A 144,179-nucleotide genomic window follows, 5' to 3' on the forward strand; every position below is an offset into this window, starting at 1 on the left:
TTTTTCTTCTTAGTTGAGCTACTCTGCACCATTCTAGTCGCTTCTCAAACCTTAGTTCATTGACTCCTTCTTAGTCGAGCTGCTTTGTACCTTTTAGGTTTATATGGATGAAATTAAAGGTCCGAACTAGCTTAATTAGGATCGCTCCAGGAGTCATAAAATGGAATATTCACTTGAACCTCTTTTCTTTCATCTTCTTGGAATAAATACGGGATAAGCCTAAGGAAAGCGTGAATGGCTAAATGGAAGTTTGTATGTCAAGGAATTTGGCTAGTCAAATCCTATCATCTAGAGTGAAAGCCTGATTATCCAAGTGGATACTGACTAACCTCATCGAGGTTTAGCTTCTCCCTTTCTGATCTCAAGCTATTGTGCTTCCTTTTCTTTCGAGCTAGCCGATTCCTCTTTGGTTGGGGATTTTTTCCCTCTTGTATGAGAAATTCGTGGAGGTGATTTTATACTCCTTATATATCCATTATACTATCTAAATAATGACTTATAAAGAATCGAGCTCAATTAAGAGTATGAGTCGGAAGACTTGGGAGCAGTTCTTAGAGAGTCAGATGAAAAAGACCATTTCTTTCTATTCTAAGATTTTGATGATTCTATGAGAAGGTCAATCGGTAAGGAGGAATATCATAACTAATGAGTCACTAGCTAGCCCTTGAATCTCACTATTTCCTCTACTTGAAGAGAGTCTTTCTATCTGACCTCTGAATATCCCCGAACCAAGTCTTCCTCTTCTTTACGCTCTACGTCCTCTTGACTCATTTTCTCTGATTTTCTTAAAGAAATGCACTTTGATCTTCGATATTTCTTCTTTATGAAAGAGAGAATTTGACCTGGTGGAAGTCTGATGAGTCCCATAAAGGATGGGGAATCCTTCTTGTCTGATGCTTCAACTCGCCTTAGCGTGCATGCGGATCTCTGAGACGAATGACTCTGCCCCGTCAGACATTTGATGGAATATGAACCTTCTTCCTTTGATCGATTGAGTCTTCCTCCTTTTGTTTTTCTATTAGGTCATGCAAATGGCTAACTAACCTTTTGAAAAGGAGAATTCAAAGGTCTCGTGCCTCTTCCGTAGGTTTTTCTGCTTTGCACCCCACTCCTACTTCACCAATTTTTTAGTCTGATTACGGTTCCAAGTCTGATGATAGATACTTATAGTACTTCTTCCTATTCCAAAAGGGAGACCGTCCGAAGGATAGACTTTCTTTGAACAATGTAGATGTAGAAAAGATGGAACTCAAAGCAAGCTCCCTATCTTCTGAAAGAGAGAATAAAGCTCCTATTTCGGGGGAAGTAACACATAACCTATTCATCTCCAATCGAGCAAGGCTTCTAAGTGAATGAAAGACCTTTCCCCCACCACTAATTCAGGGTCAGGTCAGGTCAGCTCTACTTTCTTTCCTTTCCAATTATAGTCTTGATCTCGCTCCTCTCCAGCCAACAACATTTATCAGTTGCTTCGCTTCTTTCCTATTTCTTTATGGATGTTCCTTCATTCAATGATCTTTGAGCCTCCTCCTTGAATCTTGGACTCCTTTCAATAGATCCCTCTGGACTTGTTTATATCCATATTCACTTTTCTTTGAGCCTCTTAAGTTGATCTTCTTCTCAAATTCTTGATCCTTCTTAGTTGGGCTGCTTCGCATCTTTCAGGTTCATATGGATTCTGACTCTTTAATTAAGCTACTTCAGACCGCTCCTTTATCGATAGTCATGTTTGTAATAGTAAAGTAAATCATCAAAACGTCATCTTGAGTCCTATCTTGAGTCCTTTATCTTTTCTCTGAGATTCTTATTATCTTATAGAAAGTCTTATTCTCTTCTTTTTCATAAGTCAAGAAAATCATCACTCTGGTACTTGAAAAATGGAGTTTTTAAACTCAATATTACACTTTTCCTATGGAATGATAATATATGTTCAAACAACCAATTCAAGTTTCAAAGTTATTGCTTTATATAAGGGGTAAAGAGGGTTAAAAGTGACTAAATGTCCATTCCAACTGAAAAACCTAGGCGTTCTTCTTATAGGTTTAATAGGTGATGAGGACGTAGAAGGCTCCTACAGAGTAGTCTTCTTCCATATCCACTTCCTTGCTAGGTTAACCACTCAAACTTTTCTGACTTCTATTTAGTAGGTGTTATGGCTTTCTTCCTCCAGTTTCTTCTTAGGAACTCTTTCTCAAATTCTTTGAGCCTTCTCGAATTTTTTTAGGTTCGTCTTAGCCTCATCTTGAGTTAGTCTTCCCTTTCTTCCTTAACCTAGTTATCATCTCAAAAATGGTTTGAGCCCTCTCCTACTATGCCTCGGTGGAATGGTCAAATCCCTGTCTTTTGGAGTCATATGTGATCCCAAACCAAGAATCTACCCATGATGGGTTTATCGATCCCATGATCACAACGCTTCTACTCTTCCTTCAGGCAAAATGTGTAAAATGGTCTTCGTTCAGCATTTGTCCTTGCGCTCCTTTCTGTATATCTTGACTTCTTCTTTCCTTGCTTCGTTTTTCATTCTAATATTTGAGAATAATCTTTACAAGAAGAGAACAACAACAAATAGGGAATGAACGAGTCCTTCAAATTTGATGCTTTCAAAGGCTTTTATTTAAGAGTAGACAAGAGGAGTAAAGAATTTGCAAACAAGACTCTTAACTGATTAAGCTAATCTGGACTTTTATTTTTTTATGCGGTATGGAATCAAACTCCTTCTACGCACTTCGAAGGAGCCCTTATTCATTGACCTCTTTGAAAGGCTTTTTCTAATATTAGATGCCTCTCGAGTTAATTTCATATGGATAAAGAAGCCCTTTGGATCGGTATTAGCTCAAATTTAAAAAATGCTAGTAAAGACGAAACTGAAAGGTGCAAAGCTGCTCGACTAAGAAAGAGAGGTGCAAAGAATTGTGCCGAAGAAATTTCAAAATTCATGTGTTAAGCAAATACTCAGAGATCCTTTTTCCCTTTCATGCATTGCAATTTCTCGTCTTTTTTCTTGCAAAATGTGAAAAAAAAATCAGATTGCTATTTAACGATAAAAGAGTGAAAAACAAGACATTTGAATTGAAAATTTGCTTCTTCCCTATGTCAAAATCTAGCAAAATTTTTATTTTAGCTAAGAAAAAGAAGAAATTAAATATATCAAAATCAGTCCTATAAAATTAGTGGAATGAAGATTTCAAAAGATTCTTTCCTTCGGAAATTCTTTGCCCCTTTACTAGCATTTTTTGAATTTGAGCTAAGAATGTTGGAATAAAAACAAGAGGCATGCAGCAGCGGAATAATATGGATCATGCTGACTCTATATGCATTTAAACGATATAGAAATTAACATGCATATGCTATGTGATAGACCTAAACGAAGAGCATAAAAGGTAAACGATGAACTTACCTTTTATAGTTTTGAACTTCTTCTTCAATCCAAAGCTTCTTCTTTGCCTGAAAATCACGAGCAAGGACAATCACTAAGTTGACCTACTAATCTCAGGACCAAGAACAGAGTTGTGGGGCTCGTTTTTTTAAGTAAATATTTAAGAGAGATGGAAGGTGGTGTATCGTTTAGGTGATTTTATGAGAAAAACATCATCCTCTTCTCATTCTGTAATTAGAAGTTTATATATGAATTTTGCATACAAATTGTATGCAAATTGTTTCATATAATCTTAACACCAATTTAATCCATTAACTCTTTAATGATATTAGGGTCTTCTTATTCACAATAGGTTGCCATATTGCCCACTAACTTTTAGTTAATTAAGTAATTAGTCAAAGGGGCATTTTGGTCATTTGACCAATTAAGTCAAAGTCAAACTTTGACTTTTCTTAGTCAAAACTCAACTTTTTGTCTTTTTGCTATTTTATCCGTCTTGACTAATTATAACCTCCCGAGTATGAATCCACATTCATTTTTCTAAAATTTAAATCATATTTGAATATAAATTCGGTCAAAGTTTTGTTTCTCAAAGTTAAAAGTCAACAAGTTGACTTTTACAACTTTGACCGTTTCAAAACTTTCCAAGCTTCTAAATATGAATAGATTCATATTTATTTAAATCAAAGCTTTAAAGTTTATATCTACCGACTTATATCTTATATTCTTGTCGGTTTCTCTATCTTTTCTTAATTCGAACAATTCGAGTTACTTCAACATTCTTGTTCTTAGTTGAATCCATATGAGCTAATAGGGGAACCTAATGAACCTATATATCATGGACTCCAACGATTCGAGGTTAACTATCTAAACTCTTTTAGACCAAGCTTAATCAACATGTGTTAACTAAAGAGTCATTCCACTAAAGACTCTTAGTTGCACTCCCCTCACAATAGATATATCTTTGTCCATCTGATATAACCATGATGAGTAAGTCGATTCTTCACAGGTTGTTCATAATTTTGGCTGCATCAAAAAACCGTTTTACCCCCAAGATTACATCTTGCTCCTTAAGACCCACTGATCCACTATTGAACAATTGGTTTAAGGTCCAACCTATCCACTCGGTCTTCTCCCTAAAATTGGAGGCTTATTGGGCCAGCGATGTTGAGCTGCCCTCACCTATGCAAATCTAAGGATACTACCGAATGAACAGAAGTTCATAGTTAGCTCAGGATTAAGATCAAGTTACCTAGGTCTTCATAATTGAAATAGTGAGTTTATAGTTTACGGTGTTATAACTAAAAGTGACTATTTCGTGGTTCCAGTCTTATGCAGACCATTTACATAAGATGCCCTCACTCCCATGTCTCTACATGAACGATTCAGGATTACATCGTTTGTACTAACTACGGAGCGACCTGCATCCATAGTATTTTTCGAGAATAAGACGTCCAACCTTATTCATACATTATCGACTATTTGGGCTATTAACTTGAAGTTAATTCATGTTTATGTCTCTACATAAAGTTGAAGTGCATTTGAAAAACTCAGTAAAATAGCCTCGGGACCTTAATTTATTGGTTTTAAGATTATAGCATTCAATAATAAATTTTATTGAATCAAATAACAAAGTACGAGTTTTTGGACACAAATTCCAACAAACTCCCACTTGGGCTAAAACTCCAAGTATGTTAGAATTTTATAATGAGAGAAGAATATATATGAGTACAATAAACATATATATATAAATATGTAGCTACTTCACAGGCAGCTAAATATTTTAGAATATTCTTAACGGTTGTCCAATGATAACGTCCAGGATTGTACTGATATCTACTAACTATCCCCATTGAATAGCAAATGTCAGGTCTACTACATAACATTGCATACATCAGGCTCCCAACAGCAGAAGCATAAGGAATGGTACTCATATCCTCAACTTACTGAGGTATCTTTGGACATTGTTCTTTTGATAAAAGAATTCCATATCTGTACAGCAACAAACCCTTTTTGGAATTCTACATCTTATATCTTGACCACATTTTGTCTATATAAGATGTTTGAGACATGGCTAGTGTTTTGTTCTTTCGGTTCCGAACTATTTGGATACCAAGAACATATTATGCATTTCCCAAATCTTTCATTTGGAATTGCATAGCTAGCCATTTCTTAATATCAGCTAAATGACCTACATCATTCCCAATGAGTAGAATGTCAACTACATACATAACTTAAGAATGCTACAGTAGAATTGATGATCCTTTTGTAAACACAAGGTTCATCAACATTTTGTTCAAAACCATAAGATTTGATCGCAGTATCAAATCTTATATTCCAGGATCTAGATGCTTGTTTTAATCCATATATGGATTTTTTAAGCTTACAAACTTTTTGTTCTTGACCTTTTTGTATAAACCCCTCTGGTTGGATCAGAAAGATACTCTCCTCAAAATTTCCATTCAAAAAGGTTGTCTTGACATCCATCTGTGAAATTTCATAATCATAAAAAGTGGCGATGGATAAAAGTATTCTAATCGACTTTATCATGGCAATAAAAGAGAGTTTTTTCATAATCTATTCCCCCCTTTTGTGTATAACCTTTTGCCACTAGTCGAGCTTTGAAAGTCTGTACTTTACCAGCTTGGTCTCGTTTTCTCTTGTAGATCCATTTACAACCAATAGGTTTTACATCATTTGGTTGATCTACTAGAGTCCATATAGAATTGGAATACATAGATTCCATTTCGAGGTCCATGGCTTTGATCCATTGGTCACAGTCCACATCATACATCGCCTGTTTATAGGTCAAAGGATCCTCTATCCCATCATCAGGTATGATGATATGAGCTTCACTTAAGCCCAAATAGTGATCAGGTTGTTGTACAACCCTCCCACTACGACGAGGCTCTCCCAACTCTTGAGAAGGATGTGTTTGACCAATATTCCTAGTTTTATCAACTACTTTAGTAGATGAACTAGGTGTATCTGTAGTATTCTTGGAAATTTCTTCTAATACTAGTTTACTGCGAGTTTGATGATTTCTTATGTGGTCTTCCTATAAGAACGTAGCATTTGTCGATACAAATACTTTATTTTCTTGAGGGTCATAAAATAAACCACTTTTTGATTCTTTTGGATAACCTACAAATAGGCATAATTTTGAACGACGTTCCAACTTTTTAGGATTTTGTACCAACACGTGTGTTGGACATCCCCAAATCCTAAAGTGACGTAAACTACCTTTACGCCCTTTCCATAGCTCATAAGGTGTTTCAGAAACACTTTTAGAGGGAACGTTGTTTAAAATATAGATAGTTGTTTCTAAAATGTATCCCCAAAAAGAATCTGGCAACTGAGCAAAACTCATCATAGAGCGAACCATGTCTAACTAAGTTCAGTTTCTTCTTTCTGACACACCGTTCTGCTGAGACATACTAGGTGCAGAGAGTTATGATTGGATTCCCTGTTCTATCAAATAGTCATGGAATCACAAGTCCATATACTCTTCACCTCGATCTGATCGAAATGTCTTTATTGTTTTACCTGATTCATTTTTAACTTCAGCCTTATATTCTTTGAATTTTTCAAAAGAATCAGACTTGTTCTGAATTAGGTAAACATGACCATACCTCGAATAATTAATGAAATATTTGTATCCTCCCCGAGCCTTGACATTCATTGGTCTACAAAGGTCCGAATGTACGAGCTCAAAAGGTGTTTTAGCTCTAAGACCTTTTTTAGTAAAAAAGATCTTTTGGTCATTTTTCCTTCAAGACAGGAATCACATAGAGGTAAAGAGTTATCTTCTAACTGACTTAGAAGTCCATTCTTAACCAATCTCCCAATCCTATTGAGATTTATGTGACCAAGTCTTAAGTGTCATAAGAAGGCATTGGAAGAAACTTTTTGTTTTTTATTGTGAGTTTCAACTGTTCTAAACATTTCAGTATTTAAGACAAAATTTGCTCGTGTTGGTCTTAACTTATATAAGTTTTTTTCAAGTATAGCAAAACAAATATGAATACCTTTTTGAAAAATGAACGCTTCATTAATTTCAAAAGATATTCTGTACATATGTTCTAACATACAAGAGATAGATATAAAATTTCTCTACATTTGAGGTGCATACAAGACATTCTTGAGTATGATATATCTATCATTAAAAAACAACTTCAAATCTCCCACTGCTTTAGCTGAGACCATTTCTCGAGTTCCAACTTTGAAATTTATCTCGCCTTCAGAAAGCCTTTTCCAAGAACTATTTTCCTGAAATGAGAAACAAATATGATTAGTGGCTCCTGAATCTAATATCCAGGTAGAATTTTCGTTTTCCACTAAACATGTTTCAAGAACAAGCAAATCGTATTTACCTTGTGCTTCTTTCTCTGCTTTTTTTCTGAGGAAGGTATTTTTGACAGTTTCTCAACCAGTGCCCATTTTCACCACAGTGGTAACACTTACCTTTTTCTGTAGTTTTCTTTTCCTTGTTCTGTCTGAGAGTTTTCCCCTTTCCCTTATTTTCTATCTTACGATTGGATTTTGAGGGTCCAACTTTAGATTTAGAGGACGACCCTCTTTTGAATTTTCCTTTTATAGTAGCAACATTTGCTTCTACTTCTTTTCCTTTACCTTTGGTAAGATTTTGGAAACGCTGGAGCTCATTCAGAAGGGTTGTCAGGTTAAACTCTATCTTGTTCAGGGACGCATTTGTTTGAAATGGTATGAAGCTCTTCGGAAGAGACTCTAAGATAAAGCTAATTTGATTAGCCTCATCAATGGCACCACCATTTACCCCAGCAATATTGAAGTGCATCATCATGTCCAGGACATGTTCTCTAATAGAGGTCCCCTCCTTCATACGTTTAGTATCCTATGTGTTTACAATAGACTTTCATTCACTGAAGATCTGGTGCGTCAATTCATATCTCCATTGACTCCCTTCATTTAAGGTTTCAATGCAATTAAATGTTGTCACCTCCAATTGTAGTATAGGTTAGTTGAACCACCCTCATCCAAATGTCAGAGATTTCACTGTTAGTCATCTATTTATTTATAAGATTGTGTAGAAGACAACAAACCATTATAGTTCAACATTGGATTTGGATTGGGTAGTATGACCTTCTTCTTAGGATTTCCCATTGACCCTTCAACAACCTGAACACTCTTTCGATGACATTCCAAACGTTGTTGTTGGTGCATTACCTTCGCCACGCCACTCTAAAAGATGATATCTTTCTCCTCTGTATTGAGCCAAGAAATGCTCAGCATTTGGGTACTCAGCATCATGTAGGTAGTAATACCCATTTCAAAAGTCGATTATTTAAAATTTCATCCTACGAACAATATAAACATTATGCAGAGAAAATATGTTTAGCTATTCACCCTTCAGAACTTTTAGTCTGTTAGGTCATGATATTGAATCTCTAAAGATTCGGGAATCAGTTGTCGATCGTTCCCAGCTAAAGCAAACACAAAATCGTCTTTCGTATCACAAAAACCTATTAAGTTTGTTGCAACTTTGCCCTTCCGTGTCCTATACCTTAGATGTTCAATTGTACTGACATTTACCATGATGTATGGGTCATCTAACACACCTAGAAAATTTTGCGGTATAATAAAATTGCAATTATTCATACACATATGTAAACACATGCAACTAACATCCATATAATTGGTACTTACCTCAAACCACTTCCACCGCGAATCTGTACATGAGTTCGGTACTGGCTGAGGGTTTTTCAACAACTTGACATGCAAGCATAAAGCTACCAACAAGACGATGTTAAAATGTCTAGAAATTATCTCACCATATCGTACGAATTCTTTTTGAATCATTCCATTCTTAACGTCATGCGTTAATATATACAAAAACATGGCAATCATCTCCACGACATTTATAACTTTCGTTCTGACTAATTCAACAGTTGTCCTAAGTAAATAACATGGAATGACAAAACATCTTCTATCCATTCTTGTACTTTGACAACAACATAGGTCAGACTCATGGATTAGTCGAAAGTACGCTAACTGTCTAATACGATGTTTACTATCGAAGGATGTATGTTCTATCCTCTTGTGGTCATTCAGTAATAACTCTAACCTCATAAGTAACTGATGTTGTGAAATTGTAAATACTGTCAGTATCGTGATTAGTCGTTCTTTTGGATCCATTACGCAATGAGTACCAATGACCTGCTCAATTAGTTTTTCGTCATTCATAACATATCAGAAAAATGTTTTTAGGAGGAAGTTTAATTACTAGATGTTGATTTTAGTGGAGAATGAAACATCTACTTCCACCAAATATCATTTTTAGTAATTGAATTAAAAAACATCGAACGAATTATTAAAAAAAATTATTTATTTTTTCTTTTCAAGATAAAGTTTTTTAAAAAGAGTTCTACAAGAAAATTAAAATATAGTTACTTGACACGAAAACAACGTCAAGTATAGTTTAAAGAAGACAAAATTTTCACCAAAATTTTCGAATTATTTTTACTTGACGTTTTGTGTCCCGTCAAGTATAGTGCAGATTTTACCTGACGTTGATTCCGCGTCAAGTATAGTTGACATTTACTTGACGTGGAAATAACGTCAAGTATAGTTAAAATTTTTATTTGATACTTTGAAAATTAATATTTTAAAAATGTCAAATATAAAAATATAAAATATAAAAATATTTTTTATATCTCTCATTCCATTAAATAAACTTATTAAAATAAATTTATTAAAATAAAATTACTAAAATAAAGTTATTACAATGTTATTAAAATAATCTTATTAAAACAAACTTATTAAAATAAATTTTCCAAAAGAAACTTATTAAAAATTAATTTAGTAGAAGAAGTGTATTAAAATAAATTTAGTAAAAAGAAATTTATTAAAATAATAAAAAAGTTTATTAAAAAATTTCCTCCAAAACAACCTTTCATTTTCCCCCTTTTCTCTCCCAAAACCCTTCAATCTCTCTATCTCCATCTCTATCTCCACATCTCTCTCCATCCGTCATCTCACTCCAATCGTGACACCGACGACCCAGACGCCCGCCGCCCAAGTCGCCGACGACCGTCGAAGACCACAAAACGTCCATATTCCAGCCGCGAAGTCCATATCCCAGCCGAAAATACCCGTCATGCGAAGCCCCCCGCCGTCGAAGACCACAAAGCCCGAACACCCACTCGCCCGAACGCCCGCCACCCAAAACGCCGCCGCCCGAACATGCCGCCGCGCGAAACGTCTCCGTTCGAACACGCCGCCGCGCGAAACGTCTCTACCCGAAGCCGTCCGCCACTCGAACTCGCCTGCCACGCGAAGACCCGCGCCGATGACCCGCGAAGACCCGTGCCGACGTCCCGTTTTCACCCTCGTTATCTTGCAGCAACTTTTCGGTTACCAATCAGCAAGGTTTCGAGCCTTTTCGGTAAGAGTCGGTAAGGATTATTGCTATACTTTCTTTTTCGAATTGGATTTAAGTATTTGAATATTCATATGAGCTTTTGGAATTCGTTTGTTGTTCTGTTTGGGTATATTACTAACTGTCTGACTAAGATTCAGCAAGGTTGAACACATTTTGGACTAATTCGCACTTGATTAAGATGTCTTAGATCAGTTTTTGAACTGGAAAAGTTTGTTGGGCTTAGTTTTGAATTAATTTGGAGTGATTAATTAAGGTTTATGGTGGATTTTGGATAAGTATATTACTTTTGAAAATCCCATGGTGTTGATTAAGGTTGAGATTTATCATTTAGGCTTTCTAAAAGTTGGTATTTCTTCAAGTAAGTGGAATTTTGGATTGAGATAAATAGTTTCCACATCCCTTCTACAATGTAAATTTTGATAAAGATATGTTTTAGTTAGGTGTAGAGCACTTTTATGATTGCATCGGACAAGACTATTTTACTGTTTAGATCATCTTGAATTTCTGATAATTGGTGGGTATTGTAAACTTTTCTAGATTTGAAATATATCAATAGTTATATAATACCAACTTAAAAGTAGACATAAATGCCTTGTTTAACGAATCTTGCATTAGAAACTTAGATTAATGGGTGGTGTTGGAAGTAATAAGGATGAATTGGTTCTTGGCTTTTGATATGTTTATTTTTTATAATTTTGTTTTTATTTTTATCTCCACTTTTGCTTTGAATTGGTTCTTTTTGTTTATTTAATTGGAACTTATTTTCTTAAGAAAATAAACCAAACCATTACAACACTTGTTAATTTGAGCTTGATTTCGAGTAGTAGAACACTTAGGCTGGATTGGGATTTGTTTGTTGATAGGATAGTAAGTTGCATGAGTTACCTGATTTTGAATATTGTAATTTTTTTTTTTTTTTTTTTTGTAGATCCAAGATTATCATATTATAAGTATGGATAAATCATGGATGTCAAAGAGTAGATTATCTAAAGAGTTTGAGTTGGGTGTAGAGAACTTCATCAGATTTGGATTTTCCAATACAACTAATACTTCTATACGTTGCCCTTGTTTAAAGTGTGGAAACTGTCAAAAACATAAAGCCAATGATATAAGAGATCATTTATATTTTAATGGCTATGAAAGTTATAAGACTTGGTTTTGGCATGGTGAAGAACTTCCTAATTCATCCTTTCATGGAGAATCCTCTAAGTGTAGTGCCAACTAAATTAAAAGAAAAAATATGCAGCATGGTTGAGGTATGTAATAATCCTTTCTCTTTTTAAAATCGTGCAAATATTACACTATGTTGTGGCTATCCTGCAGCTATGGTAGCCAATCATGCATAGATTGATACACTTATTGTATATTTTAAGTTGTACTATGTTGTGGCTATCCTGCAGCTGTGGTAGCCAATCATGCATAGAGTGATACATTTATTGTATAGTTTAAGTTGTAGTATGTTGTGGCTATCCTACAGCTATGGCAGTCAATCATGCATTGACACACTTATTGTATAGTTTAAGTTGTACTATGTTGTGGCTATCCTGCAGCTATGGTAGCCAATCATGCATACATTGACACACTTGTAGTTGTACTATGGTAGCCAATCATGCATATATTACTTGTAGTTGTTCTAAATGAACGCATTGTTCGATTTGTCTAGGGAGCATTCGTAGTTGATGGTCGAAGTAAGAAGGTCATTATGAAAACGGCTGGAGTTTCATTTCGTCAATTCAAGAGTTGGTTGACAACTCAATATATTATCCCTTTTATGGATGAACTACAACTCTTGATAGATCCACCTTCGTTGTATGCTCACATAATTGATAAACTTGTTTGGCAAGAGTTTGTTAGGTCAAGAATGTCTTTAGAATTTCAGGTATTAACCTTTTGTCTTGTAATCAAATCAATCATAGTATAAAGCACATGTTTGTTATTTTAATCTTTTTACGTAAAATTTGTATAGAAACTGAGAAGAGAACAGCAAGATCGAAGAAATAGGAGTAAATATACTCATAATATGTCAAGACGTGGCTATGCTAATCCTGCCGAGGATATGGTAATTAAGAATGTTATTATATTTTACAAATATCCTAAAATTTAACTATGGTGTGCTTAATGATATACAGAAAAATGGTTCTTTCAAAGAACAGGATTTTGGACGAGCTAATATGTGGAAAAAAGCTCGGACAAAAAAAGATGGAGGATACATAAACGAAGATGTACAACAAGTTGCCAATGAAATAGTAAGATTCTTAATGCTACATTTGCACCAAATCAGTGAATATACTTCTAACGTATTACTGGTCATATTTAATCTTTTTTAGGATGAGATTTTGGATAAAGCACCCAATGAGGAATCACCCAATGATGCATTGACTCAAGCGTTGGGTACTCCAGAATATGGCGGACGAGTACGTGGTGTGGGTGGTTTCATTACACCTATTGTTTATTTTCATCAAGAAAAACCAAGAAAGTCAAACAAGGTGGATACAACCCAACAAATTATTGATGAAAATGAAGCGCTTCGTAAACGTATTCGAGAGTTGGAACAAAAAGTTCAAAGCATCCCAACATCGGAACATGGTAGTTGCTCCAAGAGCAAAGTCCAAGAGAAGGTAAAATGTTTGTTTCTAAAGTAAAGTTACAATATTAATTGTTTATCAAAGTGAAGCTATCATTTACTTGTGCTTTGAAAATATCGATGGTTTTAGGAGAAAGTTTTAGAAAATGTAGTAAAAGAGAAGAAAGGGATTGCTACTAGTGTACCACCGATATCTCTTACATCAAAGAAGAAGGTCGTAGAAGAAGAGAAAGTGAAAGAGGAGGAAGTGATTGCTACTACGCCGATGACAAAGAATGAGGTAAATGTGAAGGTGGATTGTAAGCAAACAATTTTACGTATATGAGTTCTTAGATTGTTACTTACTTGTGTTAGGTAAAATCTTCAAGGCCGATGACAAAGGAGGTGGAAGTTACTAGTGAACCATCAAATCTACCAATACAATTGAAGTATATTCTTAGATATGCTGAAAGGGTAATGGTTGATGGGTCTAGTTTTTCATTTCAACTACCTCTTGAGTTATTTGGTATATCTCGAAAGAATTATGTTTTGCGAGAAGATGTTATTGATTTTTGCAACATGCAAAAAGTTAAGACTTTATCAATGGTGGCTTATATACGTAAGTAAATGTTACTTCTTCATGATATATATATTCACACTTTTTAGTTAGTAGTAAGTTGATGTATGCAATTAAATGTTACTTCTTCATGATATATATATTCACAATTTATTGTAGGTACTTATACTCACTCATTATTTATTTAAAGAAGGTTTCAAAGTACGTTTTTGTAGATCCATCTCTTATTTCAGCTGGCCATAGTACTCGAGAGATTAGAGCTCGAAACCTTTGTAGTAGATTAATGACTTTCAAACAAGATCAATTGGTTGTTGCTCCTTATAATCCTGGGTAAGTATAATTTTTATCAATTTAAACTTGCATTAGTATGAAAATACTAATTACTTGCATATTTATTTCATTTAGGGATCATTGGTCATTAGTAATTATTAATCCATATGATGATGTGGTGTACCATCTTGATTCCTTGAGAACAAGCTCCCGAGATGATATTAAATACGTAACGAATATGTAAGCTAACTATATTTATGTTTCTTTATTTTTAATCACTAAAGAAATTAGTTCATTTTAATTTATACTATACTTTGGGAAATGTAGGGCATTGACGATTTTCCAATCTCAGAAGAATTCGAAAAAGACCAGAAAAACAACATTCTGGAAAGCAGTGAAGGTAAATATATTTATAAATTTATTTACAGTTTAATTTAGCACATAATCTAATATGCATTGTTATTTGGTTTTGTGTTATAGTGTCCTTTACAAGTAGGAACTGTTGAATGTGGATATTATGTCATGAGATACATGCGCAAAATCTTGAGCAAGGACATAAGCATTATTACTGATGCGGTATGTTTTTAAACTACTTACATTGTAACGTTATAAATACTATAATATGACTATTTTTTTAACAAAGTGTCTACTTGACTTTTTATGTTTTATAGATTGATACAAGAAACTCGTACTCACAGCTTGAATTGGATGAAGTACGAGTGGAGTGGGCTGAATTTTTATCCCGGTACATATGATAGATACACCTAGATATGATCTTCTTCTTAATTTTGTAAATGACTAACATAGGAGAATGCACATAACATTTTTTGTGTAAACGTTTTGTTCATAGCCATTATACTTATAGATGATGCAATAGATGCAAGGGGATAGAGACTTTAGTTTTGGTATACAAGATAGCTATTATTATTGGTTATATAAGAGGTAGCTATTATTATTGTTGATTTTGGAATAGACCACAGATAGAAAATTTTAGTTTGTTATATTTGGATTGGAATTATGTAATCGTTGATGACATTGGTGAGAACAAATGAAATTATTGTTGGTTTACTTAATTATTTTGTCATTTTCTTGTTGAGTAACTATACTGGTTCTGAAAATTTTATTTTGTTGATGGATATGTTTTATTGAAACAAATGTACCTAATGCAAGAACCAGAAAATGAAAAATTTGTATATTTAATATATATTAATAAACAGTACTATACATAACGTTAAATATATGTCAAGTATACGATATTCTTTTACATGTAAAAACGTCAAGTATATGTTTACTTGACACGTATAAGGCGTCAACTATACAACATTACTTGACACATAAAAGGTGAACTTTGATGGATTACTTGACGTTAATACAGTGTCAAGTAAATGGATACTTGACGGTGGTTTAGTGTCAAGTAAACGTATACTTGACGGTGTTTTAGTGTCACGTAGACGTATACTTGATGGTTTTTAAGGGTCAAGTATACTTATACTTGACGGTGTTGTAGTGTCAAGTATACGTATACTTGACGGTTTTTTAGTGTCAAGTAATCAGACTATACTTGACAGTCGATTACTTGACGCTTTTAAAAACGTCAAATAAACGTTTACTTGACACTGTCTTAACGTCAAGTAATCCGATTTTTGTAGTAGTGAAGTGATATTTTGACTAACATTATGTGAGGGAATTCGTATCGATGAAGTTTAAGTTTTTGGTCTAAGTTATAGTAAATTTTTGTAGGGAATTCTACATTATTTTGAAAAATAATTCTATATTCTTAAAAGAACGAATTGGTTGTTTTTTCTTTTTTTTTAAGAAAAGTGTTTTATTATTTTGAATGAAAATAAAATTTTATATTATGAAAGAAGAATTATTATCCACTATGATGTTGATATGAAAATCGACATTTCTCGATCTTTATCATATTTATTTAAAAAATACCTTTTTTCTTTTGATGAAACTTTTTTTAACGTGATGAATTTTTTCCCCACTCTTGAATTTTATCCTAATGCTAATGTACTACATGATTTTCTTTATCCTACTCTTGAATTTTCAAACTAATGCATATCACAGTGCATAACTCAATATAACACATAAATTTAAACGGGGAATTCCAAAAATAAACCAAAAATGAAGGGAAGAAAGATTTTTTGGATTGATTTTGAAAAAATTGACTTTTAAGATAAATTAAGGTGAATTGTCTAAATTATCCTTAAGAAGGAAGGAAGGGCATGAACTTCATACAAATTGAATTTGATGCAATAAACTTAACGTGACACGATAATCTTAAAGAAATTTCAGATTTCTTATATTTGCATAACATGACTTAAATAAGATTTCATAGAATAGTAGAATATTAGAATTGTTTATGGAAAGACCCACATGATTCATGAGATCAGATGTGAAAATTTCCATTTGTTATTAACTAAAATTTTTGTGGGTTGTGAACGGATTCTTTAGCTAATTAAAGTTTTTTTTTTTACTTAAATACTAAGCTTATTCTTGACATTAGTTTTTACCTTTTTCTTCACATCACAATGAATGTTTCTTGTTTGTAAGCCAAAGAAACGGATAATATCCAAGTACAGTTACATTCTTGACATGGTTTGCAGATGTTCTAACCTACAGTCACATCAGAATTCAATAGACAAGAATGATGTCTTTGTCAAAACTTCATTCCAGGATGTATCATTGGAAGGAAGAATTATGATGAAAGAACTGTAGTTAAATTCTTTATGCTTAGCAGAACGTAAAGAACCCATTATTTGTAGTAGAATTATGAAACTGTCTTGTTTGATAACTATATTTCCATTTCTAGTTTATGAAATTTGAGAAATATTTCTGATTAAATGGACTAAAATTGAGAAATAACAAAAAGGTGTTTCTCTAGTTTCAATTTCTATTTATATTTTACCATTCCCATAAATAGTGAATATGAGTTTTTGGTGTATTGGTATTACACACATGTGTTTGAAGCTTTTTCTTTTCCTTTTTCTCTTTTACATTTTCTATTTTATTTTCATTTTTTAAAAATCTATTTCCATTTATTTATTTTTACTTTTTTATTTACAAGATAATATATATATATATATATATATATATATATGGAAATTTTTATAAATACAAGGAACCACTCAAATATTTATGGCCCGTGTAACAAAACCCAATGAAATTAGACATTTTTTAAATATTTCAGGTTTACCCTTTCGTCTTTCTTCTTATTTCACTTCAATTTCTTTTTATCGTCTTTCTTCTTTTCTTCTTTTTTTTTTTTTCGCTGCGACTTTTTTCCATCGTTTTTCTTCTTTTTACTCTTCTTCAAATCTAAACGATCGTGTAAAAAAAATTAGTCAAATCTAAAGGATCGTGTATAAAGAATCTTGAAAAAAAATCGTTTAGATTGGAGTAGCTAAATCTAAACGAATGAGTAAAAAAATAAACGATTCTGTAGACAAATCTAAACGATCGTGTACCAAAATAATTAAAAAAAAATCGTTTAGCTAAATCTAAACGATTGTGTACCAAAGAATCTTGAAAAAAATAAACGATCGTGTAAACAAATCTAAATGATCGTGTACTAAAAAATCTTGAAAAAAATTGTTGAGCCAAATCTAAAAGATTATGTACCAATTTTTTTAAAAAAAAATCATTTAAATATAGCCAAATTTAAACGATCATGTTCCCAAATCTGAACGATTGTGCAACCAAATTAAACGATATAATTGAAAAAAATAAAACGTTTAGATTTGTCTATCCAAATCTGACCAAATTTAGACAAATCTGAACGATCATGTACTAAAAAATCTTGAAAAAATTTGTTTAGCCAAATCTAAACGATTATGTACCAATTTTTTAAAAAAAAAATCGGTGCAACCAAATTAAACGATAAAATTGAAAAAAAATAAATCGTTTAGATTTGTCTATCCAAATCTGACCAAATCCAAACGATTCTGTACCAAATATATATAATGGGCGTTGTTGATAGAGTGGTTGACAGGTCATTTTTTGTATTTTCATTATGGGCATGCAGACTTTTTTTGTTTTCGAAGTTATTCGTAATTATTTCTCCGCTTTGTTATATTTTTTAAAATACCCCATATGTGTATATATATATATATATATATATATATATATATATATATATATATATTTTGTATTTCAAATTTAACTCCTAACATAGACGACACTTTTATTTTTATTTTTATTTTTTTTTATTTTGTTTCCATATTTTATAATTATTTTTATTATTTTTTATATTTACAAATAATTTTATTATATTTTTATTTTATTTAGTTTTAAATTTTAAAGTTAGATTAATTTACCTATACATAACAAAATTGAAAATATTTATGGCCAATATAACAAAATAAAAAAACTCATGAAGCTTGTATAACTTGAGTTATTTTAAAAAAAAATCCGATTTGCTCTTCAAGAATTTATTTATCTCCTCTTCTAGAATTTATTTCTTCTTTATCATCTCTCATCTTCAACGTCGTCTTTTTTATAGAGACAATATTTTTTTCTTATTTATTTTTTATTATCAAGTATTGTATTCTAAGATCGTTTAGATTTTGTACAAAACCGTTTAAAGACCGAATACAATATCGTTTTTCGCGATATATTTTTGTTATTTGTTCTATTTTAAAAAAAAAAACCCTTAAAATTATATAATATTTAGATTTATATCTTATTTCAAATTTCAATATGTATATTATTCTTTTTATATTTCAATTCTTTTAGTATAAAACTTTGTAACGTGTGTTTATATATTATTTCAATTCTAATATTTTAGTATATCAAGTGGCATATTTTTAGAGAAACGAGTAGAACTTTACAATATATAAATGTTTCAAACTAAGAGGTTGATTTATCTTTTAACTTTAATATTTTACGACGACGATATTTACGTAGTTATATGATTAAGTTGGATTTGAATCAACATCATTTAAGACAAATAGCTTGGATTAAAGATGACAACATCGACCCAATTTGGACAACATATAAAGGATATGACAATCAGCAAGGTTTCGAGCCTTTTCGGTAAGAGTCGGTAAGGATTATTGCTATACTTTCTTTTTCGAATTGGATTTAAGTATTTGAATATTCATATGAGCTTTTGGAATTCGTTTGTTGTTCTGTTTGGGTATATTACTAACTGTCTGACTAAGATTCAGCAAGGTTGAACACATTTTGGACTAATTCGCACTTGATTAAGATGTCTTAGATCAGTTTTTGAACTGGAAAAGTTTGTTGGGCTTAGTTTTGAATTAATTTGGAGTGATTAATTAAGGTTTATGGTGGATTTTGGATAAGTATATTACTTTTGAAAATCCCATGGTGTTGATTAAGGTTGAGATTTATCATTTAGGCTTTCTAAAAGTTGGTATTTCTTCAAGTAAGTGGAATTTTGGATTGAGATAAATAGTTTCCACATCCCTTCTACAATGTAAATTTTGATAAAGATATGTTTTAGTTAGGTGTAGAGCACTTTTATGATTGCATCGGACAAGACTATTTTACTGTTTAGATCATCTTGAATTTCTGATAATTGGTGGGTATTGTAAACTTTTCTAGATTTGAAATATATCAATAGTTATATAATACCAACTTAAAAGTAGACATAAATGCCTTGTTTAACGAATCTTGCATTAGAAACTTAGATTAATGGGTGGTGTTGGAAGTAATAAGGATGAATTGGTTCTTGGCTTTTGATATGTTTATTTTTTATAATTTTGTTTTTATTTTTATCTCCACTTTTGCTTTGAATTGGTTCTTTTTGTTTATTTAATTGGAACTTATTTTCTTAAGAAAATAAACCAAACCATTACAACACTTGTTAATTTGAGCTTGATTTCGAGTAGTAGAACACTTAGGCTGGATTGGGATTTGTTTGTTGATAGGATAGTAAGTTGCATGAGTTACCTGATTTTGAATATTGTAATTTTTTTTTTTTTTTTTTTTGTAGATCCAAGATTATCATATTATAAGTATGGATAAATCATGGATGTCAAAGAGTAGATTATCTAAAGAGTTTGAGTTGGGTGTAGAGAACTTCATCAGATTTGGATTTTCCAATACAACTAATACTTCTATACGTTGCCCTTGTTTAAAGTGTGGAAACTGTCAAAAACATAAAGCCAATGATATAAGAGATCATTTATATTTTAATGGCTATGAAAGTTATAAGACTTGGTTTTGGCATGGTGAAGAACTTCCTAATTCATCCTTTCATGGAGAATCCTCTAAGTGTAGTGCCAACTAAATTAAAAGAAAAAATATGCAGCATGGTTGAGGTATGTAATAATCCTTTCTCTTTTTAAAATCGTGCAAATATTACACTATGTTGTGGCTATCCTGCAGCTATGGTAGCCAATCATGCATAGATTGATACACTTATTGTATATTTTAAGTTGTACTATGTTGTGGCTATCCTGCAGCTGTGGTAGCCAATCATGCATAGAGTGATACATTTATTGTATAGTTTAAGTTGTAGTATGTTGTGGCTATCCTACAGCTATGGCAGTCAATCATGCATTGACACACTTATTGTATAGTTTAAGTTGTACTATGTTGTGGCTATCCTGCAGCTATGGTAGCCAATCATGCATACATTGACACACTTGTAGTTGTACTATGGTAGCCAATCATGCATATATTACTTGTAGTTGTTCTAAATGAACGCATTGTTCGATTTGTCTAGGGAGCATTCGTAGTTGATGGTCGAAGTAAGAAGGTCATTATGAAAACGGCTGGAGTTTCATTTCGTCAATTCAAGAGTTGGTTGACAACTCAATATATTATCCCTTTTATGGATGAACTACAACTCTTGATAGATCCACCTTCGTTGTATGCTCACATAATTGATAAACTTGTTTGGCAAGAGTTTGTTAGGTCAAGAATGTCTTTAGAATTTCAGGTATTAACCTTTTGTCTTGTAATCAAATCAATCATAGTATAAAGCACATGTTTGTTATTTTAATCTTTTTACGTAAAATTTGTATAGAAACTGAGAAGAGAACAGCAAGATCGAAGAAATAGGAGTAAATATACTCATAATATGTCAAGACGTGGCTATGCTAATCCTGCCGAGGATATGGTAATTAAGAATGTTATTATATTTTACAAATATCCTAAAATTTAACTATGGTGTGCTTAATGATATACAGAAAAATGGTTCTTTCAAAGAACAGGATTTTGGACGAGCTAATATGTGGAAAAAAGCTCGGACAAAAAAAGATGGAGGATACATAAACGAAGATGTACAACAAGTTGCCAATGAAATAGTAAGATTCTTAATGCTACATTTGCACCAAATCAGTGAATATACTTCTAACGTATTACTGGTCATATTTAATCTTTTTTAGGATGAGATTTTGGATAAAGCACCCAATGAGGAATCACCCAATGATGCATTGACTCAAGCGTTGGGTACTCCAGAATATGGCGGACGAGTACGTGGTGTGGGTGGTTTCATTACACCTATTGTTTATTTTCATCAAGAAAAACCAAGAAAGTCAAACAAGGTGGATACAACCCAACAAATTATTGATGAAAATGAAGCGCTTCGTAAACGTATTCGAGAGTTGGAACAAAAAGTTCAAAGCATCCCAACATCGGAACATGGTAGTTGCTCCAAGAGCAAAGTCCAAGAGAAGGTAAAATGTTTGTTTCTAAAGTAAAGTTACAATATTAATTGTTTATCAAAGTGAAGCTATCATTTACTTGTGCTTTGAAAATATCGATGGTTTTAGGAGAAAGTTTTAGAAAATGTAGTAAAAGAGAAGAAAGGGATTGCTACTAGTGTACCACCGATATCTCTTACATCAAAGAAGAAGGTCGTAGAAGAAGAGAAAGTGAAAGAGGAGGAAGTGATTGCTACTACGCCGATGACAAAGAATGAGGTAAATGTGAAGGTGGATTGTAAGCAAACAATTTTACGTATATGAGTTCTTAGATTGTTACTTACTTGTGTTAGGTAAAATCTTCAAGGCCGATGACAAAGGAGGTGGAAGTTACTAGTGAACCATCAAATCTACCAATACAATTGAAGTATATTCTTAGATATGCTGAAAGGGTAATGGTTGATGGGTCTAGTTTTTCATTTCAACTACCTCTTGAGTTATTTGGTATATCTCGAAAGAATTATGTTTTGCGAGAAGATGTTATTGATTTTTGCAACATGCAAAAAGTTAAGACTTTATCAATGGTGGCTTATATACGTAAGTAAATGTTACTTCTTCATGATATATATATTCACACTTTTTAGTTAGTAGTAAGTTGATGTATGCAATTAAATGTTACTTCTTCATGATATATATATTCACAATTTATTGTAGGTACTTATACTCACTCATTATTTATTTAAAGAAGGTTTCAAAGTACGTTTTTGTAGATCCATCTCTTATTTCAGCTGGCCATAGTACTCGAGAGATTAGAGCTCGAAACCTTTGTAGTAGATTAATGACTTTCAAACAAGATCAATTGGTTGTTGCTCCTTATAATCCTGGGTAAGTATAATTTTTATCAATTTAAACTTGCATTAGTATGAAAATACTAATTACTTGCATATTTATTTCATTTAGGGATCATTGGTCATTAGTAATTATTAATCCATATGATGATGTGGTGTACCATCTTGATTCCTTGAGAACAAGCTCCCGAGATGATATTAAATACGTAACGAATATGTAAGCTAACTATATTTATGTTTCTTTATTTTTAATCACTAAAGAAATTAGTTCATTTTAATTTATACTATACTTTGGGAAATGTAGGGCATTGACGATTTTCCAATCTCAGAAGAATTCGAAAAAGACCAGAAAAACAACATTCTGGAAAGCAGTGAAGGTAAATATATTTATAAATTTATTTACAGTTTAATTTAGCACATAATCTAATATGCATTGTTATTTGGTTTTGTGTTATAGTGTCCTTTACAAGTAGGAACTGTTGAATGTGGATATTATGTCATGAGATACATGCGCAAAATCTTGAGCAAGGACATAAGCATTATTACTGATGCGGTATGTTTTTAAACTACTTACATTGTAACGTTATAAATACTATAATATGACTATTTTTTTAACAAAGTGTCTACTTGACTTTTTATGTTTTATAGATTGATACAAGAAACTCGTACTCACAGCTTGAATTGGATGAAGTACGAGTGGAGTGGGCTGAATTTTTATCCCGGTACATATGATAGATACACCTAGATATGATCTTCTTCTTAATTTTGTAAATGACTAACATAGGAGAATGCACATAACATTTTTTGTGTAAACGTTTTGTTCATAGCCATTATACTTATAGATGATGCAATAGATGCAAGGGGATAGAGACTTTAGTTTTGGTATACAAGATAGCTATTATTATTGGTTATATAAGAGGTAGCTATTATTATTGTTGATTTTGGAATAGACCACAGATAGAAAATTTTAGTTTGTTATATTTGGATTGGAATTATGTAATCGTTGATGACATTGGTGAGAACAAATGAAATTATTGTTGGTTTACTTAATTATTTTGTCATTTTCTTGTTGAGTAACTATACTGGTTCTGAAAATTTTATTTTGTTGATGGATATGTTTTATTGAAACAAATGTACCTAATGCAAGAACCAGAAAATGAAAAATTTGTATATTTAATATATATTAATAAACAGTACTATACATAACGTTAAATATATGTCAAGTATACGATATTCTTTTACATGTAAAAACGTCAAGTATATGTTTACTTGACACGTATAAGGCGTCAACTATACAACATTACTTGACACATAAAAGGTGAACTTTGATGGATTACTTGACGTTAATACAGTGTCAAGTAAATGGATACTTGACGGTGGTTTAGTGTCAAGTAAACGTATACTTGACGGTGTTTTAGTGTCACGTAGACGTATACTTGATGGTTTTTAAGGGTCAAGTATACTTATACTTGACGGTGTTGTAGTGTCAAGTATACGTATACTTGACGGTTTTTTAGTGTCAAGTAATCAGACTATACTTGACAGTCGATTACTTGACGCTTTTAAAAACGTCAAATAAACGTTTACTTGACACTGTCTTAACGTCAAGTAATCCGATTTTTGTAGTAGTGAAGTGATATTTTGACTAACATTATGTGAGGGAATTCGTATCGATGAAGTTTAAGTTTTTGGTCTAAGTTATAGTAAATTTTTGTAGGGAATTCTACATTATTTTGAAAAATAATTCTATATTCTTAAAAGAACGAATTGGTTGTTTTTTCTTTTTTTTTAAGAAAAGTGTTTTATTATTTTGAATGAAAATAAAATTTTATATTATGAAAGAAGAATTATTATCCACTATGATGTTGATATGAAAATCGACATTTCTCGATCTTTATCATATTTATTTAAAAAATACCTTTTTTCTTTTGATGAAACTTTTTTTAACGTGATGAATTTTTTCCCCACTCTTGAATTTTATCCTAATGCTAATGTACTACATGATTTTCTTTATCCTACTCTTGAATTTTCAAACTAATGCATATCACAGTGCATAACTCAATATAACACATAAATTTAAACGGGGAATTCCAAAAATAAACCAAAAATGAAGGGAAGAAAGATTTTTTGGATTGATTTTGAAAAAATTGACTTTTAAGATAAATTAAGGTGAATTGTCTAAATTATCCTTAAGAAGGAAGGAAGGGCATGAACTTCATACAAATTGAATTTGATGCAATAAACTTAACGTGACACGATAATCTTAAAGAAATTTCAGATTTCTTATATTTGCATAACATGACTTAAATAAGATTTCATAGAATAGTAGAATATTAGAATTGTTTATGGAAAGACCCACATGATTCATGAGATCAGATGTGAAAATTTCCATTTGTTATTAACTAAAATTTTTGTGGGTTGTGAACGGATTCTTTAGCTAATTAAAGTTTTTTTTTTTACTTAAATACTAAGCTTATTCTTGACATTAGTTTTTACCTTTTTCTTCACATCACAATGAATGTTTCTTGTTTGTAAGCCAAAGAAACGGATAATATCCAAGTACAGTTACATTCTTGACATGGTTTGCAGATGTTCTAACCTACAGTCACATCAGAATTCAATAGACAAGAATGATGTCTTTGTCAAAACTTCATTCCAGGATGTATCATTGGAAGGAAGAATTATGATGAAAGAACTGTAGTTAAATTCTTTATGCTTAGCAGAACGTAAAGAACCCATTATTTGTAGTAGAATTATGAAACTGTCTTGTTTGATAACTATATTTCCATTTCTAGTTTATGAAATTTGAGAAATATTTCTGATTAAATGGACTAAAATTGAGAAATAACAAAAAGGTGTTTCTCTAGTTTCAATTTCTATTTATATTTTACCATTCCCATAAATAGTGAATATGAGTTTTTGGTGTATTGGTATTACACACATGTGTTTGAAGCTTTTTCTTTTCCTTTTTCTCTTTTACATTTTCTATTTTATTTTCATTTTTTAAAAATCTATTTCCATTTATTTATTTTTACTTTTTTATTTACAAGATAATAATATATATATATATATATATATATATATGGAAATTTTTATAAATACAAGGAACCACTCAAATATTTATGGCCCGTGTAACAAAACCCAATGAAATTAGACATTTTTTAAATATTTCAGGTTTACCCTTTCGTCTTTCTTCTTATTTCACTTCAATTTCTTTTTATCGTCTTTCTTCTTTTCTTCTTTTTTTTTTTTTCGCTGCGACTTTTTTCCATCGTTTTTCTTCTTTTACTCTTCTTCAAATCTAAACGATCGTGTAAAAAAAATTAGTCAAATCTAAAGGATCGTGTATAAAGAATCTTGAAAAAAAATCGTTTAGATTGGAGTAGCTAAATCTAAACGAATGAGTAAAAAAATAAACGATTCTGTAGACAAATCTAAACGATCGTGTACCAAAATAATTAAAAAAAAATCGTTTAGCTAAATCTAAACGATTGTGTACCAAAGAATCTTGAAAAAAATAAACGATCGTGTAAACAAATCTAAATGATCGTGTACTAAAAAATCTTGAAAAAAATTGTTGAGCCAAATCTAAAAGATTATGTACCAATTTTTTTAAAAAAAAATCATTTAAATATAGCCAAATTTAAACGATCATGTTCCCAAATCTGAACGATTGTGCAACCAAATTAAACGATATAATTGAAAAAAATAAAACGTTTAGATTTGTCTATCCAAATCTGACCAAATTTAGACAAATCTGAACGATCATGTACTAAAAAATCTTGAAAAAATTTGTTTAGCCAAATCTAAACGATTATGTACCAATTTTTTAAAAAAAAAATCGGTGCAACCAAATTAAACGATAAAATTGAAAAAAAATAAATCGTTTAGATTTGTCTATCCAAATCTGACCAAATCCAAACGATTCTGTACCAAATATATATAATGGGCGTTGTTGATAGAGTGGTTGACAGGTCATTTTTTGTATTTTCATTATGGGCATGCAGACTTTTTTTGTTTTCGAAGTTATTCGTAATTATTTCTCCGCTTTGTTATATTTTTTAAAATACCCCATATGTGTATATATATATATATATATATATATATATATATATATATATATATATATTTTGTATTTCAAATTTAACTCCTAACATAGACGACACTTTTATTTTTATTTTTATTTTTTTTTATTTTGTTTCCATATTTTATAATTATTTTTATTATTTTTTATATTTACAAATAATTTTATTATATTTTTATTTTATTTAGTTTTAAATTTTAAAGTTAGATTAATTTACCTATACATAACAAAATTGAAAATATTTATGGCCAATATAACAAAATAAAAAAACTCATGAAGCTTGTATAACTTGAGTTATTTTAAAAAAAAATCCGATTTGCTCTTCAAGAATTTATTTATCTCCTCTTCTAGAATTTATTTCTTCTTTATCATCTCTCATCTTCAACGTCGTCTTTTTTATAGAGACAATATTTTTTTCTTATTTATTTTTTATTATCAAGTATTGTATTCTAAGATCGTTTAGATTTTGTACAAAACCGTTTAAAGACCGAATACAATATCGTTTTTCGCGATATATTTTTGTTATTTGTTCTATTTTAAAAAAAAAAACCCTTAAAATTATATAATATTTAGATTTATATCTTATTTCAAATTTCAATATGTATATTATTCTTTTTATATTTCAATTCTTTTAGTATAAAACTTTGTAACGTGTGTTTATATATTATTTCAATTCTAATATTTTAGTATATCAAGTGGCATATTTTTAGAGAAACGAGTAGAACTTTACAATATATAAATGTTTCAAACTAAGAGGTTGATTTATCTTTTAACTTTAATATTTTACGACGACGATATTTACGTAGTTATATGATTAAGTTGGATTTGAATCAACATCATTTAAGACAAATAGCTTGGATTAAAGATGACAACATCGACCCAATTTGGACAACATATAAAGGATATGATACAACTTTGTTATTGTATTTTAGTTGTCATGAATATATATTTATGTTTATATATATTTTATATAAAGGAACATGAAACGAGAAATAGTTATAAAACAATTTTATGTTTGTGTTTTTTGTTCCTAGAAGAGAGACTAAACGAAAAATAAGGAACAAAAGACGGAAAGATTATTAAATAGGCTAAGAAACACTAAATAGCGAAATACAAAAAAGACATTTATTTATCTAATAACATTCACTTTTAACTCTACAACCTTATTAAAACTTCTAAGTAAGTCTACGTTTATTTCATTATTTTCCTTTCTTTTATATATAAATTTAGAAATTATATAGGGCGATTTTTTCAAAAATAAAAAATAAAATTTGAGAAATTGAGAATGGGAAATTTTGGTGATTAAAAATTATTATAAAAAGAAAGGCGTGCAACAATCATTAGTTGCCTTCGCGTAGTCTTCAACCGTTATTTTCAACTGCCATCTCTATGGTCGGTTGGGAATGACTATCATTGTACTATTTTATAAGAGTTGGAAATTAATAATTGTTATTATTTAATATATTTTATAACTCAAAAATCATAATTCTTATATATATGTGTGTGTGTGTTTAAAGAAAAGTTTTTGGGTGATAGTTTTTCCTTTTCAACAAAACAAAACCCTAATTTCTTTCTCTGAGCGTTTTTTCTTATGATTCTATTCCTAACTCTTACGAGCACATGTTATAGTTTGGAAGTTGTGTTAACCTTGGGGAGCAACCCGGCATATGCGATTTAGCACCAAGGTCGAGCCGAATTTTGCTTTCAAGGCAGTGGTTCGACACGACACAACAACGATCATCAACATTTGTTTTTCCAACAATTGAAAGCAAAATTCTCAAATCTTGATCATATCTGAAAAGAAAAAAAAAAAGAAAAGGGGTTTCGGGCATCTTTTCGTGTGTCGAGGCGTGTTAAAATAGATAAGTACCACAACTAATTCACGTTCATTCTTGTGTTGGGTTGTTGGCAAGTTTTAATTTTTGTAATTCCCTTTATGTCTCTCTTTCTATATCTCTGATTTAATGCTTATCGCTTGATATTTCCTCGATAAGGGTTGGTTTTGTTGAAGTTTTTCTATGTAATGTTAGTTGTTTTGATGGAATTCATTGAGGGAATTTGACTGGGGTTTAGATCATAGGTGTGTAAATTGGTTACAACCTTCTATTGAAGGGGTTGACTGTTGTTGTGGGTATTATAAGATAATGTGTTTCGATCTGCCTTCGATGCAAAATTGAGAATAAAATATTTTGAAGCCAACGTATATCTTCAGTTTCTTTATGTAATTCACCTATTGTTCTTCATTTGCTTGGTTCTTTATGTTCTTTTCGGCTTGGAATGAAGAATTTGAGAGCTAAAACTTCAAAATGGTAGAGTTGGGATTAATGTGGGAACACAATGGAAGAATTTTTCTCTATTAGGTGTGCAACGTATCCCAATATTTTGGTAAGTTAGTAAAAGTTGGGCTAAATTTTAGGAGTAATTTTCTAAAATTACTGTTTATTTTGGTAAGTTGTTATTTATTTATTTGACTAATAAACTGTAATTTATTCATTATAGTTATTTCTAAAATTAGAAAATCTTGATGAATAATAAATAAATAAGTAATATAAATGATGATTTGTTGATTATTTGTTATGCATTACAAAATTGGAAGATACAGTGCATAACAAATCTTGAAGTTTTGGTTAATTGGCATTATGGCACTAATTTAATTGTGAATATGACCAAAATAAATTAGTAAGCAACTTAGCATTTGAACTTTCACTATGTAATGGAAAGTTTTAAGCTTACCATATATATAATTTTTCCAAATATTGTTAATTTGGATAAAAATGGTATTGGAATTTTCTCCTGAAGATATTTTGATTGGTAATTTTACGAATATGAATTAATATAATTGAGCCTTTTATGGTTAAGTTTGATTGAACTTTATATAGATTTGTGTTCCACAAATTTAATTCGTACATATGGGCTAAGAATTTAGTGAGTTTATTTCTATGCTATATTTGAGAATAATATTCCGTATATATATATTTGATGAGTATATACTATAATATTTTGTATAGTTTGACAAATTTATGTTATAGTAATGAATGCAATTGTGATTATTTGAATTAGTCTATGCATTCTTGGATGAAAATAATGTATGGCATGAATCATGCATAAGATTAATTAGAAGTAGAAAGTCAATTAAACAAAAGGATCATGAATACCTTATAATAGAGTTTTGTGAACTAAATGGATTTGTTCATAAAATTTATTCCCCTAAACAAAATAGTATTGTTGAACTTTAAATATGTTCTGCATTTAAATATTTAGAAGTGTGGCCGTCTAACTAAGGTAGCATATCTTGTATTCAAGAAATCTTCAGCATGATTGAAAACCCTTGATTATGTTTACTGATTATATTCATAATAGTGTTGCATTGTAACGCCCCGAAGCTCGAGGTAAAAATTTTTGCATTTTAAGTGAATTTTAATAAGATAATATTAATTATATTATTAGTATCGGGTATTATTGTCATTTCAATTTTTAATATTAATATTTACATTATCCTTTTACTATTTACTTAATATAATAACTAATTAGTATTAATGTTTTATTATAAATTATTATTATTATTATTATTTTATTTAATATATATTATTATTTTTAAAATTATTTAATATTAATATTTTAATATTAATTATATTTATTATGTTTTAATATATATATATATATATATATTTTTTAAAAAAAAAAAGGGAAACCCTCGCGCGCGCCGTCTCTCCTCTCTCCCCCCGAAATTTTTTTCTTCTTCTTCTCCTTCTTCCTTCCTCGCCGACGCCGCCACCCACCGTCTCCATCTCTTTCTTCTTCATTTCCGTATCACCGCCAGCTCCTTCGTCTCCGGCTTGGTTGTCCTTCGGCCGACGCGACCTCAGCCCTTCTTCTCCTTCTTCTCCGGTGAACCCGAGCCCACAATCGCAGCCGTGAAGCTTGCCGGATCTCCGTTTCGCACCCAGCCAACGCTACCGCCGTCTGTCCATTTGTTTCCACCGTCGGACGCCTCCCAGCTGTCGTTCGTCACGGTCGTCGGACGCCGGAGAACCACCGCTCGCGATTGCCCGTTTCGCGCTGCAAAGACCCGACCCGAAACCGCTTCAAGCCGAGCCGCCAGCCGCTTCAAGCCTAGCCGCCAGCCGAACCAAGCCGAGCCGTGAGCCGAGTGAGCCGAGCCGCCAGCCGAACCAAGCCGAGCCGCGAGCCGAGTGAGCCGAGCCGCGAGCCGAACCAAGCCGAGCCGTGAGCCGAGTGAGCCGAGCCGCGAGCCGAACCAAGCCGAGCCGCGAGCCGAGTGAGCCGAGCCGCGAGCCGAACCAAGCCGAGCCGAGCCGAGCCGAGCCGAGCCGAGCTGAGCCGAGCCGAGCCGAGCCACCTAAGCCTTCTTTCCTCCACTTCGGTTCACGGTGAATCTTCGGTAAGGATTGTTTTGATGAATTCCCTAATGTTACCTCGTCCGATTCGAGTTTGAATGTTGGATTAAGATATGGCCCTACTTTTCTTCCTTGAAGGTAGTGCAGAGTTGACGCTTAAGTTCTCGGGTTCCGCGGCAGACCTGGTTGGAGTTAGCTTCCTTTCCTTGGGTAAGTCAGCGGATAACCTTTTAAAACAACTGCTACTGAGATCATCAACTAAAACTTTCGTGTTTCGTTAGGTAGATCTGTCGAGCGTGGTTTTCGATCGAGGGGCATAACCGAGCTTCAGGTAAGGGTTTTCCTACTACTGGACCCCGAGTCCAGGCTAAAACCGTAGTAATCCACAGGGGATTACACGTTAGTGACTGTACTGAATATCTGTATGCGTGTTGACTGTTAAGTACTGATATTATATTTTGTCTGATGAAAATATACTGTGACTGCTATTCGTGGATTGAAATTATATGTTGATGGACCTTAAAGTTACGGTTTAGTATGTATTAAACACTGTTCTGGATGTGGTTCATGGAGTTTGGACGGGGAAGGACAGTGAGTCCGGTTTTGGTTGGTTAGTCGATTGGACCTAGGGTTTCCCTATTGGTGTGCGAATCGGTAATGCATAAAGCAACTGAGGGTGTAGATGTTAAACCTATACTATCTGACTGACAAAGCCTATGGCGGGACTGTAATATGAATGTCGTTGAGATGTGACTGATGTAGACAGTTTAGTAAGGGCTGAGGGGTAACGGTTAGCTTCATCTATGGGGTAGTGTGCCTTACGGATATGTGCATCCTTCGGGAGCACTAGACTGATATGTGCATCCTTCGGGAGCACTAGACTGATATGTGCATCCTTCGGGAGCACTAGACTGATATGTGCATCCTTCGGGAGCACTAGACTGATATGTGTATCCTTCGGGAGCACTAGACTGATATGTGTATCCTTCGGGAGCACTAGACTGATATGTGTATCCTTCGGGAGCACTAGACTGATATGTGTATCCTTCGGGAGCACTAGACTGATATGTGCATCCTTCGGGAGCACTAGATTGATATGTGCGTTCTACGGAACCACTAGACTGTTATGTAGGGTACCCCCGAATAGGAAGTTAACTGTTGTTCCCTAACGGGCCCAGTAGTGGGTCCCTTACTGGGTATGTTTTTACTCACCCTTTCTCTTCTTTAACTTTTCAGGTAGGGGTACAGCGAGGGGCAGACCGACGAGAGGCAGGAAGGATGCGTGAAGGCCATATGGACGCGTCTGATTTTCTTTCGCTTCCGCTATGTATTTTGTTAGAATATTTTGATTGTGATTTTTGGACTGGTGACTTGACATTTTATTTTGTGACTTTTTGAATTATTTAAAATAGGGCCCGAAAACTGTCTTTTGTAAGGTTTATACTGTTTTAATGAATCGTATCTGGTCCGTTTTAAATTTTACGTTGAATGTTCGAGTTTTGGTATTTGGTAGTGACCTCAGCTTAGTCCGGAAAAGTTGGGTCGTTACAGTTGGTATCAGAGCCTAAGTTTTAGGTTCTGTAGACTGACTTATAATGTGAGTCTGTGTTTTGTGTCCTTATGGCTGAAACGATCCTTGCCGCTCGTCAGGTACGCTCTCATGAAAGTATATGTATAACTCTACATGCATTACCTTACCTAAGTTAAACTGCAAATTCAATTACCATTTATGACTAAAGGAATCATTGGTGGTTGTTAGGGAAATGCCACCAAGGAGAGGTGCACGAAGGGGTGGCCGAGGAGGCCGAGGAAGGGGAGCAGGACGCGTTCAGCCTGAGGTGCAGCCTGTAGCCCAAGCCCCTGACCCGGCTGCGCCAGTTACTCATGCGGACCTAGCCGCCATGGAGCAGAGGTTTAGAGATATGATTATGCAAATGCGGGAGCAGCAGAAGCCTGCCTCGCCAACTCCGGCGCCAGCTCCAGCGCCAGCTCCAGCACCAGTTCCTGCTCCAGCTCCGGCTCCGGTACCAGTTGCACCCCAGTTTGTGCCGGATCAGTTGTCAGCAGAGGCTAAGCACCTGAGGGATTTCAGGAAGTATAATCCCACGACGTTTGATGGGTCTTTGGAGGACCCCACCAGAGCTCAGATGTGGCTATCGTCCTTGGAGACCATATTCCGTTACATGAAATGCCCTGAGGATCAGAAAGTTCAGTGTGCTGTTTTTATGTTGACTGACAGAGGTACTGCATGGTGGGAGACTATAGAGAGGATGCTAGGTGGTGATGTGAGTCAGATCACGTGGCAGCAGTTCAAGGAGAGTTTCTATGCGAAATTCTTCTCTGCCAGTTTGAGAGATGCCAAGCGGCAGGAGTTTCTGAACTTAGAGCAGGGTGACATGACAGTGGAGCAGTATGATGCGGAGTTTGACATGTTATCCCGCTTCGCTCCCGAGATGATAGCGACCGAGGCGGCCAGAGCTGATAAGTTTGTTAGAGGCCTCAGACTGGACATTCAGGGTTTGGTCCGAGCTTTCAGACCCGCTACTCATGCCGATGCACTGCGCCTGGCAGTGGATCTCAGTTTACAGGAGAGGGCCAACTCGTCTAAGACCGCTGGTAGAGGTTCGACGTCGGGACAGAAGAGGAAGGCTGAGCAGCAGCCTGTTCCAGTGCCACAGCGGAATTTCAGACCAGGTGGTGAGTTTCGCAGCTTCCAGCAGAAACCTTTTGAGGCAGGGGAGGCTGCCAGAGGGAAGCCGTTGTGTACCACTTGTGGGAAGCACCATCTGGGCCGTTGCTTATTCGGGACCAAGACCTGCTTTAAGTGCAGGCAAGAGGGTCATACAGCTGACAGATGCCCGTTGAGAGTCACGGGGATCGCGCAGAATCAGGGAGCAGGTGCTCCACATCAGGGTAGAGTCTTTGCTACCAACAGGACTGAGGCCGAGAAGGCAGGCACAGTAGTGACAGGTACGCTCCCAGTGTTGGGGCATTACGCCTTAGTTTTGTTTGATTCGGGTTCGTCGCATTCTTTTATCTCTTCCGCATTTGTGTCGCATGCCCGCTTAGAGGTAGAGCCCTTACACCATGTTCTATCAGTATCTACTCCTTCCGGGGAATGTATGTTGTCGAGGGAAAAGGTGAAAGCATGCCAGATTCAGATAGCAGGCCATGTGATTGAGGTAACGCTGATAGTCCTGGATATGCTGGACTTTGATGTAATCCTGGGTATGGATTGGTTGGCCGCTAACCACGCCAGCATAGATTGTTCACGTAAGGAGGTAACGTTTAACCCTCCCTCGATGGCCAGTTTTAAATTTAAGGGAGGAGGGTCAAAGTCGTTGCCTCAGGTAATCTCAGCCATCAGGGCCAGTAAACTGCTCAGTCAGGGTACTTGGGGTATCTTAGCGAGCGTGGTGGATACTAGAGAGGCCGATGTATCCCTGTCATCAGAACCAGTAGTGAGGGACTATCCGGACGTCTTTCCTGAGGAACTTCCAGGGTTACCTCCGCACAGGGAGGTTGAGTTTGCCATAGAGTTGGAGCCGGGCACGGTTCCTATATCCAGAGCCCCTTACAGAATGGCCCCCGCAGAACTGAAAGAACTGAAGGTACAGTTACAGGAATTGCTTGATAAGGGATTCATTCGACCGAGCGTGTCACCTTGGGGTGCGCCAGTTTTATTTGTTAAGAAGAAGGATGGGTCGATGCGTCTATGCATTGACTATAGGGAGTTGAATAAGGTAACCGTAAAGAACAGATATCCCTTGCCCAGGATTGACGATCTATTTGACCAGTTACAGGGAGCCACAGTGTTCTCTAAGATTGATCTTCGATCGGGGTACCATCAGCTGAGAATTAAGGATGAGGATATACCGAAGACAGCATTTCGATCCAGATATGGACACTACGAGTTTATTGTGATGTCTTTTGATTTGACGAATGCTCCGGCAGTATTTATGGACTTGATGAACAGAGTGTTTAGGGAGTTTCTAGATACTTTTGTGATCGTGTTTATCGACGATATCTTGATATACTCCAAGACGGAATCAGAACATGAGGGGCATTTACGTATGGTTTTGCAGACACTTCGGGATAATAAGTTGTATGCAAAGTTCTCGAAATGCGAGTTTTGGCTGAAGCAGGTGTCTTTTCTGGGCCACGTGGTTTCCAAGGCGGGAGTCTCTGTGGATCCAGCTAAGATAGAGGCAGTCACCGGTTGGACCCGACCTTCCACAGTCAGTGAGGTTCGTAGCTTTCTGGGTTTAGCAGGCTATTATCGACGGTTTGTGGAGAACTTTTCTCGTATAGCTACTCCTCTTACTCAATTGACCCGAACGGGAGCTCCTTTTGTTTGGAGCAAGGCATGTGAGGACAGTTTTCAGACCCTTAAACAGAAGCTAGTTACCGCGCCGGTTCTTACTGTACCTGATGGTTCTGGCAGTTTCGTGATTTATAGTGATGCTTCCAAGAAGGGTCTGGGTTGTGTTTTGATGCAGCAGGGTAAGGTGGTCGCTTATGCGTCTCGTCAGTTGAAGAGTCATGAGCAGAACTACCTTACACATGATCTAGAGTTGGCAGCAGTGGTTTTTGCTTTGAAGATATGGAGGCATTATTTATATGGTGAAAAGATACAGATATTCACAGATCATAAGAGCTTGAAATACTTCTTTACTCAGAAAGAATTGAATATGAGACAGCGAAGGTGGCTTGAGTTAGTGAAAGATTACGATTGTGAGATACTGTATCATCCAGGCAAGGCAAATGTGGTAGCTGATGCTCTTAGTAGGAAGGTGTCCCATTCTGCAGCACTTATTACCCGGCAGGCCCCATTGCATCGGGATCTCGAGCGGGCTGAGATTGCAGTGTCAGTGGGGGCAGTTACTACGCAGTTAGCCCAGTTGACGGTACAGCCGACTTTGAGGCAGAGGATCATTGATGCTCAGAGTAACGATCCTTATCTGGTTGAGAAACGTGGCCTAGCAGAGGCAGGGCAAACGGCTGAGTTCTCGTTATCCTCTGATGGTGGACTGTTGTTTGAGAGACGCCTCTGTGTTCCGTCAGATAGTGCGGTTAAGACAGAATTATTATCTGAGGCGCACAGTTCCCCATTTTCCATGCACCCAGGTAGTACGAAGATGTATCAGGACCTGAAGCGGGTTTATTGGTGGCGTAACATGAAGAGGGAAGTAGCAGAATTTGTTAGTAAATGCTTGGTGTGCCAGCAGGTTAAGGCACCAAGGCAGAAACCAGCGGGTTTATTACAACCTTTGAGCATACCGGAATGGAAGTGGGAGAACGTGTCCATGGATTTCATTACAGGGCTACCGAGAACTCTGAGGGGTTTTACAGTGATTTGGGTTGTGGTGGACAGACTTACTAAATCAGCGCACTTCGTTCCGGGTAAATCCACCTATACTGCTAGTAAGTGGGCACAGTTGTACATGTCTGAGATAGTGAGATTACATGGAGTGCCAGTGTCGATTGTTTCTGATAGAGATGCCCGTTTCACTTCCAAATTTTGGAAGGGTTTGCAGACTGCTATGGGCACGAGGTTGGACTTTAGTACGGCTTTCCATCCACAGACTGACGGTCAGACTGAGCGTCTGAACCAGGTGTTAGAGGATATGTTGCGAGCGTGTGCATTGGAATTTCCAGGTAGCTGGGACTCCCACTTACATTTGATGGAATTTGCTTATAATAACAGTTATCAGGCTACTATTGGCATGGCACCGTTTGAGGCCCTGTACGGCAGATGTTGTAGATCCCCGGTTTGCTGGGGTGAGGTAGGTGAGCAGAGATTGATGGGTCCTGAGTTAGTTCAGTCTACCAACGAAGCGATACAGAAGATTAGATCACGCATGCATACCGCTCAGAGTAGGCAGAAGAGTTATGCAGATGTGAGGCGGAAGGACCTTGAGTTTGAGATAGGGGATAAGGTGTTCTTAAAGGTAGCACCTATGAAAGGTGTCTTGCGTTTTGAAAGGAGGGGAAAATTGAGTCCCCGTTTTGTTGGGCCGTTTGAGATTCTGGAGCGGATTGGCCCTGTAGCTTATCGCTTGGCGTTGCCTCCATCACTCTCGACAGTCCATGATGTGTTTCACGTTTCTATGTTGAGGAAGTACGTGCCAGATCCATCCCATGTAGTGGATTACGAGCCACTAGAGATTGATGAAAACTTGAGCTATATTGAACAACCTGTTGAGGTGCTTGCTAGAGAGGTGAAGACGTTGAGAAATAAACAAATTCCCCTAGTTAAAGTCTTATGGCGGAATCACCGGGTAGAAGAGGCTACGTGGGAGCGAGAAGATGACATGAGGTCCCGTTATCCCGAACTGTTCGAGGGGTAAAACTTTCGAGGACGAAAGTTCCCTAAGGAGGGAAGAATGTAACGCCCCGAAGCTCGAGGTAAAAATTTTCGCATTTTAAGTGAATTTTAATAAGATAATATTAATTATATTATTAGTATCGGGTATTATTGTCATTTCAATTTTTAATATTAATATTTACATTATCCTTTTACTATTTACTTAATATAATAACTAATTAGTATTAATGTTTTATTATAAATTATTATTATTATTATTATTTTATTTAATATATATTATTATTTTTAAAATTATTTAATATTAATATTTTAATATTAATTATATTTATTATGTTTTAATATATATATATATATATATATATTTTAAAAAAAAAAGGGAAACCCTCGCGCGCGCCGTCTCTCCTCTCTCCCCCCGAAATTTTTTTCTTCTTCTTCTCCTTCTTCCTTCCTCGCCGACGCCGCCACCCACCGTCTCCATCTCTTTCTTCTTCATTTCCGTATCACCGCCAGCTCCTTCGTCTCCGGCTTGGTTGTCCTTCGGCCGACGCGACCTCAGCGCTTCTTCTCCTTCTTCTCCGGTGAACCCGAGCCCACAATCGCAGCCGTGAAGCTTGCCGGATCTCCGTTTCGCACCCAGCCAACGCTACCGCCGTCTGTCCATTTGTTTCCACCGTCGGACGCCTCCCAGTTGTCGTTCGTCACGGTCGTCGGACGCCGGAGAACCACCGCTCGCGATTGCCCGTTTCGCGCTGCAAAGACCCGACCCGAAACCGCTTCAAGCCGAGCCGCCAGCCGCTTCAAGCCGAGCCGCCAGCCGAACCAAGCCGAGCCGTGAGCCGAGTGAGCCGAGCCGCCAGCCGAACCAAGCCGAGCCGCGAGCCGAGTGAGCCGAGCCACGAGCCGAACCAAGCCGAGCCGTGAGCCGAGTGAGCCGAGCCGCGAGCCGAACCAAGCCGAGCCGCGAGCCGAGTGAGCCGAGCCGCGAGCCGAACCAAGCCGAGCCGAGCCGAGCCGAGCCGAGCCGAGCCGAGCTGAGCCGAGCCGAGCCGAGCCACCTAAGCCTTCTTTCCTCCACTTCGGTTCACGGTGAGTCTTCGGTAAGGATTGTTTTGATGAATTCCCTAATGTTACCTCGTCCGATTCGAGTTTGAATGTTGGATTAAGATATGGCCCTACTTTTCTTCCTTGAAGGTAGTGCAGAGTTGACGCTTAAGTTCTCGGGTTCCGCGGCAGACCTGGTTGGAGTTAGCTTCCTTTCCTTGGGTAAGTCAGCGGATAACCTTTTAAAACAACTGCTACTGAGATCATCAACTAAAACTTTCGTGTTTCGTTAGGTAGATCTGTCGAGCGTGGTTTTCGATCGAGGGGCATAACCGAGCTTCAGGTAAGGGTTTTCCTACTACTGGACCCCGAGTCCAGGCTAAAACCGTAGTAATCCACAGGGGATTACACGTTAGTGACTGTACTGAATATCTGTATGCGTGTTGACTGTTAAGTACTGATATTATATTTTGTCTGATGAAAATATACTGTGACTGCTATTCGTGGATTGAAATTATATGTTGATGGACCTTAAAGTTACGGTTTAGTATGTATTAAACACTGTTCTGGATGTGGTTCATGGAGTTTGGACGGGGAAGGACAGTGAGTCCGGTTTTGGTTGGTTAGTCGATTGGACCTAGGGTTTCCCTATTGGTGTGCGAATCGGTAATGCATAAAGCAACTGAGGGTGTAGATGTTAAACCTATACTATCTGACTGACAAAGCCTATGGCGGGACTGTAATATGAATGCCGTTGAGATGTGACTGATGTAGACAGTTTAGTAAGGGCTGAGGGGTAACGGTTAGCTTCATCTATGGGGTAGTGTGCCTTACGGATATGTGCATCCTTCGGGAGCACTAGACTGATATGTGCATCCTTCGGGAGCACTAGACTGATATGTGTATCCTTCGGGAGCACTAGACTGATATGTGTATCCTTCGGGAGCACTAGACTGATATGTGTATCCTTCGGGAGCACTAGACTGATATGTGTATCCTTCGGGAGCACTAGACTGATATGTGTATCCTTCGGGAGCACTAGACTGATATGTGTATCCTTCGGGAGCACTAGACTGATATGTGCATCCTTCGGGAGCACTAGACTGATATGTGCGTTCTACGGAACCACTAGACTGTTATGTAGGGTACCCCCGAATAGGAAGTTAACTGTTGTTCCCTAACGGGCCCAGTAGTGGGTCCCTTACTGGGTATGTTTTTACTCACCCTTTCTCTTCTTTAACTTTTCAGGTAGGGGTACGGCGAGGGGCAGACCGACGAGAGGCAGGAAGGATGCGTGAAGGCCATATGGACGCGTCTGATTTTCTTTCGCTTCCGCTATGTATTTTGTCAGAATATTTTGATTGTGATTTTTGGACTGGTGACTTGACATTTTATTTTGTGACTTTTTGAATTATTTAAAATAGGGCCCGAAAACTGTCTTTTGTAAGGTTTATACTGTTTTAATGAATCGTATCTGGTCCGTTTTAAATTTTACGTTGAATGTTCGAGTTTTGGTATTTGGTTGTGACCTCAGCTTAGTCCGAAAAAGTTGGGTCGTTACATGCATATAGATTTATATATTCAAATTTGTTTGTGAATAACGTGAGCTACTTGAGCAGGTCTATTAGCATGTTAGCATGGGTAGAAATGTATATGTCGTGTGACAGAGTTATGCATGACTTACTTCATGAATTGTTGATTAATTTAGTTGTTAACTTTCATGAAATTGAAAGTATTACTATTACTTGTAATCAACTTTGGTTGTATAACAGTATTTGCATATTACTAAAGTTTGCTAGTAGTATGAAAATATGCAAATTCATTCTTAATGAATCTCATTGGATCTTATGAAAGCTTAAGATATATTGTCTAAACTATTGAATATGTGATATCTTATAAGGAACATAGGGGACTTATACCCTAAGGTGTCTCCAAATTAAAGTGGTATCAGAGTCATGTTGTTATGGTTTAGCCTTGTTGATATAATTCTAGGTCGAACAAAAGGTGTAGTGGAACCTTAAAAGTAGTCACAAGATTATCCATGGTTGAGCTCTATTGAATAGGCAATATGCTCTAGCTAGAGAGGAGTTAGCCTAGATAAAAGTTTAATGGATAGATGTCTACTTTAGGGGAGATTCAGTTGGAACTTTGTTCGAGGGGAGGATCGTTGGGAATGCGACCAAATCCCACATTAGATAAAGAAACTAATCATAAGTACATAGGTGTAACTTTAGACTAATGAAAAATATTTTGAATCAAACGTGGAATTTAGAATGTTTTGATTCTTATTCTCGTACAACCAAATTAGCCATTATAGAGCCTTAAAAGCTTTTGTAGCTGTATGTGGTCTTCTAATACATCAAGTGTATGTAAAGATGATATTCCTCAATGGTAACTTGGTATAGTCAAATTTCTTTATGGTCTTAAACTATTCCTGAAAGTTTAATGAGAAAAAAAAACCATTAACAACACTGTAAACAATGTCTCGTGTAGTGAATTGTTGATATATGTGTTTACTAAAAGTTGTTTAGAGTTTATTGTGTGATTATATATTTATATGTTGATGTGAAAGATTTATGTGATACAAACATAAATGTTAGTAATGCTATAAAGTTATCACATCTTGAAGTCATGAAAGATTTATGTGAGACTAATGTGATGAGTTTAGTATTATTGAGAATGTTTTAATTTATGTCAATCACACTATTAAATAGATTTTAATAGTTTGATAGTGCTCTTATGATGTCAGTAATGAGCCTTAAGGAAAGTAAATGAGATAGTGTTTCTCAATCTGAATATGCAAAAATTAACTGTACAAGACATGTTGCTGCATATGTTGTGAGAAGATTGAGTATATACACACATGATCCTGATTAAGATTATTTTATTGCTCTTCGTCATTTATTAAGATATCTTAAGGTTACAATAGATTTTGGTTTGCATCGTAATCATTGTCTACCATACTAAATAGGTATTGTATGAAAACCAGGTAACTTAGAATGGCGAGGTAAGCTTTACTAGTGGATATGTGTTCTTAATAAAAAATGTACCATTATATGGGTCCATTAGTATGAATGGCATAGAAGCCTAATGGGAGATGTATCATTGTGGGAGGCCTCTATACCAGTATATCTGTATTAAGATTCATACATGGCCATAGGGTATTGCCAAGAATAGTGTATTGTGGCAAAAGAAGACATATTCGTCTGAAACATGGAGTTATGAGATGATGGTTGAATGAAAGAATTATCTTCTTGAAGTATATGAGGTCTGAGGAAACTTGTAGATCATCTCTCCAAAGGCCTAACAAGGAGAGAGTAATTTTAGGATATATTTTCAACAAGTATGAGATTCGAACATCTGATGGTCCATAGCCCTTTATTTGGGTAGTCTATTGCGATAGACTTGATGGTCCATACCCCTTTTCTGGGTGGTTTGCTGCGGTAGACTTGATGGTCCATAGTCACGTGTGGGTATTCCTTAAATGGATTTGATGAATAAAACTAAAACCTTAGAAATTTCCATAGCCCTTCTTTGGGGTGGTCCTGGTATGGACTTGATGGATAACCGTAACATCTTCATAGCTTAGTTTTGAGTGGTTTGTCTTTGACAGACTTGATGAAGTTGGTCTTAATGTGGACTATTGTGAAGTCTTCATAGCTCAATTTTGAGTGGTCTATTGTGATAGACTTGATGAAGCAATAAACGTGATTGTGAGGGTGTGGCCACCTTCTATGAAAAAGTTTAAGGATCTTTTTCTAGAGCTTCACGTTGACCCGAGGTTCTACGTGTACGACCTTAAATAGCACAATTTTGAGTTGTCTATTGTGATAGACTTTGTTACAGAATCGATGGAAAATTAAGAAGTAAAACGTGTTGTGAGGGTCTCAACCATAGTTATTGAAAGTTCAAAAGGTAACTTACTTTCTTCAATTGGATTGTTGTCCCACCTCATTATGCATCAACTCAAATCGAAAGATATTGATGTTTAAGTTTATACTACTTCTTTTTTTGCTCAGAGAAAATCCTTTATTACTATTTTTAATTGGATTGTAATGGTAGCCATTTTTATAAGAGTTGGAAATGTGTGTGTCCATTTTTATAAGAGTTGGAAGTGTGTGTGTGTGTGTTTTTAAAGAAAAGTTTTTGAGTGATCTTTTTTCCTTTTCAACAAAACAAAACCCTAATTTCTTTCTCTGAGCGTTTTTCCTTCTGATTCTATTCCTAACTCTTATGAGCGCACGCTGGAGTTTGAATGTTTAAAGAAAAGTTTTTTAGTGATCTTTTTTCCTTTTCAACAAAACAAAACCCTAATTTCTTTCTCTGAGCGTTTTTCCTTCTGATTCTATTCCTAACTCTTATGAGCGCACGCTGGAGTTTGAAAGTTATGTTAACCTTGCAGAGCAACCCGGCATATACAATTTAGCATCGAGGTCGAGCCGAATTTTTCTTTCAAGGTAGTGATTCGACACAACACAACAACGATCATCAATGTTTGTTTTTCCAACACGACCTTCTCGATCCTTGGGATATTTGGAATTCTTCTAGAGGCATCGATGGTCGAAATCTTTTCTTCTCCATTAAGCTTAAGAGATCCACCACCAAGAGTTCGGACACATTTCTTCCCTTATCAATCGCAAGATTGGCTTTGACAGTGGTAGGAGAGGAGAGGAGAAGAATAAAATAATATATATTCTTCCTAAAACTATCTTTATTTTCCAAAACCGATTCTTATATTATAAACCTTTTTTGTAAATTAAACTTTTCAAAACCGAAACCGTTTCAAATTAAATGATAATATCAGTGGTTTTTCTTGGCCATTATTATTGTAGCCATTGGAGCCTCTTTCCCCATATATATATGTGTATATATGTGTATATATATATGTGTGTGTGTGTATATGTGTGTGCATATATGTGTGTGTATATATATATATATATATATATATATATATATATATATGTATGTATGTATAAACGAACCTCACTTCTCTTCTCAAATACATAGAACACGATAATTTCTTTCTCTCTCCTTTTTAATATACCGAGCATTAGAGTGTTTGTTTGAGTATTGAGATTTCAATTAGTTTCATAGTAAAACTAATTGAATAACAAGGTTGTTAGTTTCATAGTAAAACTAATTGAAGAATGAGGTTGTTTAATCCTGGGGACGACAGAGCGATCAAATCTGTTTGCAAAAAAGAGCATTGCAAAACGTCCTAAAGAAAGCGAGATTAAATTTGTTTGCACAAAAGAGCGGAGTTGCAAAACATCTTAAAGAAAGCAAGATTCGTAACTCAACAATTTTTTGTTCTGCAGTACGCATTTTGACCAGGCAATTTGATCAGATGTTTTCATCATTAGGCGTTTTGACCAGGCGACGGGCAAGGTGATCACTAGGTCTTTTGATCAATAGGCGAGTTGATCGATTGCCTTTTTGACCCGTAGGTGAGTTGATCGATTGGCTTTTTGACCCGTAGGCGAGGTGATCATTTGGCGATTTAACTATTACGCGAGCTGACTAGAGAGGGCATTCTAACCAAGTGAGATATTAGCACATTACACGAGATACAATGTAAGGAAGCACACATTTTGTAGGCATTCTGTCTAGGCGTTAAGACTTCTCAATGCATCACTCCTTCTAGGCGATTTGCAACAACTTGGAGTGGCGAAAATTCAGTCCCCCTATTTTTCCTACAGGTAAGGATAATCCAATCATCGCACGTCGTAAGCGTTTTAGATATGAAAATCCTCATTTGCTAAAACATCATGGTGAGTGGATCATGCATGAATACTCAACTTGCATGATAGTTTTGTTTTGCCTAACTGTTTTGAATCCAGCTAGGTCTTGTGTCGCTTGAGAAAGAATGAAAGACCCAAAAGAAAAGCACTGTTGATTATAATTGTTCCTCTAAAGTTCAATCTATGAAAAGAGAGTCATTGCACCACCTATGGTTAATGATATGCTCAACGAGAATAATTATAATGATGATGATGATGATGATGATAATGATGATGATGATGATGATGATGATGATGATGAAAAGCCTAAAAGAAAAGTAAATAAAGAATTATTTCTAAGTTGCAACCGAAAAGTCAGAGTCATGCCCCCTACTATTATCACGACAAGGGTATCAATGACTATAACCCTCCAATTACAAATGAAGAGATTGAACTTCAAGAGTTAGATATGTAAGCTAGCGAAGGTATTACTAGTGTGCCCTACAAGCCTCAGGTGAAAAATGATAGGATTGAACTTTGGGTATCGTGATACAAGACCACTAACCAAGGCACCAATGATATGTTATGGGCATCTGAGATGAAATCAAGGTATTGGTGATAAATTTTGCTTGCCTGAGGTCATGCCAAATGATGAAATTAAGCCTTGGATGCCAAATTTGACCACCAACCAGAACATTAATCATGTGCTTCGCACACCTAAGATAAATCAAAGTACGAGTATTACATCTTACACTCTTGAGTTTACTACTGATGAGACTGAGCTTTGGGTACCATATATATGAACTACCAATGTGCTTTATACAATTGAGATGAGTCAGAGTATCAATGATATTATGTTTTGTTTGCCTAAAATGACTAATGATCATGAGATTGAGTTTTGGTTGTCAAATGTGCCAACCAATCAAAACACTATTAATGTGTTTTGCACGTCTGAGATAAATCGGAGTACGGGTATTATGTCTTGCATTCCTGAGTCTACTATTGATGAGATTGAGCTTTGGGCACCTAATATGACCTCAAACTAAGGAAGAACTAAGATATCAATAGTGATGAGATTGAGCTTTAGGTGTTAGATGTGACCACCGACGGATTTAACATAGGCCCAAGGGGGGCTCGAGCCCTCCTCAACTTTATTGTCTTTATATAATATATATATAAAAAAAAAGTAATTAATTATTAATATTTAGCATTAGCTTAGTGGTTACTTTAATTATCAGCCCCTTCCCACTAGGTTCATATCTTACCTATGTAGTTTACGTGCACCGATAAGATGAGAATTATGATTAAGCGATGGATAGAGAATTAAGTTCAAACAATAAGTGGATGTTATTTTGATTTGCATGAATTAGTGGCATATGTATAAGCTTACATTTTTAGATTGCTTTCTGGTTTTGTAAATAGTTAGTACTGGGATGAGAGAGATAATAAAGCTGCTAAAAATTGTGTCGATGTATTTGAGATATATTTGAGCACACCTACCTATTATCCATATTCTTCCTTTACATCTACCTAATCTCTACATATACAAATTTCATTAAAATAATAACATTATTACATTTTTAATCTTTGTTCATTTTTAATCTTCATTCTGGTTAAACAAGTTACATTTTTCATTCACTCTCAATTTACAGCTGAATAAAAAATTATTATTGTTATAAAATTTAAAAAATAATAAAAAAGACCATATGTTCATTCATTTTCAATACCCAAGTGCTTCGACCGTTTTACTCGTTATTTTCAAAGTGAAGTAAATGGCAGTAAAAGTTGGCATTTCCATTTAAGAAGGCACCAAAAATATGGTAAATTGATGTTCATTAGAATCATGAGAATCACAAAACCTTTGAACTAAGACATTAATCAATAGAATTTCCCAGTCTTTCATTCTTTTTCTTTCAATCTCAATTAAACTCATTTTCAAGAAACATGAGATGCATCATTAGCATCATATTTCTTCAAACCAGTAGGCCCTTTTCTATTCCACTAGAGTGAAAAATTATCCTGCAAAATTCCTCACTTTTTATATCCTCCTAGTGTTTGATTTTGAAGATTTTGATTGTCTTCAAGTAGACGATCGTATTCGAGAAGTAGATCGGCAGCTTGTTTCTGGAGAGAAGTTACATGCGCATCAGCAGTTTCAATCCTCTTATCTTTTTCTTCACTTTCCTGCTTTACTTTCTTCAAGTTTTCTGACAAAATTGATATTTCTTCTCGCAGCTCCTTTATTTGCTTCGAACATTTCTCTTCCTTTTGTGCTAGCTCTGTTTTCTCTTTTTGTAGCCTTTCTACTTCCTCTTTTGAACTTCCGATGTTCTCTCTTAATCCAATAAGTTTTTGAAAATAATGGTGCATGCGATCGATTATAAAACCAAGGAACAAGGTAAAACCTGTAACATCCACAAAACAAACTGCTCAGTAATTCCAGAGTTAGAACCAATGCCAAACTAAAATTAAACACATGAAGTGCGAAACTAAAGTCGTTGATCACATGACAAAATGTAGTTATGCAGTTATGGCAGAGTAGCATTCATCCACTTCTAGGTCCATTCACAAAATTGTAAGTTCAGTTCTTGACTTAAGGTACATGTTCGGAAGTGATTAAAGATGTTTCAGATAGAAATAGTGGACTTAGGCCTTGATGAAAGCCTAGTTAAGATTTACTTTACGCTAATTTTTATTCTTTTAATTAGGCTTGTGTTGCCTATAAATTCCCCCCTTTGTACCTTTTTGAATATAAGAAAATAATAAAAACAAAATATAATGGTTTTTCTCCTGATACTCGGGTTTCCATATAAATTTGTGTGTTCTTTGTCTCTACTTTCAATATGGTATCAGGGTGGGACATTGAATAAACTTTAGACAACATAACTAGTGATAGAAATCAAATAGAGGAGACAACCATCAATTTTAGCGTCGTCATCGATGCTCAGATCAATGCTACCATGGACAAATGGTTCCGCCGCCTTCAGACAATGCCGTAAAATGTAATCCCGACGATTCTATTGTTGTCCATACTACCAAACACATCTCACGTGCCACCGCCGGAGCTTCACATGCCAATCCATCCTCCTCGGAGAGTGTCAGTCGTCCCTTTTGTGCAACCCTCTCCTTCATCCGCAGCCTATGTTGCCCCCCACGCCTCGTTTCATGTATTGCCACCTAATTTTGGCCTACCACCACCGCTTCTGTCGTCAAATTTGTATGTCCTGTCACCCATTACCCTTAGCTACCATTTCGATGTTAAGAATCCTCAAATTCACTCAACATTTGATGTTGGTGAATCTTCGACACATTCCAACTCTAATGTGCAAGTTTCCTCTTCGGGAATAGCTCAACAAAAACTGGGAGGGCTTCAACAACAGATCGCAACAATCAAGGCCACCTTAGGGATGATATCTAACACTCTTGTACCGATGTATTCGGAGAATCGGGTAACCTCGTTCCCCACTTTATCATCTTTTTATGTGACTAATACCAGCACGGTTTACAGGATATCATCTTTCAGGAGAAAGATTGAATGGCAATAACTATTTCTCATGGTCTCAGTCAGTGAAAATGGTCCTTGAAAGATGACATAAATTTGGCTTTTTGACAAGGAAAATACCTTGTCCCCCACCAGGCGACCCACAAGAACAATACTAGAAAGGAGAGGACTCTCTTCTTCAATCCATATTGATCAACAATATAGAACCCCAGATCGACAAGTCAATATTGTATGCTCAACAGCCAAAGATATTAGGTACACAACCGAAACACTATACTCCAAACGTCAAAATGTCTCTCGCCTATACACGCTAAGAAAGCAGATCCATGAATGCAAGCAAGGAATCATGGATGTCACATAATTTTTTTAATAAACTCTCTTATCTGACAAGAAATTTACTTATGCAGAGAACTAGTCTTGGTGATGATTTGCAATACTCTAGAATGGAAGAGATCGACAGGATTTACGGCTTTCTTGTTGGTCTTAATCCTAAGTTTGATATAGTTCGAGGGCATATACTACACCAGAGGCCGATTCCCTCCTTGATGGAAGTCTATTATGAAATCCGCCTTGAGGAGAATTGCACAAGTGCTATGAGTATTTTAGCAACTCCCAATATTGACTTTGCTGCTTTTAGTGCGAGGTCCTCCAACAGTGGCAGTGACAAGCACGATAGAAAACCAATTCCTGTCTGTGAGAATAGCAAAAAACAATGGCATACCAAAGAACAGTATTGGAAGTTACATGGTCGTTCACCAGGAGGTAAGAAACGCTATCCCAACGACAAACAGAACACAGGGTGGGCCTATGTGAGTGAGTCTAGTGGACCTTCTCAACCACTTGATCCACACGGGAACCAGACCTATTTCAGCCCCGCTACTTTAGGTGCCATTGTCTAATCAGGTATACCTCAATCCTTTAGTTTCATTAGTGTTGATGGAAAGAACCCCTAGATTCTGGATTCTGGATTTTGAATTCTGGCGCCACAGATCATTTGACTGGTTCCTCTGAACATTTTATGCTTTATATTCCATGTGTCGACAACGAAACATTTAGAATTGCAGATGGCTCCTTAGCCCCCATTGCTGGGAAGGGGAAGATTTCTACATATACAGAGATCTCCTTACATAATGTTTTGCATATGCCCATAATTTCTCACAATTTGCTTTCTATAAGCAAGATTACTCATGAGTTAAACTACAAAGCAATATTCTAACTTGATTTTATCTCTTTTCAGGACTTGAGCTTGGGGGAAGAAGATTGACGCTACCCGACATAGTAAGAGACTCTACCTCCTTGATGATGACCCCTCTTCTAGTAGTATTTATAGGACTAGTCTTTTATATTCCTATTTTACTACAACAAGATGGTATGCTGTGACATTTTCATTTAGGCCACCCTAATTTCCAATATATGAAACATTTATTTCCTCTTCTCTCAAATTGATGTGTCTACCTTATCTTGTGATGTATGTATTTGGGCTAAACACATTGCGTTTTCTTTTCTTCACAGCCATACAAACCAACCCACTCTTTCATGCTTGTTCATAGTGATGTCTGGGGACCATCCAAGATAACTACCTCATCTGAGAAACGTTGGTTCATAACCTTTATTGATGACCATACCCGTCTTACCTGGGTCTTTTTTGTCTCCGACAAATTTAAGGTCACCTCTATCTACAGGGACTTCTATAACACCGTAGAAACGCAGTTCAATATAAATATTGCTATTTTACGAATTGACAATGGATGTGAGTTCCAAAACCACACTTTCGATGAGTTTTTGTCCTCCAAAGGTATTGTCTACCAAAGTTCCTGTACCTACACCCCCTACAAAATGGGGTAGCCAAGAGAAAAAATTGTCACCTTTTAGAAGTCACTTGTTCTCTTATGTTGTCTACTTCCCTTCCTTCCTATCTCTTGGGCGATGTTGTTCTCACTGCAATCCATCTTATCAACCGAATACCTTCTCATGTCCTACATCTCCAGACCCCCTTAGAGTGTCTTAAAGAGTCATCCCTCTACCTGCCTCATTTCTGATGTTCCTCTTCGGGTATTCGGCCCTAAGCCATCTAAGTTTACTCCTCGAGCTTAAGAATGTGTTTTTTTTTTTTGTTACCTTATGCATCAACGAGGCTATAAATACTTTCATATGTCATATCGTATGAACCTTTACATGATCAAGGTATGACTGATTCTATTGACTCACATATTGACAAAAAAATGAGTGAGTCACAGGTCTGAGATAGCTATTCCTGAAAATATAGGTGAATAAGGTAATGTTGATATTGAGGTCATCCTGGATTGAAAGGGTAGTAATGATGAAAATAAAGTCAGTGCAAGAGTTACTAAAAATAAAATTAGGGAGGATCATTCAGAAAATATCAGTAACTATGATTTGTCTCTTGATCTACCTGTTGCACTAAGGAAGAGTAACAGGTCCTGCATTAAGCACTCTACTACTAACAATGTTTCTTATGAGAACCTATCTCCTCAGCTCAGAGCCTTCATAACTAGCCTTGAGTCTATCGTGATACCAAAAAATATCCACATTGCTTTATAATGCATTGAGTAGAAAAATGTTGTCTTGGAAGAGATGAGGTCCCTTGAAAAGAACAAGACTGGAGATCTGTACTCTACCCAAGGGACATAAAACTGTGGAATTCAAATGGATGTTCACTCTCAAATACAAGATAGATGCAACCCTTGATGCAAGGTGCGATTAGTTGCAAAAGGGTTTACTCAAATCTATGGAGTTGATTATTTAGAAACTTTTTCCCCAGTTGCCAAACTAAATATTGTTAGAGTCCTGATATCTATTGTTGTGAACAAATATTGACCTCTTTATCAGTTGAATGTTAAGAATGCATTCATGAATGGGGGCGAGCCTTTCCCCAATGTTTGAAGCTCAGTTCGATCATCAAGTGTGCAAACTTCAAAAATCTTTATATGGTCCAAAACAGTCACCTTGAGCATGGTTTGATAGGTTTACTATCTTTGTCAAGTCCCTTGGGTACAGTCAAGGAAACTCTGACCATACTTTGTTTACAAAGGCCTCCTAAGCTGAGAAGGTTGCAATATTAATTGTTTATGTTAATGACATCGTTCTTTTTGGGGACAACCACACTAAAATCATCCAATTGAAAAAGAGGATGGGTAATAAGTTTGAAATAAAATACTTGAGAAATCTGAAATATTTCCTTGGAATGGAGGTAGTCAAATCTAAAGAAGGTATCTCCATATCTCCGAGGAAGTACACCTTCATTTGCTAACTGAGACAGGTATGTTGGGGTGTCGTCTTGCTGATATTCCATTGAATTCAACTGTAAATTAGGAAATTCATATGATAAAGTTCCAGTTGATAAAGAACAATATTGCCTTGTGGGTAAGTTGATTTACTTGCCCCATACTCGACCATATATTTCCTTTGTTGTGAGCCAGTTCATGTTGGCTCCTTATGAGGAACACATGGAGGCTATAAACATAATTTTGAGATACTTAAAAACAACTCCTGGTAAAGGATTGATGTTCAGAAAGACGAACAGGAAAACTATTAAGACTTATACTGATTCAGACTGGACAATATCTATTATTGACAAGACATCTACCTCAAGTTATTTTACCTTAGTTTGAGGCATCTTGTAACTTGGAGGAGTAAAAAGCAAGGTGTTGTGTTCAGAATCAATGCTAAGGTGGAGTACAAGGCTATGAGTTTGGGAATATGTAAGGAAATTTGGCTCTACAAAGTCTTGTCTGATCTTCATCAGAATTGTGAGATACCAATGAAATTATTTTGTGATAATAAGGCAGACATTAGCATCACCAACAATCTAGTTCAACATAATAAAACTAGACATGTTGAGATTGATCGACACTTCATCAAAGAAAGGTTGGACGACGGTAGTATATGCATTTCGTACATTCCTTCGAACCAACAGGTTGCTAATGTCCTCACCAAGGGACTACTTAGATAGAACTTTGATTTTTGTGTTAGCAAGTTGGGTCTCATTGATATCTACGACCCAATTTGAGGGAGGTGTTAGAAATAGTGGGCTTAGGCCTTGATGAAAGCTCGTGTGTAGTTAAGATTTACTTTACCCTCATTCTTTATTTTTTTTAATTAGGCCCGTGTTGCCTATAAATATTCCCTCCTTTTGTACCTTTTTTAATATAAGAAAATAATAAAAACAAAATTTCGTGGTTTTTCTTCCGGTACTCGGATTTTTACGTAAATCTATGTGTCTTTGTCTCTATTTTCAATAGTTTCAAAATAATTTTAAACATAACAAGAATGGTTTTAACATTTACAAAATCACTCTCAAACATGAACGGCTTCTCAATGTTCTCTCTTTGTATACTAAAAAGATGGAGAAGGTTGTTCTGGTTTCAACTTTCAACTAGGGGAGGGTCCTAATTTTTACAAAGTTGGCTACCTGATTGTTTGAAAACGAATCTCTCTTTCATAAGATCTTGGAGGTCTTGCCTGATGTTTGTAATTGATCCATGAAAATAAAGCGTCCATCTCAAAATCATCTTGAAAATCTTTGTGTAGTTGCTCGCAAATAAATACCATTTAAGGGATGATCATTATTAGTTTCCATGGAAGTTGTTAATGTGGTTCTTTTACAATAATTGTGTCCCTCCAAAAAATTAATCTCTCTTACAAGAGTCTTTGGCCTTCTAATAGGGGCTACAAAAATCACTTTGAAAGAAGGGATTAGATGGTAGCTGGTAGCAACATCTTGACATCAAGAACACGATTAAAGAACATTGGAGTGATACAAATAAGGCATGGGATCGGGAAGGGCAGGACTCTGTTTGACAGGGAGATGGATGAGTGGATTAGATTGTCATATTATCCTGGAAAACATTATCACCTAATCAAATGTGGCCTAGTTTGGACAAAGATACTTCATGTCGGTATTTGTTTTCTGTTCTAAATCTGTCAAATCTCATCAGAACAAGTCCCATTCTAAATCAAACAAACACAATACATTTCTAGTTTCAAAAGGAAAGGCCATAAAGAAATTTAAGCTAATTCTATGGTCTCTAGCTAGGCTTGTTTGTCGCCCTCTTCACTGGGATTTCATAGTATAGTAGAATACTAGAATTGTTTATGGAAACCCACATGATTCATGAGAGGTGTGAAATTGGGTTTCAATTTGTTATTAACTAAAATTTTGTGGGTTGTGAACAGATTCTTTGGCTAAAGTTCTTTTTACATAATACTAAGCTTATTCTAGACGTTTGTTTTTTTTTTTTTTTTTCACATAACAATGAAATGTTTCTTGTTTGTAGCCCAAAAAAACAAACAATATCCAAGTACAGTTATATTCTTGACATGGTTTGTGGATGTTCTAACCTACAGTCACATCAGAATTCAACAGACAAGAATGATGTCTTTGTCAAAACTTCATTCTAGGATGGCATCATCAGAAAGGAAGAATTATGACAGAACTGAAGTTGAATTTTTTATGCTTAGCAGAAGATAAAGAACCCCTTATTAGTAGTAGAATTATTCATACCCACTCAGATGTTAGGTTGGACCTCAAACTTCGCTATCTTAAGACATTTCAATGGATGAACAAATGACGATCAGTTTAAATCACAATAGTTTTCCACTCAAAACACCAATTCAGGTAATGAATATTAGAATTAGATACATAAAGCATTAGTAATATTTTCTTTTCACTTGACAGAGAAACCAATTATATATCTTCAAACCAGAAGAACATTGCAGGGCAGGAAATGGACAACTGACTTAAAGAAAGCGTGCAAAGACTACACAACAAAAATAGCAAGCAAGTCATTGTCACACAAATCTAAACAGCCAATGATCTAGAGCATACCAATAAGTGAAGCCTCAAGCAACTGTGTCCTCCAAAGAACCTGATCCATGGGTGACATTGTCCCAAGCTTTGCACCTTTGTTCTGGATCTTAACAATGTTCATAAGACTGGACAAGAGAATGACAGACATGGTAGCAGCAATTGTTTTAACAGTTGCTGGACCTTTACCCATTTTCAGCTGATCTAAACTCTTTATAACAAACTCTCTAAGTAACCCAATCTTTACCAGCAAGAGGAATGCCACAACTCCCTCGGCAAAAAGAACCAAAAACAATAACTGAATCATCTTTGCCACTGGCAAATCAAAGATCCACCACTTCCAAAAGAAAAAAACCCTAAATCCCTCAAAGGGTGTTCGATTTCAATCTTATAAAAACAAAACAAAAACAACTTCAAAACCCCAGTTTCATTTCCCCAACAGAAAATGGCAATGTTTTGAAAACCCATTAGCCATTTTTCCTATCTAATTCCACCTGAAGGAGCTTCTTTTTCCCTTCAAGCTCCAAAATCCAAAGCGGAGGACGAAGTTTTTAAGACAAAACAGCTACTTGCAAGCAGACATATAGTAAGTAAATTTGTAAACAAGCTTACACCCAGAAAAGGAGGGAGATGAAAGGCTACAGATCTGGAAAATTAGCCCAAATGAGAAGAGGAAAGCTCCTCCTGAGGAAAGCCCACGTCTTACTTTTGTGAAAAATGAAATAATGGGTTTTGGTTTTAGGTCTAGGACTTCAAGTGGGTATTAGCTTTTTTCCTGAGAATGAAAAAGAAATGGGGAGATGTAAAGTGTGAAAAGTTAAAAAAGAGGAAGAAAAAGGAAAGCAAACAGAGACGATGAACAATTGGGGATTAGACAAAAAGAGAAGAAGCACAATCAAGGGGTATTAGTTTATTTAAGGAAGGAGGCCACTCAAGAGTCAAACAAGCGTAAAACGAGGTCCTTCCATTACGACAATAATGACAAACTCATTGAAATGATAAAAATTTTAGGAATGTTAAAATTTAGCCTTTATTTATGATAAGAATTGGATGTTTGTAGTTTGATAAAATCATCGCTGATAGTTTTTGTGATGGGAACTACCTTTTAGGATTTTATTAAACTACAAAGAATTCCTTGTGAAGTTCTATCATATTGAATTCTAATTTTTAAAATGGTAGATTATTGATTAATCTTTTGTTTTCTTTTTCATGAATCAAAGTATTGATAGATTAACTTATTTCATAAATATCAATGACTCTATATGTTAAGAGGATCCTACCTTATTTTTAAAGTTCGTCAACATAATTTAAAATAAATAAAAAGATTGATAAGTTTTTCATACAAGTAGCATATAAAAACTTTTCTAATGAAATATTGAAGTAGTTGTCTCGTGAGTTCAACGATGCTAAATGTTCCGAAAGTCTCTCCACTCAAACAACATTAGTATCTCATCTAATAGTTATATGCTTAATTTGTAAATGACTATCCAATTCATAGTTGAATTACAAAATTAGTCTTAATAAAATTAGAATTTTGTCCTTATCATTTATAATTAGAATTTAGTCTCTATAGTTTGATAAAATTTTTAGAAATTGTTTTGGAATTTATCAAAATACAAAGACTAAATTCCAACCGTGGGACAAACTTTATAATTTGATAATAAATTTTCCCATATAAATATTGTGGCAGTTTCTATCTTATTTGAGTAATATTGACATTGTCATAGATGAGAAAGAGTAAATTCATGGATTACTAATAAAATAAGCTTTTAAGGCTTGTGTTAGACACATGAAATAAAATAATTTATTATTTAACAATACAAAAATAATTGAGTGGAGTGAGTTTATACAATTGTAGTACATTGTAGTACAGACATCTTTTCCACCTTCCTATAGTATTGAAAAAGTTCTATGAAAATTCCTTTGGGACATTAACAGGTAAGTTATATTGACCAAGTTGTGAAGTAGTAATGGTTATGTTTTTCTTATAAATTTTAAGTTTGAATATTTATTGTTTATCATTAGTAAGATAATTATTTAAAACTTAAATTTGAAGTAGCATTATTCCGTTTTTAGTGTTGGAAATGAAATCCATAAATAATCATCCATCACTAAATTTTTTTGCATTATAAAAAATATTTTTTAACCAACTTTGATTTGTTTTTTTTTTTTTTTTTTTTGGAATTTGACTAAAAATTTAAATCTTTCATCATGAAAGATATAAATAATGTAGAAAATTAATTGAAAATAATTTTATTTTTACAAACCAAAAACTAAAAATGAAAAATCAAATAGTTATCAAAAGGTTATCTTGGTTTTTGAACTTTAACATCTAATCGTGATAAGTTTTATCAAAATTAAGTGTCAAATTTTAATTATGTTACAAATTTGATCATTGATGGATTTATTAATCTCTCCATGGGTAATAAAAATCTATTAAATATAATCCTAATAATATTTTTATATTGTGAAGATTTAATTATCTAAAGAAATTAGAAACCAATTAAATGAAATGAAATATGTGTTATTATTAAAAATGACAGATTGCTTTATTACAAATATTAGGATAATATGTGTCAAATAGATATTTCTAGTGTTTATTGCCACTATCTACTTGCTATTTTGCCTATAAATAAAAGTCTTTATGGGATACGCATGGGTGAACTTTCCAAATAAATAGGGAGTAGGATTTAAAGAGAATTTTCTAATTTTTATTTCCTTTATTATTTATTTATTTTATTTATTTATTATATTTTTTATTTTAATATTATATTTTCTTGACTTTCATGTATAAGTTTGTCTCATTTTTACAACATATTATCGGCACCAGCTTCAACTGTCTCCGTCGTCGAAGGTAGGTCGGATTTTCTCATTTTATTATAAAAATGTTATTTTGCATATTTGGTGTATATTAAATTTCTAATATAATTATAATATTTTATGATAGTGTTATCATGCAAATCTTGGGAAACTAAATTTTTCAATCCTTCACATAAACGATATCAATTATTTGTCATGTATTCTTGATGTTGACATGCATCTCGACGTCATGAATCTCGAAAATACAACTAAAGAAGGAAATGCAACGACTAATCAAGAAAAAAGCAAAAGTCATGATTTTCTTTCGTCATTACATTCATGAGGACTTCAAGTCAGATATTTAACAATAAAAAATCATCAAATGTTGTGGAGTAAATTGAAAGAAATGTATGGTCATGTAAAATTAGTTTATCTTCCCAAGCTCGTTATGATTGGATATATTTGAGACTACAAGATTTTAGATCAGTAATTAAGTTATTATAATTCTGAATTATTTAGAATTAGTTCAAAAATTTTGTTATGTAGAGAAAATTTTACTGATACGGACATGTTGGAAAAAACATTTTCTACTTTTCATATCTTGAATATGCTTCTACAGCAACAATATCGAGAGAAAGATTTTACAAAATATTCTGAACTCGTCTCATGTCTTCTTGTTACTAAAGAAAATAACGAGTTGTTGATGAAAAACCATAAATCTCGATCAATTGGAAAAAAAATCATTCCCTGAAGTGAATGTTGTGAATTTTAATCATGGACAGGGTCGTGGCCGTGGTTGAGGTAGAGATTGTGGTAGAAGAAGAAATAATTATTGTTTTTGTGGTAGTTGTTCTAATAATCTAAATTTCAAAAGAACAAGACGAAACAATGATCATAAAGTGAAAGCATCACAAAATAAGCATTCAAAAAGTGATGAATAAATATGCTACCAATGTGGTATGACTGACATTGATCACGTGTTTGCTATACATCAAAACACTTTGTTTATCTATATTAAGCCTCCTTAGAGAAGAAAAAAAAAGGGAAAAATGTTGAAGTCAATTGTACCTACCAAGATAATGATATATTTCATCCACCCAACTTGACTACTTTGGGATGCATGTGGCAAATTTCTTTGAAACTTTAAGAGAAACCTGATGTTTCTTTTGACTTTGAAAATATCTAAAATAATGTTGTTATTTTGTTAATATTAAATCTTATACATTCGAAGTGTGTTTTACTTATTGTAATTATTTCTTTTTAAATAAAGAAATATGCATCATTTTCACACTTTTAGTGATTTAAATATGAACACATAAGATTTATGTCTAGCAGATAGTTCAACCACACACACAATATTTACAAATAAAAAATTATATTTTTCTAAACTGACAATACTAAATGCAAAAGTCAATACAAAATCAAGCTCTACAAACCTAATTGAAGGATTTGAAAAGGCAAATATTAGTTGACTTAGAGGAACAAAATCCACAATTAATAATGTATTATTCTTTGGTCGATCAAAGAGAAATCTATTAAGTTTTAAAGATATATGTTGCAACGATTATCATATTAAGACCGATAGAAAGAATGGGATAGAATATCCTTATATAATATCTACTGTTTGAAATAAAAAACGTGTATACTAAAGAGGTTCCCGCTTTATCTTCTCTGGATTATATTGTACTCATATACGAGTCGTTGAAATATATGCAACAATGAATCTAAAATCGTTAGTTTAAATTGAAAAGTTGGATCATTAGATGACATCTCCTTAATTGTTGTTCTAAAAAAAACATTATGCTTTTATATATATTATCTAAAAACCTATATAGCATTTTATAGTTTGTAAAATGCTTATATATGGCAACCAACGTATATGTTTGCTTTTGAATGATTTAACATCAGCTTATACTAGGGTAAAAGTTCTTTGATATTTTGTATTTGCATAGTAATTCCGAGTTTGCAATTGGTACTATTTTTTCATGTCTATTTAAATAGGATTTTGAAAATAACAATATATTAAATAAAAATAATGAATATCAAATAGATTTTCCACGATACAAAACATAGAAATAAGATGAAAATTTTAAAACACTTTTAGTCATAAAATAAATATTTTGTCTATAATAGACTTTAGTTGTTTCACTTAGAAGCAACTAGTGGGTTGAACGAGACCTGCTGCAATTCCTCCAACATTGTTACATGTAGCTTGGGCTGTTTGATTCATATATGTAAGTCTTACATTCTCTAACTTTATTCCACCACATGGATTTGTTGGACTACAATCGAACTTTACTGCAATTTTGGTGGCTGATGTTCCATGAATGTCTTGATAAGTCACATCGTTAATTTTAACCCCAGAAGCCTATAATATGGTACAACAACTTAGCACTCAATAATAAAACAATTCATATGATCGAGGATTAAAGCATATTGAATTGATTAAATATTCATACCTTTTCCGGACATCCTTTGTGGCTTGGACAATAATTTTGATCGATAACAATTGGATTTTGGACATTGTCCATTACAATATGTTGGAAAAGAATGTTCCTAGCAAAACCATTGCTAGGCTTGCCCCATGCTTTGATTCTTACCCCATTTTGAGTGCGTGAAAATACAACATTCTTCACGGTAACATTTTGGACTCCATCCTCTTGTACATCCTTTGCTAAACTCCCAATGCTACAAATTATAACCAATTTTATTACAAAAATGTTGATAATTAAGAATTTATTTATTTATTCCGTCTATATATATTAGACTAATAATTCACAAAAAGTTTACCTTATTCCATGACCAGGTCCACATACAATATTTTCAATATGTAAATTAGAAGTACCAGGACCAATGGAAATGCAATCATCTCCAGTTCCTATTTTGGAGTTTAGTACAGCCACATTAGAGGACATTTGCACATGAATTCCGTCTGTGTTGGGACTATTGCCAGAGGCCAAGACCTTAAGACCTTTCATCGTGACATCTTGACAACCATTAATGACTATATGGAACATTTGGCTATTGAGTGATGTCAATGCGCTGATCACTACATTTTTGGAGTTAGAGAATTGAAGGGTCTGCGTGAACGGTAGAGAAGATTAGGATTTATTTAAAATAAAAAAAAATATAATAATTTTGAGAGGAATTGTGGTTTTAGTTAATTTACTTACTGTGGCACCAGTTGGACAAGTAGTGCTACTAGAAGAATTCTTGCAAGCCCATAAACCAGCTCCCTTCCCATCAAGATTGCCACCTGAGACGGTAACTCCATCAACATGCCTAAAAATAATCCAAGCTGGAGAGTTTCCGATAACTTGAAAGTCGGAGGGAGCCACCAAAGTGCCATCAATGCGGATAAAGATTGCATTGTTTTTGCAAGGTCCATTGAAAATTCCAGAGCGAAGGTAATATCTTCCTCGTGGGACATAAATTGTGGTTGGTTTTGTGGAGGCACAAGCATTAGACCAAACAGTTTGAAATGCTTGTGTTGAGTCAGTTCTTCCATCACCTTTTCCTCCAAAGCTAACAACATTGTAAGACCATGCATTACCAAAAGTAAACAAATTCATCAATGCTACTAACACAATCAATATAATCGAACTACTCTTGATCTTCTCAAATTGGATGATCATCATCTTAATCGAATTTTCTTCTGATGGTAATTTTTTTCTTTTCAAATGCTTAAATTTGTGAAGGTGAGAGAGAACAATGATGAGAAAGTGGAAATATGATTTGATGGAATGAAGAAATTGTTGGTAGTATTTATAGGATCATCTAAGAAAGAACAAAAATATAAATATGAAGTTGATATGATAAAGTTGGGCCGTCGCCACATTTTTAATTTTGATCATTATAAGGAGGCCAAAGAAAGAAAACTAAGTAACGTAAACAATAAGAATAATAAGGATGTTTGACTAATTGTGTTGTAGCCTTATTTTTTAATTAGGAAAATGTTGGAAATTTGTGTAGAGTTTTTGTTCAGGAAATAAAATTTATCTATTGCTATTCAACTTAACAGTGGTAATAAGGTGGTTATTGTTATATATTATAATGATAGGATAAACAATAATAATCACCTATTTTTGTTTAAAGAAATTCTTGTGAATCTATTACAAAATATAACCCAACAATTTACATGAATCAAATGAGAATTTGATAAATTTTGTTAAATTTTATAAATAATTTTTTTTATATTTAAAAATTCCCCATTTATAATTAGGCAGATATATGTTTCTATCTTATTTAGGTTTATTGTTTTAATGGAAATTTAATTCAGTTAAGTGTAACATTATATTCTCAATAAAAAAAAAAAATTAGAGATTCAGTTCAAATTTAAAAGGAAAGTATAATAGCTATTGTCTATTGATATGTAATTAAAATTTTATTTCCTCTTTTGGACTAAACTACGAATATATATAAATAATAATATGTAATTGAGACTTAAATATTAAGTAACTTCATTTATATTAACGTAAAATTACGGTTTTAACTCTAAGATTATATATTTTCTGTCAAAGGCAGCTTAGTGCCATGGTGTTTGTGATTAATATTAATTAAACAAAAATAACACAAAATGGATATTATTGCATGGCATGTATTCATAACACAATTATTTTTAATTATTGGTTGGTGTGTTACATACTCTGCTCTCATTTTACTCTATACAATTAACTGGGCTGATTTGATCCATTTAATTTCTTAACTTCTAGTACATAATGATTCACTCTTCATATTTTAAAATTTATGATAACTTAAGCTAATTGCTTAATGTTTTTTACTTGACTTAAGAAAAATATTTGTCAAAAAGTCTTTTTTTTAAAGAATATTCTCTTATAAAAAATAATGGTTTGTAATAAGAATATTCATGTATTTGACAACTAAATCTGGCATTATATACAAAGTGTGTTTAAAGAAAAAGGAAGTTGTATTAGGAGATTGGATGAAATGGTATGCATTGATTCGGTGCTGTTATCTTAATAATAATTGTTTGAATTCTGCCATATATCAAACACCAGCGTGGCAAAGGCAATTAGGCTGCTGCCTTTGGACAATGGACATTTATGCAAAATTATATCTTAAAACCTAAAACCCTTTGTTTTGCGTTAATATCACTTTACTTAATATTTAAGTCCCAATCCCATTTTCAGATTATTATATTGGCATTATTTTTTAATACCCAACTTATTCTAATTTTCCCACATTCCCCATTGCCGATTTCTTCATCTCAACATCCTCACGATTTTCACGCGTTTCTCATCCACTTCTCCTTTCTCCATCTTCTCTTCTTCATTCATCCATCCACATATGTTCTTTTTTCTTCAATCACAATATTTCTTATATGATACTTCTCTATCACCATTTTCATTCCATTCCTTCAACGAGAGATTGTGATAGAGGAAGATATTGTGTTCAATAGTATACGTAAATCGACAAATCGTCATCGAACCATATAGCGAGAGATTGAGACATGGGTATTTGACCAAAATAATCACTAATTATTAGGCTTTGGTTTTCTTCAATTGGATTTAAGGTGGGTCGCCTATGATTTGTTGGGACAACTTTGAAAAATAGCAAAAAAAAAAAATAATGTCTACTACTTTGAATAAATAATAAAAATTTATTTTAATTATAAATATGCCAAAGATGAAAATTTTGAATAAAAATTGTTACAATTAACTTAAATTACCCTATTCTAGTAAAAATCACATCTTCTAAAATACAATTATTATAAAAATAGAAAAGTCATGCATCTCAAAACAAACATCAGATCAAAACCAGTGATCGGAATCATTTCATCTTCTTCATCTCCATTGAGAATCAACGCCAACCTTCCATCAATCCAGAAACATACATCCATATAGCTGGAATTGTTGAAAGACCAGTGGCTAACGATGTCAACTACAAACCATTGAAACATACGTCACAGTTTGAAATCTTCCATCAACCTAGAAACATACGCCAACTTCGTCTCTCTGTCTCATTCATAGTTTTCTGCAAAATCATGATTTGAAATCCTTCTTTACTTTTATGCCTACAATGTAATGGGAACTTTTTTCTGTCGATTTCTGCAAAATAACACAAACAATGCTCTAATCCTTGCCAATTGGGACATGCACAGGTGACAACACACCCCAATGAGTTTGCCCATCCTTACATCGAGTTAACAACACATAAATCATTTCGAGGGAATTTTGATAAAACCAACGTAAGCCACATGAGACATCCTTATCTTCAATAATTCAAATAAGATTAGAACTATTACAAGTCACTAAACCATCAAACGAGATAGAACAAGATTGGAAGAGGGAAAAAGCTTACCTTGAATACAATCAATAAGTTGTTGGAGTGAATAATCGGATGAGATGTAAACCTCAACAAAATGATAATTGTGATATTGTGAAATTTTATTATTCCATTTACCATAAAAAAAAGAAAAAAAAACTAACCTTATTTGCTGTAGAACCATAGCAAAGAAGAAGAAATTGAAGAAGTAGATAGAATCTTCTATTAGAAAAATGGGGAAAAAATGTTGTGACTAGTTTGAACTTTAGTTAAGAAATATGTTGATTTCCAAACTACTCAAAACCTTTAGATGAATAGAAAAAATTCTTTTGATATTTTAGATAAACGAAACTCAATCTAATAAAACTGGTTTAAAATAGTAAAATAACACCAATATTTGTTGTTTATTATAAAGTTTGTTGAATGAGAAATTTTTGGATCATTCACAAATTGCCACATCATTTACTAAATTAATTGAACTTAGGACTAATTAAAAATTGACATATGTCCCAAATTAAAATTGAAGACATAAATAGGCTAATTCTAATGATGTCATATGTTTTTATTATGATCGTTAGATCAAGTTAATTTTTTGGTCAAATTAAATATTATTTACTTAGGTTAAAGTTCAATTGAGCCAAAAAAAAAGGTTAATTTAGCTCAAATGCTAAATATGATCCAAATTCATGTGGTTGAGCACAGGAGTCTGGTCTATTGATTAATTAGGCTCAAGCCCATAAAACCCACAAGAAAACTCTATAAATAGAGAAATTCTCTTCATAATTCTCCCAAGAGTTGTTCCTTTCCTCAAATCAAGCGTAAGTATCCAGTCGAGAAAGAATATCAAATTCTAAAGATCGACCACATTGCATCAAATCAACGTAAATACAACATCAACATAAGTTCAACTCCATGAATTAAATTTGTCCGAAAGTCTCGTGAACAAAGTTTATTCTTGAAATATTTTGATATTTTTGGAAAACATTTAAATAAAAAATTATTACAAATAATTAAATATAATTAGTTTAATGCGAGTTTAAAATAATAAATGAATAAGATATTCCAAAAAAAATTATTAAACCTATATATTTTCGTAATCTCCCTAAAAATAGATATTATAGATTAGTGAAATATATATTTTCAAAATTTTAGAAAATAAATATATAAACATTTATTAGAGATAAAGGTTCATTTAAGATATAATTTTAGTAAATAAATATATAAACATTTATTAGATATAAAAGTTGAATTATAATATAACTAATTGAAGATATTATGGATAGAGATTCCATTGGTATAGGAAAGATTTTCTTCAGTATTATACAACAAATAAATCTCAGATTTCGTCGAGATCTAACACAATACCCAAATTTGCAAAATACACTATGTTTCGAAAATCACGTGACCTTACCGATGTCTAATACATTTAAAATACACAAGGTGAAAATCATAAAATACCGCAGAATTACCATAAATTGAAAAATGTGTGCGTCTTTGCTATAAAACTTATTAAATCTGTTTATTTATTTATTTATTTTTGCTAAATTTTCGATGGGGATTCAAATTTTGTCTCCATCCAATTTCCCTAATTTGTTTGGGTGTAAGGAATGTATAAAATTTTTTTATACTTGTAAATCTTTTAGGTTTATTTGCTTTTTTATAAAATCCTTCCTATGTTATTTGTAGGGACAAATATAGTAATTAAATATAAATTATTACTATATATAATAGGAAAACTATTGTAAATGTAACAAACACCAAACTATTTACAGTCCATGTAACAAAATCCACAAAATTAGTCATTTTTTAAATATTCCAAGTTTTTGCCCTTCCATATTTCTTTCTTCCGCGATTCATCTTCCTCCTCTATTTTGTCTTCTCCGTTCTTCCCTGTGATTTCGTCTTTCTTCTTTTCTCTTTTTCTTTTCTATGATTTCTTTCCATCATCTTTCTTATTTTTCAATTCTTTATTTATGTCGTTTAATTTTTCAATCGTTTTTCTTCTTTTCCTCTTCTTTATTTTTTTCGCTTCGATTTCTTTCCGTCTTTCTACTTTTCTTTTTTTTTTACGCGTTTGCACTTGGGTAGCCAAATCTAAACGACTTTATATAAGACTGTGTAAAAAAAATATCAAAATCTAATGTGTATAAGACTGTGTGAAAAAAATAGCAAAATCTAGAAGATTGTGTATAAAGAATCTTGAAAAAAAATCATTTAGATTGGAGTAGCCAAATAAAAACGATTGTGTATAAAAAGTAAACGATTCTGTAAAAAAAATAAAAGATTGTGTATAAAGAATCTTGAAAAAAAAATATGTAGAAATCACAAATTACTAGTCTCAAGCATTACAAAGAAAAGATCAGGAAATGCAATGAATTTAGTCAACTTTTGTAAAGATAGATTACAATCAACGAGAGAATCTAGTTGGGAATCATTATTGAAAAAGGTTTCTAATTTCTGCAATAGTCATAATATGAACCCACATGCCCCAAGGTCCAATTACAAGATTGAGAGGTAAGAAGTTACAACTCGCTATGATCACTCATATGCAAGCATTGGTGAATTTGACAAAGATGGTTGTAGAAGAGTTGTAGTACATTTTTTTCATGTTGTGTGAAGTTGAACTTCAAGATAAATTACCTTTTCATTAGCAAAATCTAATCTCAAATTACTTGGTGGATGCTACAAATAATTTATGTTTTTATTACTTTGTTATTTGTTTACTTAAACCTTGTTTTTCTTTATTAGGAGAAGTACTTAATTCTCCACAAAATCAGCTATTTATTAGGAGAAGGTGGAGAATTGTAACTTATGTAAATTATTTAATTCTCTATAAATAAGTTATTTAAATTTATGTCTTTAGGTTTATGGTATCAAGGCTATATAAAGGCCTCTTTTTCTTCCATTATGGAAAGATTTGATAAGTTAATGAATAAAGTATTTTCTTTAGTTTTGTTGAGAGCAAAGTTTTTCATTTGCAATTTCTTGTATTTTTAGAATTTGCATGCTAGGATCATTCAAGTGGTATTGATCAAGCCTCTTATAAAGTGATTTGAATCACGAGTTTAGAAATGAGTTTTCTTTACTCTTCATCTTGATCATCAAGGTAATACTTTCAAAATTGTTTCCTTGGGTTGATATCTTGTTGTCTAGGGATTATTTAGTAATTAGATCTAAAGGTCTTGTAGACCAACAAGGTTGTTACATTCACTTTCTCAAGGATTTCTTAACAATTCATGACATTGAAGTTCTTAAAATGGATGCTATGTTTTTAGTTCGAGGACGACAAAGTCGAAAATCTGAACCAATCACAAATTTGCATCATTATCACATTTAAGTCTTCTATGTTGTCATTGATATGCAACTTCAAGTGTTGAATAGTTGTTTTACTGAAACAAGTACTTAATTGCTTTTCTATGTAACCTGTTTGAATATGAGTAATTCATTTGCTGCTTTTGATAGACAAAAACTTAGTCGATTTGCTCAATTTTATCCAAGAGACTTTTAAGCTATTGAATAAAAGAGTTGTCCATTTAAAATTTAATAAATTGTTGAGATGATTGTTGGAAACAAATGTCAATTGTTATTGTGTCGTGACAAACCATTATCTTGAAAACAAAATTCAGTTCATCCTCGATGCTAAATCGCATATGTCAGTTGTTTTCCAAAGTTATATCAACCATTCACTTTTAAAACATTGTTTACTAAATGTGTTAAGTATTTCTGATCGATTCAAGAAATAATTTAAGATCGTAAAGATGTTTTAGGAGTTTCCGTACTTTGTTTTCTTGACAATGATGTGTCATATATATTTTCTCTTCCAAGTTACCATTGAGGGATATCATCTTATGATGTATTAGAAGATAACGTATTGCTACAAATATATTTAAGGCTCTATAGTGTCTATTTTAGTCATACAATAATAAATAATATTAAAAAAATTCAGTGACTTATTTTGCATAAATCTCCCCAACCACTAATCTTGCCTTAAGTTTGACAATTCAACCATATGGTCTAAATTTCATCATAAGTTGTGAAATCACACAACAACCATAAATCATCAATAAATATTGCACCTATGTTTTCATGATCTCATCTTCTTATCTAACTAATGTAGGGGCTTTGATCACATTCTAAGTGATCATCACCTCGAACATAAAGTTCTAACTGAATCTCTCCCAAAATAGAAATATATCCATTTAACTCTTATCTGGGCTAACTCCAATTTACTAAAGCATACTGCCTATTTAGTAGAGTTCAACTATGGATCATATCATGATTACTTTTAAGTTTTCATTACAACTTTGTTCAACCTGAAGGCTAAACCAAGGAAACAACTCTGATATCACTTATTAAGGACAATTTGGGGTATAAGCCCTCATACCTTATAAATATCACATATTTTATAGTTTAGACAATGTCTTAAATTTGCATAAAATTCTATGAACTTAGAAAATAACGAATTTGCATATTTTCATACTACTAACAAGTTTTAGTAATATGCAGAATAATGTTGTACGATCAATTAAAAGTAATAGTAATAATTTTCAAGCTTTCAACTTCATGAAAATTAATGACCAAATGTGACACATAACGTAAATCATGCATAAACTTTGTCAAATATAACACATATAAAATATTATTTCTACTTATGCTAAAATGTTAATAGACATGCTAAAGTATATCACAATAGTGTCTCAATATTCACAAATTGATTTCTCATTTAGACATATAAATCTATATGCAACACTATTATATATGAGTATAAATAACTACTTACTATAGATTTCTAACACAAGATATGCTACCTTAGCAAAACGTCCCCACACTTCCAAGTATTTAGGTGAATGAGTATATATCCAAAGCTCAACAATACTTGTTGTTGAGGGAAATAAATTTCATGAACAAATTCATTTTATAAAACTCTCTATTTCAAGGTATTCTTGATCTCTTTGTTTAATTAATTTTCTACTTCTACTTTTATTTCAAAGCCATACATTGCCAACATTTCATTTGAGGTACACACCATGTGTATATGTCAATTACTACGCACGAAATATTATAATATTGAATATCATGCTCAAATGTATCAATGAAATAAAATTACTAATTTCTTAAGCCATATATAAATCTTGAATATCGTTGAACTTAAAATTAAAGAATAGGAAAGAAAACCTATGTAAAATTCATTCTTGACAAGAGAAACTCAACCATTTTAATTCATATTCGTAAAATAATTTAGCAAACCAAAATATCTTAGAAAGAAAATCTCACTGTTATCTTAATCCAAGTTAACAATAATTTGCAATATATATATGAAGCACTGTTTATTTGTTTATTTTACATAACCTGGGTTTAAACATTAGATTTAGAAAAGACCAACAAAGGAATTTCAAGAAAGAAAAAAAGAGATTTCGTAAACAAAATTGCCATCAATGTGCTCACAGGATTACATTGCAAAAACACGAGTGTGCAATTTTACATAAACGATTATGTATCAAAACTTAAGCATTTAACAGATTTTGTATAAACTAGCTAGATTTAAATCGTGTTTGAGGTGGAGACTATTATAATATAGATTTTTCATTACTTTTCTTTTCGTCTACATACATACCGTACATGATATACACATTTTTCTTCCATTGATTTCATTAAATAATATTAATTATGATGTTCATTTAATAAATTTAGTTTCTTCAAACTTGGTTTTTCACTACTCTTTTTTGCCATGCATATATATGGTACATAAAATACACATTTTTCTTCAACTAATTTTATAAAATCTTGTTAATTAGGATGTTCATTTCTTTAATTATATTTTTCATAAGTCATTACATATCATAAAAAAGATTTTAGAAGAAAGTTTAATTACTAATTCTTTATTTTTGTTATTTAATTACTAGTCTTTTTCATTACTTCGTGGCTTTTTCAATAATGAATTTTAAAAAAAAAGTTATAAATTTGTTATTTAAAAAAAAAAACAATTTTTTAAATAAATATATATATATATATATATATATATATATATATATATATATATATATATATATATATATAAGTTTTGCATGATTTTAACCATTACATACTATCATTCTTTTCTACATACATTTGACATATTATCATTGACTCTTTATTTTTTTCTAAATATGATACAAATTTGTTCTTTTTAGGATATATATATTTTTTCTCTTGTACTATCATTCTTTTTAGGGAAACTTTCCTAAATATAACAAACAAGTGAAATATTTACGGTCGGTCTAATAAAGTCCATTAGCCATTTTTTAAATATTTTAGGTTTGCCCTTCCATCTTTTTCTCCTCCTTGCGATTTTTTAATCGTCTTTCCCGATACTAATACTCTTTCTTTTTTAGCTGCGATTTTTTCTATTTTTTTTGTTTTTAGATTTGGGTAACCAAATATATTTATTTCTATCATTTTTTTTTTCATTAACTGTATGCATTGTATTGTCTTTCTTCTTTTCTTTTTTTAGTAATTAAATCTAATGGTGTATAAGAATCTTAAAAAAATTGGTTAGGCATTTAAATTAGGGTAACCAAAACTAAAATGTTGTGTATAAAGAATATTCAAAAAAACCATTTATACCATATTTTGAAAATAAAATCGTTCCAAATCTAAACGATCATATACCAAAATTTGAAAAAAAAATCGTTTAGATTTAGAACCCAAATCTAAATAATTGTGTAGTCAAATCTAAGCGATAGCGTAGCCAAATCTAAACCTATACCAAATTTTGAAAAGAAAAATCGTTTAGATTTGGACGATAATGTAGCCAAATCTAAATGATCGCATACCAAATTTTGAAAAAAAAAATCATTTAAATTTGGAGCCCAAAAACTAAACGATCAAGCCTAGGATGAAAGGTTTGAAGTTCAAGTCAGAAAAGAAATGAAGAAGAATGAAACTACCACGTACCGGGGAAGTTAGAAGTTCAAGGAAAAGGAAAGCCACTAAAAACCTCAAAATAATCGGAAAGCCTAGCCTTCGGACGGATATGAAATATGCGAGAACAGAGGCTCAAAGAATTTGAGAATCCTTTGATGTTAAGCAAATGTGCACCTACACTTTTCTTATGTGAATGAATTGACGAAACGTAGCAAAATCTAAACGATCGTATACAAAAAAATTTTTTTAAAAAATTGTTTAGATTTGGTGAACCCAATTAATTAAACGATCATGTAACAAATTAGTCAAATCTAAACGATCATGTATCAAATCGCGTTACCAAATATATTACGCTGATTGTTGACGGGACATTTTTGGTATTTTACACGTTGATCCTTTACGCTTTTTTCATTTTCGAAATTGTTTTATATAGTATAAATACTTTGTCGCTTTTTTATATTCTTGAAAAGACTCCTTTTTATAACACAAATTTTCTTATTAAAAAATATGTATGAAGCATCTTTTCTTCTTTAAAATTTACGATACAAATTTTGTTTTATGTTAAATTTTTTTATAAAATAGATTTTCAACAAAGAAAAAAAAAGAGTAAATTTGATATTTTATTAAAAAATATTCCTTTAATTTATTTATAAATAAAAGCTAAAAGGAATGAATTTTGATTCAATGAAAATACAAGTATAGTTTCATTTTACCTACTACTGATTACCAATATTTATTTTTATTATGTTTATTTATTTCTGTAACAAATATTGTCAAAAGTTGTTGATTGTCCGATTTTTTTTTTCTTTTTGAAAACTTGAAATAAATTGATAAAATTGTGAATTACCATTTTTCTTAAGTTTAACACAATTGATTTTTCGTATTATGTTTAAGTATTAACCGTTTAACACAATTTTCCTAAATTTTTGCAAAAGAAAATTTTCCTAAGATATTTTTCCAAATTAACTTTTACTAATTTGTTTTTCTTAAGTAATTTTTACTATGTTATTTTTGTAAATGTATTTTTGGTCATTTATTTTTCCTAGCAAGCTATATTCCTAAGTTATTTTTGTAAAGTAGATTTTTCTTAATTTATTTTTCCTAACTAATTTTTCCTACATTATTTTTGCAAATGTATTTTCTGTAATTCATTTTTTCTAACAAGCTAGATTCCTAAGTTATTTTTGCAAAGTAGATTTTTCTAACAAAATTCATTAGATGATTTTTTTAATGGTATAATTAAAATTTGTAAAATATATAATAAACCCTTGGAAGAGTGAGGAATAATGATAGAGAAGAAATAGGAAAAGATTTGTTATAATAATGTTTGAGTCAAACATGGAGTGAGCCCATTAGATTTATAACCTAGGAACGTTATAGACTTGTAATCATTAAAACATTTATGAAATTGTTATAGACTTGTAATCATTAAAACATTTATGAAATTTTTAGAAAACTAAAAAAAATATTGATTAAAACATTGGAATATCACATTGTTCAAGTGTGCTAAATGAATTGATCTAGTAATATTGTTGCACTATAATTTTTGAGAGTTGATTTAGTAATATTAAAAACCATTTATTTAATTTTTCAAATTAAATAACTTATGAATTATTTTATTAAGAAAAAATCCCACGAGGCATTACATTTTGTAGAGGACAGGAAGAGACGAAGACTCGTACAGTTATTACTCATTTGGTCTTTCTTTCTTTCTTTCTTTCTTTCGTTTATTAACAATGTAACTTCATTTCTTCTTTCCTTTCTTCCTTCATCAACCCATTCCCTCTCTCTCTCTCTCTAAAACTCATCCCCTCCCTCTGCTCCCTTTCCGGTCACCTTCCTCGCCGTGATTTCTCGTCGGAGTCCGGTAGATCTTTCCCATTTCGGACTGGTCCTCGCTGCCGTGCAGAAGGATAAGAAATCACCATGGCTGTAAGCTACCATTCCTCCTCTTTTCTCGATTTCACTATTTGACTCTCTGTTTCTTTTTATACTCTGTTTGGCTGCTTGGAAAATCTCCCAGTTAGCGGGAAAATAGAGAATGGGAGTTTTTCAAAGTAATCTTTCCCAACGGAACTATTCCAGCCAGATGTGTTTCTTCTTTTCCTTTACCTTAAACTGATTAGTTAAATTTCAGTATCTGATGAGTGAGGATGAACCGGAACCGAATGGTTTTTGAAGATTAAATCAAGAACTGTTCAAAAACTGAGATTTGAGATAGAACTAGAATGCTTTCTAGATGTAATTTCAGAAATAAAAAATGGTTTTTCTATCATAGTCCTCGTACGGTTCGAATTATTGCTAGTTTTTTAATGCTTTTTTCTTCTGTTCATATGCTGGATTTTGACCTGACTTGTGGTGGGTTTCGCTTTGTGCTTATTTCTTGAATAAGTATTCAATCACGAGCATTTGAATTCAATTTTAGAACTAAATTATTACTACTTTTGGGTCATTCTTCTAGTTCGTCGTTATGAAAAAGGATTCATGCATACTTGTACACATGTGGGGCTTTTCTCGTTTATTATTATTATTTTATTTTTAAACTACTTTTTGGTTATATGACAATCAACTATTCTCTAATCAATCATCTATTTATTTGTTCTTATCCATATCTGCTTTATAGTCATTTTTGGTATTTTCCATTTTGTCTCTAGATATGTGTGATTTTTGTTTAATCCTTTACGAACTCCATTAAAACCAAGTTCAATTCTCATCTTCTTAATGATATAGTTTTCATATTGTCCATGTGAAATCTGACTATTTGTGCAAGACAGCTTAGGAAGATCATTCTTCGTATTCCACAATTGAATCTTCTCTTGTTCAAATACATTAGTCTTATATTATGATTGAACTTCTTCTATTAGCTGTTTTGACATTTGGGTTCAAATTTCTATGGTGTAAATTCTCGAAAGGAAAGGAACAACTATTAGGATTGTCAATATGTTATTTCATCTCAAGATCATTCATAGGCATCAATTGGAAATGGATTGTTTTGGGTACCCTTCAAGCTATTTTTGTGGTTGAAGCTGTCGTCCTCTGGGGATCCGTTGGTAATAAGTAATTGGATTATAATGATTCCTCTAAAACACTGTCTTGAAGATTTTAGATTTGTGGGGCATCTGTCGAGTCAGTTGTAGTTAATGACATTTGTTAACTTAAACCAATTTTACCAAATATGTCATCTGTTTTCAGCCGCGCAACAACGTCAGAAAGTGATCAACCTCTCAATAGATTAACCTCTCTCAACAAATTCTTTTCAACTACTCTCAACCATTAACAAATAAAACAGAGTAACAAACTTCTCTGGTGTAATTATAAAACGGGTTTGAAATTCTACTCATCGAAGTGTTCTTAAATTTTATTTTGATGTGGCTATTCGAAGTGGATGTGGACTTCAAGAAAGCTGAACCACTATAAAACTTGCTGTATTATTCTTTCATGCTTTGAACTTTACTTAGAAAGTTTAGTACTTGAAGTCCTTTGAGGTCTTCTTCCGAAACGATGAACTAAGAAACTTAGTAATAACAATAATAAATTATTTAGAGGCAGCTTGGGCAATCGCAAGTTCTTATTTTCATATTCTCTACTTTGAATACAAGGCCTTAAAAACAATTTTTCAAACACTTAAATGATGTCGTTTCAAGCAGGTCCTGAGTCCTAAGTATAGAGTTTGCTGTTGGAATCTTCAAAAAGGGTTAGCAATTCTTAAATCACTGATTGACTCTAAAATTTAACCAGATGAAGGCAAATTTGATGCTATGTCATCTAACAACAATACATATATCTGATACCCCCAATGAATCTATAGCTTTACTAATTGCTAATTGACATGGAAATGAAATGGTTGCAAATGAAAGGATAACGAAGCTGCAGTTCCAAAATTTGGTGAATGGGATGACAGGGATGCAAAAGCACCGGAGAACTACACGGCTATTTTCAACAAGGTGCGGGAAGAGAGACAAGATCAAGCAGTGAGAGGGACGCCAACACGGCCGATTGACAGCACAAACAACCAAAATCATGAACTGAATCAAAAGGTAATGAAGAGCTTTCCTCCATTTCTTCCATTTATAAAATTATTGAGATTCTGATATCCTTTGTCTTACATTATTGCCTGCCGCCTTCAAAACTTTTCAGAAATGCTGTTGTTTTCCATGGCCAAGAAAATGATATTGTTCTACATCTTCATAAGCTCAGTTTTACGTGGACGTGTGAATATATATATTATTTGAAGGAGAGGATCCGTTTGGCTGCAGCAAATAACCTTCTGTGCCATCTAATGTAAGTGTTCGTTTGTAGACAAATAAAGTTGTGGGAAAAAGACAGAAACTGGGGTGTTTTGGGTTATATTATTTTTTATTATTACTTGAAATTTTTGCTTCTGCTTGTGTTGTATTCTTCACTCTAATAATTGTATTGTGAGGTTGACCTATTTGATTACTATTCAACGACCACATTAGTTTATGATCATACGATCATAGAAACCAACCAAACCGAACTAAACCTGAAATCCCGTTTTTATTAAAGTGGTGATTTCGTTAAAGAAAACTAATCTTTTTTTTATTCAATTACGTTTTGGATTTGGAAACCGAAACCCAGGCTGTTTATGTTCCATACATATATTTATTATATGATATAAAAGTCAGACCATTTGTTGTATATATGATCTATTAGGGGCATCCATGGTTCTGTTTGGTTCGGTTTGAAGCTGAAACCGCACCAAACCGCAAAATGCAAAAAAACCTTATCTGAAATCGAACCGAACTGCTCATCTTTATCAAACCAAATCGAAATCGAACCACATTCGGTTTTGGTTTTAAATCATCCCATATCGTAGACGTATGTGCCTACAACTTCCTATACGATCGTTTAGCTAGCTTTCTATGCGATCGTTCAACCTCTTACACGATTGTTTAGCTTTCTATACAATCGTTTAACATCTTACACAATCGTTTAGCTTTCTATACAACATTTTCAACATCTTACACCTACCATCATTTTCGCTTTCTTCGATGTGCAAAGCACATTAAAAAATGTCTACTTTGATTGCCTTGACCATCAAATAGACAAACATCAAGAATGCTTGAATATCAAGGAAACTAGTCAAAACATGTTATAAAAAACTCTTTCTTGATGATATTTACCATCAAGAAAAGAGGCTTTGATGTTTTTTGCCCATAAAAAAGCTAAAAAACTCATCAAGAAAAAAAAAACATGTCACAAAAAATCTTTTGTTGATGGTATTAGCCATCAAGAAAGGGTTACTACGACCCTCTCATATATGTGACATGTAATCAACATGAAATAAGTTAAAAAAACTAACCAAAACATCAAAATATGCAAAATGCATTATATACAACTACAAACAAACTTCAAATCGTAGCATTGGTGAGCCCAAGCAAAGATAATTCCATCTCTTGCTTGAAAAAGAGGCTGCATTAAGAAAAATGATAAAATGTATGTTAACCCAAAAAAAGTACTGTGCATCACATTAAGAATCAAAAGGAACATAAATCATCTCTTGGTTCATTGTTTGGATCATGTGCTAATTTATTAGCAGAAACAATATATTAAAGGCATACCACCTTTATCCTTAAAATCTCATGTAATCAAATTGTTTGGGTTATAATCGACAGAAGTAATTAAATAAACACACCCACAATTCAATTCTTACTTCTCATCAAAGAAATTACTTTCTAAATTTCTAATCAACACGAATGAAAATACCATCATTGCAAAAGGCAATTTGACCGTTTAATTCATTGTTCAAAAACTACAATTTGTTTGAGGTCATAATCAAAACTAAACAAGTAGGCCCCTAACCCCTTAGCCTACCTTATATCAATTAGGAATTTAGAATAATAAAGGAACTACCACCATCACTAGATGGAACAACTTAAATCTTTACTACACAAAACCTATGGTAAATGGGAATACCAGCAAACCAACCCAATTCTTACACTACAAATAAAATAAAAAAAAAAAACATAATCGTCAAGCGGTAAAAGTTGTGAAATGATTTCGACCGTGTTGTGTCCAACAAATGATGACGAAAATCTATAGGGAAGACGATGACATGCGTATGTTTGGAATCAAATGTCTGAAAATTGAATGATTGTAGGCTTATTTGATGGGTTATGCTGGGAATTACAGATGTCTTAGCTTGTTTGTGATGCGAGATTTGAAATTTTGAAATTTTTATGTGAATTATTGGGTTTAGCTAATCCATTTAGTTTTTTTTTTTTGAATTGTACATCCTAAATTTATCATGTATCAAATTTTTTTAATTGTTTTTTTTCATATTTTGTACCTCTAATTCAATTTCTTGACTTTATTGAATTTCATGACAATAATGTAATAATGAGAAATTTTAATATTCAATAATAATAATTTCAATTACAGTCATATTAACATGAAAGATCTAATTAGGAATATTACAAACCATTCACAAAATATAATGAGTCATTTAATCAAATGAAATTTTTGAAAGGTTAAAAGCAAGATTAAAAAAAGTCTAATAGGTTTCAAAATAAGTCTAACCAAAAGGATAATGCAAAAACAAAAGTCAAGTAGAGTTAGATTTAGTCATAGTTATGGTTGCTTTCTTATGATCTGCATGCAATTAATTTTAAATCAATTTTATCAAAAGAATTTAAATAAAAAGAAGTTTTTTTAATCACTTTTTTCTTAAGTCAATCAAAATAAATCCCAAGTCTTCTAGTTAAATTGATGATCAACGAAAAACATGAAAGATGTTATTAAACTAAAAATAAACCAGTATATATGATATATATTTACAATTTCTACTATTTCAGAACCTCTTGTCCTAAAAAACTAACGGATGCCAGTTGGGGTCAATTCATGTCGGAAATTTCTACTATATTTCTAATATATTAATATTTGATTTATACTTCATCAATCTTTCACCAAAGAAAAATATAACAAAATAAACAAAATCTCCTCAAACGAAGGAAATATTAATTTTAAACAAAGAAGAAAAAAGAGATAATTAAAAAAGATGATTTAATTATTATTATTAAAAAAACTCCCAATTAAAAGAAAATAGAAGAATCAAAAGGACCATTGAAGAAAAAAAAGATAATTAAAAAAGATATTTCTAGATGGACCATTGATCAATCAAGAGATTGAAGTGAAAAATATTTTTCTTGACGTTTTTGGACCATCAATAAAACCACAACCCAAAAATCTACATTTTGACCTTTTTTTCGTATTTGTTCAACAAAATATAGAAACTTTTCTTAACTTACATGAATGTTAAGATAAATATTGTATAAAAAAAATATTGCATTGATATTTTTCTTAATTGTCTTTTGTTTTGGATGTCAAAAAATCAAAATTTATATTTGTCAAGAAGGACCAAATTTGTAGTGGTACTTGTTAAATGTATTGTTCATAGTTAAATTAGCCACCAATTCCACTTAATTAATGTGTGCTAAGTGTCAATCTAAGATGCAAAATTAATTTGCATAAAAATTGGCTATATATACACGATGTTAATTAGATTAAATACCTCTTGGTTGCTGAAATTTTTCTCGAAAAATCTATCTTTTCAAAGCTTTCTCTCAAACTCATAATTCTCTCAAATTGATTACGGATTAGTTTACACCGACGGATTCTAAGTTTGAAAGTAGAGAAGATCTCATTGGTGGTCCTTGCTAAGTTCGTGATTGCTAGAAATCATCAATAATTTAAGAGAAATTTGAGGTACAAAGGTAAGAACACAAAAAACTCTATTTTTATTAGGGGTGTAATTGGGTCGGGTTTTCTTCAAAACCGACCTGACCCGAAATGTACGGTTAATTCTGAAACAGAACCGACCCGACCCACATTGGGGTCGATTTTTTTTTTTCTTTTCTTCTTCCTCTTCCTCCTCCTCCTCCTTATTGATGAAGCATAAAATAAAATAAATATGGGTATAATTTACATGAATGAAAAAGTTATTTAGAAACCACTTCAATAAAAATAAATATGGGTCCAACATTATACACCAAAATAAAGAGAAGGAAACCAAAAGCATAGCTCCTTGAAACAATTAGAAACATAACTTTGTCCTAAACAAAGTTTATGGGCAAAATGCTTATTGAAGTCCACTTATTGATGAAGCATCTTTATCTCTTTTAGAAGAAGAAAAATAGAAACACCCATTAAAGTGAAGGAAGATCGAAATTAAATATATAAATTCTCACAGTTCACACTAAAAATGAAAATGAAAACCATGAGAATAAATAATCAAAGAAGAAAATTATATAACCTAAAGCTTCAAAGGCAACGATAATGGTGACAACACAAGCTTGTCCATCTCCCAAATGATAATCAAAAGCTAAATAAAGTATAGTTGTTCTTTAATTTGTACCTAGGAGAGAAAAACATATATCTGCACTTGGATAAAAAGTAAAAACTGCACATAAAGTATATTACTAAAGTATATTACTTAAAAATGGAAGACAGAAAACAAAGGAAAATAAACTAAGAATCTTCTGAGGACACACATAGCGGGATTAAAGAGTTGATAGTAGAGAAGCTACTGGCCCTTCAAGTCCTTTTGCAAACAACGGAGTTTACAATTGTGAAGGTATGAATTAATGAACATCTTCATGAAACCACCTTGTTCGTATAACCCAAAGTGCTTCCATCACTGAGCTTAAAGACTCTAAAAAAACAAGATTCGATATTTAACAAGTTAAAATTTTTTAAAAAATGTAAATAAAGATTTGAGAGTAGGGATTTAAACCATAGAGTCATTATTCAAATTCTCAAATACAGCTTCCATCTCCTTTCCTATGTTTATGAATTCTAGATCAAAATGACAAACAGTTAGCTTATATGGGATAATTGAAAATTTTAAATGCGTACTTCAAAAAGAATATTACCTTCATCAATTTCTTCAGCCGCGTCAATTTCTTCAGTCATGTCATCCAAAGGTTTAGACTGAATCCAATTCTGAGCACAAATGAGTGCCTCTGCAGTTTGAGGAGTTAAAGAACTTCGAAAAGAATCTAACACCCGTCCTCCAGTGCTAAAGGCGGACTCAGAAGTCACAGTTGATATAGGAATACTATAGATGTCCCTAGCTACTTGGCTAATAATCTTAAATCGGGAGGAATTCACCTTCCACCAAGTTAGCAAATCTAAATATTCATCGCCCATACAATCTATACGAGCCTCATCTAGATAATGAGTCACCTCTGTTTTAGCATTATCTAGACATGTTTTGTTACTTTGTTTAAATCTATCATGAACAGTAGCATGTGTCTTATAAGATCCACTAGATGAGATAGAAGGTATTTCACTTTGACTTTGAAAGCCAAATCCTTCGATAGGTGTACATGATTGTGTTTGTGAATATTTTTCTTTTGACATTCTCATATAATAATCATCACACAATCGACGAAATGCTTCTTCAACCTTATTCGTCCATATTTTTGCACAATCTTCCTCCAAAAATTCATTAAAACAATAATTCACATAAGCTAGCTTGTACCTGGGGTCAAGAACTACAGAAATATACAATAATAAATTGGTCTTCTCACTTGTAGTTATACCCCAATACTTGTTGAATTTTGTTTGCATGCTTAATGTCATTTGACTCAATAATGCATTCTCATACGATTAGTATTCACGAATTATTTCTTGGATCAAATAAAGTTCATGAAAAAATATGTTTGAAGTCACAGACATAGATGCAGAAAACTTAATTGTTACCTCTGAAAATGTAACGCCCCGAATTTTCGAGGTAAACTTTTATCGTTTTGTATAATTTTTCGGGAATCTTAAATTTTGGATTAATTTCTGAAATTCTGAATTTTATGTTTGTAAATTTATATAATAATAATATAATAGTAATTATATTATTAGTATTATTATTATTATTTATTATAACCTTTATATATAATTTAATATTAATATTATCTTTTATTATTGTTATTATTAGTGTTATTATTATTATTATTAATTAATTATTAAAAGTTAATATATATATATATAATAATATTTTATATATTATTATTATTAATTATAATTATTAAAAGTTAATATATATATATAATAATATTTTATTTATTATTATTATTATTTATTTATAATTATTAAAAGTTAATATATAAATATATATATATAATAATATTTTAGTTTTAAAAAAAAAACCCTAAAGGGTTAGCGCGCGTCTCCCCCTCATTCCCCTCGACTTCTTCTTCTTCTCCGTCCCAGTCCTCACGCCGCCGCCGCCGCCTCGCACCCATTCCTCTTCCGTCACGCACGCCTCCGCCTTCGTCCGCGTCTCCTCGTCTTCTTTCCGTCGAGCCGCGTCTCACATCGAAGCTTCACCTGCAATCGACGCCGTCGGCCGACTGTTGTCGTTGAGCCCTCGCGACAACCGACCTCCTTACCGCCCTTCCGTTCGACACCGGATCTGTATCCGACTCCAATCGCCGCCTCCGGCGCTTCCTTCTCCTCATCCCGTGTACTCGACGCAGCCCAGAACAACCGAGGTGAGCAACTCCGTTTCGTCGCCGTTCGTCCCTGATTCGGTCGTTGTCGGGTGGAGCAAGGAGTCGTACCCAAGTCGCGACCCCAAGCCGACCCGAGCCGCCGATCTATACCAAATCGAGTCGCGTGTTGAGCCGCGAGCCGCGAGCCGTACCCGAGCCGAAAACCGGAGACAGAGCTGAGCCGCGCCACAAGCCGAGCCACGAGCCGCGCCACAAGCCGAGCCGCGAGCCGAGTGAGCCGAGCCGCGAGCCGAGTGAGCCGAGCCGCGAGCCGAGTGAGTCGAGCCGCGAGCCGAGTTGAGCCGAGCCACAAGCCGAGCCGAGCCGAGGCCAAGCCGAGCCGAGCCGAGGTGGAGCCGAGCCGAGCCGAGCCGAGCCGAACGCCTTCAAGCCGAGCCGGGCTCCTTGTTTCACCAAGCCACCTAAGCCTTCCTTCCTCCGCTCCGGGTCACGGTGAGTCTTCGGTAAGGATTGTTTTCGATGAATTCCCTAATGTTGCTACATCCGATTAGAGTTTGAATATTGGAATGAGTTGTGGCCCTACTTTTCTCCCTTGAAGGTAGTACAGGGTTGACGTTTGAGTGCTCGGGTCTCGCGGTAGGCTTGGTTGGAGATAACTTCCTTCTTTCCTCGGGTAAGTCAACGGATGTGCTTCGGACCTTCTAAAACGACTTCTACTAAAGTCATTAACTAAAACCTTCGTGTTTTCGTTTTAGGTTGAGCTGTTGAGCGTGGATTAGAATCGAGGGGCATAACCGAGTATCAGGTAAGGGTTTTCCTACTACTGGACCTCGGGTCGAGGCCGGAAACGTAGTAATCCACAGGGGATTATACGTTAGTGACTATACTGAATAAGTGTATCTGTGTTGACTGTTAAGTACTGTTATTATGTTTCTGTCTGATGTAACTGAACTGCAACCGCTAATTGTAGATTGAAATTTTAGATTGATGGACGTTGATCATGGGATTAGACGGGGAAGGACAGTGAGTTCAGTTGGTTATTTAGCTGTTTGAGACTTGGGGCTCTTCCATAATGGTATACGAATAGTTGACGCGTATAGCAACTGAGGGTGTAATGGTTTAAGCTTATACTACCTGGCCAGTAAAGCCCTTAGGGGAAATGTAAATGATTGATGATTGTGGTATGACTGTGGTAGACGATTGAGTATAGACCGAGGGGTAACGGTTAGCTTCATCTATGGGGTAGTGTGCCTTACTTATATGTGCGTCCTTCGGGAGCACTAGACTGATGTGTGCATCCTCCGGGAGCACTAGACTGATATGTGCATCCTTCGGGAGCACTAGACTGATGTGTGCGTCCTTCGGGAGCACTAGACTGATGTGTGCATCCTTCGGGAGCACTAGACTGAGATGTGCATCCTTCGGGAGCACTAGACTGATATGTGCGTCCTACGGGACCACTAGACTGTTATGTAGGGTACCCCCGAATAGGAAGTTAACTGTTGTCCCCTAACGGGCCCAGTAGTGGGTCCCTTACTGGGTATGTTTATACTCACCCTTTTCTCTTTTTAAACTTTTCAGGTAAGGGCACAGCGAGGGGCAGACCGACGAGAGGCAGGAAGGACGCGTGAAGGCCATATGGACGCGTCTGGTTTTCTTATCGCTTCCGCTATGTATTTTGTCAGAATATTTGACTTGTGCTTTTGAACTGATGACTTGAGTTTTTATTTGAGACTTTTTATGATTGATTTAAAATAGGGCCCGAAACCGTCTTTTTGTAAGATTTCTAATGCTTTTAATGAATCGTAACTGGTCCGTTTTAAATTTTATGTTGAATGGTCGAGTTTTGGTATTTGGTAGTGACCTCAGCTTAGTCCGGAAAGTTGGGTCGTTACAGTTGGTATCAGAGCCTAAGTTTTAGGTTCTGTAGACTGGCTTATAATGTGAGTCTGTGTTTTGTGTCCTTATGGCTGAAACGAGCCTTGCCGCTCGTCAGGTACGCTCCCATGAAAGTATATGTATAACTCTACATGCATTACCTTACCTAAGTTAAACTGTAAATTCAATTGCCATTATGACTAAAGGGATCGTTGGTGGTTGTTAGGGAAATGCCGCCAAGGAGAGGTGCACGTAGGGGTGGCCGAGGAGGCCGAGGAAGGAGAGCAGGACGCGTTCAACCTGAGGTGCAGCCTGTAGCCCAAGCCCCTGACCCGGCTGCGCCAGTTACTCATGCGGACCTAGCCGCCATGGAGCAGAGGTTTAGAGATTTGATTATGCAAATGCGGGAGCAGCAGAAGCCTGCCTCGCCAACTCCGGCGCCAGCTCCAGCACCAGCTCCAGCTCCGGCCCCAGTACCAGTTGCGCCCCAGTTTGTGCCGGATCAGTTGTCAGCAGAGGCTAAGCACCTGAGGGATTTCAGGAAGTATAATCCCACGACGTTCGATGGGTCTTTGGAGGACCCCACCAGGGCTCAGATGTGGTTATCGTCCTTGGAGACCATATTCCGTTACATGAAATGCCCTGAGGATCAGAAAGTTCAGTGTGCGGTTTTTATGTTGACTGACAGAGGTACTGCATGGTGGGAGACTACAGAGAGGATGCTCGGTGGTGATGTGAGTCAGATCACGTGGCAGCAGTTTAAGGAGAGTTTCTATGCGAAATTCTTCTCTGCTAGTCTGAGAGACGCCAAGCGGCAGGAGTTCCTGAACTTAGAGCAGGGTGACATGACAGTGGAGCAGTACGATGCGGAGTTTGACATGTTGTCCCGCTTCGCTCCCGAGATGATAGCGACCGAGGCGGCCAGAGCTGATAAGTTTGTTAGAGGCCTCCGACTGGACATTCAGGATTTGGTCCGAGCTTTCCGACCCGCTACTCATGCCGATGCACTGCGCCTGGCAGTGGATCTCAGTTTACAGGAGAGAGCTAACTCGTCTAAGACCGCTGGTAGAGGTTTGACATCGGGATAGAAGAGAAAGGCTGAGCAGCAGCCTGTTCCAGTGCCACAGCGGAATTTCAGATCAGGTGGTGAGTTTCGCCGCTTCCAGCAGAAACCTTTTGAGGCAGGGGAGGCGGCCAGAGGGAAGCCGTTGTGTACCACTTGTGGGAAGCACCATCTGGGCCGTTGCTTATTCGGGACCAGGACTTGCTTTAAGTGCAGGCAAGAGGGTCATACAGCTGATAGATGCCCGTTGAGACTCACGGGGAACGCGCAGAATCAGGGAGCAGGCGCTCCACATCAGGGTAGAGTCTTTGCTACCAACAAGACTGAGGCTGAGAAGGCAGGCACGGTAGTGACAGGTACGCTCCCAGTGTTGGGGCATTACGCCTTAGTTTTGTTTGATTCGGGTTCGTCGCATTCTTTTATCTCGTCCACATTTGTGTTGCATGCCCGCTTAGAGGTAGAGCCCTTACAACATGTTCTATCAGTATCTACTCCGTCCGGGGAGTGTATATTGTCGAAGGAAAAGGTGAAAACATGCCAGATTGAGATAGCAGACCATGTGATTGAGGTAACACTATTAGTTCTGGATATGCTCGACTTTGATGTAATTCTGGGTATGGATTGGTTAGCCGCTAACCACGCAAGCATAGATTGTTCCCGTAAGGAGGTAACGTTTAACCCTCCCTCGAAGGCCAGTTTTAAATTTAAGGGAGAAGGGTCAAGGTCATTGCCTCAGGTAATCTCAGCCATCAAGGCCAGTAAACTGCTCAGTCAGGGTACTTGGGGTATCTTAGCGAGCGTGGTGGATACTAGAGAGGCCGATGTATCCCTGTCATCAGAACCAGTAGTGAGGGACTATCCGGATGTCTTTCCTGAGGAACTTCCAGGGTTACCTCCGCACAGGGAGGTTGAGTTTGCCATAGAGTTGGAGCCGGGCACGGTTCCTATATCCAGGGCCCCTTACAGAATGGCCCCCGCAGAGCTGAAAGAACTGAAGGTGCAGTTGCAAGAATTGCTTGATAAGGGGTTCATTCGACCGAGCGTGTCACCTTGGGGTGCGCCAGTTTTATTTGTTAAGAAGAAGGATGGATCGATGCGTCTATGCATTAACTATAGGGAGCTGAACAAGGTAACCGTAAAGAACAGATATCCCTTGCCCAGGATTGACGATCTATTCGACCAGTTACAGGGAGCCACAGTGTTCTCTAAGATTGATCTTCGGTCGGGATACCATCAGCTGAGGATTAAGGATGAGGATGTACCGAAGACAGCATTTCGTTCCAGATACGGACACTACGAGTTTATTGTGATGTCTTTTGGTTTGACGAATGCTCCAGCAGTGTTTATGGACTTGATGAACAGAGTGTTTAGGGAGTTCCTAGATACTTTTGTGATCGTGTTTATCGACGACATCTTGATATACTCCAAGACGGAGGCCGAACACGAGAAGCACTTACGTATGGTTTTGCAAACACTTCGGGATAATAAGTTGTATGCAAAGTTCTCGAAATGCGAGTTTTGGCTGAAGCAGGTGTCCTTTCTGGGTCACGTGGTTTCTAAGGCTGGGGTCTCTGTGGATCCAGCTAAGATAGAGGCAGTCACCGGTTGGACCCGACCTTCCACTGTCAGTGAGGTTCGTAGCTTTCTGGGTTTAGCAGGTTATTATCGACGGTTTGTGGAGAACTTTTCTCGTATAGCTACTCCTCTCACTTAGTTGACCAGGAAGGGAGCTCCTTTTGTTTGGAGCAAGGCATGTGAGGACAGTTTCCAGAACCTTAAACAGAAGCTAGTTACCGCACCGGTTCTTACTGTACCTGATGGTTCTGGCAGTTTTGTGATTTATAGTGACGCGTCCAAGAAGGGTTTGGGTTGTGTTTTGATGCAGCAGGGTAAGGTGGTTGCTTATGCGTCTCGTCAGTTGAAGAGTCATGAGCAGAACTACCCTACACATGATCTAGAATTGGCAGCAGTGGTTTTTGCTTTGAAAATATGGAGGCATTACTTATATGGTGAAAAGATACAGATATTCACGGATCATAAGAGCTTGAAATACTTCTTTACTCAGAAAGAATTGAATATGAGACAGCGAAGGTGGCTTGAGTTAGTGAAGGATTACGATTGTGAGATACTGTATCATCCAGGCAAGGCGAATGTGGTAGCTGATGCTCTTAGTAGAAAGGTATCACATTCGGCAGCACTTATTACCCGACAGGCCCCATTGCATCGGGATCTTGAGCGGGCTGAGATTGCAGTGTCAGTGGGGGCAGTTACTATGCAGTTGGCCCAGTTGACAGTACAGCCGACTTTGAGGCAAAGGATCATTGATGCTCAGAGCAACGATCCTTATCTGGTCGAGAAACGTGGCCTAGCAGAGGCAGGGCAAGCGGTTGAGTTCTCATTATCCTCTGATGGTGGACTTTTGTTCGAGAGACGTCTCTGTGTGCCGTCAGATAGTGCGGTTAAGACAGAATTATTATCTGAAGCTCACAGTTCCCCATTTTCCATGCACCCAGGTAGTACGAAGATGTATCAGGACCTGAAGCGGGTTTATTGGTGGCGTAACATGAAGAGGGAAGTAGCAGAATTTGTTAGTAGATGCTTGGTGTGTCAGCAGGTTAAGGCACCAAGGCAGAAACCAGCGGGTTTATTACAACCCTTGAGTATACCGGAATGGAAGTGGGAAAACGTGTCCATGGATTTCATTACAGGACTGCCGAGAACTCTGAGGGGTTTTACAGTGATTTGGGTTGTGGTGGACAGGCTTACCAAATCAGCGCACTTCGTTCCGGGTAAATCCACCTATACTGCTAGTAAGTGGGCACAGTTGTACATGTCTGAGATAGTGAGGTTGCATGGGGTGCCTGTGTCGATTGTTTCTGATAGAGATGCCCGTTTCACTTCCAAATTCTGGAAGGGTTTGCAGACTGCTATGGGCACGAGGTTGGACTTTAGTACGGCTTTCCATCCACAGACGGACGGTCAGACTGAGCGTCTGAACCAGGTTTTAGAGGATATGTTGCGAGCGTGTGCATTGGAATTTCCAGGTAGCTGGGACTCCCACTTACATTTGATGGAATTTGCTTATAATCACAGTTATCAGGCTACTATCGGCATGACACCATTTGAGGCCTTGTACGGCAAATGTTGTAGATCCCCGGTCTGCTGGGGAGAAGTGGGAGAGCAAAGATTGATGGGCCCTGAGTTAGTTCAGTCTACCAACGAAGCGATACAGAAGATTAGATCACGTATGCATACCGCTCAGAGTGGACAGAAGAGTTATGCAGATGTGAGGCGGAAGGATCTTGAATTTGAGGTAGGGGACAAGGTGTTCTTAAAAGTAGCACCTATGAGAGGTGTTTTACGATTTGAAAGGAGGGGAAAGCTGAGTCCCCGTTTTGTTGGGCCGTTCGAGATTCTGGAGCGGATTGGCCCTGTAGCTTATCGTTTGGCGTTGCCACCATCACTCTCGACAGTTCATGATGTGTTCCATGTCTCTATGTTGAGGAAGTACGTGCCAGATCCATCCCATGTGGTGGATTACGAGCCACTGGAGATTGATGAAAACTTGAGCTATACTGAACAACCTGTTGAGGTGCTTGCTAGAGAGGTGAAAACGTTGAGGAATAAAGAAATCCCTCTGGTTAAAGTCTTATGGCGGAATCACCGGATAGAAGAGGCTACGTGGGAGCGTGAAGATGACATGAAGTCCCGTTATCCCGAACTGTTCGAGGAATAAAACTTTCGAGGACGAAAGTTCCCTAAGGAGGAAAGAATGTAACGCCCCGAATTTTCGAGGTAAACTTTTATCGTTTTGTATAATTTTTCGGGAATCTTAAATTTTGGATTAATTTCTGAAATTCTGAATTTTATGTTTGTAAATTTATATAATAATAATATAATAGTAATTATATTATTAGTATTATTATTATTATTTATTATAACCTTTATATATAATTTAATATTAATATTATCTTTTATTATTGTTATTATTAGTGTTATTATTATTATTATTAATTAATTATTAAAAGTTAATATATATATATATAATAATATTTTATATATTATTATTATTAATTATAATTATTAAAAGTTAATATATATATATAATAATATTTTATTTATTATTATTATTATTTATTTATAATTATTAAAAGTTAATATATAAATATATATATATAATAATATTTTAGTTTTAAAAAAAAAACCCTAAAGGGTTAGCGCGCGTCTCCCCCTCATTCCCCTCGACTTCTTCTTCTTCTCCGTCCCAGTCCTCACGCCGCCGCCGCCGCCTCGCACCCATTCCTCTTCCGTCACGCACGCCTCCGCCTTCGTCCGCGTCTCCTCGTCTTCTTTCCGTCGAGCCGCATCTCACATCGAAGCTTCACCTGCAATCGACGCCGTCGGCCGACTGTTGTCGTTGAGCCCTCGCGACAACCGACCTCCTTACCGCCCTTCCGTTCGACACCGGATCTGTATCCGACTCCAATCGCCGCCTCCGGCGCTTCCTTCTCCTCATCCCGTGTACTCGACGCAGCCCAGAACAACCGAGGTGAGCAACTCCGTTTCGTCGCCGTTCGTCCCTGATTCGGTCGTTGTCGGGTGGAGCAAGGAGTCGTACCCAAGCCGCGACCCCAAGCCGACCCGAGCCGCCGATCTATACCAAATCGAGTCGCGTGTTGAGCCGCGAGCCGCGAGCCGTACCCGAGCCGAAAACCGGAGACAGAGCTGAGCCGCGCCACAAGCCGAGCCACGAGCCGCGCCACAAGCCGAGCCGCGAGCCGAGTGAGCCGAGCCGCGAGCCGAGTGAGCCGAGCCGCGAGCCGAGTGAGCCGAGCCGCGAGCCGAGTGAGCCGAGCCGCGAGCCGAGTGAGTCGAGCCGCGAGCCGAGTTGAGCCGAGCCACAAGCCGAGCCGAGCCGAGGCCAAGCCGAGCCGAGCCGAGGTGGAGCCGAGCCGAGCCGAGCCGAGCCGAACGCCTTCAAGCCGAGCCGGGCTCCTTGTTTCACCAAGCCACCTAAGCCTTCCTTCCTCCGCTCCGGGTCACGGTGAGTCTTCGGTAAGGATTGTTTTCGATGAATTCCCTAATGTTGCTACATCCGATTAGAGTTTGAATATTGGAATGAGTTGTGGCCCTACTTTTCTCCCTTGAAGGTAGTACAGGGTTGACGTTTGAGTGCTCGGGTCTCGCGGTAGGCTTGGTTGGAGATAACTTCCTTCTTTCCTCGGGTAAGTCAACGGATGTGCTTCGGACCTTCTAAAACGACTTCTACTAAAGTCATTAACTAAAACCTTCGTGTTTTCGTTTTAGGTTGAGCTGTTGAGCGTGGATTAGAATCGAGGGGCATAACCGAGTATCAGGTAAGGGTTTTCCTACTACTGGACCTCGGGTCGAGGCCGGAAACGTAGTAATCCACAGGGGATTATACGTTAGTGACTATACTGAATAAGTGTATCTGTGTTGACTGTTAAGTACTGTTATTATGTTTCTGTCTGATGTAACTGAACTGCAACCGCTAATTGTAGATTGAAATTTTAGATTGATGGACGTTGATCATGGGATTAGACGGGGAAGGACAGTGAGTTCAGTTGGTTATTTAGCTGTTTGAGACTTGGGGCTCTTCCATAATGGTATACGAATAGTTGACGCGTATAGCAACTGAGGGTGTAATGGTTTAAGCTTATACTACCTGGCCAGTAAAGCCCTTAGGGGAAATGTAAATGATTGATGATTGTGGTATGACTGTGGTAGACGATTGAGTATAGACCGAGGGGTAACGGTTAGCTTCATCTATGGGGTAGTGTGCCTTACTTATATGTGCGTCCTTCGGGAGCACTAGACTGATGTGTGCATCCTCCGGGAGCACTAGACTGATATGTGCATCCTTCGGGAGCACTAGACTGATGTGTGCGTCCTTCGGGAGCACTAGACTGATGTGTGCATCCTTCGGGAGCACTAGACTGAGATGTGCATCCTTCGGGAGCACTAGACTGATATGTGCGTCCTACGGGACCACTAGACTGTTATGTAGGGTACCCCCGAATAGGAAGTTAACTGTTGTCCCCTAACGGGCCCAGTAGTGGGTCCCTTACTGGGTATGTTTATACTCACCCTTTTCTCTTTTTAAACTTTTCAGGTAAGGGCACAGCGAGGGGCAGACCGACGAGAGGCAGGAAGGACGCGTGAAGGCCATATGGACGCGTCTGGTTTTCTTATCGCTTCCGCTATGTATTTTGTCAGAATATTTGACTTGTGCTTTTGAACTGATGACTTGAGTTTTTATTTGAGACTTTTTATGATTGATTTAAAATAGGGCCCGAAACCGTCTTTTTGTAAGATTTCTAATGCTTTTAATGAATCGTAACTGGTCCGTTTTAAATTTTATGTTGAATGGTCGAGTTTTGGTATTTGGTAGTGACCTCAGCTTAGTCCGGAAAGTTGGGTCGTTACAGAAAAAGTCTTTAAGAACTTTACAAAAACTTTTGCATTCTCCCAATCTTCAGTAGTAGGAATATCATCCTTTGGTAAATAACTAGGGTCATGCTCCTCCAATCTTTCAAAAGTCTTTTGACACTTAATTGCTCCATCTAACATAGTAAAAGTAGAATTCCATTGTGTCGGAACATCCATTGTAAGACAATTTTTTGTTGACATCTTATCTTCTTTAGCAAAATCTTTAAATATTTGCAATCTAGCAGGAGATGACCTAACATACTTCACAACATTTCTGATTCGAATGATAGACACATGCAAATCTTTTAAGGCATCACTAACAATTAAATTAAGAATATGGGCACAACATCTAATGTGAATAAATTCACCATCCAACACCAACTCATTTCTGCCTTTAAACTTTTTAACCAAGTAGGCAATGGCTACATCATTTGAACTCACATTATCAACCGTTACAGTAAAGAGCCTATCAATATCCCAACCTTCTAAGCACTTTTCAATGGCTCTACCTATGGTATCTCCTTTATGATTAGCTACTTGACAAAAGTTCAAAATTCTTTTGTGCAAGTTCCAATCATCATCAATGAAATGAGCCATTATAACCATATAATTAATATTTTGCACAGAAGCCCATGTATTCGTTGTTAAACAAACTCTTTGGCCACTTCGAGTTAATGCATTTTTTAACTTTTTTTTTCTCCCTCATATACATTTGAAAACAATCTTTTGCAACTGTTACTCTTGATGGAATCACAAACTTTAGATTTAATGCACAACAAAATTAGTGAAACTCTTCACTTTCTACGAACTTAAATGGCAATTCATCCAAGATAACCATCCTAGCAAGCATTTTTCTACAATTTTCTTGAGTGAATGATGCAACCATCGAACTACTTTCAGAATCTCCCTCTCCTTCAACATTATCTTCCAATGGATTTACATACTTCTTACATTTCTCTAAATGTCTTTTTAAATTAGTGGTACCATTTCTTTTGGAATCACAAGCATATGGAGCCCCACAATGTTTACAAGCAGCCCTAGGATATTTAGGATCACATCCTTCTACTTTTATAAAATGTTCCCATACCGATGATGGTGGTTTAACCGATTTTCTTTTTCCTAACACTGGACTAGAACAACTCTGATTTGAAGTCTCGTCTACCGAGAATGAAGTCATCCTAATAATCATCAAACAAAACACATAGAAAAAAAACACTCAAATCAATAACTACGAGTTCTCATACAAACACTTGAATTATAAGCAATAACAACCTATTCATGTTAATTATAAGAATTCAAAAAAACTCTCAAACCCAGTTGTAAAAAATTTAAATTCAGCTAAATATACTAAAATGTCAGAATTTCTATCATATTTGTGCAGAAACTCATTGTATACTTCGTCCAAACTCACAGTAATGAACAACCTATTCTCAGTTTACGGTAGAGCTTCAAAATACATTTCCACTTCATCAATCGTTACTGCTATATTAATAGTATTCATGTTAATCTTCAGATATTTATGATGATCTAATATCCACTTGACATGGCCAGGCTCATCTATTCATTAAATTACAATTTCAGATATTACAGTATCCACTTGACATGTTATTCTTTGGATGTGAAGATATGAATAAAGATTGGATTTTTCATGGAAAGGAACCAACGTTGGGGGGCTGTCCTCTTTGTAATTCAACAAACTTGGAGAACTCAGTAATTTGATTTTTATTGATTCAGAGTTGAAAATTTTTAAGCAAAAGATTGAAATCGAAAAAGACAGAATGTGACTCAAACTGAAAAATTAATCAAATGTGGTAAACCCAACAATACCTGAGATGATGCTGACGCCGAGTGTGCAGACGAAGAGATGATGGCGACACTGAGCGCAGACAAAGAGATGATGCCGAGTGCCGACGCCGAGTCGCAGAAGAAGAGATGATGCCGAGTGCCGACGCTGAGTCGCAGATGAAGAGATGATGTCGATTGTCGAGTGTCGACGCCGAGTCTGCAGACGAAGAGGTGAAGATTGAAGAAGAGTCGAAGACGAGGAAATGAAACAGACGAAGAATTTAACCTAATCAATTATTTTTTAAACCCGACCCGACCCAAATCGGTTCGGTTCGGTTTGGTAACGCTGTTGTTACTAACCGGTCCAACCCAAATCAAACCGAATAAGTTCAGGTCGGGTCATCGTTCGGGTCAATTTTTTTCACCCCTAATTTTTATTACTTTTACCAAGACATGTAAATCTTTGAAATTAATGTAATTAGAATGATATTTGATCAAATTACTTCCGCTGCATATCATTTTACTCTTTTACCAACATGAATTGATTTAGGATTACAAAAGACAAAGCTAATACAACTTTCATTTTAATTTGAATAGGTTAAAATTTTTTCTTAAAATTATCATAAAAATTGGTGCAAAATACTATAAATATTATATAGTTCATAAAGCAACCACTAGAAAAGAGGAAAAAAATCAAATTACCCAAACTCATATTGGCACTCCAAACATAGACATTTGTAATTTCGAGGCTTAAAGAACCCCTCAAAATAATCCCTTTCGACATTTGATTTCCCAAACTTCCTTTTAGTAAAATTCTAGAACATTTTTTTGTTCAACCACAAATCTTAATCAATATACAATTAACAAATCTCCTTTTGTAAAACCTTTTCGAAATAGATACCAACCTCATACAATGTTTCTCCCCATCAAAGAGAAATTGTAACCAAGAGATGCATCAAGGGAAATCACCATGTTGAAATTCCAACATTTGAGGACTTTAGCAAGAAAGATGTCAAGATATCTTTAATCCCCCGGGCATGCATAACTTGGTTGAACAACCTCAAGTCTCTCCATATCCCTCTCACATCTTTAGTCTAATAAAGCTTTTTCCAACTCAACCATTACCTCGAGGATCCCTACAAAAAGTGAGCCCATATTCTGTACATATTTTTGCAAATCTTCATTGAAAGCTTGAAGTAGCTCATCATATAAATTAGGATGTCATTAGACTTGAATCTTCTATTCTGAGCAAGGATGTTCAAAATTCTTAATATTCTTTACGTTTAGAGATTACATAGCTTGCTCACCTTGTTTGTATTCACGTTTTTACTAACCATGCAATATGACTTTTGCAAATTGATGGTTTGATCTTTTTCCCTCTTGTATATAGTTTGAGTGCATCCATGAGCTTACAAGAAAATCATACTATAATATGCAAGAATAAAAAATAAGCAAGAAAGTGAGTGACAACGTTTACTAATATGGATACCATGAATATTAGAGAAAATTTCTTCTTATAATAGGATCATTGAAAGCCATTTAACGTAAATGATGAAAAGAAACGAGAATAATTGGTCCCTGAAAAAGCTCTCCTAGATTCAAACTCTTCTTTTGGGCCCTCTATGGAGAACCATAAAAAATCATACAACTCCATATAGTTCATAATTAGATATTTGTCGGCGTGTCTTATAAAGAAAAATTTACTTGACTCTAACTCTTTCATTGGTTTTACTTGTGTCAAGCTTAAGCGTCCTTTATTCCTAAAACCTCTAGATTTTTTGGATAAACACGAATATGATAAAACCGTCCGAGGTGTGAACAAGAACAGAGGAAATGATTGATTCGAAACATTTTCTTAAACTGAATTTGCAAGAGATTTAAAAATGTTATCAAATAATATAAGACCGTAGGATGGTCAATGACTCATGGGAAATTAATACAGTTTGCAACCTTTCAATTGGTTTCAAAATCGAGAGCGAGAGTGTTGTTAAAAAAACTAGGTCGGTGACGTAGGCACGTGCGATGGAAAGAGAGGGAAGAAAGCGAGCAAACACGTGTCACACAATTATTGGACATGAGTAAAAGACGTGGCGCCTTTCAGGCTCGTCTCCTCTTTCACTCTCCCCGCAAGAACCCTGGAACTTCCCTGTGCCGTGTCTCCATTCTCGTCCTCAATCTCAATCTTTTTCTTAATTTCTCCCTTTATAATGCCGACTTTTCCTTCTCTTTCCCTTCCATTTCTCAACCCTTAGAATCCTGACTACAAATATCACAAACCCTAGAAGAACTAATCATATAATCAAATCTAATCTATCTAACCCCTCAAATTTGGTAGATATTTTTTCAACCGCTTATTTCAGGTACCCCATCTTCAGATTCGACGTATTTTTAATTTTTTTTTAATTGGGGCATTTTATTTTGTTGATCTTAGTTATGTTTTCTGGGGTTTATTTTTGGAGAAAAAATTGTCTTTATGAATGTTTTGACCGATTTGAGATTGAAGACTTGATGTTTTGGTTCCTGTAGTTGGGGCAAAAGATCCGATGGAGTATGTATTGTTTGGAGATGGATTTTTGTGATCGGGTATGAATTTTGTGGTTTAGTGTAAGTCTTATGATTAATCCGAAGATTTGATGTATTTGAATCGTTTGGTGTAACTGATTATTAATGAATGTTTAGGGGGAAAGGGTAGTGGTTGATTTATTATAGATGTGGCGTTTTCTTTTTAATTATAAATCTGGGAACGAAGAGTTTGTTGATTGAGAAGGATTATATTGTTGTCTTGTTCTGAGTTGCAGGGATTTGTTTCTTGTGTCCCGCCCCCCCCACCCCCCCCTCCCCCCGATGGAGTATGTATTGTTTGGAGATGGATTTTTGTGATCGGGTATGAATTTTGTGGTTTAGTGTAAGGCTTATGATTAATCCGAAGATTTGATGTATTTGAATCGTTTGGTGTAACTGATTATTAATGAATGTTTAGGGGGAAAGGGTAGTGGTTGATTTATTATAGATGTCTTGTTCTGAAGTTTTTGTGTGTCATTTGGGCGAATGATAACTGAAGTTCTTTTTAGTTTTTTTCTTATCTAAGGTTCTCAGACTGTTATTGAATGGTGGTAGTTGTGGTTTTTCTCTTTGTTGAAAGCCATCAATTTCTTTCTCAAATTTTCCTTTGTTCACTTTATTTTACATGATACATCAGCTGGGGTTTTATTGCATTCAGATTTTAATATATTGGGCTCATGTATAGCAGGTTGCTGAGGAGCTTGAAGATATAGATGAGTACTCAGGCTATGAGGGGACATACCACAAGAGGTTATCATCGTAGGAAATCATTGGACTTGGACCTGAACAGCATGCCACCAACTGAGAACCGAGATCAAGGAGAAACATCTCAACTGCGGCTTCAGGATGCACAGGTTAATCAACAACAGCCTGTACAGCCTGCAATGATCGACATTGAGGCCATTGATGACGATGTCATTGAATCATCCGCCAGAGCTTTTGCTGAAGTATGTTTCCTGTAGCTTCTCTTGAATGTTTAAATACTCACGGTTGTTCTATCCTTATTATATTCTTTTTCTATTGATTCTGATCTTTATTTCATGAATTCCATTGTTTATCTGTTAGGCTAAAAATAAATCCAGACGAAATGCTAGGAAGAATGTAGTTGACGTGGATGCAGGTATGTTTATTCCAGCTGGTGGAGCACTATAGCTAAGCAGATTTTTTTCATTACTTAGAAATTGGTAGCATGTTGGTCTATCAATTTTATTGTCATATCACTTTCAAATTTGCAATGCAATTTTTTTAATTTTATTCTATATAAGCTTTTTTTAATAAATTCTAAAGGTATGCAGTTTTCTGCTTGTTCATTATGAAAGGAAGCTTGGAAATTTGTTATATAAGAAAATTGAACTTTGTTATCAATTCGGAAAGTAGTTCGTTAGGATTGGTGGTCACAGAAGTAGCATTTGAAACAGCCTTTAGATTTGGTGATTCCTGTTTTCAAACATACCCACATTATGACGATCTTAATTTTAGGATGATTAAGAAGTTTGACATCTTGAAGCATTAATAGCTTAGAAATTGTGAAGGTACAGAAGGTGTAGTTGTATTCCATCATTGAGATGTCTTCTAAATCTTAGCATCCATTAGTAGTTAGACCAATTCTAGCACTGATTTTTTGAAGACCATGTACTCCTGTCTAGAGCATAGTAAGAGAAATTAATAGAAGAAAGATTTCCAGTCAATCCGTACATCCTTCCCAAAATACATCATTATACCAAATTTCCAATGACCATCTAGGTTGGAGTTAATGATCATAGTAGTTCTTAGCTTGGATATCTGTAACCCCGGTTTGTAGTTGCTTGTCTACAGTCTGCTATTAGCAAGCCTCCATAATTCTGCCATTACATACTCTTTTGCTGTGACATGAGTGTATTCCACATTAGCATCACTTAGAATGGGTACCTTCTTAGCCATTTGGTTGAAAAATTGTTGTTGAGTTTAGTCAGCTTCTCTATTAAATCTTTGGACTTCATCTTTGCATGACTGAACATTGAACTATCCATTTTTTTAATAAGAAACTGATAGACCCCCTATCATCCAGCAATACAGTGGAAGAGGAAAGATAGCCAAGAAATAGATAAGTCTGTTAAAAAATCTGTTAGAGAAGTCCGTTATAAAAGTTAGTTAGATGAGTAGCTTAAATAGCACCTTAGTCTGAAGGAATAGGCAGTGAAGTTTTGAGAAGAGTATTCCTTTATTCTTGAAAGATAGAATAACAAGGAGAGAGAAATCTACTTTCTGTGTAAGATTTCTATTATCAACAAAGCATTCATACTTGAAATACAAGTTTGGGTCCCATCAGAAACGAATATATGTATATATATAATATATATATATAAAACAAAAAGAGGACAGCCTAAAGGCGAGGCAGTTGAGGAAACCCCTCCACAAAAAAAAAAAACTAAACTAGAAGAGCCCTCCAATTGTTAATAGTCATGAGAAGGCTGTAATAACAAAATAACTTTGTGTAATTTGTACACCTCCATGAGGCTGGATGCTGCACAAGAACCCAACTATATCTTTATTCCAAAGATGAAGTAGCACAACTCCACAAGATTTTTCTTTTGCCACAAAAGCTGCCACCGTTTAACCATCCATCATCCAATTGTCAATCCTCATGGGGGGAGACATTCATCCAACTGAAAAGTACAAAAATCCTATTCCACCCTTTGGAAGCGAACTTGCAGTGTAAGAATAAATTGTCTAAGGTCCCTATCTCCTTTTGGTAGAGAAGACACATGGAAGGGGAAAGAGACCAATTAGGGAACTTTTTTGGAGCTCATCATGGTTGTTCAAAGCTTCTATAAGCAAGTGACCAAAGGGAAAACTTCATTTTTCTAGGAATTTTCAGTTTCCAAATAAGATTGACCAAAGGGAGGTTAATTTTTGGGGCTCCTGTAGCCATCTTAAGGAAAGTGAACTTGGTTGAAAACTGACTAGAAGCCTTCAACCACGTCGAACTATCCATGAAAATGAATATGTGATCCGTACTTCCAACATCCACGGAAATAAGGATCTCAAATTCATTCACTCACCTATTCTCATATTCACAAGGTAGAAGACCCTAGTTCAATTTATTGCGCTTAACGGGAAGTGGAAAGTGATTGGGGGTGTTATGTTACTTCTAGTATGTCGGTGTATTCTTTCATTTTTTTCAATGGAAGTCTATGTTTTTTCATTAAAAAAATATTATTAGTTATTGAAAAGAAGAAGATAAGATATATGTGGAAAACCCTAGTACAGGGAGAAAAAATCATGATAGAAGCCGCTCTTATTATTTTCTAATAATCAAAAGAGTACAAGAGGGAAGAATATATGTAGGCTCTAATAAGCACTAATAGTAAAGGAAATAATACGGGTACAATAAATTACACAAATACCCTTGGGGCTAATAAACATTCGACTAGTCCCTAATTTCAAACACTCCATAGGCCCAACTTGCTAACACTATAGTCAAAGCTCAGTGTTAGTAATCCTTTGGTGAGGACATCGACAATTTGTTGACTAGAAGGAATGTATAGGATACAAATACTACCATTGTCAAGTTTCTCCTTTAAAAATGTCTGCCTATCTCCACATGTTTCGTTTGTGATGTTGAATTGGGTTATTGCCGATGCTTAAGCAACTTTGTTGTCACAGAAGAGCTTGGTAGGTAACTCACAATCTTGGTGAAGATCAGATAAAATTTTCTGTCGCTAGATTTCGTCACAGATTCCCAAACTCATAGCTCTGTATTCGGCTTCAACACCAATCCTAGCAACAACACCAGTCCTAGCAACAACACCTTGCTTCTTACTCCTTCAAGTAACAAAATTACCCCTTACAAAGGAATAGTATCATGAAGTGGACTTTTTGTCAGTAACTGATCCTACCTAATCAGAGTTGGTATGAGCCTCAATACATTTTCTGTCAGTTTTTCAGAACATCAGACCTTAACCTAGAGTAGTTTTTAGTATCTTGAAATGCGATTCACAGCTTCCATGTTTTCTTCCTAGGGTGCTTGCATGAACTGACTAACAATGCTAACTGCATAGGAGATATTTGGTCTTGTATGAGATAGACAAATCAACTTTCCCACTAAATGGTGATACTTCTCTTTGTCAATAGGAACTTGTCACTAGAATTTCCCAGTTTTGCATTGAATTGAGTCTGCATCCAGCTAGTCATACCTCTTTCCTTTAACAAGTCAAGAGTATACTTCCTTTGTGAAACAGAGTTCCTTTCCCTCGATCGCGCCACCTCCATCCCAAGGAAGTACTTTAGATTCCCTAGGTCTTTGATTTCAAACTCGTCACCCGTTTTCTTTTTTCAACCTGATAATCTCAACAATATCATCTCCTAACAACACAATATCATCGACATACACGATCGACACAACAATTGTCCCAGATGTGTGATCAGAATGTTCCTGAGAGAAGCCTTGAGATCTAACAAAGGTGGTAACTCTATCAAACCATTCCCTGGGAGATTGTGTCAAGCTATAAAAAGATTTTCGAAGCTTACAAACCTAGTGGTCAAATTGAACTCCAAAGCCTGAAGGAGGACTCATGTACACTTCTTCCAAATCACCATTTAGGAAAGCATTTTTTACATGAAGCTGATAGAGAGGCCACTCTTTATTGACTATAACAAACAGAAGAACCTTGATTGTGTTTAACTTGCCACATGAGAAAAAGTCTCTAAATAATTGGGAGTGAACCCTTTTGCAACAAGCCTAGCCTTGTACCTGTTTAAGGTCCCATTTGCTTTGTACTTTAGAGCAAACATCCATTTGCATCCCACTGTCTTGTGCCCTTTAGGAAGAGTGCAAAGATCCCATGCCTTATTCTTCTCAAGTGCTTCCATTTCTTCCATGACAACCATCTTCCACTCAGGACTTCTCATAGCTTCATTTATGTTCTTTGGTATTATTGCAGTGTTGAGACTTGTAGTAAACACCATATTACTATAAGACGTGTGATTACGCATAGAGTGCTTCGTACAAGACCTAGTACCTTTTCTCAAGGCAATGGGCATGTCAAGAAAGGGATCATGGCTCTTTGGCTTGTTTGAGTCATCCGTGCTAGTCTCAAGCACCTACGTGTTTGTTAGAGTTACATCACTTCCGGCAGTCTTATTCTCTTCTGGAACTGTCATATTAGTCTTGTCATCCTTAACCACATTAACAATATCATCCTCAACACACAAGTTATCATGATCTTGTTCAGTAGTACTTGAGCCTGTGTTGGTTCAGATTCATGAACTGGAGCCGACAGAGCAATAGGGGCCCCCATTTCCTTTCTAAGATTATTACTTTAGTAAGTTATCCGGGGGACTTGGTTGGTGGGTAAAACAATGTCATGGAGGATGGGTTCAGAAGGCTCAGTAGGGGCTATAGGCATGAAAGGAACGGGCCGGTTAGCCTCTTCACTACTACTCTCTCCTTGAAGATGGCTAACAGGAAAGAAGGTGACGTCCATGGACACAGACTACTTTTGAAGAGGAGGATGGTATTAAGGATACCCCACAAAAACGCATGATTGAACACGAGGAGCAAATTTAGTGTTGTTAGGCCTATGACTGTGAACAAAGGTAGTGTACTCGAACTCACAGAGAGGAACATCAGGAATAAGCCGTGTGGAAGGGTAGAACTCCTTGAGGCATTCAAGAGGTGTTTGGAGGTGGAGGACCTAAGATTTGCATTCTATTCATAAGATGTCGCAATAAGGACTACATCCCTCATAAGTTGGAAGGAAAAGAAGTTGACAACATGAGAGAACGAGCAACCTCAAGGAAGTGAAGGTTTTCCGGTTTAGCCACGTCGTTCTGTTGCGAGGTATAAGCACAAGAACTCCAGTGAACAATCCCTTTAGAGGACAAAGTCTCAATTAGGAACTCACAACCATTATTGGTATGCAAAGTTGCAATTTTAGCGTTGAAATTGTGACTCAGTGGTTGTGTAAAATTGTTGAAATATTGAAGAGACCTCAGATTTATCAGTGGGGAGAAAGACCCAAGTTAGATGAGAATGATCATCAATACAGGTTACAAACCAATATTACCCCGAAGCGGTAGTGACCTGTGAAGGCCCTCAAATATCATTATGAAAGAGGGTAGATGGTTGGGTAGGTTTGCAGGGTTGAGACGCAAACGAGACTTTGTGCCGTTTTGCACGATATACACACATCACAAGACAAAAAGGAGATATCTACTTTAGAAAATAAGTTAGGTAATAGTTGTTTCATATATTGAAAGTTTGGGTGGCCACGATGAAAGTGCCACAACATACAATCTTTTTCAGAAGTAGAAAAATAGGAGGACAACAGACTAGTGTCCTACAACAATCCCTAGACAAAGCATCATCATCAAGGAAATAGAGCCCCCTAGTATGCCTGAAAAGAAATAGTATCAGGTGAGAAGACAGCTTGACAGTGTAGATTCTTGGTTATCTTACTGATAGATAGTAAATTGTAAATATCTTAGGCACATGTAACACATTCTGTTAAATGAGTCCATCAATAGAGGAAATATGACCCGCCCGCAATAGGAGCAAAGGACTTGTCTGAAAATCCTAATTCTTTCATTGCCAACACATGGGAGGTATGATATAAAATGTTAAAGAGGGTCCAGGTAAATGGATAGTAGCACCTGAATCAAGTATAAGAGTTTCTTCCCATCAGTGCTGATAAGACTAAAGGATTGAGATGTACCTAATTGTGGAATGGCTCCAAGAGGAGTACCAAGATTGTCTTGACTTGACTCCCTCCAGGGGTTGGGGGTTGTGAAGTTCCAGTTTGTTTCACCCATAAAAGCCCTACCAAAATTATGCTTGTCATTTGACGGACGTTTCTTACCATTTGGTGGTCAATCATGTAACTTCCAGCAACGGTCTTTAGTATGCTAAGGTTTCTTACAATGCTCACACACCTACATACTTCCTACTTTGAGGTTCCATACTGCTATCTTAATGGATAGAGACCACAAGAAATTATTCCTATGGATTTTCCTATGGAGCTAGATAAATAATTTGTTGCAGTTAAGGTAGAGAAAGAAGTTCTCCGAATACATCTTTAAGACTAAAGGAGTGGCAGAATTTGTGGAGTTTGTGGTAGCTCCTAGAGCTGCCTCAATGATTTGTTGCTGAAAACTTGTCTAAAGATTAAACAATTTTTGTGTAACCATTACTGGAGATAAAACAACAAAACCTTGATGTTCATAACTAGGCGGCGCATGATGAGGAAAACGCAGTTGTTGTGAGAAGCTTGTTTCTGCAATAGAGAATTTACCTTTGTGGTAGGCGGATGACACACTAATCTCGTTTTCATGATGTATGTTTGTTAGAGTTTCCATCAAAGGGTTGTGACGGTGCTAGAGTTGAATGGATATGCAAGGATGGAAGATAACAATCAACGACAGCTTGGACAGTACTGATAATATCGGAGTGGAAAAAATGGCGGCTTTAGCTAATTCTCCGACGATTGCTCCAGTGGTGGCAGTTTTGATGACTGCTCCGGCGGCAGTAGTTGTGGCTGAGGCAGGGCTGGTGCAAAACTAAGGTCATCTTGCACCATTTGGTTTTCGTTAATGGGAGCTAGGGTTTTGTCACCACGCTCTGATACTGTATTGAAAAGAAGAAGACGTTATATTCGCGGAAAAACCCTAGTATAGGCAGAAAAATCACGATAGAAGCAGCTCTTATTATTTTCTAATAATCAAAAGAGTACAAGAGGGGAGAATATATATAGACTATAATAAGTTCTAACAGAAAAGGAAATATAACTAGTCCCTAATTACACAACTACTCTTAGGGTTATAAACACTCCACTAGTCCCTAATTTCCAACATTAGTGTACTCTGTAATTTTGAGGACGTGTCCGTTTTATTGTTCGAAGGAATATGTAGCAATCATCATTTGCTGTTTTGAATAGATGCCTCCCAAATCATAGTGAGATTTGGGGGGAGAGGAACGAATAGGTGTTTCGTGGTAGGGAATAGGATCGTAATAAGGTTTGGTTTTTCATTAGATCTGATGTTTCTCTTTGGGATTTGATTTCGAACTTTTGTAATTATTCCATCGGTGGCATTTTACTCAATTTGCCCCTCCTTTTAGTTGGGGTGTTTTTGTGGGCCGTTTTTTTGGTATGCGCTTGTATTCTTTTATTTTTATTCTCAATGAAAGTTTGTTTTTATAAAAAAGAAAAAAAAAGAAAAAATAAATAAATTAGATGCCTCCCAAATCTTTGAGATTCTTCTTATGAAATTGGTTCTTCCTTCATTTGAAGCTTGCCCAAAATTTCAGTGAACAAAAGCAAATATTTTTAATGCCACAGGAAGGATCAAACTACATTACAAACAATAATACCCCCTAAAGAACTACAAGAATCAATGTAGCTCAACCAAAATTTTCCCATTTGAAAGATTTTGTTTCCTGCGGAGGATGATAAAATTTGGGCTGGGCTGAGACGTATAACTTGTCGGTGAACTATTAGGAAACCTTTTCGTAAGATGTTAATTATTTATAACCGTACACAATGATTGAAATGTTTGTTGATATTTTGATATTTTCGTTAATTGAAGGGTTGGGCATCGAGTTAATGGTTAATTGATCTCTCCAATATCTTCCCATAAGTACAGATAAAAATGTCAAATTAGTTTGGGGGTAAAAAAAACTATTATTTATTTATAAATTTTTTTGTTTAATGAAATACTTGTCAACATCAAATATCTTATTGAAATATCCATAAAATTAATTCTTAATTTTGTTATCGACATCAATACTTTTAATCATGGATTGTACCCTCTGAGGACTGTAGTTCTTAAGAATCTCTTGTTCAATTGATTCGTCTGTCAATCACTTGTTGTGATGCTTGCTTTTCTCATTCTCTCATCTTCTAATTGTTGCAGAAGAGCGGAGCAGGGTGTCAAATAATAACCGGAGCAAGCGTAGGAGAGATGTGTCTAACAGACCGTCTGTAAATTCAGATTTATTAATCAATTTGGAAGCGAGCAACAGTTCTATGGTACTGGGACTACTTATATCTTTGTTACTCTTCTTCTTTTGCAAGATTTTTCCTGTGTCGTTAGGTGGATCATATATTTGTCTTTTCTTGAGGTTGTAGCTTTTAGCACAAAAACCAATTTTAGCATGTTCTCCTTTATCCTGCGGGCTATGTCTGTTATCTTTCTCCTGGACTAGTTAGTTCTCATGGCTTGTTCTTGCATATACAATACATCATTATTTATATTATGATCAAACATTCAAGAAAAAGTCGAGAAAAAATGGATAGGGTGAGCTTAATTTTGGAGTTGTTATGTTTGTGAGAAATGTCATCACCCTAGAAGCATGGAGGTGGAAATGGGGAATATTCATGAAACCACTAGGGCATGTGACAAGGACTCCACAAGACATAAAATGGTGCATGCCATATCAGAAATATTTTTCTTCAAATACTTCCGCAAGTTCCCAATGCTTCAAACAAGTTGGATTATAAATAGTTTAAAAATTTTATGGTATTGGTATGTAGGTTTAGAAATATTGAGACGACATATTTGGTCTGATACAATACTCAATAATGTGAGCTCTTGAAAATTGAATAACAAAATATGTCTATCTTTTGAAGACAGACCAAGTTTTGTGTGCCACCACTGGAGTGGAAATTCCCCCAATGAGTTGCTGCTGAGCTCTTTCTCTCCTGGACCTTGGTTTATCAGCTGATTGGGTTCGGTAGCTTTTGTTTCTCCCCTTTGGAGAAGTTAAGTTAGTTTGTTTTAACAATAATTTATTACCTCTTTCTCTCTCTCCTTCTATGTGTGAGTGCTGCTGTTCTTTTGGTTGGTTTATGTTCAAAGTTAGGGTTGTTCACAGGTAACAGACAAATGAGAGAGGAAGAATAGAAATAATTAAAAAATGTAAGGTTGGGTTGGGCAGCCATTTTCTCTGTAGGAAAAATAGACTTTGATCACTGTATCCATAAAACCAATCGTTTGATGTTGGTTTCAGTTGGTCATCGCAGTTTTCGGTCCAACTTTGTTCTGTTGGTTAATTCTTCAATTTCTGGAACCATCATGGATTGATCTTTATTTTCAGTGGTAGCATCTTATTAGCTGTTATTGTTGAAAATGTCATTTTGTAAGGATAAATAAAGTATATGCTGAAAATGGAATTATGTCTCTAGTGCTTAATATTGAGCCAACATGTGATTTCTGTGCTATTGGCAGAAAGTGAAGCCTGCTCCACCGAAAGAGCCCAAATTCAGTTGTCCAATATGCATGGGTCCGTTAGTAGAAGAAACATCAACAAAGTGTGGTCATATTTTCTGTAAGGCATGCATCAGGGCTGCAATAGGCGTCCAGAGTAAATGCCCAACATGTAGGAAGAGAGTAACTGCCAAAGAACTGATTAGAGTATTCCTTCCTGGGACAAGCTTGGAGTGAGGCTTACGTGTAAGTTGCTTAATTGCTTGGTCATTCTCTTGTTCTCATGGTACAAAAAAAATTGCATATGCCCCATTTTTAATATGGGTCTGAAATTTCTTTCATGAATAACCTTGTCCCAATGGTCATACTTATGGGTGAGATCTTTTTTTGTATTTCCTTTTTAGGGTTTAGGATGGTTATTCAATTGTAATTTGTGGCGGCTGGAGCAGTTATGATTGTCGTAAGGGTACCAGTGTAATTGCCTTGTCTGCTTGAAAGGGCATTTAATTTGTTGTATTTATGAAAAGTTCTATTACTGGGACTGATTCAGAAAATTTTTGGGGGAGGGGGGGGGGGGGGGGTATATATATGTGAAATAAATCCTTTGTAGCTCAGTTTTCCTATACCACTCTCGTATTTCAAGGCTGTAAAATACTCCTGAGCTGTTTGAGCTTTACCCTCGGTTTCAAAATAAATTTTGTTAATGTTTCAAAACTATCATTGGAGGAGAAATCCTGTAAAATGTTGGACCAAAATCAAGACTCGAAAGGTGTATCAGCCACCCAAATGTTGTGGTGATTCAAACTTTGTTCTAAATCACTGCCAAAACGTTTCAGCTCCCAATTTATATCCGAAATTCTAAAAAATTTCTGTTCTAATGATAGAGTTGTAGCATTTACGAAATTTCAAGTTTAATATTGTGACTTTGGGAAGTATAGTGGTACTTTTAAAACGGAGTTAGAACTCAAAGACACATGTGTACAACCTATAGAACAGATCCTGTTCAAGTAAGGTCATAACAGAGGGTAAAATTCAAGGGAATTTTTTATAACCTTTCATTCATCTTCATTGCTAGTTTAAATCACGAACCAGTCACGTATTGACAGAGAATTCATGGATTCTGTAATCTACCGCATTCTATTTATTCAATGCACTGTTAGAATGGTGGGAATATGAATGCACCACATATGATGTATGGAAATTTTAGATTTTGATTGATTTAAATGTGTGGTAAATTAGAAAAGTAGGTCGCATATCTATATTTAAACACATTGATCCTTCTCTATCATTCTGTGGCAAGTGCAATTATCTGAACTTTTATTTTCTAATATCTGTCTTTTAATATGATTACAGCTCACACCGGATTTTTTTTAAGACTTCGAAAGGAAACGGCAGAAGTTCTTTTGTAAGTAAGAAAAAAGCTAATTTTTAGATGGAAATTTCCAGTGTATTCTGCTGATTGCCTGCATTTTGATGATCTCAGAGTTGCATTAGGAGGAAATGCAGGAAATTCTAATTTCCTTAATTGTTTTTTGTTGTCAACTTTGATGATTTTATGAAGTTGTAAACAAACTGACAACGAAATCCGGCAGTAATGCAATGAGTTTACATAATTATTAAATTAGAAAGTTGCTTTTGTTGGTAGACTTCTGGTTGTCTCTCATCTATGTTATTTATATATCTGATTCTGATTTGATGATCATAGTATATATTTGTTTGAATCTTTTTAGAGCCTAGTGCTCATATCTTGAAAGACAATATACTATCTCTTGCTAATTAGTTTCTGGGATCATGTTGGAGAAAGTTCTAACTAAATGACTGGAAATATGAAGAGAGGCCAAATAGTAGACCTTTAAGAAAGATTTTTGATTCATTACCTTGGCCATGCTTACATATCTATTAAAGCACCAATCCCATTAAGCAAGACTTAATTATATTTCATACATTTTATTCATAGAGCCCATAAGCAATTCTATGCTTGTAGAGGTTTCTTTAGCACTGCTTTTCAGGGGTAGCTCTGGTGAACTCCATACTTTTCACCCATCTCTTTCGGCTTTGTTATCGGTTTCTTGTACGGACCCCAGTTGTATTGATGGTCAACATCCTCGTTGTAGGGAGATTTGTCACAGTTGCCATATTCATAGCAATCTTTGTCTTTGTATTTGTATCCATCACATTCATAATCCTCCTTGGGTTTGTATCCCTCGTAATCCTCCTTGGGTTTATATCCCTCGTAATTATCATCTAATTCTTGGGGATAAGTTTTTGCAGTTGGTTTCTTCAGAGCCATTTCTCTTCCTCCTTCAACATTTTCCAGAAGTGTCATTGCCACTGCAGAGACCACGAGGATCGCAATGAGAACCTTACTGATCGTCATTTTTCTAACTTTGGTTTCTCTTTTTGTAGTGAAAATTGTTGAGGCCTCCAAATTTATATAGCTAACCAGGGAGTTTAGGTAGCCTTTTTGGATTAAATAATTTATGAGTTTCTGCAGGGGAATCTTTGTTCTAATGGAAACAAGTAGTTGAGTGGCCTCGTTGCAATTCATTGCCTCTAAATTTGAGTGGCCCCATATGCTTCTTTTGTGTACTGATATGGTTTAAGGTTCTTTTGATTTCAGAGAAATTGCTAAATATTACCCATCACCCAAATACGAAAGTCACATTTAATATACTATCATATTTAAAATATTCTTGATTCTTAGCCAGTATTAAAATACTAAAGTATTCATATTGATAGTTGAAGTGAATGTATTATCACTCTTTAGGTGAAAGGCTCATTTTTATGTTTCACATGTTTTTAATTTTTTTCAATATTACATTGCTTATTTCTGATTAACTTTCACTATCAACACATATTTAGTTCTCTTTTTCTTATTAGGTTTTTTAATTTACTAAAATATATTTCTTTATGTGGTTTAATTGAAATTAGATTCAAATAAAACTTGTAATTAATAATATTGAATTTGCTAAACTAAAATTGAACAATTGATGGTATTAAATTAATGAGTTATTATACACTTAATTGTTCCGTTTTTATTGACAAAAAAGTTGCTAGATTGTTGTAGTTGGCGGTAATCTTTTGTTACTAATTAGTCTAGTTTGGTATTCTTTTTAGATAAAAGAGAAATTAATTTTAGTGTTAGGCATTTTAATCGTGGTATAAGTATTCATCTTTGGGAGTAATTGTAATTAATAATTCATTAAAATAATTTTCTTATATTAATTAATTAACATAATTTTGGAGTCTTTTAAAGAATATAACAAATCGGTAAAATATTTACGTTATATAGAACAATTTCAAAATGCAAATACAAAAAATATCACGTTAATAACACTCGTAATTTAAACAATTTTTTTTCAAGATTCTCTCGTTTAATTTGGTTATACGATCTTTTACATTTGATTGTTTGAATTTGGTTATCTAAATCTAAACAATTTTTTTAAGATTCTTTTGGTTATTGATTGTTTATTTTTTTTGTACAAGACCGTTTAGATTTAGCTATTCAAATCGTTAAAGACTTTTAAAATTTTTTTTGGTACATTATCGTTTATATTCAACTCTTTTTTTGTACATAATAGTTTAGATTTGGCTATTCAAATATAAATGACGTTTTCTTTCAAATTTTTAATATTAAGTATACGCCACCAAATAACAGTTTGAAAAAAAATTGATATTTTATATTTAATACATAATTTTGAACTAACAATTTGAAAAAAAAAAGAAATAGGAAGAGAAGAAAGACGATCGAAAGAAAAAAGAATTGCAGAGGAAGAGGAGAAGAAAGACTTTAAAGGAAAAACAAACCTGAAATATTTTAAAAAAGAAAGATTTAGAGAAAAGACCGAATTTAACTAAGATATTTCACAAATGTCCAAAATTAATTTTTTTTATCTGGATTAGGATTTTCTATATTTTTAGGACAATTTTAACCTTATCATTAACATTAATTATATGGATTTTATATATTTCCTTATTTACTTTATATTTCTCGTTATTGTCTAAGTTCTAATTTCCTTAAATATTATAGTAATTAATGTAAAATTACATTATAATGAATTAAATGTTACCTTATTTCCTTAATTATAATATTATTCATTATTAACGAATATAAAAATAACTTTTAAAAAATATCATAATGAATTCCGGTAATGAATATTATATTTTATATTATTTTCATCACCCCCTAATTATCCCAATTTTTCATCTGACGTTGGCAACTTGTTATTCTTCAATTTCGTTAATTTCTTCAAATAAGTCTGATTTCGTCACCAAAAATTCGCGACATTCTTCCAATTCCAATACATCCAATTTCCTTATTCACGTAATCTTATTTTCTCCATCACCGATTCTCAGTTTATTTCGTTTTTTGTTATCCTTATACTTTCGGTTAGTTGTCTTCCTCAATTCCTAGTATTTTTCCTTCTCCATTACATCGTAGATTTCCTAGAACGTTTTAAACTTCGATTCCGCAATATTGCATTTAGATATATACCATTTGATATATACAATTTATAAATATATGTTGACATACAGTTTCCAAAAAATATGATATATCGATTCTGTTATCTAGTGTATATATACTCATTCATATGTATAATAATACATATAAATTGACATACATTTACCGAAAAATAGAATATGTTAAATTGATTTATGAATAGTATATGAAATAATACATTGTATATTTTATGAATGAAAAGTTGTGTTTTCAATTTGTAAAATTGAGTTATGTATTTTATTTCAAATATTCATATTATATGTAAAAAATAATAAGTTATGTTTGAAACAATAGTGATTATGTATGAAACAATAGTGATTATGTATGAAGGGTAATATATTAAATACAATAAATTGAGGAACTTTGATTAGTTCGCTGGAAATTTATGGAAAAATATGGAAATAAAATAAGTGAAATAAAATCTGGAATATGAATATTTCAAATAAAATTTTAAAACAACATACTAAAAGTCTAAAAGTCTAATAATAAGAAGGAAAAACTAATTCAATAAAAAAAAAACTTACATCTCTTTTGGTTATGGCCAATACGTCCACATTTAATGCATCTCTTGAACTTCATTTTAGAAGGAATCCTAATATTTTTTTTATTGACCAATTGAACATTTTACATTCAGTGGGAGGATGACAATTTCAATTTATGTATTATTGAATATATGCAGTAGTATATATGTAACAAATCATAAAACATAAATGTATTATTCAGTAACCTATGTGAACAATCAAAATAGAAGGAACATTACTGGAATATGCACAAAACGGAAGAAGAAAGAACAAATTTTTGAAGGAAAAAATTATAATGTTACGAAACAGAAGAATAAATAATATATATATATATATATATATATATATATATAAACTAACCGTATCACAAGAAACAAATCGGAAGGGAAGAAGAAAGAACAATTTATTTTTGTAATAGAAATCGGAGAAGAATGTCGACGCCGGAATCGATGATCGTGAAAAAAATAACTTTTAGTTCGGCATGAAATTGATAATATTTATTTTGTAGGATAATGAAAAATATTATTACCATATAAGATAATAATTTATACCATATTTAAATTATTCTAAAGATAATAAATATTACATTAATAAATATAAATATATATGTATTAATAATTAAAGAAGTTACAATTGATATAATAAATATGGTCGTTGATAACTAAAGAAAATATTATTCAAAGTTAATGAAATTTGGGTAATAAGGTAAATTTGCCCATTTTTTGTGTGAAAAATGTTAGCTCATTTAGGACTTTTATAAAATATATTAGAAAGAAAGACTCATTGTGCAATATCGTATAACAATTTAAGCTATTCTAGTTGAAACCCTTAAAAAAATGACTAACTTCATGCGTTTTTTCATTTTGTTATACAGGTCGTAAATATTTGAATGATTTGTTATATTTATGAAAAAATTTCAATATTTTATTTATTAAATAACGAATCAAAATTATATGAGTGGGAAAAATAAAAATAAATATAATTATAACTAGTAAACAACTGTGCATCGCATGTGAAAATCACACACAGAAAAATTATAGTTTTAACTTTATAAAATTGAACAAGTCATTTCAACATTTTCATATTTATATTCTTTTATATTCACGTTGTAATGTATGGAAAATGAATAGTAAATTTAGAAATATCATAATATACTATCTCAAAATATTTATTTTTATTTTAATTCTAATTTGAAATGAAATTGTACTTTTTTTAATGCAAATGTGAAATTGAAAACTTCAACCATATAGGCATGCACCGTTACTATAAACACAAAATATTTAATAAAATAAATATCATAATTATATTATAAACCTTTTTTTTGTGTTAAAAAATATCATTAGGTAAATCATTAATTAGTACTTGAACAACTTAATTCTTATTATATCATAACTTTTTTTAATGATTTTGTAGGGAAAAAATTAAAGGAAAGACTTTAATATTTCTTATGCTTTATACATTTTATTACCTTTATATATACTTAATAAATCTCAACAATATTTACATTGTTTGAACAAAATCAAAGTATAAGCCACTCAACCAATTCATTAATAAAATAGCTTTAATAAAAAAATTAAATAAAGAAAAAAACATGAGCAAGATTCCAATGATTACATTTAAAAAATATTCTTAATATTATATGATTACATAAAGAGCATATATATATATGTCAAAAGTTGGTGTTTAAGTTTCCCCAATTTTTGTTGCGTACTAAAAAGAAATCTATGAATGAGGAATATACAAAAGCATACTTGTACAAAAAAAATTAGAAGAGAATAGAAAAACATGATTTGATTTCTTCTTCATCCTTAGCATTTTGTGGTGATTAGTGAACATGAATGAAAAAAAATGAGATATTTATACCCAAAAATTTGAAAATGGAGAATTTGAAAGGTTGAAAGAAATACAAAAGAGTTAATATAAAGGAAGAAAATGTGAATAGTTGAGAGATAGAAGACTAAGGAAGAAAATATGAATACTTAGACTTTTTCAACCTTGTTACTATATGCTATGCGAGTTGAGAGTGTGCACTACCAAATGATTACATTCAAAAGGGCACAGTAGGCGATCAAGGTTGCAAGTTCAACACTTGATGTCTTTCGCTATCTGGTAGGGGGGTGAGGGGATAAAAAAATATTTGGAAGGTTAGATGAAAAATGTCTAGTGTCTGGGATCTTTTAGCAGTACTTTGAATATATCGAAATTCTACCTTAATGCATTATAAGTTATTTTGTCAGATCCTGCGATACAAAACGTATATGCTTTAATAGTAAATTCAGCAAGTCTAAAACCAACCATTTGGATGCATTAGAAAACTCAATCACAATTCAAATCCCATCGTCAACATTTATAACTCGCATGGAAATGACTCATGCATGAAGTTCATATCGCGTAGGACACGTTTTATCAATTCATCGTGTCGTTATCATGCATAATTATTTTATATAGTTGGAGTAGTCTCAACGCATTTAGCAAGTCCCATCAATTCCATTATGCATAACGTGTCTTCTAATGTCAGATCACACAACAAGCAAAGGACATCTCATATTAAATCACACAGCAAGTATGGGGTATCTCATACCAAATCACACAGCTAGTATAAGGCACCTCATTCAAGATCACATAACATGAATAAGGCATTCTATTCAAGATCACACAACATGAATAGAGTATCTTATCCCAGGTCACACAACATGAATAGAGTATCTTATCCCAGGTCACACAACAAAGATAAGGTGTAATGTTGCGTAGGGTACAAGGATCATCTTACCTCCATAGTAACAATTTCACACTTTCATCCTAAATCATTATTTCTAATGATAATTCTAATAATGACATTTCTAATATGCAACACAAGACTCAGAGAATGCTTTCAAAACATTCCTTCTACAAAAAAAAAAAAAAAAAATTACTTCTCATATTTTCACAATAGACATAAGCATTTTAAGAATCGAAAGTGATATGACAAAACATATGGTTTATGGTTTCAAAAGAATATATATATAAAATAAGGATTTAAACACATTTTAAGAATCATTTTTATTCTCTGGAAACATTTGGTAAAGAGAGTCACTCACAAACCATCTACCTTGTTTTTTATCTAGAAGTTTCCTTGTATTTTCTTGCAATCTTGGTTGAATGGCCCGTGTTTTGGATCTGTAAGTGATAACTTAGAGAAATAAAAGTTATTATGACATTTTATATAAAATAACGAAGTCCTATTGCATAAGAATAAAAGAAAATAAAGGAAAAAGTAAGCGATTTGATTAACTTGTGGATTGCGGCATGCAAAAGAACCCAATCCCTGTTTTGTTGCATTTTAGTGTTTTTATTGCAGGATAATAGGCAAAAAATAGAGCTTCACGATAAGAATGTTTCTGTGAGGAGACGTGTCTAGCCAATGCGGTGACAAGCAATCACACGTTAGGCGAAAATCAGAAAAATAACAAAGGATGTCTGCGCGGCGTCGATGCGGCTTTTCAGAGGCATTAATGACGCACGAAATGTCCTGTCAACATCAATCCTCACCTATAAATACAAGCCTCTACTACTGACTTGTCCATCCTCTTTTTCCTTGAGTTTTAGGTGAGAGCTTAGAACGAGAAGAGAGAGAGTTCCTTCCCCCACCTTCTTCCCTGTCACAGATTGGCAAAAATCCGAGCCAAGGAGGATGAGAAATCATACTTTAAGGCTTGACACATTTCTCTGTATTTCATTTTATCTTTTTATTGTATTACTTTGTAATTTGTACACTATGGCCGAGAGGCCTAAAGTTATATTTATAATAGTAATGCATTTCTTCTATCACTCTCTCGTTTCTCTTCTACTATTCACTTTCAATATGTTTGATTAGTTTGCGAGTAATGGAATGTGTTTTTAATATTAGAGAATCCTAATGTATGCGCTATGTGTTTTGTTGAGTTAAACGCGGATGTCAAAACATGTATTCAAGAGAAAGACAATGATATTGATCGGAATTACTTGACAAGTGAGAACGTGCATTTAACTAAGAAAGTGACGAGGAGATTGTAGTGATACAATCTTGTTGCCAAACTCGTCCTTCGCATAAGTTGCATAAATTATGCTCATATGTGCGGCGAAAGCACCGAGAGGTTGCTCACCTTAGTTAAGAATAAATTACTAATAATGCAAACAAGATGATTAGATATAAATCATAGCTTAACTTTGAGTATTTGAATCCCGAAAGTCAAGCAAGTATGACAAAGGCGTCGAGAGGTCGTTCACCCTAATTCGAAGTTAATATATGCTTTGTATCACCTTGAACTATTAAAGCACAATTCATTGTGATTAGACACTTAGACTTTCCTTCCTCCCCATGCCTAAAACTGAGTTCGCTGATGGAAAATGGGAACATGTGCAGCGGAATAAAGATCAAATTTTACTCTAATTTCAACTAAACATTTTAGTAATTAACATGCATTACAATCCTAATTGAAACAAAGATAGGTTAATAGAAAAACAACTTTGAAGCTTTTCTATCCTCGTAATCTCTTCATGAACTTGAAGTTGGGACTACTATTAGTGTTGACCCGCTATTCTCCAGATTTAGAATCAGATTGAGGGACTCGAACGATGGAGAAAATAGAGAGAGTGATGGAATTAGAAGGAAGAACTTTTTGTTTAGATTCATGAGAATGAAAAGAGTATTTTGTTTATTTTGTAATTCTAAATTACAAAACTAAAAATTCCTAAACACATCTAATAAAGGGTTCTCTTCATATTTGTAATTCACCATTTTTTATAAGCAAACTACATGCATAAATGCATGCAATGAACTTCCTATTCTCAACACTTCGCATACCACCGGTTGGTGTCTCATATGCATGAAGCCACATGCAATGAGTTTGCCAAATTTCAACAATTAGTCAAATAGCAACACTGTAATTTGACATTTAAATCAAAGTCGAATTTTGATGTTTTCAAGTCAAACTTCGACTTTTTAAGTTAAAAGTCAACATTTTGACTTTTTGTCATATTGTCTGTCTTGACTAATTTCGACCTTATGAGCATAAATTCAAATTCATTTTTCTAAAATTCAAATTACTTTTGAATATAAAGATGGTTAAAGTTTGACTATTCAAAGTCAAAAGTAAACACTTTGACTTATCAAAACTTTGACCATTTCGATCAACTCTGAGCTCTGAATATGAATTTGCATTCATATTTTTTAATATTTAAATCAAATTTAAAGATAAAGCTTTGATAAGCAACTGTCTCGATAGACAATTCATCTTTATTAAAATGTTACTAAGAATGTTGAAACTATGTTCTACTTAAGCATTATGTTAAATTTTATACATTTGTGAGGTGGATAAAAAAAGATGCATATGAGGAAACATGTTAAAAAAAGGCTAACTTATAAAAAAAAATGTTCTTCAACTTTGTGGTTTGTGTCAAAAATATCCTTGAACTTTCAAAAGTTTAAAAAACGTGCTCAAACTTTTGAAAATGGTTCAAAAATACCATTACCATTAGTTTTGGATGGAAACCATTACAGTTTTGGTTAAAAAATATCTTTGAACTATTCAAAAGTTTCACAAATACCTTTGAACTTTTTTTAAAAAAATCAAACATACTTACATCCAATTTTTACACCAAATTTTTTAGCACCTAAAATAAAAACATAAAATTTTAAATCAAAATCATAGTTTTAAATTTTCATTACATCGTAGAAAAATGCACGAATCACAAAAAATAAACATAAAAATAAAACTAATATAACTAATAGACATGTTTACTTATTTAAAAATAACAAAATATTTATTTTTGAATTTTTGTTTTTATAATTTTTCCAAAAATATCAAGGGCATTTTCAAAAATTGCAAAATATTGAGACTGTATACAAGATATAGAAAAATTCATTAAACCCTCCATAACTCATTTAAAATTTTTGTTATATTTTGTAAATAGTTTAATTTTTTATAGTATTCATAATATTTCAATCGAAATCGAAATTTCTATAAAATTAAAACTTTGTTATATCCATCACATTAATATTTCAAAGTTTGGCTAAAACATAAAATTCCATAAAATCTCACGAAGTCTTAAAAAAATTGTCCTTAAATAATACTAAAAGAAGTAGCTATTCAAATAAAAAATATTAGACCGATAGATCTATCTATTAGATTATTACCGTATGTTAATAGTCAAATACATTTTCAATTAACTATATGTTAATTACAACAATAACTATTGAGGATGATTGTGTTTATGATATATTTGTGAGTTAATAGTCAAATAAAATTAAAACTATGGTTTTAACTTAAAATTTTTATTTTTTTTTAGTTGGTGAGAAAATTAGTGTAAAATTTGGATTGATTAGATTTTTTTATAAAACTTTTTTAGGGGTACTAGTTAGTAACACGTGCTATATGTCACGAGCATACTTGTCTAAGGTGTTGTTTGCCTATGGTCGTATGCCCGAATACCCCTAAATCGCTTTGTCTTTATGTCATATAAGTAGTTAAGTTTATTTCTTTCAGTTTCGTGTCGTCGAGCCACAATGTGACATTTCGGTTTTTTCATATGCAAGCCTGCCAAGACAAAAATTCTCAATATGTACCATAAGGGGTACCTAAGTAGTCAAACTCCCGTCGAGCCTTGTCGCACTCTTTGCAAACTGTTTTTTTCTTTACAACTGACAGTCTTCAATGCTCTTTTTTATGATGTTTTCAACAATTTATTTTATCTCTCACGTTTTATAAAATCATTTTCTCAAGAACGTGAAGGGAGGCTACATCATACTGCGAGTTTGTCCGTAGATTTCAAATTTTGAACGACTGACTTGTTGACCGAGCAGAACAAGTGCCGCACAATCGTGTTTGAAGGGTTGCAATTGTGACAAGTGGTATCAGAGCCAATTCGACTAATTGAAAATAAGACCGAAATATGTCGTCGGCAAATCCATCAGGAAAGGCACAGAGAGACCGATTGGTAGAGCTGGAGGAGCAGATGCTCTACCTAGTTGAAGTTCTTAACTCAATCCGCTTCTTGGAGTCCCGTCTCGAAGAGATTGCTGAGAAAATGACACGATCGATGCAGTAGCTGATCATGTCGAAGGATTACCGATACAAGAGTTGTTGGTAAGAGTCGACACTCTAGAAGAAAACGTTGGAAGAACTAGTAGCCACGAACGTGGGGACAGTTCAACGGGCTCTATTTCCCATATTAAGGAGCGTGTCCAGGAGCTAGATATCTCTCAAAAGTCACTTTTAGAGATGATAAACGGCATGTCGGAGGATTTTCAAGCTATCCTCGATGTCCTCAGAAATGAAATCGCAGATGTAAATGCGAGACTGAACCTCACAAAGCGAGCAATGGCAAACGAAGCTCTAGCTGAATGAGCAATTCCGGTTAGTAGAGTAAAGATTCTGGAACCAAAGCCCTTCTGTGGGGCAAAGAGATGCAAAGGTTCTAGAAAACTATATTTTTGACTTCGAGCAATACTTCAGGACCACGAACACAGTTACAGAGGAAGCCAAAGTTACGTTGGCAACGATGCATTTGTCTGAGGATGCCAAGTTATGGTGGAGGTTCCGATATGTTGACATGCAAGAGGGACGTTGTATGATAGATACTTGGGATGCTTTGAAGAGAGAACTCCGCTTACAGTTCTTTCTCGAAAATGTTGAGATCTTGACTCGACGAAAGTTACACGAGCTGAAACAGACCGGTAGTATTTGGGAGTATGTGAAACAATTTGCGGGGCTGATGTTGACATACGCGACATGTACGAGAAAGATAAAGTTTTCTGTTTTGTCAAAGGATTGAAGCCATGGGCAAAGACAAAGTTATATGAACAAAGGGTTCAAGACCTCGCATCAGCGTACACTGTGGTCGAGTGGCTGTTTGACCTATCTAACGATTCTCAGGATGTGAGACGTCATCCAAGTTCCTCGTCTAAGGGAAATAAGAACAACCGCCCAAGTTCTCCCAAAACTGCGGAAGGGGATAAATGCTTTAATGAAGATCGTAGGCCCCACCAATCGAATATTGGAAACACCTGGCGAGAACCAAGTAACCAGAATGTGTCCAATCGTCCTCTTAGTTGTTTCATATGTAAGGGACCACACTTGGCCAGAGAATGTCCGAACAAAACTGCTTTCAATGCATTCTAAGCTTCTTTAGCCTCATATTCAGATGACCGACTAGGTCAAACCGAGAGGAAAGTAGACTAGACGGAGGAAGTTGATAACCCTCGAATGGGGGCCTTAAAATTTTTGTCCTCTCTCCAAAAGAAGGTGGGGGAGACGAGCACACCAGTGGAAAGGGCCTTAATGTACGTTGATACATTTATCAACCAGAAGCCGACCAAAAGCACTATGGTTGATTCCGGTGCCACCCATAATTTTATAATGGAAATAGAAGCTAAGCGGTTAAATCTCTGTTGGGAGAAGGATACAGGAAGAATGAAAGCCATGAATTCTGTTGTCCTACCTATCATCGAGCTAGTGAAACGAACGATGATAAGGTTGGGAGGATGGAGTGGCCTCGTAGATTTTGTGGTGGTAAAAATGGATGACTTTGACGTGGTGCTAGGAATGGAGTTTCTACTCAAACACCAGGTGATCCCAATGCCTTTGGCCAAATGCTTTGTGATCACTGGATCTACCCTCTCTGTACAGACCGACCTTCGCCAGCCAGATGGGTTGAAAATAATTTTGGCCATGCAATTAAAGAAGGGTCTCACTCGAGGCTAACCAACATTTATGGCTATTCCACTTGATCCGTCGGAGAACCCAGGGGAGACAGTCCGTAAGGATATTCTGTGCGTATTAGAGAAGAATGGTGACATGATGCCCGACAGTCTGTCCAAGTCTTTACCACCTCGAAGGATGATTGATAATGAGATCGAGTTAGTTCCAAAGGCAAAACCGCCTGCGAAGAATGCTTATCGTATGATGCCTCCGGAGTTAGCTGAACTTCGGAAACAATTAGATGAGTTATTGAATGCATGGTTTATTAGGCCTGCAAAAGCTCCGTATAGGGCCCCAGTTCTTTTCTACAAGAAGTAGGATGGGAGTCTACGATTGTACATCGACTATCGTGCCTTGAACAAGCTTACAATTCGCAACAAATATCCACTTCCCATAGTTACTGATTTGTTTGATCGCTTACATGGAGAAAATTATTTTTCGAAATTGGACTTGCGGTCGGGATACTACCAAGTTAGAATTGCAGAGGGAGACGAGCCTAAAACAACCTACATCACTAGATATAAAGCATTTGAGTTCCTCGTAATGCCATTTGGTCTTACCAATGCTCCTACAACCTTTTGTACGTTGATGAACCAGGTCTTCCATGAATATCTCGACAAGTTCGTAGTGGTCTACTTGGATGATATAGTGGTCTATAACACGACCATAGAGGAACATAGTGACCACTTGCAAAAGGAGAACCAACTGTATGTCAAAAGAGAAAAATGTTCCTTTGCATAAGAGCGGATAAACTTCTTGGGCCATGTGATAGAGTGTGGCTGAATTGGGATGGAAGAAGAGAAGATTGCTATGATACGCGACTGGGCAGTACCGAAATCAGTCTCAGAGTTACGCTCCTTCCTCGGGTTAGCAAATTACTACTATTGATTTGTCGAGAGATTCTCCAAACGAGCAAGTTCGCTGACTGAGTTACTGAAAAAAGATGTTCAATGGAGTTTGGACCCCGAGTGTCAAGCCGCCTTCGATGGCCTGAAGCAAGCCATGATGGAGGGGCCACTTTTGGAGGTTGCTGATGTGACTAAACCTTTCGAGGGTGAGACAGATGCATTTGATTATGCGTTAAGGGGTGTGCTCCTACAAAATGGGCACCCGATCGCATACAAAACTCGAAAGCTGAATGCAGCTAAAAAGAGATATATCGTGTCTGAAAAGGAGATGCTTGCAGTAGTACATTGTTTGAGAGCCTATAAATAATACCTATTAGGTTCGTCATTTGTGGTGAAGACGGACAATAGTGCAACCTGCCACTTCTTTACCCAGTCAAAGTTGACTTCAAAGCAAGTAAGATGGCAGGAATTTCTGGTTGAGTTTGACTTCGAATTTGAACATAAGAAGGGGTCGAGCAACCAGGCTGCTAATGCTCTAAGTCGGAAACATGAACATGCGATTATATGCCTGTTAGCTCACCTTCAAACGAGTGAGATTGGCGGGTCAGTCAAAGACACCTTGAGAGAGTTTTTACAGAAAGATCATGCCACTCAGAATGTTATGAATTTAGCTAAGGCGAGCAAAACACAACAGTTTTGGGTCGAGGAGGGCTTGTTAGTAACAAAGGGTAATCGGCTATACGTTCCTAGAGCAGAGGACTTAAGGAAGAAATTGTTGTACGAGTGTCACGACACTCTATGGGCTGGCCATCCTAGAGTAGGGGACGTACGCCTTGCTGAAGAAGGGCTACTTTTGGCCGAAATGAGAGATAATGTCATGCAATACACAAGGACCTGTGTCATTTACCAACAAGATAAAGTAGAGACGGTGAAGGTTGCCGGATTTCTAGACCCTTTGACAGTTCCAACAAGACCTTGGGAGAGTGTTTCTATGGACTTTATCACCCATCTTCCCAAGGTAGGTAACTTTGAGGCCATCTTGGTCATTATTGATTGATTTTCAAAGTACGCCACTTTTATCCCCACCACCAAGCAATGTTCAGCCGAAATGACGGCTCAATTATTCTTCAAGCATGTTGTTAAGTTATGAGGAGTCCCGACAAGTATAGTGAGTGACAGGGATGGTGGATTCATTGGCTCCTTTTGGACGGAGTTATTTACCTCCTTGGGGATGAGTCTGAACATATCTTTAAGCATCACACCCAGATTGACGGTCAGACTGAGCGATTCAACTGCATGCTTGAGGAATACTTGCGTCATTTTGTAAACGCAAGACAGAAGAATTGGGTCCAGCTATTGGACGTAGCCCAATTCTGTTTCAACGCTCAGACAAGTTCATCTACTAGGAGAAGCCCGTTTGAGATTGTTTCTGGCAGGCAACCTGTTTTGCCACACCTTGTTGATCATCCCTATGTAGGGAAGAACCCCAAAGCCCACAATTTTACGAAGGAGCGGAAACAGACAAATGACATCGTCCGAGCGTACCTAGAAAAGACATTGAGGCAGATGAAAAAGTGGGCAGATAAGAAGTGACGACCTCTTGAGTTTTGGCAGGAGACCAGGTACTCATCAAACTACGACCATAATAGATCAGGTTTCGAGGACGCAAAGACTAGCGTCTCATCAGAAAGTACGAAGAACCACTAGAAGTGCTGAAAAAGGTAGGGAATACATCTTACAGAGTAGGGTTACCCATATGGATGAAAATCTACCCAATAATTCAAAACATCGGAGACCTGTAGTGGAATGTCGTAATTTTCCCAATTATCGACCTTAGTCAGAAAGAAAACAAAGATGTTGAAGAAATTCTGACTGAACGAGTAAGAAGGGACAGAGGACCCACACGAAGGATCCACGAGTATCTGGCAAAGTGGAAGAACCTTCTTGTGGAGGAAACCAGTTAGGAACGTGTCGAAGATCTAGAAGCCTGGACGCAGAAGATAGAAGAATTCAAGCTTCGCCAGTTGACAGGAACGTCAACCGTTTAGGTAGGGGAGAATGTTACAGGCATACTTGCCCAAGGTGTTGTTTGCCTATGGCCGTATGCCTGAATACCCCTAAATCGCTTTGTCTTTATGTCTTATAAGTAGTTTAGTCTATTTCTTTCATTTTTGTGTCGCCAAGCCACATCGTGACATTTTGGGTTTTTCATATGCAAGCTTGCCAAGCCAAAAATCCCAATATGTACTATAAGGGGTACCTGAGTAGTTGAACCCCCGCCAAGCCTTGTCGCACTTTTTGCAAACTAAGCTTTTTCTTTGCAACTGACAATCTTCAATGCTCTCTTTTATGATGTTTTCAACAATTTATTTTCTCTCTCACATTTTATAGAACCATTTTCTCAAAAAAATGAAGGAAGGCTACATCATACCGCAAGTTTGTCCGCGAATTTCAAATTTTGAACGGCTGACTTGTTGACCGAGCAAAACAAGTACCGCAAAATTGTGTTTGAAGGATTACGATTGTGACACTATGCACATTAATTTTTCATTTTAGTTAACTAAAAAAAGATATTAATTAATTACACAAATAGTATAATATTTAGTTACCCATGATTATTGAAAAATACAATTTTCAGCTTCATTCTTGAGAGACCTCTTACTCAAAAACTTATAATAATGTGTATATAAATCGAATGAGCTAAAAGATATAAAAAAAATTGGTAGTATGACTATGAAACAATCCATTCAATCAAACTTTAGATCAATGATTAGGTTTTTTTTCATATGTATCAATTACATAACGAATGTTTAAATGGATTGGACTTTTGGACATTGACATTGACTTGATTACTATTTGAACATTTGTGTTAATTCTATATATTTTATGTATTTCTATCATATTCAAGAAGTATAATTATATAACAAATTTGCCAAGAATAATAATTAGTTATTGTTTTGAAATGAATAATTAAATTTAAATAACAATATATTATCGAAATAATACAAATAGAGAAGAAATTGTTTTCTTTCGATCCCTCAATTATAAGATCCATAATATACTATAGTGGTAAGCGCATCCTACATATTTACATTAAAAACATATTTAATTACAAAGCAATAATAAAAAATTAAAAAACCGTTTTTTGGCATCCTCATGCCACTTTGTTATTTTTTGGAAATGACGCTTCTAACAGTTCTCTCTTTAGTCTCCCATTTTTACATTCTTCATCTTTGAATCCTCATCAATTTCTATGCATCTTTTTTATTGGGTCGATTGCTTGCTCCTAAACATCTCAAAAATCTTAAATGAAGGAATATACATAAACATATTTCTATACAAAAAATAGGGTACAAAATAAAAATAAAAATTAGAAGAGAATAAAAAGCATGATTTGATTTTTTCTTCGCACCCTTACTTTTTGTTTTGACTAAACATGAATAAAAAAAATGAGAATTTATACCCAAAGATTTGAAAAGAAAAAATAATTTGAAAAGTTGAAAAGATATAAAATAGTTAATATGAAAGAAGAGAATGTGAATAAGTAGGAGATAAAGATATGAATGGTTTTAGAGAAATTTTTATGATATAATTAATCGGAGGAAAAACTTTAAAATTATTAATATCCAAATATTTACTAATAATTGATTTTAAATTAATAATAAAAAAAAATTACAATCAAACCGAATAAGAAAGAAATAAATTGAATTAGAAAAAAAGTAAAATTGAAAACAAATAGTTTCTCCTACAATGATATTTTTAAATTTTTTAAAAGTTTGGAACATTTTTAAAACATTTCAAAGAAAAATATTTTTGATATAAACAACAAAGTTCACAAATATTTTCCATTTTAAAAAAGAATACAAGGGCAGTTGAGGAAAGGTTGTAAAAAAACTATTTCCATGACATTTTCATAAAGTTGAGAACTTTCTGTAAACAGGGGGAAGAAATTGGATGGGTCGACGGTGGAGGAACAGCAAAAGCAAGAATATTGTTCATCAATCTTAATTGGGGACTTCCATCTCCAATCCCTTCGCCTCTTTTAATTTCAAGTCCTTCAATTTTCGATTCCAATTCCCAATTTCTGATGGGTACAGCGGGTAGTGATGTAGAAGCAGGGTTTGCCAAGCTTCAAGGTGAGGATTTCGAATACTATATGCAAACCTACTCCATAATCCTCGGCCGGAATTCCAAGAAATCCACCGTTGACGTTGACCTCTCTAGCCTCGGCGGCGGCATGAACATATCTCGTCACCACGCTCGTATCTTCTACGATTTCACGCGCCGTCGATTTGCCCTCGAAGTTCTCGGCAAAAATGGCTGTCTCGTTGAAGGGGTTCTTCATTTGCCTGGAAATGCCCCGGTTAAGCTCGATTCTCAAGATCTTCTTCAGATTGGGGATAAGGAGTTCTATTTCCTTTTGCCGGTGAGGAACATTTTGGGTGGTTCGGTTGGCTCGAGGAGCTATATGGGTCATCCTGGATCGGTATCGGCGGGTCCTACCGTTGCTGGGCCGGTGGTGCCGTCTCATTCGCACTATAATTTTCATTTGTCTGGCTCTGGAGGGGCCGCTACTGCAGGGGCGATAGTGAAAAAAGGGAGAGGAAGAGAGTATTATGAAGAGGGATATGAGGATGAGGATGATATTGGTGGAAGTAGTGGCAAGAAGTTCCGGCGAGAGGGATATGGACCTGGTGGTTCTGGAGGCAAAGCCGGATTTTCTGGCGGATTGGGTTAGCATCTTTATTGTGTTCTCCGTGCACTTTTGTATTGACTGTTTTTAGAGATTTAGAGAAATCTACGTTCAAGTTTTTTATTGTGTCACTTTAATTTTCGCTATTAGACAATTGAATATGGAAGTGGAAAATTCTTTAATCATGGTAGAGTTATTTTATAGTGCTAGATTTTATTGTTAACCGCCAGAAAATCTTGGTTTTATTTTGATGAGAAGCCGTTTTATGGATCATGGCCGGAGTTTATGTGATGTTCAGCTACGTTCAATTTCTATATCTTTGTCTATGCGCTGTTTGTTGTCTCCTTGGTCTCTGAGTTGCTTGAAGTTGATTGAAGAGGTTTTTTTTTTACTTCACGATCCTGTGAATTTATGATGTGTTTTCTTTTATGCGTTTCTTCAATGTATTTATCCTGAACCTGATTATTTGGATTAGAGCTAGTGAATGTTTGTATTTATTTATTTATTTTTGCTTTATAATTCTATTAGAAGATCAATGAGTAGACAGACAGTCGCAAGAACAACATGGAAGTCTTTAAATTACTTGTGGCTTAGATTTTGGATTCCTTTATAATACTTCAAATCATGTAAATAGCTTCTCTTGTCCTAGTATGGCTTTGGTTTACTTCCTATTCTTAAAACTTTATATTTTCCCAGATTTTTTTGCCCAATTTGTTTTAGGAATAGAGCTTGAATACTTTGGTTGAGTGTGATGAGGGCCTCCTGTACAATTCTTGTTTAGAGAGAGAGAAGGAAAAGTGGAATCTCAAGAGAGAGAAATTTGTTAATTTGTTGTTGGATTTGGGATCTTGAATATGTCCTCTACTTGGTGTTCTTCTGTGCTAACTGTTCTTGTTAAATACTATGTCTTGGGAATAAATGCTAATTGGAAATACTTCTGTGATCATGTTTGGCCTTCTACTGGGAGTCGATTTAAAATCTTTCCTTTCTGTATGATGACTGCTATTGTTTCTTCCTCCCGTTGAAATTCAAGTATCTTATCCGACAAGGGAAAAGAAATTTGCAAACTCCTTCCTTCCTGTTCATGATTATGGATTTTTTTTTAAAAAAATTGGTATTTATATTCATATCTGATTAAAGTGAACATAACAATTGAATTAGCGCCTACATTGAACTATTATTGCATAACCATTTGATATACTTCGTTTCTCTTGTGCTGATCTACAGTTTCCATGGACAAGAAGTTAGATGGAAGATCAAGAATCGATCGAGAAGCTGATAATCAGCTTCTTCAGGAAGAAAAGGATGTGGTGTCGTCGGTTGCTAATGTGCTGTCTGATCTTTGTGGCCCGGGAGAATGGATGCCTATGGAGAAACTCCACTCTGAGGTATGTTTGTGAAGGATTCTCTTGATGCTTATTTAAATATGAAAGTCTTATTCCTATACCTGTAGAAAATGAGAAAATATATCCTTTAGAAGTGACCAATTAAATTTGTAGGACTTCTTATACAAAAGAAATAAATTGTACAGGCATGAAATGTTTCTTCCAAAAAAAGCAAAAGTTTTAAGACTCTTTGTGGTACTTTCTAATTACTACGTGTTAGTGGTGTATAATTAAATTTGCCTTCGAACTTAAGCTTTTGGGTGATAGGTGGTTTAATATGGTATCAGAGCAAGTGGTCCAAGGAGGTCCTGTGTTCAAACCACTGCATTGTCGTTTCCTCACCAATTAAAATTGATTTATACTTGTTGAGCTTTTCAAATATTTCAAGTGTACAAGCTACAAGGAAGGGGGAATGTTAGTGATATATAATTAAATTTTCCTTTAACCACAAGTTTAAGCTTTTAGGTGAATTGGTGATTTAATATTATGCCGTCGAATCTTTAGGGAATGTTTAGTTAAAGTAGAGACTATTAGAAGGTTAGGAAATGTTTTTTTTTGCTTTTTGAATGTTCACATCTTTCCAATTTGTGTTATCACAGCTGGTTGAGCATTATGGCAATGTTTGGCACCATAGTCGTGTAAGAAAGTACCTAACATCAGAGGATTGGCACGGTCCAGAAGCCAAGGATAAACCGTGGTATGGCCTGCTTATGTTGTTGAGAAAATACCCTGAACACTTTGTGATTAACACGAGATCCAAGGGCCGAGTAACGCTCGAATTCGTCTCACTGGTCTCACTGCTTTCCTAGAGCCAGAAACTAGAATAGGGGTGGCGTTTTGACATAACCACATATGTAATGAGATGACATTCTGGCGCTTCACTTGCCATTCCTTACCTTTGTCCGACTTGAAGTGATTTTAGGAAACTCGATGTATGTAAATCATAATTCCGTACTATCAATCTGAAATAGTTTTTCATCTGAATTAACTTTTTGCAGATGGAGGTTTCACTGTCCGTTTGCACTCATTGTAATCTTGTTTCTTTTATGGCTTCGATTGATAATCTTTTTATTTTCTAACTTTGATAATTGAATTTATAAATATTACTTCAAGTTTTGAGTTCATTTTGTTTTATCATCTGTTTGGAATATGAATCTAAAATCATTTGTTTTTTGTTTTTTTTTATAAGAACCAAAATTTATGAAGATTTATCTTAACGAAAATATTTCTTTTTTGGGCCGAAGACTTATCATTTCAATCGTTACTGGTCAGTAGTGAAATAAAAGAATTTGAATAGCATTTAGTTTTCCACTTTTATTTTCCGAAAAGTATTATGTTTAAATGAAATCAAATGTCAAAATTACCACAAAGAGACCTTCAAATAATAGAAGTGGAGACCTATAGACATTTAAATATGGACGTAAGATGGCTAATCTTCTTCCTCACCTATCACCGTAAATCATGACAAAGAGCCTTCTTGCGACTTGAAGTATGTCTTGTACAACACATATCACCGTAAATCACTCCGTCAATCGGCTCAAAGCCTTAAGGATTTGCCTAAACTACTAAAATGATGTACATCCAAAATTGAGGTTGATTTGCCCAGCCCAAAAAGGAAAAGGAAAAAGAAAAGAAAAACAAATTTGCAGGTCTCCATACTTGTACTGAGATGTTAGAGATGGGAGAACTATTTTTTTTTTCTCTTGAATCTCAGGATGTAGAGGCAACTAGTTCCACATCTTCTAGAGATGAGAGGTCAATGAACTTGTCTCGTCTTTTGTTAGAGTCGTCATTCCCAGGCGAAGAAAGTTCAGACTTCTTTGATTCTGGGTTGAGCCTCTTCTGTTCTGAAGATAATGATGATAAATAACTCATACGATCTAAATGGGAAGTAACAGCAATTGTCAAGTAGTATAGAAGAGACTTACTTCTATTAGTAATCGTGTTGCGAGTCATTGCTAGAAACTCGTCCCAATTAAACTTTCTCAGTTCTTGCTTCTCCTCTTCTGGGAGCTCAAAGTTGGGTTCCCTTCCACACATGAAAGCAGCTCTAGGAAAGCAAAAGACTGATGATCAGCTCATTCGGGTTGTTCTTTTTTTTTTCCCCTCGTTTTTTAAAATGCTAAAAACAATGCATTCAAGTATAAATGGAATAGCATGTTAACCGGTTAAAACATTGGTCACATATGATGACCTTTGTTGTTTATCTTAAGAACAAAATCCCATTCATCAATCAGCTGAAAATTTGCGTCACTTCAAGACTTTACCTGTCATACAAATGAGCAGCCTCTTCTTGTGATGCTACAGTTCCCAAGTGTATTTGTTTTTTGTCAACCTTTATAGCAGCCTGCCATTTCATGTTCTTGAAATAAACACCTCTCATTAAGAAAGATTCATCGGGAAAATGCTTTCTCCGGTGTCTCTTTCTGCGCTTTACAGGAGGGTCTGCAGATAGAATACTTGCAGCTTGATTATATTATGACTAAATATAGTTTAAAAGAATCATCTCTCATCTCTGAATGTTACAATACGTAAATGTCGCTTTAAAGTTCAGTGAAAAAAAAAACATCATATCTTCCTAGCAGTACACACAAGATACAAGGCCACAGAAAAAAGAAATGGTTTATCAGATTTTTGTCTCCTGTTAGTAGAACTGCTAAATTACTCCAACTGGGACTAGAAAAGCTCTGAGTATTTTGGAGACGGAGGCAACAAGGAAAGCTGTATCGTTTACAAAGTAACAACTTCACACACAAGCAAAACAGCAAATGGACCTCTCTACAAATCCATTACTGATCCGAAGCTACAAGATTAAAAGAAAGTAGATATAACTTAATTTTTTGGCTATGCTCATGTCAGACCCATTAAGAAAGATATTTATCCATCTACACGGCAGATGCAATGCGAACTACCCCACCCTTCCCCACCCAAAGAAGAATCAATAGCATAATATTACAAATAATCTCACATCAAAGGATCGACTTATATCCTTACTATTCTAATATCACATCCATTCATGTAACTTATGGATGTGAAGGGATGATTTGAAGCCAAACAAACCTGCAATTGGCTCACCGTTTGTCGTGTCAATTTGCTCTTTTGATGTATCCAAAACAGATACCCCTGATGATTCAGGCTCTATATTTGCAATTGGATTCTGAAAAACGTCATATTATCGAGATGAGCATCCAGCATAAATGTCCATGCTATGTACTAAAAGACAAACCAGTCTTGCATTGGGAAAAAAAAGGAAAGTGAAGAAAAAGGATAATTAATCTTCTTTTACTTATGGAACATGCGTAGCATTCCCATATGAACATTGCAAGACCTCCAGCGAATAAAGTTTTATGTCAAACTTAAACCAGTACTGACTGAGATGATGGGCATTTATCAAACGGTAGAGTTATGTTAAGGGTGCACAAATATGAGCCATTTTATCCAGATTAACATTATGTAGATCATGTAGGGACTATATAATAAGATGCTTGATGGGATTGATACTTTTGCCGGTGGTAAAGGGAAAGTTCTTTGGAGTTGCGGTATGCAGTCTCTCTTTTGGTGCCTTTGGAAAGAAGGAATGTTAGAACATCTGTAAGTATACTTCTTTTGTGGCTTTTATTAAACATACATGGTACATGTATTGGTGGTGCAGAAATTATGCCAAATTCTTTTGTAATTAGTCTTAAGATAATTTTTAACAATTGGAAGGCTCTTCGTCACAAGTGCTCTACGAGGGGTCCTCTCAACCCCTCGCTCTTAGGGTTGTTCGTTTAGTTTATGATGAAATATACATGGTTGTTTCTGATAAAGAAAAACCATTACGAAGGTTAATGGAAGTGCAAATACTTTATAATCCGCTATGTCATCTCATGAATTTCTTATTAGAGCTATTCCCTTTTAACCAAAAAAAAAAAAAACCCTCTATAAGTAACACCCTGCCAAACTTAAACTGATGCAAGTTTGCAAAATGTACCAAAATTTGAACGTTAAATAAATAATTAAATGTCCATAATTCTAAGTTTATTTTGGGACACAGGAGGGCACATATCCTATTCTACAAAAATGACATACCAAGATAAATAATATGATGCATTACTTGTAAGTTAGCTATCATGAAGAATATGGGAATAACTAATAAACTTTTCTTAACATGAGAGTCACATTTAGGGAAACTCGTGCAATCTTGTACATTGACCTAACACCAATATAATAATTGCCAATAGAAAAACATGTTCATTTTTATTTTACAGATAATTTTGCCTCAGATAATAATTGTGAAGTACAAAAAATGACAGCAAATTAAGCTATGAAACAAATAGAAAGAAATAAGGTTATGAAGTGAGAAGCTATGTACTAAGAGGCATGGTCAAGGTAGGCGGTAGCCAGTTCTTTTATTAACAATATGATATGATTATGTAGTGATTAAAGAAATTGGAAATCTTAATCTACTGACCTCTATCTTGTTAACTTCATCTGAACAGATTGGATAAACCCTAACGGAGCTCGTACAGTGCACATGAACTTCAGCAGTCAAATTTTCAGAAAACTTCAAAACTGGAGCAACAAATGACGCTTTGCCTATAAAAGTCCCACATGGGTAAGTCATATAACTTTAGTTCCTCTGAGTCAATTTCATTCAAAATTATGAATCAAAAGGGCAAAACTATATGTATATATATAATTTTTAAAAAGTCAGTTCTTTCAACACATTAATTAGCTTAAGCAAAATGAGCCAATTAAGGGCAGTGTCCTTTTCTCAATACCATATCTTTAAAAAGTATCCTTTACCAGAGTAAAGTCCCAGGAGTTTTCGTCTTCTTAAGCTCACCATAATTAGCTTTGATCCTGTTATCAGTGGTATTGTTTGCCTTTTTTCCAGGATCACCTCACATCTAGACCAGACAAGCAGAACGAGCTCAATCAGCTTCAATGAGAAGAAGAAAAAAAACATCTCCAAAACACTGGCCGACAGCTAATAAACTGATGGATAAAGCTAAAAGAACAGAGCTTATTTGATTATAACGGTATAAAGAATGCACGTTTCTAAAATGGCCAATAAGGATGACCTATTTTCAAATTGATTCATATGTTCAAGAGACTCAACCCAAATGAATGAATAGATTACGGTGAGCACTCTTCTTCTCTAGCGGATGTCAGAGAACATAATCTACAAGATTAGCTTTCTTTTCTAATCAATTAGAAAGTCATCCCAAACTGACTCTAAATAATCCCAGCGTTGAACTTCATGAAGCAATCTGAATAGAGTTAAGATGTGCAACATAAGATACTAATACATAAATTCAAGCATCATACCATGAATCACTAATCAAAAAGTTGCGCCAAGCCAGTTTAAACTATCACCACCCGAGAAGCAATAAAGAGCAGTACAGAAGCTAACAGTTAGCGGTTAATAGCAACTTGAATTGAGCCAAAAAAAAAAAAAAAAAAAAAAACACAGAACACCGAACACCTACACCAATTTTGCTGGCTCCATCAACAAACCTAGATCGTTCAACCGAGCTGAATACTACTCAACTAGTTAAAAGTATGAACAAACTCAAAACAAATCGAAATCTCCCAACTTCCAAGTCAATTTGAATGTTCAAACCTTCTCCTTCTTGATCTTCTATTCATATCTAAAACTCCAATCCCAAACGTTGAACTCAAATTCAATGTAAACGCAAGAAAAAACTATCAAACTCATTCTTCTCAATACAAGTCAACCAAAAATCCACAGACCCAATTCATGAAATGGCTAATCAAAACAAACCCAATACTAAAACAACGCCAACTCGGAAACCCAAAAGAGAAAACCAACAACAAACAACTCATCAGCATTCGATTCTTCCCGTCAACGTCAAATGCCGATAACCCAAAACATCAAAAGCGATCAAATAGAGAGAGCCGCCGTTCGTACCTGAGGAGGAGACGGCAGCGGCGACGGCGTAGAAGAACGATTGAAAAGAAAAAAAACTAAGAGGGGATTGAGATTATGAAGAGAAAAAGGAAGGTGGTAAACATTTTAAAAAAAAATTAAGAGATTATATGAAAAATCCTTAACACATGCATCACCATCATCACTACAATCTCTACCACCTTTATAAAAATTGCAGGTTTTGAAAAAAATTGTTTTTGTTTGGAGTGATGAACTTAACAATGGATATAGAGAGAGAGAGAGAAAGAGAGAGAGAGTTGATTGTAGAGAGGGAAGGGTTGGATGAGAAAAAGGAATGGCATATCTTCTCTGAACTTCAAAAGAATTTTCAACCATAGTATGCATATGAATGCTGGAAATTTTCCAACATTTTACACTTTTTTTTCCTTGAAATTTCATGTGCTTATGTGTACAAGAAAGATCCATAATTGTCAACTTTCCACCTATCAAGAATTATAATAAAATAATAGCTATTGAAATTTATATTCGTTCATAATAGAAAAATGTTCATAATTCATCAAACATAAACGAAAAAAAGTTGCTTAGTTATACTTATTTAATGGTAGAAGTGTGAATCCTCAAACACAAATGGAGCCAAGCAAATTAAATGAGAGGTTATAGTATCTTTAGGAAATTGCATCAGATCCGGAAAAAAAAAAACAACAATAATCGGCACTTCTTTTTTTTTTATTGCAAATACTATAAATATGTTAAGTAATTGGATATATCGACTATCACAAGACATTTCACTTTTAAATTTACTATTTTTACAATTTAAAAAATATAATTACACGAAGGTTTTATTATTATAAAATCTTTTTTTCAAGAAATCTTAATTTAAGATTCATTAAAAGTCAAAGATTGACTGTCAAAAGTATATGGATTGAAATAGAAAAAAATTCAAATTAGCATTAGCCTATATCCACGTTACTCTAAACTTTTAAGTAGGTTTCAACTATGTGGTCTAGGCATTAGAAGACTCATTTTTATATTGGAGTCTTTAAAATTACCAACCTCAACTATAGTTTAAAAAGTATATTTTATGTTAGAATGAATGATACAAGTTGATGTGATAGTTAATGTATAAGAATAAGAAGATATATTTACTGAAAAGAAAAAGACATGCATGATATTATCGTTAACTTGATCTTAATTTGATGATAATTAACATTTATTTAAAATATGATAATTGACATGTTATTCTCCTATTGAGAGCGATGATTTAAATCCACTTACCACGATTTTTTTACATAAATAAATAATAATAATAATAATAATAATAATAATAATAATAATAATAATAATAATAATAATAAAATTGTTGTTACCATTTTATTTCATTGTAAAATATATGATTGTTGTACACATTTCAGTTTTATATATTAGCTTTTACATCAAATCGACTTGAGACATTAACCATTCTATTCCTCCAAAAAATTGTTTTTCTATAATTTAGCCCAACTAAAGAAATATCATGCAATAATTAAGAAATTAGAGTGAAGCATAAGTACAAATTATATATTTGATTGGATCATAGGTGCTATCCCATCCCATGTAACACTAATAATAAAACACAAATAATTAAGACATATTATCAACCACAATATCATGGATTTTGAATCTCATACTTTCTATGAACGTTTTTAATAGAGACATTATCAAGGAAGGGACACTACATATGATAGTAAATAAAGACTAGGATTGAATAGAGTAAACACAAGGATTTTATGTGAAAAACCTCTAAACAAGTTAGGTAAAAACCACGGCCAAAGATAGAAAAGAATTCCTATATAAAATAGGAGTTACGAACTTTCTTTCTTATTGAGAATACAAAGCTCTTTTATAAGAAGAAACTCTCTCTATTTTATACCTCACTCAAAGCAAACGAGAGTGATAAATGCATCTACTATAAGTTTGAGAATGGCTTATGTGTTGTTTTTTCATTGTACTCTATAGAAATTTTATAAATAATTGGTTTATTGTTTAATTATTTAATAAAAGTTATTATTTTCATTATTATTCAATTGCATATTATTGTATAATAATATTCATGAATATGTCATTATATTTTAAATATCTCTAATCAATTATTATTGGAGAACAATAATAAATTAAGATTAGTATAAGTTATAATTGATAATCATAGGATGATTATATATGTAGAGACATAAATTATAATCATATTTTCTTATTAGAGAATAAGAATTGGACTGCCTCTTTGAGATTGTTATATGGACATGTGTCGTAAACAATCTCAATAATTAATTGTTTTGATCATTAGGCCTGAGATTATCATAATGTCAAACATAAGAATTAATCTATTTTGATGCAATCAAACATTATCATTAACCAGATAATTATAATGGTTGTACTCGAATACATTATGAATTATATAGTTGATAATGATTAATCAAGGTGAAATTTATCCCTCTTGTTATGGAGAGATATCTTTGAGCCCCTCGATTAAGCGAGACTGTGGAAATGCATGGTTGTGCTATGAATGACTTAATAAGGGTATTAATGTCCTTTATTATTTCAGTATGCTTATTGATCAAGAAAGCAATTGAGAATTAGATAAGGTGATTTTGTCCATGCCTTAAATTCAATTATAGATATCACGTGATAAAATGATTAAAACAATAATTATATTAGGTTATGTTGAATCATCGACTTAATTTAATATTGGTAGCCATAATGTCTTGCTAGAGACCAATTATGACTTATGAGCCACAAAACGAGTTATGGATCCATTGTCATATTAAATTAACCTAAAGGGTCGCATATGAAAGAACTACGGCAAATTTGTCTTTGGGTTGGGTAATTAATAAGTCCAATTGGAGAATTGGAAACTTATTAAGAAACATAATTAATAAGCCCAATCGAAAAATTGGAAGCTTATTAGGAATCCTAAGCTTATTATGAAACCTCAAGAAGCTTATAAATAAAACCTTAGGTGTCTTATTTTACATCTAATTAAAGACATAAAATTTGTTCTACACAAAGAGAGAATAGAGAGAGTCAAAATTCTCATTTTGTAAGGTTCTAGCAAACTCGAATTCGAGGAGTCAAATTTCCAGTTCATGTGCGAATACTATTAGAGAACGCTTGTGATTTTGCAGCGTTTTCATAATACGAATTGGAGGATTGTTCTTATCAAGAACAGATGTAATTTGATTTGGATAAATTCGACATAAAGATATGTTTATTCATGATTTAATTGTTTGTGAACAATCTATTTACGTTCTAGGGTCAGATAATTTTTTTATGTTAATTTTGTTGTGTCTAGTTCTAGTTCGTTTTCCAACATCAACAATCTTCAAATGAAGGTCATTCTACTTTATACAAAGGAAATAAGATTGTAAATATAGAATTTAAGGGGCAGGAAGGAAAAAGAAAATTTTGGAATAACTAAGTATCTGTTATTTGTTTTGCCTTATCATGTAATGTAAATATTAAGTTGTAATCGGTAAGTTTAAATAATAAAGTTGGTGTTTGTGAAAGTTTTTGTGTAAGAACTGTTATTTAAATTTCGAGGATGAAATTTCTAAAAGTAGGAAAAGTTTGTGAGACTCATTTCTAAAAAGAAGGTAATTTGGTTAAACGATCATTTAAGAAAGTAAATGTTCGTGCAAGGAATTAAACGATCGTGTAAGATAAGCTAGACGATTGTGTAAGAAAGTTAAACGATCGTATAAAAAGGAAACAAACATTTACTAGGATAAACGATCGTGCAAAAAGATTGAAAGATTGTAAAAGAGGCTAAACAATCACGTAAAAGGTTAAACAATCGTGTAGAATGCTAAACGATCGTGTAGGAGGTTTAATGAGGTTCTTGGGGTTAATTATCAGATCAGTGAAGTGGATTCGAGGTGTCATGGCATGCGAAGACTTAGAATTTTGTTAAGCAAGAGCTGACAAAATTATAGAAATTTAAAGAATGACTAATCCAACTTAGGATTAATATAAATAAGAGAAGAAGACAAAAGGGAAGGATTATTATTTTGAGAATTTACAAAGAGAAAAGCTACAGATCATTAAGTAAGAAAAAGACCAGCGAAGGGTGCTGATCAAAGAAGGGAACTTAGTATAGTGAGTGATTTTTCTAAATGATTATAGTTTTCTAAGCTTGGCTTTCTAAGTCTCATGATTCATGTGTCATATGTGTTTACGTATACAGAAAAACATGATTTATAAGAAAGCTTTAATGTTATGTTTTAAAGTTAAAGATTCATGTTCTATTGATTGTATTGTAAGCTTTGTTTGAGAGTAAACCATTAGTTTTATTCCTATCAATTAGCTAACTGTTATGTGCATATAATGAGTAAAGGCAGCCATGTAGAGAAGACCTGCATTGTGGAATTAGGTGGTACAGTGCATAAAAGATGTGTATTGCGCCTGGAAGTTTGAGCAACAAGGAATGAACTGAGAAATTCTCAAGGATGCTGTTGAAGGCCATCACAATAGTCCACGCACGATAATGGTTCATGTCTTGGTGAAAGGAATAAGTGAAACTAATGTGTATTTATGAGATTTGGAATATGTTATTGAATTTAGGCATTGAGCCTGTGTTTAAACGAAAATGATTTATGAATTGTATTTCCAAAAGATTTTAAAACCATCACAACGTTAATTTGATCTTGATCCTTATAGAGTGAAAAAGGGACTACACTGCATCTGCACGAACCTCCTGATAATATCCATAAATGACTTGTTTTTTATAAGAGATGGACACTACTATATGTTTATTCGGGTGCATGGTACACGCCGGTACTCCAATGCATTTCTTCCTCTGAGTCAAAATAAATATGTTTTTGAACTCTCTCTTTTAAATTAAGAGTGTATGTTCCCGCACGAATCTCAGCAATCACTTGTTTTGATTCTACATATTGATCATTTTGAACTAAAAGTAAACTTTTTGGTGGAATAGTGACGTACTAAGTCTTTTGACTTATGTTTTAAGTTTTTCCTCCCCCAAGTTGTAATAAGCTAAGTAATCAATTAGAAAGGTAAGAAATAAGCTTGAAACGTAAGGAGCTAAGTGATCGTTTAGGAAACTAATCAATTGTGTAAAATGGTAAGCGATTGGAGCTAAGTGATTGATCAAGGAGCTAAATGATCAGACTGGGTACTAAACGATCATGAAATTAAGGTTGAAGGCTTTGAAGGCTTTCGACATTTCTTTGTTAAGCTCTTGTTTTAAGAATTATATATTGTTTTGTATTGTTGTAGAAATTCTTTTGTTTAAATAAATAAAAGTTCTGTTGCGTTACTTAAGATGTTGTTGTTATTGTTAAGTTTTCATGGTAATGGTTAATGGTTCAAAGTTTTTAAATCACGTTTTGCTTCGCATGACAAGTTTAAGGATATATGTGGGGCGGGGTGTGACAGAAACCAAGTTCTCTTTTACCTTTACTTCAAAGCCTTTTGGTTGGAGCATATACATTTCTTTTTCAAGATCTCCATGGAAAAATGCAATTTTTACATTCAACAACTCCAAGTTTAAGTCAAATGTAACACACATTGCTAAAACTATTCTAACAGTAGTAAGTCAAAGTACTGGAGAAAATTTCTTATTGAAGTCAATACCTTCTTTTTGAGCATATTCCTTTACCACCAATCTTGCACGATACCGCTCTACTTGGTCATCATTATTGCACTTTATCTTATATACCCACTTGTTTCCAATGGGCTTTCTCCTTTGTGGTAACGTTACAAGTTACCAAGTCTTGTTCTTATGAAGAGCTTCTATTTTTTTCATGCATTGTTGTCATCCACTAAGCAGCATTTGAACTGGTCATTGCCTCTTGGAGAGTTAATGGCTCTCCATCCTTGGTTAAAAGACAGTATGCAACATTGTTCTCCATAATATACTCAGATTGCTAACCTGGTGGTGTTGTTTTCCGACCAGATCGATGAATTTCTAGTACTTGTTGCTCAACTGGTTCTTGGATGTCGTGCATTGGCTCAGTTTCAGAAGAGTCATCTACACATTCTTTCTCCACATGTACTTTTGTAGTCTATGAGCTTTCATTTACAGTGCTATCATCTGCTACTTGTTTCTTATTTTTCATAAAGATTACATCCCTGCTGATGGTGACCTTGCGGACAGTGGGATCCCACAGGCGATACCCCTTCACACCATTAGCATATCCCAAGAATAGACATCTTTTGGATTTTTGATCAAAAACTTTGTAGTTTCTTGAGCATTGTACATTACGTACACTGGACTTCCAAATATATAGAGGTTTGAATAATCAGTCGGCTGGCTAGTCCACGTCGACATTGGTGTCTTCAACTCAATTGCAGTTGATAGAGAACGATTCACTATGTAATAGACGGTATTAACAGCTTCTGTCTAGAAAGTTTTCTTTATGTCTGCAACTCCCAACATTGCTCTTGTTCTCTCTAAAAAGGTAGTTCATCCATTCTTCCACTTCATTTGTTGAGGAGTGTAAGCAGTAGTGAATTGTTTTTTAATGCCTTTCTAATTATAGAATTCCATAAACTCATTGCTTATATATTCTCCTCCATTATATGTCCAAAAAGACTTTATCTTTTTACCAAATTGAAGTTCCATTTGCACTTTGAATACTTTGAAGACTGAACACAAATCTACTTTCTTCTTGATAGGATACACCCAACACCTTCTTGAGTAATCATCTATAAAGGACATAAAGTACCTTGCTCCTCCTAGAGATGTAACCAATGATTGCCATTCATCAAAACGAGCCAGTTCTAGAATCATTTTACTTCTAGAACTTGATGTATTGAACTTTAATTTGTGCTGCTTACTTGTAATACAATGCTCATGAAAAGGTAGAGACACCTTAGTGAGCCCTGAGAGTAGATTTTGCTCTACAAGAACTTTTAATCCTTGTTTAGACATGTGACCCAGTTTGTGATGCCACATCATCGAGAGATTTTCACCAGAATGACTTGAAGCAATGAATGCTTCTTCTTACTGCAAAGTCTCTCCCTCTAACATGTACAAGTTTGCATCCACATTTCTTTCTTTCATAAGCACTAGCGCACCTTGGATTACCTTCATAAGTCCCTTCTCAACTACAACTTTGCAACCAAGATCATCAAGTTAACCTAATGAGAGCAAGTTCTTTTTCAGGCCTTCTACATGTCACACTTGTTGAATCGTGCGAATAGTATTATCGTGGAATTTCAACTTGATATTTCCAATGCCGAAAATCTTTAGTGCATGATCATTACAATTGAACACAGATCCTCCAGAGACAAGTTCATAATTATGTAACCATTCTCGACGAGAGATCATGTGATAAGTGGCTCCTGAGTCAAAGAACCATCCATCAGCCATTCTTTTTCTGTCTTCCACAGTTGTCACAACTAGACAAGACACCACCTTCATCTATGGTGCTTGCTACATTTTCTTGAGGATATGAATCTTTCTTGTTTAGATTCCAGCAATCCTTCTTCAGATGTCCTTTCTTTCCACAATTGTAGCACTTCATGACTTTGACCTTCCTTGATTTCTGCTCCCACTCGAGTTGTGTTCTGATGGTCTGCCTCTTGCTATTGCCAAGGCTTTTGCTTGTCAAACTTACAACTTATCTTCTTTGTTCTTCCGTCGATTTTCCTCTTTTAGGACAACACCACCAACATCATCAAAGCTTAGATAATGAGTTAGAATATTATTTGTCAGATTGATGACAAGTTGATCATACGAATCAGGAAGACTTTGAAGTAGAAGTTCTGCATGTTCATTTTGGATCTATTTTATAACCCAATGATGTGAGTTGAGAAAATAATGTATTCAATGTGTTCATGTGCTCTGTCATTGATTTGGATTTTGACATCCGAAGAGTGTACAACTTCCTCTCAAGGAAATTTTTGTTGTGAAGTGATTTAACCTCATACAGAGATGGTCCCAAATCTCCTTTGCAGTTTTCTTCTCCTCAATGCTTGACAACACATTATGAGCTAATGCTAGATGAATGTTTGCCATAGAATTTTCATCCATCTAGTTTCACTTGTTGTCATATGTGATCCCCGCTAGCCTCTTATCAATGGCTTCATAGCAATTATCTTTTCTTAAGACAACCTTCATCTTCAACTTCCATGACGAGAAATTAGTTCTATTGAACTTGTCAATCTCAAACTTTGCCGTCATTACTTCTATCACGAACCATAAACAATCCTCAATCATGCCATTTAATAAAGGTAAAAAGTATCTTACTTATTTGATGATATGAAGGATCCACCTATTAGTGTCAACCATAGAGCATACGATAAGTAGATTACACCCAAAATTAAACCAGGCTCTGATACCACTTGTAGTAAATACAAATTGTGATCGAATAGAGTAAGATTGCAACTAAAGTAGATTGAGAACGATAATAATGAAGAAGAAGGGAGAGAATAGACCACAAAGGTTTTACGTGAAAAACCCATAAACCAGTTAGGTTAAAGTGTTTAGGGTAAAAACCACGGGTAAGGATAGAAGAATATTCACTATATAAAATAAAAGTTACAAACTTTCTTTCTTATTGAGAATACAAAGCTCGCTTATTAGGAAAAAAAGAACTCTCTATTTTATACCTCACTCATCTTGTTGGAGATTTTGGGATGGTTTAGCAACCATGGGTTTTGACCTATTTATAGTCAAAAGATACTTGACCATCAAGCAAACCCAATGACTCTAATTTGTCCTTGATATGTGTATGATCCAATGGCTCCAAATGTTCTAGAGAGACGTAAAAGATCCAATAACCATAAATTAATCCCAGAGAAAGTGTGAGATTCAATAGTCTAAAAATTGTCTTCAAGAAACTTATTAGAATCTTAAAAGAAAATTGTTGTTAATTATCCGACAATGTTTGTAATATAATTTTATCATGTAAATCAAGTATAGATTGACCGAACTATATCTTGTATTTTTAATACCATCTTCCTAATACCAATCCAACAAATGCTTTTATGCCATTAAAATGTTATGAATTTGTTTTTTCTTTTTCTCTTTCCTTTTTGAAAAATTGTTAGAAAGAGTGCAGTTGAATTTTCATCTTACAAAACTAGCACCTTTTTAAAAAATTGTTCAAACAATTCTTATCCATCCATCTCGAATGAGATCAAGTGTCGAGATTTGATTTTTTTTTTCTAACTTATCAATGGTTTTAGGTCTTCTCAATGTATTTCAAGATTATACAAATCTAGTAATTTTCTCTAACGTTCACAAACATTATATATTGTCAAAAAAAAAATCCAAATTTGGTTATTTTTAACAAATATTATACGAAAATCTTACCTAATTTTCAATTAAAATAAATCTTAGTAAACCCTTAAATCCTAAAATGGATTCGTAAGAATTGTATATAGTATTTGAAAAATTAACAAATTTAGAAAAATATATAAGATTTTGGAATATTTGAAAAAATTACTAGGATCTTAAATTGCCGAAATGCAACGAAAAGGCCCAAAACAATGTTGAAAATTTTAATTAATAAACAAAATTTTAGTGGTCGACCTAGTACAAAATGAACCGAAAAAATTGTTTAAACGATTTTTTTTAAAAGGACACTAATTTTATAGATTTGTATGACAAAAACTTAAGCTTGTTATTTGAGACAATTTCATTTTTTTTTCTTATATGATGCTGTGAAATTAATATCTAATCTAGAAAACATTTACCCATAATGTTCTAAAAAAAGGAACAAAGTATATTAAAAATGAAATATGGTAAAAACCTTTTCCTTAAAAACAATATCGATCCATATCGTTAGGATATTATGATATGCCACAATATCATATTTTGAAAAGAAAATAAAAAAGAAAAACATTCCAAATTCCAATTATCTCAAATATGATAAATAAAAAAAGTAAAAAAATATTTACACAAATAAAAAAATCACTGAAGTTCAACAATAATTTATTCACATTTTTATTATTTTTTTATTAATAAAGATATAATTAATCAGGTTACTTAAAATATGTATTAAAGAACAAACGTGTGGCTTTGCAAAGGGAAAAAATACAAATGTGTCGAAGGAAAAGAGAAAATGAAATAAAAGCTAATAATTGACTCATTCTAAGATGACCTCTGAGTCAACCCACGAGGCCTCCAATTTAGGATACAAATAAAAAACAATTATGAATAATACAGAAGGAAAATTGGGACTATATATATATATATTACCAATCATAACTTTCATTAATTGGAACTAGAAGGATTAATTGTACTAATTTAAAATCGATTTTTTTTTAGTTTATTAATTTATAATTTCTAACATTCTTTGTTGATAATTTTATTCCAATAGTTGTAAAATTCTATTTTGTTAACTCAATGTTTCGTCTGTACATCTGTTAGATAATTTAAATGAAAGTTTAGAAGTATTAATTGATTTTTTTGTTTATAATTATTTGACTGGGTGAAGGAAAAGGGTATTTTCGTGAATAGATAAGGACATGTTGGGAATTTGAGGAAATGAGGAAGGGTAGCTGTGGAAAGTAAAAGAATAGGGTGAGTTGGTGGGTACACCGACGAATGGGTGATTGGATTAGTCGGCCATCCAACTCAGGCCTTCGTTCAGATTTATGAGCTTTGAAAATAGGGTCTTCAAATGTTAGGTTGAATAATAACATTTGAAACTTGAAACCATCTGTGTTTTAATGTGTAGTGTTGTAATATAAAATTCTTGGTTTTACTATAAATGTAAAAATATCTATAAAATATTATAAAATCTTAAATTCTACATAATATTCTTAAACTTTCTAAATGAATTTAAATGTACTCTGGAGTCAAAAATACCAAAGTTTCAAAAACATTTTAAAATTATTTTAAATAAAATTAAAATTCTCTTATTTTCTTTTACTCTTTTTCTTTGTTTTTTTTCTCTCTCTCATACTTTAATATAAAAAAAGAAACAAAATATAATACGTGAATTTGATAAATTTTGTTATATTTTATAAATAGTTTTAATATTTTATTATTTTTTTTAAAATGCATCATTGCACATAATAATAAAAAACATTGCACACTTTGTCCTACTTCTCTTTTTCTTTCTTTGTTTCAGGTTCGTAGTTAAATGTGTGTTAATAGTAATATATTTTTTTTATTTAACTATTTATCATTTTGATATGTTATATAAGGAGAATTTTTTATTTTGAAATTTTTGTAAGGTTCAGTGAGATTTTACCTTTTACCTTAAAACTTTTGTTTTTATCTTGATTGTTGAAAAAATTAAGAATTGAAAATATTAAATTAAATTAGAGTATCTATATGTAAACTAAAATAAGAATAATATGTGTGGCCTTGTTTGATAACCATTTTTCTTTTTATTTTTAGTTTGTAAAGATTAAATCCATTCCCCCTCCCTATTTCATTTTTTGACTTGTATTTTTTTAAAAGTATTATCAGTCTCAATCCATTTAAAATTTGTCAAAAGTAAAATATTTAACTAAATATTTACATTTCATAGAAAAATTAGATGTAATACATTTTGTCTTTTAATATTTTTGTTCTATTAAGTGTAAATAGTTTATCAGTTTTTTCTATTATTGGAAAAAGTTCTTTACTAATTGTGAGAGTATTTTTAACTTTTTTTTTTTAAGTTTAAAGGTTTTTTTTTTTAATTTTTCAAGGGAATTTTATTAAGCATAACTTTAACCACATCCAAAACTAACAATAATGTTATTTTTTTTTTTACTTTTTTAAGTTTAAAAGTATTTTTTAAACTTTTAAAAGTTTAGAGATATTCTCGACATTAAATACAAAGTATATGAGCATTTTATTATAATTTAACCTATATAAAGATGAAGTTACTCTTAAACGTGCAAACTTTGATAGTGTTAAGTTGAGTTGTTTATACAAAACTAATAAGTTTGTGAGCTAAACAGACTCTTATTTAAGAAAATTAGAATTTACATTTTTATATTTAATGATTGGAATTCAGTTTATGTAATTTGATAAAATTCTTTTAAATAATAGACTTTATTATTGAAACTATTATTAATAAGTTTATAAAACTATAGAGATGTTACGAGATTTTATCAAAACGTAATGACTAAACGTAATATCATTATTTTATTCAAAGTTGGATTCCCACATTGCTTAGAAAGCAAAGTGGAAGCTCCATTAAATAATAATACTTTGAGTTATGAGATTCCCATACTTAAAACAGGCAAACCTGATAAAAGAAAATTTTGTGGTTATGATCACATAGATAAATTAAATGTGATAGGAGAGTTTAAAGGTTGGTGGCTAGACACAGATGCATGTCACACACCCCTCCCAGATCACCTACTACTCTAGACCCGAGAGAATGGGTGAAGTCAACTGACATTCACTCCTTTTAAGAACGACACCAACTGATCTTTAACTTTTAACTTTTAAACAAAAATCAAGCGAAAGCTACAACACATAAATTTTGAACATGACAGGGTAAAACCTTTTCCATTTAACAAACTTTATATAAGTTTTATACAGATATAACTTAACCTTATTTACATAGAAACATAACCAACTTCCAACCCTCTTAAATCTAAGTCTGATATCGTAAAAGATCATTCAAACCTAAGTTCAAAACAACAAGACACATACGATATTACAATAAAAACCCTTCAGAAAACAGAATAGTAGCAATTCAGACTTCGAGGACATGATCTCTACCTAGAAAGTGGGAAAATATTTTGAAGAGTGTGAGCTAAACGAGCCAATGAGTGATGGATTTTCTAAGTAACTTTCCATAAACCTTTCGGAAACAATATTTCATAAACCTTTTAAAACAATAAACAATGAACAAGAACGTGAATGCTTAAACTTCATAAACATTTAGGAAACAATAGCTTAAATCCTTGTTTTTTCTGCTCGAAATCTAAGTATCTACTCCTAGGAGGTGGTAGAGGTTACCAATACCAATTCCAAACCTCAAATATTGGAATCCTCAATCCCTCTTCCTAGGAGATAGGTGTGGACCTTCGATCCTAAAGATAAGTGTCTTTACCTCAATTTCTTGGCGGCCCTTATCTTACCTTGTTAAGGGCTATTTCAGACATCTTGGTTTCGAGAAAAACATTTATAAAAGTATATACTTCAAACTTCTTTAAGAATCTTTTTGCATTAAGTAATCTAATCATGGCTATGCCTTGAAACTCCTTTTCTCTTTAGCTTTAAACATTTAATAGTAAATATGCTTGAATAAATATATTGATGGAAATCATGCTTTAGAAATCATTCATAAATTAGATAACTCAACATTTAGTCCAAACATTAAGATCATGCTTGAAATCACTTAATAAGTTCATTTTTCTCTCATAGATACAAGATTTAGATCATTGGTTTATAAATTTGTCTGATCTCTTCTTGACCGAAAATAATGGTAGAATAATCTATTTAATTTTTCTTGACCAAGAAAATACCAAAAAAATTACTTAGAATTTCCAAAAGCCACCAAAATGGCTAAACAAAACACCTCATGACACAGCTAGCACCCAGGGATGGTCGACAAGGGCTTGGTCGTGTGCACAAGCCTTGCCCAACTGGCCGCATGCTAACCTCTCGCACAGGCACGCCGTGTCCCTGGCATCTCGCGTGGCCTCCTAAGGCGTAGGGGTTGTTGGGGTTGATGCCCTAAATCTCGTGGTCTTGTAGTTTGTAATTGTATATATAATACAAACTTTTTATTTATCTAATAAAATAAAGT

At 34.4% G+C, this 144,179-nt stretch overlaps 5 protein-coding genes and 1 long non-coding RNA gene across 24 annotated transcripts; 3 read left to right on the forward strand and 3 right to left on the reverse strand.

Annotated features, from left to right (window-relative positions):
* Window positions 1-45,980: 45,980 nt before the first annotated feature.
* On the reverse strand, window positions 45,981-54,412 carry LOC103499211 (uncharacterized). Its single transcript, XM_008462146.2, has 2 exons — window positions 53,558-54,412; window positions 45,981-46,612 (listed from the first exon to the last, which is right to left on the reverse strand). Exons 1-2 carry the CDS (start codon window positions 53,841-53,843, stop codon window positions 46,239-46,241), a joined length of 660 nt encoding a protein of 219 aa, XP_008460368.1. The 5' UTR covers window positions 53,844-54,412; the 3' UTR covers window positions 45,981-46,238.
* A 3,884-nt stretch (window positions 54,413-58,296) lies between these two features.
* LOC103499261 (polygalacturonase-like) lies at window positions 58,297-60,055 on the reverse strand. The gene is made up of 4 exons (XM_051083279.1): window positions 59,509-60,055; window positions 59,126-59,415; window positions 58,795-59,023; window positions 58,297-58,703 (listed from the first exon to the last, which is right to left on the reverse strand). The coding sequence occupies exons 1-4, from the start codon at window positions 59,971-59,973 to the stop codon at window positions 58,485-58,487; spliced, it is 1,203 nt and encodes a 400-aa protein (XP_050939236.1). The 5' UTR covers window positions 59,974-60,055; the 3' UTR covers window positions 58,297-58,484.
* Window positions 60,056-71,187: 11,132 nt separating this feature from the next.
* LOC103499212 (uncharacterized) lies at window positions 71,188-73,966 on the forward strand. Its single transcript, XR_539738.3, has 3 exons — window positions 71,188-71,455; window positions 73,381-73,560; window positions 73,661-73,966. It is a non-coding gene; the product is annotated as an uncharacterized LOC103499212 (long non-coding RNA).
* A 19,315-nt stretch (window positions 73,967-93,281) lies between these two features.
* LOC103499213 (uncharacterized) lies at window positions 93,282-106,557 on the forward strand. 16 transcript variants are annotated; one of them, XR_007820328.1, is made up of 7 exons: window positions 93,282-93,528; window positions 94,419-94,677; window positions 94,796-94,850; window positions 102,623-102,735; window positions 103,336-103,467; window positions 103,934-104,158; window positions 105,266-105,556. XR_007820328.1 is itself a non-coding variant. In XM_051083865.1 (7 exons), exons 3-6 carry the CDS (start codon window positions 94,444-94,446, stop codon window positions 104,147-104,149), a joined length of 621 nt encoding a protein of 206 aa, XP_050939822.1. In that variant the 5' UTR covers window positions 93,286-93,528; window positions 93,695-93,772; window positions 94,419-94,443; the 3' UTR covers window positions 104,150-104,158; window positions 105,266-105,556. The 16 variants fall into 16 exon arrangements, 8 of the variants coding, with proteins under 8 accessions (XP_050939823.1, XP_008460373.2, XP_050939822.1 ...); XR_007820326.1 differs by adding an exon at window positions 93,695-93,751 and having other exon boundaries at window positions 93,283-93,528; window positions 102,620-102,735; window positions 103,336-104,158; XR_007820327.1 differs by having other exon boundaries at window positions 93,285-93,528; window positions 102,620-102,735; window positions 103,336-104,158; window positions 105,266-105,317; window positions 105,396-105,556.
* A 15,765-nt stretch (window positions 106,558-122,322) lies between these two features.
* LOC103499215 (FHA domain-containing protein FHA2) lies at window positions 122,323-125,561 on the forward strand. Its single transcript, XM_008462152.3, has 3 exons — window positions 122,323-123,232; window positions 124,420-124,580; window positions 125,177-125,561. Exons 1-3 carry the CDS (start codon window positions 122,587-122,589, stop codon window positions 125,384-125,386), a joined length of 1,017 nt encoding a protein of 338 aa, XP_008460374.2. The 5' UTR covers window positions 122,323-122,586; the 3' UTR covers window positions 125,387-125,561.
* Window positions 125,562-125,959: 398 nt separating this feature from the next.
* Window positions 125,960-130,853, reverse strand: LOC103499216 (ethylene-responsive transcription factor-like protein At4g13040). 4 transcript variants are annotated; one of them, XM_051083277.1, is made up of 7 exons: window positions 130,495-130,853; window positions 129,366-129,469; window positions 129,030-129,155; window positions 127,638-127,736; window positions 126,845-127,022; window positions 126,506-126,627; window positions 125,960-126,419 (listed from the first exon to the last, which is right to left on the reverse strand). In XM_051083277.1, exons 2-7 carry the CDS (start codon window positions 129,406-129,408, stop codon window positions 126,388-126,390), a joined length of 600 nt encoding a protein of 199 aa, XP_050939234.1. In that variant the 5' UTR covers window positions 129,409-129,469; window positions 130,495-130,853; the 3' UTR covers window positions 125,960-126,387. The 4 variants fall into 4 exon arrangements, with proteins under 4 accessions (XP_050939234.1, XP_050939233.1, XP_050939231.1 ...); XM_051083276.1 differs by having other exon boundaries at window positions 125,960-126,424; window positions 127,653-127,736; window positions 130,495-130,850; XM_051083274.1 differs by having other exon boundaries at window positions 125,960-126,424; window positions 130,495-130,848.
* Between the last annotated feature and the right edge of the window lie 13,326 nt (window positions 130,854-144,179).

The sequence above is a fragment of the Cucumis melo genome, chromosome 4 (genome assembly GCF_025177605.1).
Source record: "Cucumis melo cultivar AY chromosome 4, USDA_Cmelo_AY_1.0, whole genome shotgun sequence".
In the NCBI taxonomy this organism is placed as follows: Eukaryota; Viridiplantae; Streptophyta; class Magnoliopsida; order Cucurbitales; family Cucurbitaceae; genus Cucumis; species Cucumis melo.

Excerpts from the sequence above, each read along its gene's own strand:
- LOC103499216 (XM_051083274.1), bottom strand. The coding sequence starts at position 129,408 with ATGGTGAGCTTAAGAAGACGAAAACTCCTGGGACTTTACTCTG. Across the intron at positions 127,737-129,029 it reads TGAAGTTAACAAGATAGAGG|AGAATCCAATTGCAAATATA; the intron begins TCAGTAGATTAA and ends ATGACGTTTTTC. Across the intron at positions 126,425-126,505 it reads CAACACGATTACTAATAGAA|AACAGAAGAGGCTCAACCCA; the intron begins GTAAGTCTCTTC and ends CATTATCTTCAG.
- LOC103499213 (XM_051083865.1), top strand. The coding sequence starts at position 94,444 with ATGAGTACTCAGGCTATGAGGGGACATACCACAAGAGGTTATCATCGT. Across the intron at positions 94,851-102,619 it reads TGTAGTTGACGTGGATGCAG|AAGAGCGGAGCAGGGTGTCA; the intron begins GTATGTTTATTC and ends TAATTGTTGCAG. Across the intron at positions 102,736-103,933 it reads AAGCGAGCAACAGTTCTATG|AAAGTGAAGCCTGCTCCACC; the intron begins GTACTGGGACTA and ends TGCTATTGGCAG.
- LOC103499211 (XM_008462146.2), bottom strand. The coding sequence starts at position 53,843 with ATGATTCAGTTATTGTTTTTGGTTCTTTTTGCCGAGGGAGTTGTGGCA. Across the intron at positions 46,613-53,557 it reads GCTTGAGGCTTCACTTATTG|GTTTTACCTTGTTCCTTGGT; the intron begins GTATGCTCTAGA and ends TGGATGTTACAG.
- LOC103499215 (XM_008462152.3), top strand. The coding sequence starts at position 122,587 with ATGGGTACAGCGGGTAGTGATGTAGAAGCAGGGTTTGCCAAGCTTCAA. Across the intron at positions 123,233-124,419 it reads CGGATTTTCTGGCGGATTGG|TTTCCATGGACAAGAAGTTA; the intron begins GTTAGCATCTTT and ends GCTGATCTACAG. Across the intron at positions 124,581-125,176 it reads TGGAGAAACTCCACTCTGAG|CTGGTTGAGCATTATGGCAA; the intron begins GTATGTTTGTGA and ends GTGTTATCACAG.
- LOC103499261 (XM_051083279.1), bottom strand. The coding sequence starts at position 59,973 with ATGATGATCATCCAATTTGAGAAGATCAAGAGTAGTTCGATTATATTG. Across the intron at positions 59,024-59,125 it reads GGACCTGGTCATGGAATAAG|CATTGGGAGTTTAGCAAAGG; the intron begins GTAAACTTTTTG and ends TATAATTTGTAG. Across the intron at positions 58,704-58,794 it reads ACAAAGGATGTCCGGAAAAG|GCTTCTGGGGTTAAAATTAA; the intron begins GTATGAATATTT and ends ACCATATTATAG.